The sequence below is a fragment of the Lissotriton vulgaris genome, chromosome 8 (assembly GCF_964263255.1).
Source record: "Lissotriton vulgaris chromosome 8, aLisVul1.2, whole genome shotgun sequence".
In the NCBI taxonomy this organism is placed as follows: Eukaryota; Metazoa; Chordata; class Amphibia; order Caudata; family Salamandridae; genus Lissotriton; species Lissotriton vulgaris.
This window is the reverse complement of record NC_141696.1, coordinates 1,219,611,012-1,219,755,190: the sequence shown is the minus strand read 5'-3', so window position 1 is coordinate 1,219,755,190 and position 144,179 is coordinate 1,219,611,012.

Here is a 144,179-nt window from a genome sequence, read left to right as displayed (position 1 = left end):
TTCGATACGGTCCCTCACTCCCTCTTACTTACCAGACTAGCGGCCATAGGCATAACTGGCTCCGCTCTTGGCTGGCTGACATCTTTTTTAGACAACAGGTCCCAGCAAGTGTGGATGCCGCCTTTTTCCTCCTCTCCCAAAAAACTTTCAACTGGTGTCCCACAGGGCTCTACCCTCAGCCCCCTGCTTTTTAATATATATATGACCCCCCTCATTTATCTTGCGGAACAGCTAGGAGCCAAAATTATGTCCTATGCCGATGATACACAGCTTTTGTTCACTTGGCCCAAAAACAACTCGGACACGTCGAGAGCTCAATTCTGTTTATCATCGGTTTTTCGCTGGCTGGCTTGTGCCCAACTTAAATGTAATGAGAGTAAATCTGAAATCCTGCTGTATGGTTCCTTTCCAGATAACTTTAGTGACTCTCTCTGGCCCACCGATCTCCCGTGCCCCAAATCCATCGGTGGACCTGCAAAAAATCTAGGAGTCTGGTTTAGTAACAACCTCAGATTTGAGGACCATCTGAAAAAACTTACTGGAATTTGCTTCTCCACACTCAAAACCCTGCGCAGATTTCTCCCTTTGCTTCCGAGAGAGGCCAAGGAGACGGTCATTCGCGCTCTCATATTATCCAGACTGGATTATGCGAATGCCCTCTTCTGCGGACTCCCGGCCTATCTGATTCATCGCCTCCAAGTCATTCAAAATGCTGCGGTCCGGCTGCTGTTTAACATACCCAGAAGTTCTAGTGTCCGTCAACCTCTCAGAACTCTCCACTGGCTCCCAGTTGCTCAAAGGATTTTATTTAAGATCCTCGTGCTGGCATACCGAGCAGTCCATCAAACGGGTCCAGTTTACTTGAGGAAAAGATTTTCCCTTTATGTCCCCAACCGCCCTCTCAGGTCAATCAATCTCCACCAAATGAATGTGCCAAAGTTTAAATACAGCAGGCTCGGCGGCCAATCCATCTCTGTCAGAGCGGCGAGAGCTTGGAATACCCTTCCTCTCCATTTGAGAACATCCTCATCCATTATGGCTTTTAGGAAGGGCCTAAAAACCCATTTCTTTAACATCACTGCTTAACGGATGTCTCTCTAATCTGGATATAATGCGATCTGTTCTCCCTCTCTCTCGCGCCAGGATACTATTTTTTAGTAACAGAGCGCGCTACAAAAGCCTCTATAATAATAATAATAACTATAGAGTTAAATAGATGATTTTACAAAAAACTTAAAATACCAGCTCTTGGTTCTTCAATAATCTGATAACATGGTCATCTAAAATTATTTTTTCAGTGGGTTAATTGAGGTATATTTATTTTGACTGCTGACTTAGTATTAAAAAGTAGTGAACTAATATTTTCTCAAACATGTCATGTGGTTCTGTGGTTCTGAGGGTCTGAGGTTCAGAGATTCTGAACCCGTTTCATGAAGGTCGTCGTATCATGACGATTTTGGTATCACCGGACTGCAAATGTTGAGTGCGGTATGTACGAGTGTTTCCGTCATAACCGATCAATGGGAACACTATGTATTCATGGATTACGTTCTGAATCCTCGGGTTCCATTTTGTGTACGGCAGTCATTTTGTGTGGTTGCCCTCACATAGGGCGATGTCTATGGCCGAACGAGTTTCTGGGACACGTACATCCTTAGCTGACTTCTTTTGACCTGGACGAACTGACTCCTTGCCCGAGGCTAACCTCGTTGAGCCAGTTCCTTGTTAAGCAGCTGGTCAGATAGAGATCAAAGAGCAGGACATTGCTGAGTTTATGGTACATGCACACACCCTTCTATCTTGTTTCTCATCTGCTTCTGTTTCTTCCTTTATGGCTTAATCATTGATATGGGTTGAGGTCTTTATGATGTGTTTGTCCGGCCCGTTCGAACAGCAATGTTGGATTTTGCTTGGTCATGTCTGGTGGGCTGGACAACAGAAGGTGGGATTGTCGTTATGCGATATGTTTGAAATGTCACCCTATGATTTGTCAGTTTTTATGTAACTGATGCTAACCAGGAATGTGATTTTTAGCATAAAAGACGATGCTCCGCTCTATGAATTTGTGCAGTCTCTAGCGAACCGCCCGTGTTGTGCTTCGTAGATCTCTGTTCCTGGTTGCAGCCAATAAATTTGGTCTTTGACGTCATCGAGAAGTGTCCCGTGTCTCTGTTTGCCAAGAAAGGGGAATCCAAATACATTGGGCGTTATCCCTGGCGCCGCTGGGTTCTAAAACCCGGTTCTTCAGTCCCCTTATAATTAGGTGGAGCAAAATGTATTTGTTCCAGATTGGGAAAGGAGTAAAGATAGTGCAAATCATTGTTCTTTTTTTGGACTAGTGCAAATGTTTATATAATAAATCTGATGCTAGGTCTGGAGCCAAATCAGTAAGTCCCCCCCTCCCCTTTTACGCAAGAAAAATTTGTGTAGACTATTTTTGCTCCATTTTTTGCAACAGCGTTAGAGAGAATTTCGCTCATCGTAAATTGTATAGAACCTACAAAAATCTAATTAATAAAACCTTCGGGTGTCTGTGCTCTTATAAGTTTTGTATGGTAATAAATGCACACTTTACGTAAATTACTATGGGAAGGGCATTGAAGCTGTACCCCATAAATATCAGCACCATGATATGGTTATAAATACATCATCACATAGAAGCGAAAAGACTGTGCGCTCAGGTTAGCACTCATCTGAAACTATAATGAACTAAGTCAGACACCAGGATGATGAGCTTTTGCACGTATTAAAAGGTGATTACAGGACAAACAAACAGCAACAACTGGCTGTTTGATGTTTGCTGAATTCACCACAGGCTCACTTTCCTGTGAAGTAGCTTTCTTTGTAGATTCAATGAATACTGCAGACCTGCAGAGCCCTTATCTCAGTATCCAAGGCAGAGTCCGGAATTTGCATCTAACAAATTAGTTTGTTTGGGAGGCAAATTGTAATTGCTCATACCTAAATGCTACCAGCTAATTTACAAACTGCCATAATTTAGGTGATATGTGCTATAACGAAATGTAAGAAAAAAATAAATAACATCTAACACAAATTGTTTTTAAATAACGCGCCACTGCCGAAATGTATACCGTTTGGCATGATTGTGTTTACATATTCTTGAGCACTGCTTTGAATGTTTTCTACCATAAGGTAATAGGCAAAGATCCTGTTATAATATGAGCACCGAATCAGAAAAAGTATGAATTTTGACTTTTAAGGCAGCATCACCAGACAAACAGTCCCCTTCACTATGAAGCACAGGCTATGCAGCTCACAAGAGCTGTATCGGTGTTCACTGAGCATCTCTCGCATTGATGGGAAGGCCCAGCTTTGCAAAATAGTTTGTGTTCCTATTTTACCACATAAAGTGGTACATGCATGTCACAGGGCTCTCATAAACATTTTTTAAAGCCACGTAAAAAAAATCTGCATGGCTTTGAGTAGCCTCATAAATCATGATTATGGTGACGCAGCGCTGCGTTGCCTTAGTCTGCACCCGGGAGGCATTTCATAGGAGTTGCGGTGGGGTTTTGCCATGTAACACCCATGGAATTTGATGCTGCCCCAGGTTTACAAAATCATTTCGATCTAAGGAACCGTCAAATCCATAAGCCTCCCATGGTGAGATACAACAAGGAGATATAGGTTTATTTCTTCTAGCTTGTTCCTCTTTCCATGTGTGCTTTATTCCGCAGCACACAGAAAAAGAGGAAAACACCTAGTAGGATTGTGTTTGTGCAGGAAGTTGTCCCCATCTGCACCATAGCGCAAGGGTGCCTATATTGGCACTAGCCTGCCAAAATGGCACCTGCGCAGGCAGAAAGGAAAGGAATTCATCATATTGCTTAAATAAGGTGTATTTCTGCCCTTTCACGTTGGCATATGGTTGTTCAGCAAGGTGCTTTGCTGAGCTGCCCTGTGCCATAAATGAGCTAAAGTCCTCTGCTGAGATTTATACACCAACATCAGAGCGGTATTTACCTGTTACACTGTGACAGTGTTACGGATGGGGAACTTGTAGAGATGTCTGAATGTGACTCTGAGTGTCTGGGTGAGTGCCAATGCATGGGTGTGCCCTCAAGTGTCTCAGTGGGTTCCACATCCTGACACACATCCAGCAAGTGATTATCCATACAGTAAAGTGGTTTGCCTTCATTAACTGTCAGGGAGATAGTGATGGGGTAATTGTTCAAACCTTTTAGTGTAATCCTGAATATCTAGGTAAATGTAGGTCTTAAAATACTTCTCTGTGCCTGTAACTTACACTGGTTTCCCCATTACACTGCCACAGAATTCGTGACAATGCATTTGAACAGATGTTTGAGACTGTGTATGAGTATCAGGGTGACTGTAGGTGTGTCTCCATGTGTCTGGGTGAGTTACAGTGTTCTAAGGCATGTCTTTGTGTATATCTCTAAGTACATCAAACTGCTTTATCCTTCAATATTCTGTTTCAGAATCAATGATTATGCGCATATACAGATGTATCAGTGAGTGTATGGGTAAGTGCCACTGTGATGGCATGTATCCTAGAATGTGAATGTAAGTGAGTCTATCAGTCTATGCTTTATTCTTCTTGCAGTTTTAGACGTCTTTGGATATAACTTTAGGTTCATCATTTTACTTGTTCCTACATTACTGTGTCACTGAATCAGATAGTGAATGTTCCAGCAATAATAGTATTATCTCAAATTGAACACTACTTACCTAGGCAGAGACTGATACATTGTGGGAAATGCAGTATTGAACAAGTCACGTGGTTACAAACATTTAAATACGCCCACAGCAAGGCAACCTGTGACCACTCCTGTCTGTGATCAAGGCAATGTCGCCGAAACATGTTGGACCTGTAGGAGTGTGTATGCAGTGCTACTTGGATTAAAGCTACTCTTCCTGAAATGGGCCTCTGTAAGCTTTCTTGGCTTTGTTTTGGACATTAAAGTGGTGAGCGTCTCCGTGCTCGTCTATGAGGACGCCCTGAAGGGTCGGGGGCCGCCTGCTCGGAGGTTTCTGTTGGTGATTAAATAAGACGGCATGACCCACTCGCCGCAGCTAAACCCACTTGGGAGATGCCACTAGAGCGAAAACAACTGCGGCGTTGGAAGGGATTCGTAGGGGTTGCACTTCTCCATCGATCGTTCAGGAAGAGAAGTCTGCAGTGCAAGTAAAGCCAAACAATTTTAACATGTAACGAGACTGTTCCACTCTAAAACCTCTATGCATCAAACAGCTGTGAGTACATAGTGAATGTTCCAGCAATACGAGTATTATCTCAAATTGAACACTACTTACCTAGGCAGAGACTGATGCATTGTGGGAAATGCAGTATTGAACAAGTCAAGTGGTTACAAACATTTAAATACGCCCACAGCAAGGCAACCTGTGACCACTCCTGTCCGTGATCAAGGCAATGTCGCCGAAACATGTTGGACCTGTAGGAGTATGGATGCAGTGGTACTTGGATTAAAGCTACTCTTCCTGAAATGGGCCTCTGTAAGCTTTCTTGGCTTTGGTTTGGATATATATATATATATATATATATATATATATATATATATATATATATATATATATATATATATATATATATATATATATATATATATATATATATATATATATATATATATATATATATATATATATATATATATATATATATATATATATATATATATTTTATTATTATTATTTTTACCTTTTTCACCCTAAAAACTAATCCCACCCTGGTCCCTTAAAATATCCCAGCACCCCAAAATCCTAACCCACCCTTACTCCTTAAAATACCCCAGCACCCTTAAAAACTAACCCATCCTGACCCTAAAAATACACCCTGCACCCAAAAACCCAAACCTAGAGACTAGTTTCTGTCGCTGATACTATTTATAGTGCAGTGCTTTTTCCTCCATTACACTGTCACTGAATCAATGATGGTAGAGTGGCGGAAATGTCTGAACCTGTACTTCAATTTCTGGGTGAGTGCCTTGTTAATAACATGCCTCCCTAAATGTGATTTCCATGATAATGAATTTGTTTTCATTAGTCTTTGACACACTTGGTGGTAGTTGTTTTTTAAGTCTCTGAATGAGCTTCTGAGTTATTGAGTGAGTGGATGTGTTCGGACACATCTGTTTGGGTATAGATTTAGGTACATCATACTCATGCTATACTAATACTTGTCACCAGACAGTGACTGTGAATTTCCAAATGTGTCTGAGCTGGTATTTGAGTGTCTGGGTGAATATTAGAGTGCTACCTATATTTCTGGATCTCTGGATCTGAGTTTTAGAAAATCACTGTAAAATTAGCACAAAGTTATTGAAGGTTTGTTATGTTAAGTTTCAAAGGGTGCCCCTGACAATTGTAGTTAGTTGGACTGCTTTTATATGTGCCTCTCAATGTAAATGTAAGAATATTACAGTAATTTATTGTTTACTAGAGTGTCATGCAGTCAGTTTCAGTGTGCTTGTTCACAAGCTTCAGTGTGCTTGTAGAATGTGTATTGTGCTAACACATCTCTGTAGCTGCGACTCTAACTATATCCTATTGTGTATTTCTTTATACGACAGTCTCAAGTTCAGTGTATATACTGATAAAAGTGTTTGATTGTGTCCTTCAGTGTCCGAGTGAGTGCCAATGCGGTGACACATCTGTACATATCAGTCTTAAACCATTCTACAGCCTCTGCTTTCATGAAACTGTTTCTTAGTTACTCACAGTGTTATTCTTTAAGTCTGTAAGTGTCCTCCGGAAAGTAGTATTGTTATGAAACTTCTCTCTGCTTTTAAGTCTAAGTACATCATAATGCGTTTTACCCCATTAAAGTGTCACAAATTCAGTGATGGTCTTCTAGAGATGTGTGACTATAGCCTTGACTGAGTGGGTGATTGCCAGTTTAGCGATATATGTATCTGAATGTAACTATAAGTATAATGTACTGTCTTTCCTTTCATCAACACTGTTGAAACCTAGAGGGACTGTTTTTGTTTATGTGTAAGGGTGTTCTTTTCTGTGTCAGGATGAATGGCAGTGTTCTATGTCAGCTGCTATTGGGCCTACATCGTTATGCTTTTCTCTTAATTACCTTACCGCAAAGTCAGAGATGGTTCACTGGTAGAGGTGTGTGAATCTGTGTCTGATAATCTGGGTGAATACCAGTGTTTGGCATATACATCTATTTCGATCTGTTTCTAAACACCTCATTGTGACTTAATTTTTAATACAATGAAACAGAGTCATTGATGGCAACTGTATGTTGTTTTGTATCTGAGTGTGCCCCTGAGTGTCCTGGTGAGTGATAGTGTTCTAAGACATCTTTATGAGTATAACTCTAAGTACATTATACTGCTTTTAACACAGTTTTGTAGCCAGTAACAGTGGACTTGTACAGGTGTCTGATTTTGTTCCTGAGTGTCTTGGTGTATGGCAATGTGTGATGTACATATCAGGATCTGAGTCCAAGTACAAAATCAAGCCTTTGCTTATATTACACCATTAGAAAGGTCCTGATGGAGCGTTTCATCAAGTCTCTGAGTGCCACTGACTGTTTCAGAGAGCTGCTGTGTTCTGGCACACTCTTCCCGGTATAAGTCTATGCATAGTCTTTTGTCATCCATCACACTGTCACACAGTCAGTTTTGGTGTTTTCGCTCAGATGCCGAAGTCTGACCCTCATACCTGGTGAACCGCAGTGCGCTAAATCGTCTTCCAGGTTGTGATTCACACTATATCATACTGTTTGTCCCTTGAAAAGACTGTCACAGATTTACTAATGGTGGATGGGGATAAATATGCAAGTGTGTCCTTTAATGTCTCAGAGTATGCCAGTATAGTAACTCACATGCAGACAGAAGATTCTTAGAAGAATATGGTGACTCTGCGTGCATTGAACTGTAACAGAGATAATGACAGTGTGATCTTCTAGTCTATGAGTGCAGTCCTGAATATCTAAGTAAGTGACAGTGTTGGGAGACTAGTTTCTGTCGCTGACACTATTTATATTGCAGTGCTTTTTCCTCCATTACACTGTCACTGAATCAATGATGGTAGAGTAGCGGAAACGTCTGAGCCTGTACCTCAATTTCTGGGTGAGTGCCTTGTTGGTAACATGCATCTCTAAATGTGATTTCCATGATAATGAATTTGTTTTCATTAGACTTTGACACACTTGGTGGTGGTTGTCTTTTAAGTCTCTGAATGAGCTTCTGAGTTTTTGAGTGAGAGGATGTGTCCTGACACATCTGTTTGGATATAGCTTTAAGTACATCATACTCATGCTATACTATTCCTTGTCACTGGATAGTGACTGTGAATTTCCAAATGTGTCTGAGCTGGTATTTGAGTGTCTGGGTGAATATTAGAGTGTTACCTACATTTCTGGATCTGAGTTTTAGAAAATCACTGTAAAATTATCACAATGTCATTGACGGTTTGTTATGTTAAGTTTCAAAGCATGCCCCAGACAATTATAGTGAGTTGGACTGCTTTTACATGTGCCTCTTGGTGTAAATGTAAGAATATTACAGTAATTTATTGTATGCTAGAGTGTCATGCAGTCAGTTTCAGTGTGCTTGTTCACAAGCTTGAGTGTGCACGTAGAATGTATATTGTGCATTGTGCTAACACATCTCTGTAGCTCCGACTCTAACTATATCCTATTGTGTATTTCTTCATACGACAGTCTCAAGTTCAGTGTATATACTGATAAAAGTGTATAATTGTGTCCTTCAGTGTCTGAGTGAGTGCCAATGCGGTGACACATATCCTTACATATCAGTCATAAACATTCTATAGCCTCTGCTTTCATGAAACTGTTTCTTAGTTTCTCACAGTGTTATTCTTTAAGTCTGTAAGTGTCCTCCTGAAAGTAGTAGTGTTATGAAACTTCTCTCTGGTTTTAAGTCCAAGTACATCATAATGCATTTTTACCCCGTTAGAGTGTCACAAATTCAGTGATGGTGGACTTCTAGAGATGTGTGACTATAGCCGTGACTGAGTGGGTGATTGCCAGTCTAGCGGTATGTGTATCTGAATGTAACTATAAGTATAATGTACTGTCTTTCCTTTCATCAACACTGTTGTAAACTAGAGGCACTGTTTTTGTTTATGTGTCAGGGTGTTCTCTTCTGTGTCAGGATGAGTGGCAGTGTTCTATGTCAGCTGCTTTTTGGCCTACATCGTTATGCTTTTCTCTTAATTACCTTACCACAAAGTCAGAGATGGTTCACTGGTTGAGGTGTGTGAATCTGTGTCTGATAATCTGGGTGAATATCAGTGTTTGGCATATACATCTATTTCGATCTGTTTCTAAGCACCCCATTGTGACTTAATTTTCAATATAATGTAACAGAGTCATTGATGACATGGTTCATCAAGTGTCTGAGTGTACCCCTGACTGTGTCAGTGAGTAGCACTGTTCTGACACATGCTTCTGGGCGTGATTCTAAGAGTAATATAGTACCTTTGGTCCTTTAGAGTGTCACACAGTCCATTTTGGTGTGATTATTGAGCTTTCTGAGTGTGCCCTGCTATATGGTGAGTGGCACTGTGGTAACAGATGTTACTATTTGTGAGTCTAACAGCATTGTACTGCTTTTTCCTCCATTAGACTGTCCCACAATCAGTGAAAGTGGACATTTTATTAGTATTTGACTTTTGTTTTGAGTATCTGGGTGAGTGTTGTGTGGACCTGCATGACACTATAACTACAACAAAGTGACTTTGCTTTCTTTAAACTTAAATTTAAAGGAGTTTGTGATTGAGTCATCTGAGAATGTGTGCGTGAGTCACAGGGTGAGTGCCATTGTTGACAGCTATCCCCCTAATTATGATTTTAAGTACATCATAGGGGTGTTTCCTCTAGTATTCTATCACAGATCCAGTGTTTGAGGACTGATAAAGAAATATACATCAATCCCTTAGTATCTATTTAAATGCTAGCGTGCTATTTCAATGCTATCGTGCTAGTGTGCAACAATTGTTCGAGTATTAACTCTAAGTACATCATAGTGTCTTAACTTTTATTAGAGTGACATGGAGTTAGTGATGGTTTGTTTCTTTAAGTCCCAGAGAATGCCTGAGTGTCTGAGTAAGTTCCAGTGTTCTAACACATGCACCTAGGTTTGAGTGTAAGTACAACTTAGCTGTTTTTCCAACACTATACTGTCATAGACGTAGTAATGGAACAGTTTTATCGGTATCTCAATCTGCTTCTCATTCTTTGGGTGAGTGCCAGTATGTTGATACATGTTTCTAATTATGTCATAGTGTGTTTACTCTCATTAAACTGGCACAAACGTGTTGGTGGTGTCTTTTGTCATGTCACTAAGTGACCCCCTGAATGTCTGAGTGAGTGACACATGCTTCTGGGCGCTTTGTCCAAAACAATGTAGTGGTATAACCTTTATTAGTCTCGCAAACAGAGAGATTCGGTGTGCTGACAGATCTCTTTGGCTTTCACTTTAACTACAATGTACTTCTTTAGAGTGTCATCAGTTTGGTGACTGAAAACATATAGTGGTACCTGAGATTTGTAATGCATGTCTATGTGAGTGTGGTGTGGGATTCCAGCTACACCATGGTGAGTTTATTTTCATTACTCTGTTGCAGATTTAGGGAAAGAAACACTATTCAAGTCTGAGTGTGTTTCTGTGTACCTCGTAGTGTTGTGAAATATCTTTATATCCGTGTCTCTGAGTATATCATAGTTTGTTTTTCCACTACTATGCTGTGACTCAATAGTGGAGTTATACAGCTTTCCGAGTCACCTTGTAAGTGTCTATGTGCATGCCACTTGAGGTGTCACATCTAGCTGGATGTACATTTAGCAAGCCCATTGTCCATTAACTTTCAATAAACTATCACAAACAGATTGATGGTATTTTAATCAAGTCTTTGAGTGACCCTCGAGTGTCTGAGTGAGCGTCAATAGTCAGATGCATGCCTCTGTGTGTAAGTCTAAGCACAGTCTGTTTCTATTTCAGATATTTGACAGTCCCATGTCTTTTTTTGTGTGCCCGTTCTGATGCTTTAGGGTGCCTGTGATGTATGAGTGAGTGGCAATATGCTGAGTGATTTCCCCAGCTGTGATACTTAGCTACATGATACTGTTTTTGTTCTCAATTAGATGGTCACACATTCAGTAATAGTGGATGAGTAATGGACTCAAGATTTACAGTGAGTGTGCAGGTGAATACAGTATGACTCTGCATAGATTCTAAATACATCACAGAGAGTTTACTTTAATTGAAGTCACACACTTAGGGACAAACTGTCTTGTACTTGTGATTGTAATTATATCATAGCACTCTTTGTTGCATTATTCTATTAAAGAACTAGTGTTATTGTTGGAGGACTTGAATGGTCCCCCTGAATGTATGTGTGAGTACCACTGTAGTGACATCTGTCCAAGGTTATAACTAAGGATATCATACTGACTTTGCTTTTGCTAGACAGATACAGAGTTAGTGATTGTTTGTTTCTTTAGTCTCTGCATGTGTGCCTGAGTGTCTGGGTGAGAGGCAGGGTTGTGATACATGCCCATGTACACAATTGAAAAACATAATAATGTCTTTGCTTTTATTGAGCTGTCACAGAGTTGGGAGTGATGTTTTCTTTTAAAACTGAGAGTAGTCTTGAGTGTTTGAGCAAGTGGTACTGTAGTGAGAGTTTTCTCCAGCTGTGAGTCAAAGTAAATTATACTACTTTTAACTATTTTAGAATTCTGGGATAGTGCCAGTATTGTTATATATGCCTATTTATGTCATTGAGACAACATAATAGTGACTTTGCTTTTATTGAACTGTCACAGAGTTAGGAGTGGTATTTTGATATAATCTGTGGGAGTACTATTAAGTGTTTGAGTAAATTTCCCTAGCTATGAGTCTAAGTAAATCATACTACATTTACCTCCATTAGAGTGTCAGAGAGTGAATGACAGTGGACTTGTACAGATAGAGGTTAGAAAATAGTGGGAAAGTGGATGTCTAAAGCAGACATAACTTTCTACGTATCACCATTAAGTGAAATATAAGCTTATGGCTACTCTCACACGTTGACGTTGAATCACCAAAACGTCAGGAATAGCGGTAGTGACATCACACAACCTTGATCTTAATAGCAACACAGAAAGAACAGCATCATGACCTTTGACGTTGGCTCTTTATAGGAAGTGCAGCCTCATCCTTTAGGGTGCTTATATTGCAACCCTACTCCTTTCTCTTATTAATATATAAAAAAGGAAGTGTTTGTCTGAAGAGATTTACTACAGACCAATGAACAGTACTGGGAGCCTGAATTATTTACTCTATTCTATCCTCGGGATTTATATAGCGCGTGGCTACCCAACGGCCCTCCCAGTGCTGGAAAACCATGGCTCTTGGTGTTAGTTGCCTGCTGAATGTAATTGTAATTTGTACTTGTAAAGTGCACTAATACCCCAACTGGGGTGTCCTGGCGCTGTAACGCATACTGCTGTGGAACCCTTCCTGGCTTTTCCCTGTGAAATGTCCACTCCTGGGCACCCCCAAGGTGAAGGCAGGCATCCCATCACTGTTGGGGCCGTTGTGGAGATTAAGCAAGCTATTGCCCAGAGTTGCAGAGTGGGACCCATGATTAGAATAGGCACCGAGGCGAAAATGATCAGGTCTGAGGAAATTGAGCCCAAGACCTGCCGAGGCAGGAATTGAACCCTGGTCCCAGGCCAGCCCTCTGCATCAGGGTCTGCCGCTCTAACCATTGAGCCACACTTCTTCAAGAACATATTGGTTTTGAGTTGCTTCCTGAAGCTGACTTCCAAACTATGAAACCTAATGTGAACAAGAAGATGGAAATGCCAGAAAGGCAAAGGAACTCCTCCTGCCCCCTCTTGCTTTCTTGATCTTAGGGACAATGAGCAGTTTTTGACCTTCCAAATGCAGACTCCTATTCGGCACATAGGGGGTTAAAAGATGATGGACAAGCTGGAGGACTTTGATGTATCAAAAAGAGAGTTTTGATTAGTATCCTCTTTTGGATTGGCAGCAATGAAGTGCTCTCAGAGCAGGGACCACAGATGTTTGTGTGGTAACATTAAAAAGTATATGTGCTGCGGCATTCTGGACTACTTGTACATGGTTGGCTATGTATTTGGGTCTCCTTAAGTACAGGGAAATCTCATAGTTCAACTGTGAATGTATTAAACCCTGCATTACAACTCTACATGCAGGAGCCAACTTAGTATTTATCTTAAGGTACGAAGAAGTTCAAAGCAGCAACTCACTAACTACTTGGTCTGGATTTCCATGGATAGCGTATCATCTATCAAAAACACCGGACCCAGGGGACAGGGGTGGGGATAAGGTGGGCAGGGGCCTTAAGTTGGCCAGCTAGGTGAGCTCATTCCAAAGGGAGGGCTTGTTTCCGCAACCAGGGCCTTGGTTTTCACTCCGTTCAATTTTAAACAGCTGTCCAACATCCAATTGGTGACGTGATTAAGGGATGCATTTATTCGGTGAGAGGTGTACTTGATGTCGGCAGACAATGAGATGACAAGTTGTGTGTCATTTGCATAGAAGACTAGTGCAAACCCATGGCTCCGTACTATATCTGCCAGTGCACATACATAAACATTAAAAAGGGTTGGACTCAATGATGATCAGTGGGGCGCGCCACATAATAAAGATGGAAATTCTCGGCGGCATACCACCAGGTTGCCCTTCATCCGGAGTCCAAAAGCCTTACTTCTTTCATTACGCCATTCGGAGCATACCAGTATAATCGTATGCCCTTCGGGTTGGCGTCCGCGGCGGCGGTTTTTCAACGCATTATGCAACATATACTGGAAGACCTCAGTAAGGTTCTGTGCTTTCAGGACGATATATTAATTTATGGAGACTCAGAGTGCGAACACAACTCGATTCTAAGAGTAGTCTTATGCAAATTGAGTAAGGCTGGTTTTACCACACAAAAGGACAAATGCAAGATTGGAGTCAAATCTGTGACCTACCTTGGGCATACCATATCTGGCGAGGGGATAAAACCTAAAACCAGTCTGGTAGATGCTGTATCGTTGGCACCCCCTCCGTCAACGAAAGAGGAGGTTAGATCCTTCTTGGGATTAGTTGAGTACATGAGTAAGTTTGTTGAGAATTTTTCTAGCCACACAAGCAACATGAGGGAGCTTTTGAAAAAAGGTAGCACTTTTGGTTGGAGTGAGGAGTGCGATAAGGAATTCAAGTATATTAAGTCAGCCATCGCAAGAGCACCCACATTGGGGATGTTTGATCCCAATGAAAAAACCACTCTGACTACGGATGCTAGCAACAAGGGCCTAGGGGCATCCCTCACCCAAACTATTGGTGGATGTGAAAGGGTCATTGCTTTCGCTTCCAGGACACTGAAGGACCCAGAGTCCAATTACTCTACCATTGAACGGGAAGCCTTAGCGTGCTATTGGGCTATAAACCACTTTAAATTCTTTCTGTGGGGTATCCCTTTCACTCTAAGGTCTGACCATAAACCGTTAATTCCTTTATTTTCCACCAAGAACTTGGAGAGGGCCACTCCACGTATCGCCAAATGGGTACTGGCATTACAAGGGTACAATTTCTCGATGTGTTATGTGGCTGGAGAGAAAAATACCATTGCAGACTGTATGTCTAGGTTGCCCATAAAAGGAGAAGACAGTGTGAGTGAACCACCAGATGAGGCTATTCTTGCGGTGGAACTTCCAGCCATCAGTAAAGAGGAATGGGAGAGTGGTTCCAAAAGTGACCCAGAGTTAAAGGAACTTATGAATTTGGTTGAGAATGGGTGGCCTGAGCACAATAGAGAGTTAGCTGAAAACCTCAAACCTTATTGGTCAGTGAGGAATGAAATATCCAGCATGAATGGTCAGCTTTGGAGAGGGAACAAGGTCATTCCCCCGGCTGGCATGAGAAACAGGATCATTGTGTTAGCACATGAGGGTCACCCAGGAAGGAGCATGACGAAGAGCAAAGTGAGACAACACTATTGGTTCCCAGGCATGGATGGGTTGGTGGAGAGCATGGTTAAAGACTGTGAAGCGTGTGGTAGAAGTGACAAATCCAAGGTTGTACATAAAGCCCCCCTCAATCCTATAGATGTTCCAAGTAAACCATGGGACAAGCTGGGGATTGACATCATAGGGCCCATGAATTTTCTCAGTGTCAACCAGAGATTTATGTTTGTAATTATAGATTACCATTCTCATTGGATCAGCACTAAGTTTGTACATTCTATAACTACACATGATATGGTAGAATTCCTAAAAGAAGTGTTTGCTACTGAAGGTATTCCCAGCACCTTGGTGACGGACAATGGTGTCCAATTTACGTCAGAGGTTATGAAAAAGTTCTTGTCAGAATTAGCCATCTCACACATAAGAACTCCCCTTTACTGTCCCAAAGCTAATGGTATGGTGGAAAGGGCGAACAGGATGGTGAAGAACTCTATTCAAATGGCAGTCACAATGTGTGAACCAGTAGAAGAAGCAGTTAGGAAAACACTATGGTCATATCATTCTGCCCCCAATGCCGTCACTGGTGTATCCCCAAGGAAGAGACCCAGGGTCTAAGCTTAACCCTAATTGGTTGAATGGGGGCAGTCCAGTGTGGGTGGATAGGATGTCTGTGAAGGACAAAGTGGAGCAACATCAAAGGGAGTACAAAACCAAATATGACCAGAAATGGGGAACCACTTCCAGGAAGTTCTCTGTTGGACAATGGGTTGTGGTCAAAAGACCTGCTACGGGACGAGCAAAGGTGTCCTCCTTCTCAAAACCTGTAAGGATACAGAGAGTGAACAGTAACTCGCTGTTGCTGGAAGATGGAAGCACATGGAGCATGGATAATATAAGTGCATGCCCTGATGTGTGTGTGCCAATGACCACTGGTGAGGAGAACCAAGATGGAAATTCATTGGACAGTCAGGAAACCAGAGTGACCAGGATGCGCCAGCCACCTAGTTGGCAGAAAGACTATGTTACTTAAGTTGCTTAAATTTTTCCTCTCTGGATATCCTATTACATAAGTTGTTTTTCCCATACAAAGGGAGATGTGTTGTAATCTTATCTAGTTTACTAATGTAGATGGTATGTTCCTAACCCCCTTCTCCTTCACCTCGTATTGGGTGTTCCATGGAATGTTGACAGGGCGTCTGTGATAGAACGTTCACTGAGGTGAGCGGAGTGCATGAGACCGGACGTGAAATAAACCAGCTCTTCTTCATCTACGTGTGGCTGTGTATTATTCTAACATAAAGCATAGATTGTTTGTGGTCCAAGTTTTGCGCTTATTGTACTACTTGTGACAAAAGTTAAATAAAACAGATTTTGAAATAAAGCATAGATTGTGAAGCTTGAGGAATCTTCCTGGGCTTGGAAACTTTTCTAGCTCTAAAAGAGTTAGATAGCCGTTTAAGGGAGAATCCGCCTATTCCCACCTCCTTTGATCTTTGGATAAGGACCAGAAGTTGGTCATGGTTGTCCTCCCCACAGTATAACACAGTTGTCCTTTAATAAGCCAGGAATTACCATCAGTCAGTGCTAGCATTTTAGAATGTGTACCTTTATGCCCAGAATTTCCTTCAGTACTGTAGTAGTAGCATTTTTCCATGGCTGTACCCTTATGTTAGGTATAACCCTATCATGTTAGTTCCAGTATCATCCTAAGGATTGTCTCTAGTATACTAAAACAAGCATTTTGTCAGAGGGGCCTCAATAAACTAAGAATTACCTTCAGAACGCCAGGCCCAAGTTCAGATCAGCAAGCATAACACCATATTCTCTCTCATACTCACTCACATTCAATAACGCATTCACTCTCACTCAGATACACACATAAATTATCACACTCACTTAGCCTCACTCATCCTTTCTCACTCAGTCCCACATATTATCACACTGACTCTCTCGTTCTCATGCATTCATTCTCACTCATATGTAATCTTACTCATACTTTCTCATTCCCTCAAACTCACTTGCACGCAGTTTTACTCTCATTCATTTATTCACACTTATACTCTGTATGAAGTATTCATTCCCACTTAATTACATTCACTCGCTGTCACTCACTCACATATTCATTTCCATTAATACTGCCTCACACTCTCTAACAGTCTACACAATCCTTCTTATGAATTCACTCACTCTAATTCACTTAATGACTCTGTCTCACTCGTTGTCACTCACCCCCAGTCACTCACTCTGTCTTACTTCAACACAAACACATGCTCACACATACTCTATCTCACACAAAAGCAATCTCACACAGACACAACATACATTTGAAAGCATTTGCCTTACCTCTGCTATCCACGAATGTCGTGACCAGCTCTTTGTGCTACAGTGTCTTATTACAGCAACAGTGAATAAAATACAGTTAACTATTAGTATACTAAAAATGTACAGGAAACAAGGAGGTACGGCCCTGATACCCATTAGGTGATTACTGATTAGCCCACTGTTCTTGGTACTGATCTTGCCACTTTCGAGGCAAGGGCAATCGCAAAAACAGTGCCAGGGATTGCAATCAGAAAGCCTGGGTCATACCTGCAACACCTGAAAACATATACTCATTGTTCATTCCCCCGTTTGCCAGATGCCATTTCGGATTTCCATCCTATTTTCCTCATTGCACTTTCTTTCTCTCATGTTTCCCACTCGCTGCCTCGGTCTCTTTCTGAATTGTCTCACACCAGTCCCTCTTTATTACTACTCTTACTGCTGTCTCCTCTAATTATTTCTCTCTTAGCTGCATCTTTCTAATGTTTCCTCGTGTCACATGTTTACTCATGTTTCTCTCTCTACCTCTGTAGTCTCTTTTTTGCTTTTTGCTCTTATTTCTCACCTGTCTGGGTGGTGTGTCCTCTTCCTGTCATCGAGGCCCTCTCAATTAGCAACAATAAATAAATTATGTTGCAAATGTAATTTTCTGTTTGAGAACACCTCTTCACAACACCCTGTTAGAGGCAGCTCATAACAGGGCCCTCAGAAAGGTGGTAACATTTGTATTCATTGCAGTGTCAGTTTTACTACTATTGAGTTTATTCCTGTCAGTCAAACGTCCCCGTCTGCTGCAGGATATAAAAGTTTAAAAATGGGTTCTGTTGCTGGCTCTGCTTTCACAACATCTTATGGCAGGGGTCCCAGTGTCTGTGACAGGGGTCTCAAGGAGGAATCCAGGGGTTGCAAATGCAATTACATGCATGCCCTTACATACACACTGAGAAGTGTGGCTCACTGGTTAGAGCAGGCAGACCCTGAAGCAGAGGTCAGACCCGGGACCAGGGTTCAATTCCCAACGCGGCAGGGTCTTGAGCTCAAATGTCCATGGACTCGATAATTCTCGCTTCGGTGCCTGACCTAATCATGGGTTCACACTCTGCAACACTCTGCAACTCTGGGCATTAAGCTTGCTTAATCTCCACAACGGCCCCCCGCGGCGGGATGCCTGGCTTTCACCTTGGGGATGCCCTGTAGGGGCTATCTCACAGGGAAAAGCCAGTACGGGTTCCCAAGGCAAGCGCGGAGATACCCCTTCGGGGGTCAATTCTGGCGCTATATAAGAAACATAATAATAATAATAATAAAGCTAAGCATACAGAGAAGTACTTTATTTCAAAACGTGTATACACAGTGACGGTATCTTCTATAGAGATCAACACTAGAAGCACAGTAACACATCATGATCTAGAGAAAGTAATTTGCCAACCTGATGGCAAATGATAGACTTCGAACCATCTTGAAAATGGCTTGGCAGAATTATAGCAGGGAACCACATATCTGTGAAGAGAACCGTTCCAATCAGCAGTAGTAGGGTAAGCACTTCAAAGCAAGTGGAAGCATCAAATTGTTACTGACGATATGAAAACGAGCCGCACATCAGCAGTGAAGGTAATGCCCCATGTCATTGCAGATCAGACTGCTTCATCCTAACCTCTTCCCTTTGCTGTTAGAATCTGTGAGAATACACCTATCATGTATAGGTGGAGAAATGTACCCAGTTGCAGAAGTTATCATTTAAATCTTGCTCACTGGTCTGCAAGAGACATTCGGCCTGAATTAAGGGTATAGCGGAAAGATAACTCTGTCACTAAGGTGAGGGATATCCCGTCAACCTATTACAAGTGCATTATATCCAACGACACTTGTAATATGACGGACAGGATATCTGTCACGTTGATGACAGAGCAATCCATCTGCCGAACTGTAAATCAGCCCCATAATCTCTAGCGTTAACCTTTATATAGTGCAACACTAGCAAACAGTAGCGCCACTATGGGTGTTTCTTTATTACAAACAATGGTCTAAGATCAGTGTGTCATGTTTTTGGTGACAACTATTTTTTTATGTTATCTCAAGGTATAAAGGTATATTGCCATCTGTCAACTTTCTAGATGTAGCCTAGTGTAAGTTATTTTCTTTTATAAAACAGTCACTTTGCATTCATTGTATTAATGGGTAGTATACCTGTGTACACTATATTCTGAAAGTGTAACTCACCTCACCCATGTTTGTAAGTTTTTAAAGTGTTGTGTGTCATTATCCTGAGAGAATTAAGTGTGAGGGGGGGGGGAATTATTATGCTATATAATTCAGTATCTAATACTAATAGGACAACAATGTGGAGACTGACTCACATTTATCATCTGTAGCTGGAGAAGAATGCTATCTTATAGAATTTACAGATTGAACTCTTACTCTGTGGCTCATGACTTGCATAGTCTTCAGCTTTGTCCTTAATGTAACTGTACTATTCTCACAAAGCAACGTCCCCATGTAGGACTTCCTATTAGAAACTATAAGCTGTGTTGACTGGGTCTAGGTTCTAGTCCCCATTCGTTTGCGTGTCAGCTAAGTGAATTATGGTCTAGTCGCATCTTGATGCCATTGTTGAGGTCACAGGTCTGGTCCACTGGATAGCACAAACTTCCCCTTTTCACTGTGTACCTTAGTGTTATGTATAGTATATTGCTGTTGTGAATATAAAAATATTTTTTTTCTAAGATAAAGCTGCAAATAGACATTGATTATATTTACTGGTAGCCTTGAGTATATCCTGGACTGCTTTGTCTCATTACCCTTGAAGTGTCAAGTGTTGTAGAGTAGTGTTTGGCTGTCCACTTTGGGGTCCAATACTACTGTGGCTCAGAACAACATCATACAAGGACTCAAATTGATGGGGTAGAGCTTCCTTCCTGTCAGTGAACGTGAGACTACTTTGTCTCCATATTTTGCCTGTGCTGTGAGAATCTGTGAGTGATCATCGTAAACATCTGTATCTGGGGAAGTTGCTCCCTTCCACAGATCTTGCATGGCGTTGACATTTTCCCATGCATTTCCAAACATTAGTGAGGTACACACTCATTGCTATAGTCAGAGACACTTTGATGGAGAGAAAAATACAATGTTGGTGTAAGTTTCCAAAACAGATCCACCGACACCCAGTGCAAAACACACTTAAGACTAGATTCAGAGATTTGAGCACTACAATGAAGGCAAAGGTGTAATCAGTGTCTGGGCATATGATACTGGCAGAACTTTAAGTATGTCACCACACATTTCAGCTTACACTCATGCCAACAGTCCCTGTTCCCCATTATAAATGCTTCTGAAGTCTGCCTAGTCAATTATACCGATGACACACAACTGGCCTTTTCTTTAGAAGGTGACCATGCACTATCTCCGGACAAGTTCCAGCAATGCATGCAGCGGACGACTGACTGGCTCAGAAGAAATTCTTCGCAACAGTGGAAAGTCTGAGGTGGTATACTGCTCCTCTGGTAGGATGCCTAGACAATTTCCAACTGAGTTTAGACTTACTCCAGAGGAGGAAACACTAACCCCGGCCAGTAAGGTATGTAATCTGGGGGTGATGATTGATGACTATCTCCAGATGGAATCACAGGCAAATAAGACCGCCAGTGTTTGCTTTGCCTTAATACGTGTTAAGTCAAATACCTCTACTACCCAAAGAGTTACGCTCACTGGTGGTAAGAAGTACAATGGGAAGCAGGCTGGACTATTACAACTCATTGTATTTGGGGGCCCTACTATACATCTTTCAGGGGTTGCAAAGAATCCATTCTGCAGCAGCTAAACTGGCCCTTGGCAAGCAACGGAGTTCATCTACAACTTTGGCTCTGAGAGAGCTACACTGGTTGCCTATAAGGGAAAGGGTTCATTTTAAGTCCCTCTGTCTGGTTTTTAGAGCGGTACATGAGCTAGGTCCTGTTTCTCTGCAGGAAAGGTGTACATGGTATCAACCCATAAGGCAGCTTCGCTCCTCTAGTGCCGGCCTATTGACGGTCCCTAGATTCAAACGGTCTAGGTTAGGAGGAAGGGCATTCAGCGTGGTTGGCGCCCGTCTGTGGAATGAACTCCCCCAGAGCCTTAGACAATTAAACTCCCTTCTAGAGTTTCGCAGGAACCGAAAAACCTGGCTCTATCCCAAGGCCTACGTCCCTGTTCTTTTTTCTCTCTGCTGTGACCTGCCTCCAATATGGTCATCTCCTATCAGTCCGAAGCGCCAGGATACCCGTAGGGTGACATCATGCGCTATACAAGCTCCAAATCAATCAAATCAAGCAATCAACAGTCAGGGATGTGAATCCTCCAATTGACTCTGAGGTACGAGGCACAACATAAAATCAATATAAACGCATTTACAGAAGTCACAACAGCAAATGTAAACAACTTTTAAGACTGTACTTGCTATACAATCAGTCAACAACTTCCTGCAATTGTTTTATCTTTGGTGTGGTTGAAATCAATACTTAGATTTAGCCATCACTCATGCGTACAGTATGCATGTAGCATTTTCTCTTAAATCTTTGACTATAAGCAGGGTGGTATTGCCTTATAATACTTTGCCAGTGAATTTGGACGTAACACTAGAATGCTTAGTACACCTGCAGTTCAGCTTGCCACTAATCAAAATGTTGAAAAACATTTCACAATATCTTTAACACTCACTGCACCATTATTTAAAATTGATGTTGCCGATTAATACCAGCCTGGTGAACATTACTGATTTTGCTCTGGAAGCACATTGCCAACTGCTTTTTTAATTACATTTTCTTCATATATTACTTTTCAATGTGTTCATTTCCATCTCATTAATACAAATATAGTATATAAACTAGATAGTATTGTAATGGAATAAATAACTGGTAAGAAAATAACTACCATGGAAAATACAGATTCTCGTACCCTTTGCAGCTGAAAGTAATCATAAACTAATGCAAAGAAAGCCTTGATAAGAAGATTTAATCACAGATATCTTCAGCACCAGCACTATGAGAATCAACCAACATCCACCACTATCCTGAGAGGTGAACTCAGGTTACAAACGCAGTGTGTTGCTTATCTGAATCTCCTGAGTTATAGTTTAACATCCAATTACAGATAAGTGTTTTTTTTTAATTTGTACCGGGATACAAACCCATTTGATTACCTTAGCAGAACCTTACTGTCTAGAACCAATAATGCCTGTCTGCAGCAGTTTCCATGGATACCATATCATAGCCTAGTCCCAGTGCCTAACGAGTAAAAACTGTTCTTCATGACACAGAACATGAAAATCACTGCTAGTCCATGGAATGATGTTATCTATTTAAACCAAGGACTGGACAAACCATTTTTTACAGTGTATGGTACCTTACTGATAATTGAGAAAATAAACCTAGTTTTCTTTTTTTACAAAACTCACCTACAGCCTATTATTTGACTTTAAGTGTACCAGTTCTTTTTTTTGTTTTTTTGCAGATCCAGGGATCCACTGTAAATACAGGGACAAATAAGGTCTCTCCCTTGACAGTTCCAGGGTATCAACAGATCCAAAATATCTAAGAAAAAAATTATAATATCAAAAATCCAATAACTCTTAACCACAGAAATAGTTCTACAAACACATCATTCACACCACTCTTCACAGGACTCTTTCTCTATGCATTGCCTGTATGTAATGAGGAATGGGAAAAATGACTGGCCTCCAAAAAGTCACCCTGCCCCACAGTCAGTAGGTGTGCAATCTTAGCTTTGGTCATGCAAAATGTGAGTAGACCACAGGCGTCAATGCCAGTGTATTTCTTGTGGTCTTAGGGTATGGCCTTACAGTGTTAGGCATAGTACTGGTGTTATACCTAATCCATGAGTGTTACTCTAACTACATAATTACTAGTTATGCCTCCATTACACAACTTCACTGTCAGGGACGAAACCTTGTTCACATTGCTGAGTGTGGTTATGAATGCATGTGTGAGTGGCAGTATCTTGACAAATATTCATTGGTGTGATTCTAGGTGTAAGGTGTATCTTAGTAGTTGTTCCTCCAGTACACTGTCACATATTCAGTCATAGTCAACTTGTGGCTGTCTCTGACTCAGCCCCATAATCTCTTGGTGAGGACTACTGTCATGATTCATATTTCTGTGTGCAAGTCTGAATGCACTGCATGAGAGAGTGCAGGTAAATCAACTTACCATAATAAGTAGCTAGAGGAAATTCTCTCTTGAAGGACTTACTAATTAAAGCATTGTATCCTAACCCCAGGCCATACATGGTCTCCCGCTTTGCACTAGTTTGTCTAGCACCAGTAGTAAGCAGTATGATCAGTATTGGCTCCATACTAATAGAAAGATCGTGGAGAATCTCTTTACTGTCGTTGAATGTGAGTCGTGGTCCCTAACATCATCTGTATGCTGTGGGAGCCTATGGGTGATTTCAGTACCTAGTTATAGGGGAAAGTTGCCTTATTGAAGAACCTACCATCTGTATCTCTTCTTCCCATCCCAGACATGCATAGCATCCAAATTTGACCTTACTTGTCTTGCATAAATAGCAGGCAGCACCATCCCCATGTGTGCCCTTGTATTTTATACGATCGACTGAGATCAGTGGTCTGTGAGGTTCAGCTCCCACCGCATTTTAAATCATCGTAAGATATTAGGATGTACTGGGAGCTTGGCCGCCCACTATCTTGCTACAATTTGCCCACTGAGTACTGAACTAGTAAGACCCTCGTAGGTGTAAGTTGAAACCAGGCTTTAGTTTCTTGTGTTCTCTTGCCGAAGGGTCCACACCCGGCAGCTCAGCAGGGACTGGTCCCTTAAGGTTGAGTGTTGGTACAGATTTGCATAAAATGGGTCTCTGTCTAGAGTGGCATGGTTGGTGAAAAACAATGGAAAGCAATATGATGTGAGTGATCACCAGTTAAGTATTTAATTAAACCCCTTGTTGCTGCCTCAGTAGACACCGCCACCCAATGGCATCTCTAGAGCGGTATGATAAAAGATTTCCAACTCAGGAGATTTGATTCCGAACAACCATCAGGAAAACGGAAACTGTATGAGTTATAGAATGATTGTGATGCATTGCACTGTAATGGCATATTATGGAATTTGAGTTTGGTTAAAATCGAAAAATGAGGATGGTAAAGACTGGTTTATTTAGAAGAATGTGGTTTATATTCATTGTTGTTAGTCAGTAAATGTCTAATTACTATCCTGAGGTTATAAAGCGGTGAAGCATTAAACTCTTAAGGACTCGTATACATTGCATTCAGGGAAACATAGTACAATTGGAGAGCTGTGATAAAATACGAGGACCAGTGTGTTGTTGATTACATTTTGCACTCCAATACTGGTTTTATGGTTCACTAGTGGACATGTGATTAAGAGTAGGGTGGAGTGAGATGGGCCATAAAGGAAGGGACAGGTCTAAATCAGCTGTAACTACTTTTGCACGAAAAGAGAAGCTTGGATATTTTGATGAAATACAAGCTCACCAGCAAATGGGAACTGAGCAAATGGAAAGGGGAGACCACTCGGTCCCCCCGAACGTATGGATGGGTGCCCCGATCCCCCGGGAAACCATTGTGGGCGGGGGGCGTGAACAGAGAATCCTGGACATTTTGATGAAATACGAGCTCACCAGCAAATGGGAACTAAGCAAATGTAGCATAACTTTTTATGTTTGTGCATTGCAACTAATGATGTATGTTTAAGCTGAAGGATATATTAATTTTTCTAGATACCCCTGACGAAGTTTTCATACTGAAATGCATTGGGTGAAGTTTAAATAAGGTCGTGTTTTACGGAAACATCTCCTCTCTATGAACATTTATGAACGATAAATGGAAAATGGATAGAATACATCGATAAAAAAATGGATAAAGATAAAGATGAAAAAATGAAGAGTGGAATATAATATTGGTTTATTGGATTCATTTGGCAGCAGATAAGGCTGTGCAGCTGGAGTGGGATCATAATAGGTCCCCTGTGTGTTCGTCTGATATTGCTAGCGCAAGAGGGCAGAGCCCGTTTCCAGCAAGCACACCTGTATACATCTGAAACAGTTAGGCATGACACAAAAGCATGGTCTAAAAAGGAAGAATCCGGAGTGCATCCCACCACCAATGTACATTTCATGAATTTTCCGTCATCAACATTGAGATGCAACCATTGGTTTGAAATGTGTCAGAACTTCGAATTAAATATGAAAATTTCATTATATGATAAAAGATTTCCAACTCAGGAGACTTGATTCCGAACAACCATCAGGAACACTGAAACTATATGAATTATAAAAGGATTGTGATGCATTGCACTGTAATGACATATTATGGAATTTGAGTTTTGGTTAAAAACGAAAAATGAGGATGGTAAAGACTGGTTTGTTTAGAAGAATGTGGTTTATATTCATTGTTGTTAGTCAGTAAATGTCTAAATACTATCCTGATGTTATGAAGCGGTGAAGCATTAAACTCTTAAGGACTCGTATACATTGCATTCTGGCAAATGTAGTACTATTGGAGAACTGTAATAAAATCCAAAGACCAGTGTGTTATTGATTACATTTGCACTCCAGTACTGGTTTTATGGTTCACTCGTGAACATGTGATTAAAAGTAGGGTGGCGTGAGAGGGGCCATAAAGGAGGGAACAGGTCTAAATCTGCTGTAACTACTTTTGCACGAAAAGAGAAGCTTGGATATTTTGATGAAATACAAGCTCACCAGCAAATGGGAACTGAGCAAATGGAAAGGGGAGACCACTCGGTCCCCCCGAACGTATGGATGGGTGCCCCGATCCCCCGGGAAACCATTGTGGGCGGGGGGCGTGTCCCCGCTGGTATGCCGGAGCACGCCCCTCCCGCCCAGAAGAGGTTGGCCTAGACACCCGCCCGGAAGTCCGTGCACGGATGGGCGTACCTGAGGCGGGCCCCCGCCCTCCCGCAGATGGATAAATAGCGCGGGAATACCATAAAGCTTCCTCTTGTTCCTCTGCTCTGAAGGCTGCACCACTCGTCGCTCGTGAGCCCTCTAGGGAACAAGCTGCACTTTTTTGGAACTTGTAATCTCTGTTTTTCTCTTTCAGTATAAGGCGTGGGGAAGATCAAGTCACCCTTGTGAGTCAAGTCGGACGGAGTGATCGAAGTCATGCCTGGCAAGAAATCTGGAAAGAGCTCCGAGATGGAAAGGATGCTGCGCACATTGGTGAACCAAGTGGCGGTGATGGACCGAAAGTTGGGTAAAGTTGATCAGATCGGTCGTGGCTTAGCGGCTGTCAGGAAACAGGTGGCGGCCCAGAATGCCTCCTTGGGGCGGCCCAAAAGAGTCATAGGACCGGCCTTACCGAACGTCGCCCTGGGGGATAAGGGTAAGAAAAAGAAGGGGAGGGCAGGTCCTAGTGAGGTCCCAGTCCCAGGAGTAACTCCATCGAGTCCCGGCGCGGACATTCCCGTCGTGCCGGCGGCCAGCCCAGTACCAGGACCGGATGGGGGTTCGCCAATTCCCGTGGTGATCACGCCAATGGGGGATGACCAAATGCCCCAGAATTAGCACTTCAGTTAGCAGCGGGATTACCGTGGCTAAAAAAGGGAGCAGGCGGATCAGCGGCTGCGGGAGACCCGGCTGAAGAAGCCAGATTAATTATTGAGCAGTTGCGGCAGTCAAGGGATGCCGGGACAGCGAATGTACCTTCTATTTCCCCGCAGATGGCGACGGGAGTCACGACTGATGGTCGGGTGAAGACAACGGACACAGCCGGGAAGTCGGCTGAAGCCGGTAAGAGAGCGTTGCCTTTGGTGGGGGAGGGTCCAGTACCCTCAAGGCGGGAAAGTTTATCGCAACATATTCCCATGGTGACAAAAGAAATGGTGTGGGGAGACAAGTATATTAACATGTTTTCGCTTTTGACTGACCATCGCGAGTTAGAATATGCAAAGACCCAGAAAGATCTATGGCACCCCAGCGTATGGCGGGCCAAGATGGCGGAATTCAGGGTCGATGAGACCATGGTGAACTGGGTCAGGGCCTTTTCTATTTTCACAGCAATTATTGGGGAGCTTAAACCAGAAGTGTTAACTGACTTAGCATGTTATCAGAACAGGATCATGAATTTCCATGCAATGTATGGGGGAAATGAATGGAAGGGTTACGATGTAGCCTTTAGAAAAGCAAAGGAGTTTAACGAGGCCTTGACATGGGATTGTTTGGATACAGTGTTATGGCATGCTCAGCTCTTGCCGGGACCAGCGGGTACTTCGGTACCAAGCACGAGTGGCTCTGGGGCATTCCATCAGAAGCCGTCGCAGCCCTTTCGGGCGAGCGCCGGGGGGGATTCCCAGCCCAGGTCTGGCGGGAATGGAGGCAAGCGGGGGGTTTGTTGGGGATTCAACAAAGGAACCTGTACCAGGCCTCAAGGAACGTGTCGGTTCCGGCACGCATGTTCGAGCTGTGGGAATTCCTCACACCCGGAAACCAGCTGCCGATCTAAAACCAATGGCGCGGGAGGAAAGGTGGGATCCAAGCAGGATTTATGTGGTGCCTCGGAAGCAAACATCTTCGCCCGTTGATATCTTGGCTTTGACCCCCTGGCTGAACCGATACCCTGATCATGCGTCCGCCGGGACTCTGAGGGATGGCTTTTTATATGGCTTCAGGATCCCGGCGGGCAATTTTCGGGGGGACCCCTCCTGTAAGAACCAACTGTCTATTCAGCACAACCCGGCGGTGGCCGCCAGAAAGATAGCAAAAGAAGTTGGGGCGAGTGGCAGGTCCATTTGGCGGCCCGCCAGTTGCGGAATTCGTGTGTTCTCCTTTAGGAGTGGTTCCGAAGAAAGACCCAGGGGAGTATAGACTCATCCACAATCTATCGGCCCCTAGGGGGGCTTCGGTAAATGAGGCTATTGACCCCGAGGTATGTTCAGTGAGGTATGCATCGTTCGATGACGCAGTCGTTCTGTTGAATCGCCTGGGCTCCGGTGCATTGTTAGCGAAATCAGACATCGAATCTGCATTCAGGTTACTCCCGGTACACCCACAAGACCAGCGCCTGCTGGGATTCACGTTTCAGGAGAAATTCTACATGGATAAATGCATGCCCATGGGTTGTTCGATTTCATGTGCCTATTTTGAAATGTTTAGCTCCTTTTTGGAATGGGTGTTCACCGAGGCCACAGGGTATAGACAGGTGATGCACTATTTGGATGATTTCCTTTTCCTGGGCCCAGCAGGCACTCAGGACTGCGCGCAGGCGCTGCAGGACTTCTGCACACTCATGTGGGATTTTGGGGTCCCATTGGCGCCAGGTAAGACGGTGGGGCCATATACCTCACTAGAGTTTCTGGGTATTGAACTAGACTCGGAGGAGGGGTGTTTTCATCTGCCGGTTGAGAAGGTGGCCAAGTTCAGGGCTTCCTTGGTACAATGTCTCCGGAAAGAAAAGGTGACCCTACACCAGTTGCAACAGACAGTGGGTAAGCTTAATTTTGCCTTAAGAGTGATGCCGATGGCTCGCCCTTTCTCGCGCTCCATAGCACAGGCTATGGTGGGCCTTAAAGAAGGACACCACCGCACTAGACTGTCGGCAGAGGTTCGCCAGGACATGCTCATTTGGTTGGCATTTCTGGCAGATTTCAACGGTCGAGTGGTGTGGAACAAACCCCCAGCCTCGTCGGACGAACTAGGATTGTGGACCGACTCGGCGGGGAGCGTAGGGTTTGGCGCAATCTTTGGAAACCAGTGGTCGGCACAAACATGGCCGGCGTGGTGGCACACAAGCGGCCTAACAGGTAACATTGGTTTCTTGGAGCTATTCCCCATTTGGGTGGCTCTGATGACATGGCCAGAAGACTTTAAGGACCGCTCAGTAGTGTTTTGGTCAGATAACATGACAGTGGTCGAGTGCATTAATCACCAGGCTGCACGCTGCAAATGGATCTTGAGGTTATTGAAAGAAATTGTATTGCGATGCATGAGATTGAATGTACAATTCAGGGCAAGGCATGTGCCGGGTGTACTGAACAATGCAGCTGATGCACTCTCTCGTTCACACATGCAGGCTTTCAGGGGCTATCTACCCACAGCGGAACTAGTGGCGGCACCTTTTCCCCGGAGCACTATGGCAGATCGGTGCCCCGGACTACAGGACCTCGTGGCAGCCAGTTTAGCGCCCAGGACGAGGAAAGCTTATGAAGGAGCATTCATACTGCGCCTTTTTAGGGCCGGTAGGGGGGCAGGGCTGGGGGTGGGAAGAGTCTTTGCTTCGATTTCTGGTGGCACTTCATAAGGAAGGCCGGTCGGCGGCAACCGCCAACAGGTATAGGGCTGCCATATCATTCATGGCACAGCTTCGCGGGATACGGGACCCGACAAACTCCTTCTTAGTCAGGAAGGCCCTCCACGGCTGGCAGCGCCTGGAGGGTCGCAGACAGGATAAAAGGCACCCGATTGGGTTGGACAGATTGTCCTTACTACTAGCGAAACTTGATGAGACATGCTCCTCGCCCAGTGAAGTAATACTGTTCCGAGCGGCTTTCGCATTGGCATTCTATGGGGCAATGCGGGTAAGTGAATTAGTGGCAAAGAATAAGAAGGATGTGGGGGGAGGTCTATGCAGGGATCTCGTCCAAGTAAGGGGCGATTCTCTACTGATCTCGATAGCCAGGTCAAAAACAGACCAGGAGGCTTTGGGGAGTAGTGTGGTGCTGCAGCGCGCCCGGGGGAACCCCGGTTGTCCGGTACGGTATTTGGAGGCCTACATGGAACAGAGGTTGACAACATGGGGGGGGACCCTGCTTAGACACGAGGATGGCACCCCGTTGACAAGATTTCAATTTCGGAGGGTGCTGGCAATTACGATTGCAGCAGCGGGCTTGAACCCATGTGATTTTGGGACCCACTCATTCAGAATAGGGGCCGCTACGGAGGCTACGGCTCGGGGTCTGCATACAGAGGAGGTGAAACAGTTAGGCCGTTGGTCCTCGAATTGTTTCAAGAGGCATGTGCGGCTGCACATGTTGTAAAAGACTGATGAAATGCACTCACGCTTGTTGTCTTTTGTTTGGATTACAGTTTCGCAATCCTGTAACGCGGGGCGGAAATTGGGATCGGCCCAGCACCAGCTGACCAGCGGGAAAGGATCACCGACTGGAGATCAAGTGGTATGGGTCATGGGCCACTCATACGTGAGGCGTGCCGGGGACATATTCAAGGCAGGTGACGCGATTCACACATCTGAGGAATATGGGTTCAGAGTGACCTCCCACGGGAAGGGAGGCCTCTGTTTTGACCAATTGCAAAACTTTGTGGAGGAACTCTTAGGGCGGCACAGGTCACCGCCATCTGTAATCATAGTGCATGTGGGAGGCAATGACTTGGTGAGACTGGGAAGACGGGTGTTAGTTGAGCACATATTGTCAGCAGTCAGTTGGTTGGCCAAGAGGCTCCCTGAGTGTACGATAGCCTGGTCCCACATGATTCCCAGAAGAATTTGGTGGGGGGGTTTGTCTGTGTCAGCATTGAACCACTTGGTAAAGAGGGTCAACAACAAGATTGAGAAACTATTTCGCTCCGCTCATCTCCAAAGCATTCCCCATGGGTGTATTTGGGGGATCACTATTATCTGAATGATGGGGTGCATCTGTCCAGGGCTAGGAATGACTTACTCATAGGAGACTTCGTAGCGTGGCTAGCGGGATTGAGGAGACATGACCGTTAGGAGGTGTGGGGGGGCCGGATAGTCGATCAACTATCCGGCCTGTGGCGGTAAGGTCATGATCGGTGAGCAGTGATTTCAAGGTCCCTAGGGGGGGCGCCACCCATTATGGATGGGAGCGCCCGGGGGGAGGCGGCCATTGGCCCCTCCCACGGGGGGCGGCACCCACTACGGATGGCTCGCCCAGTGTGAGACGGCCATAGGCCCCTCCCAGGGGGAGACGGCTATATGCCCCTCCCACGAATTTCCCGGGGGCCGGATATCCGCTCCGGCGGAAGAGAGTGTGGGGAAGGGGGGGAGTCCATGCTGTCCTTCTTACGGATACCTCGCACGGGAACTCGGACGACCTTAAGATGGCGTCGAGTGAAAGGGGGCCCCCACGACAAGGGAAGTTACAGTTGGCTGCGAGGGTAAAGTCCTCTGCGCATGCGCCACTCACACCGCGAGGGCGGGAATTTGGTATTAGGGATCTGACACAGGTTAAGACCTTGCCGTTGGCCCTTAATGCTAGGATGTACAAATTCAGAATGTTATGCATTGTCAGGATGCTAGACTCGGCTAGGAAACCTTTGTATTAGAGATTTGTTAAGGTTAGCCTAAAAACTTGTCTTCATCAAAATGTAATTGAAGTTGAATTTGTACATGATTCATGAAACGTTTAATTTAAAGTTTTAAATTTTGTTTCATATTTTAATAAATACGGCCGGGGGGGTCGTGAGGCCCCCCCCGCCTTCCAAAAGTTCAAACCTGTGTCTGTCTCCTGCCATGGGGAATTGGTATTGGGAGGGGTGGCGGGCATCCCGGCCCATATGGAAAGGGGAGACCACTCGGTCCCCCCGAACGTATGGATGGGTGCCCCGATCCCCCGGGAAACCATTGTGGGCGGGGGGCGTGTCCCGGCTGGTATGCCTGAAGCGGCGTGGCCGGAGCACGCCCCTCCCGCCCAGAAGAGGTTGGCCTAGACACCAGCCCAGAAGTCCGTGCACGGATGGGCGTACCTGAGGCGGGCCCCCGCCCTCCCGCAGATGGATAAATAGCGCGGGAATACCACAAAGCTTCCTCTTGTTCCTCTGCTCTGAAGGCTGCACCACTCGTCGCTCGTGAGCCCTCTAGGGAACAAGCTGCACTTTTTTTTGCCCCACCCACCAGCCCCTGGTTGCAAATTTTGGTGGAATAAAGTAATTTTCTCGTTGTTTATTTGAATGTAATAAAAAGATACAGTCAATTTTGCATCGTGAATGTATGCCTTTGATTGAATATCTGCTTGTAGGCCTTTTTTCCTTTGTAGAAACGTAAAGGATGGATTCAATAAAATTGTGTTTTATGCTTTAGGACTTTTTTCCCTTTGTAGCAATGTCAAAGTCGGTGAATTGTCAAGCTGTTACAGATTTAGGCATAATTTTCTTTCCTTAGTAGGTAAAACAACTGTCGTATTTATTTTTGGTCGGGCGGTAAGGTCATGATCGGTGAGCAGTGATTTCAAGGTCCCTAGGGGGGGCGCCACCCATTATGGATGGGAGCGCCCGGGGGGAGGCGGCCATTGGCCCCTCCCACGGGGGGGGCGGCACCCACTACGGATGGGTCGCCCAGGGGGAGACGGCCATAGGCCCCTCCCAGGGGGTGACGGCTATATGCCCCTCCCACGAATTTCCCGGGGGCCGGATATCCGCTCCGGCAGAAGAGAGTGTGGGGAAGGGGGGGAGTCCACGCTGTCCTTCTTACGGATACCTCGCACGGGAACTCGGACGACCTTAAGATGGCGTCGAGTGAAAGGGGGCCCCCACGATAAGGGAAGTTACAGTTGGCTGCGAGGGTAAAGTCCTCTGCACATGCGCCACTCACACCGTGAGGGCGGGAATTTGGTATTAGGGATCTGACATCGGTTAAGACCTTGCCGTTGGCCCTTAATGCTAGGTTGTACAAATTCAGAATGTTATGCATTGTCAGGATGCTAGACTCGGCTAGGAAACCTTTGTATTAGAGATTTGTTAAGGTTAGCCTAAAAACTTGTCTTCATCAAAATGTAATTGAAGTTGAATTTGTACATGATTCATGAAACGTTTAGTTTAAAGTTTTACATTTTGTTTCATATTTTAATAAATACGGCCGGGGGGGTCGTGAGGCCCCCAGCCTTCCAAAAGTTCAAACCTGTGTCTGTCTCCTCCCATGGGGAATTGGTGTTGGGAGGGGTGGCGGGCATCCCGGCCCATATTGATTTTTAGAAATACCATGACACGGAAAGCGCACTGGATATGCATTGTGGGATTGAAAAGCAGAAGTTAGTTTTTGACACATTGTGAGGGCATTATTTATTGCACAAATGGTAACTTGGTAGCAGCGAGAACTTTATTGCAGAGACATGTGGCGCTTCTTAGTAAGTGGGTGGTTTGACAAAGATTAGAGCTGGTTGGCAAGAGCTTACTAAATGAATTATGGTAATAAATGTAGACAAGCAGTTTATAGAAACATAACATCCTCAAAAAAGAATCTTTTAAAAAAAACGTTATAAATGTATTACAAGTTTTTATGTTTGTGCATTGCAACTAATGATGTATGTTTAAACTGAAGGATGTATTAATTTTTCTAGATACCCCTGACAAAGGTTTCCTACTGAAATGCATTGGGTGAAGTTTAAATAAAGTCGTGTTTTACAGGAACATCTCCTGTCTATGAACATTTCTGAACGATGAACGGAAATGGATACAATAAATCGATAAAAAATATATAAAGTTAAAACAGAATGGTTTCTGTTGTCAACAGAAAATAGATAAGTTTAAAACATGAAAAAATTAAGAGTGGCATATAATATTAGTTTATTGGATTTATTTGGCAGCAGATAAGGCTGTGCAGCTGGAGTGGGATCACAATAGGTCCCCCGTGTGTTCGTAAATCTTTGAGGAACCGTGGGCACTTCTGTTCCTTAGGTTTGTGTTTCAGTCAACGTACCAGGAACATCTTATTGCATATCAACTACCTAATCCAAATCAGTACAATACAAGTATTGGTACCCTTAGTTTTAACAGTAATCCTATTTAAAATCATCAGTATATTGCAAGGGTTTTACTGTTTAGTACTTCAGTGCTATAATAGTTTTTAGTTTCATATTTATGACTCAGGGGATCAATGAAACATCTAGTTTTCACTGTATTCTTTAGTTTTATTAAAAATACATTAGTCATCTGTGTATGTGTACATTAAAACACTTTTCATTTATAAAGTAAAGCACTGACTGCATTTTCATCTTAATAATATGTATAAATATATTCTGACTGTCCAACCCACCTACCTCCTTCACTAAGCCTAAGACTGCTCTATGTTGTTACCATAAAATAATTAAGTGTTAGACAATAGTGTTTGATTATGTTGTTTTGGGCCCAATAGTAATGTGACCCACCTTGGTGGTGACCATTCCAGTTGATACGGGAAACTCCTTTTATTGTTATTGAAGGTGAAACTGCTTCATGCCTAACTAGTCCCTATGCTGAGACAGGCTACACGCGATTTCACTTACCACCTATGGCAGAAGAAGGTTGCCTTAGCTTAGCTTTGGGATCCTTGCTCCTTAAACCCAGCACTTTAATTGTCTTCATTTTTGTCCATAGTGATCCTACACCAAATGTAAGCACTACTGTCCACATGAGTGCCTTCCTATTAAAAACGATAGACTATAATGTCTTCAATCAACACCTGTAGAGCCATCACTTAGACTCTTATTGCAAGCAACCTAGACTACGGCAATGCACCCTATGTCGGCATCACCTTTCAGCTCAGCAGGAGGCATCAGATTACGCAAAATGGAGCAGCAAGACTCACACTCAAACTACCACCACACACAAACATCTCCACACATCAGAAAGATCTCCACTGGCTCCCTATCCACAAATGCGCACTCTTAATGCCCCTCAAACACAAAGTGTTCCACAATCTTGTCCCCACATACCTTAACAGCTGCAATAGCTTTCACATATACTACAAACCTACGCTTGGCTGGCCACCTGCTCGGCGAATCCCCTACCTCCGAAGAGTCAGAGCCAGCGAGCAAGCTTTCTTGTACTTGACTCCAAAAACCTGAAATGATCTCCCATGCACATCAGAACCGCCAGCTCGGTCCTCAAATTTCACAAGAAAGTGAAAACCTGAATTTTCAGAGAGGCCCCGGTGAGAGCTGGCACAGCCTCTTCTTTCTAGTGCCTAGGTACCCTCCCGGGTGAGATGTGAGCTTTACAAATGATCATGACATAACAAAACATAAACAGTAGACTCTGAGTTTCAGGCCCTCACCCTGTTTTTCCACATCTAAGTGTATCAAGGGATACTCACACCTTCACAAGCTACTACCCTGTAACTGCTAGCCTAGTGGCTACTTGACAAGTGGGGCTTAGTAAGTGTACATCGACACCGAGCATCCCATACACACACCCTTGATGCACCAGCACACTGTCACCTTTAATGAGGCATCCTTCTGTTCCTTTCGGTGGTGGCACAGTGAGCAGACCAGGAACATTTGGCTGTGTAACAATTCCTAAAGCCAAATCAATTCAATACAATTATTAGTACCATTGATATAGCTTTAAAAAGTAACCTTGTAAAATATGATATGTGTATTCCAGGGTTAACTGTCTTATAGTGCTTACTGTCTAGGCACTATACTACTGTTTGAAGTCCCAGCTCTGGTCCAGAGGACTCTAGAAAGTTCTAGTATTCACTGTATAACGTAGTTGTATAAATAGTATATAGTTTATATGCGGATATATATTTTTCGTTTGCAAAGTAAATCACTTACCGCACATTGATATTTTTAACTAGTATTTCTATGTAAAATGTGCTGTGAGTGTCTAATCCATCTTACAGCCTTCTGTAAGCCTTGGACTGTTTTGTACCACTATATGTATAGACTCCCATATTTTGTCCGTTTTCTGATTAACCCTCTGAAAAAAACCCTAATATAGACCGAACTGCACATATCTGTTTATCTACTTTAGGAAATGATCTCACAGCTCACAGGCACAGACTCGACCGTTGGAGGGATGGAGCAGAAAGGGAAGACCTATGCACAAAAGAGCCAGGTTTTTAGTTTCTTTTGAAAAAGTGATTCTGGTGGTTCAGCACAGAGGAGGAAAGGAAGGACATTCCAGTTCTTAGAAGCTAGATAGCTGAAAGAACAAGCTCCCATTCCGTTTTTTTTTAACTTTAGGTCCCCGTTGCTGAGAAGGCGAGATGGTTTGTAGGGAATAAGTAAATTGTGCAGGTAACTGGGACCTTTTCCCTGCAGGATCCAGTGGCTATTGCACAGGGTCTTGAAGAGAATTCTCTCCTTGATTGGGAGCCAATGTAGGTCAGCAAGAACCTTCCTGGGCAGCATCATAAGAAGGTGAGCAGCTGCATTTTGAATGGCTTGAAGCCTATAAAGGCATTTATTTTTTTCTCGCAGGTAGAGGGCATTTCCATAGTCCAGTTGGGAGGTTACCAACGCATGGACTAGGGTTTTCCTGGCTCAGGTGGGGAGTACATCCAGAGTTTTCCGTTAATACTCTCAGGGTTCCAAAGCACTTCGATCACCTTTCAGGTGTGAGCCTCAAAAGAGAGATTGGAGTCTAGCCACACACCCAGGTTTTTAACCTCTTTCTTTGGGGAGGGGGTAGGACCCAATATTTGTGGCCACCAAGCCGATGTCCAGAAGAAGGAAGATTTTCCCACCACCATTACCTCTGTTTTACTGCTGTTAAGTTTTAGGCAGGTATTTGTCATCCAGGATGACAGATCCTGCAGGCAGGCAGAGAAATTAGTGGCTGCTTCAACTGAGGCCTGTGACAGCAGGACAACCAATTGTGTGTCGTCTGCTAATGACACGATGGTCAATCTCTGCCAGAGGTGCAATATAAAGATTAAAAAGAGTGGGGCTCAGTATGGAGCCTTGAGGGACCTCTTGGGACAGTGCAATGCTATTGGAGAAGTGAGGTTGTTGAGCTACCTGAAAACCATGATCTTGCAGAAAGGCCACCATCCATTTAGTGCTGCTTTGTACAACCCACCTGCCCTGAGACTTTGTAAGAGCAGTTGGTGTGATACTGTGTCAAAGGCACGAAGGACCAGGGCCACTGTCTGGCCTTCATCCACAAGTCTGCGTATTGTCTGTACTATTTCAATAGTATTTACCTTATCAACCTAAAGGAATGTATTGAGTTCTCTCTATAAGTGTGGTCAACACACCATGAACACAGGTGTGTTGTCAACAATTCTTCTTAGAGCTATCCGTTCTTGATTAAATATGGTTATTTCTGTAATTAAAACATTTTATTTTTATTTTATAAAACCTTTATTTAAATCTTATCTGTACATACAGTAAGGACTTTGGAGTATTGTTACCGACATAAAAAACACATCAGCCTTTCTTCTAGAGATATTGAGTCCCAGCATGGCAAGACTTAACAGAGCATGCATATCTATATACAATCATGGCAACTTTTCTGGTGGGACATGTTTACCGCAGGTGCCTCAAAGGTGCTAAGCACACTCACCTCTTAATCCTGGTTTAATTACCTTCCCCTGGAGTTGTGCGACCGTCAGGGGCAGGCCCGGGGCCCAGCGCGACACCAACGAACAGGGGCAACGCAGGGGCATTGTTCTGTCTCAAATATGTCACCAGGGGTTCCCATATGTCTACCGGGCAGCATCTAGAAGGCATAAGGTCCTGAAGGAAGTTAGTTGTGCTTACATTGTGCCGCCTCTTGCAGCCAGGCTTGTGTTGGGGGCACCGGTTCCCACCCCCAATGTATTGCTACCCTGCGCTTAGCCAGCACCAGCAGCAGTGCAATCAGTCTTCGGTGTGCGTCCAGAGCGTCTTTTACAAAACCGAGCAGGCATCGTTTGGGTGCAAATGAGAAGGGGGCCCCAGTCACATCAGCAATTATTGCGTCCCGCCAGTATCGCACATGACCAGGCCAGATGGCCAACGGCAGCAGATCAATGGAGCAGCCCACGCAAGCTGCATCATCCTTCAATCCAATTCTATGGAGGTATGCAGGTGTGAGGTATAATCCATGCATAAACTTAATATGGATCAGTCGGAGGCGATAGTTAAGGGATAAGCGTTCTGTCTGTGCACAACAATAGAGCCAGTCCACCTCAGATATCTCCTGTCCTAATCCCTCCTTCCAGGCCCTTCGTGCGGGTAAGGTATCAAGCTGGGAGGCAGCTTTGGTCATGGAGTAAAGGCGTGTTATGAGCCTATGCAGCGCCACAGTTGTGTGTATGTGTTCCAGTGGTGTATTGGTCAGAGGCAGGGCAGGGAATGTCTTGTGCAGGACTCTACAGTTCGCCCTAAGCTGATAATATAGTAGTGTATCGGAGAAGGTTAATGGTCTTTCCTCTGTGCCGGTAAATGGGGGAAGAAATGTAGTTCCAGGGTATAGGTCAGCGAATGTGCACACACCCAAGGTCTCTGCATGTTGTGCAGCCCCTTTGTCCTGCAGCGGGTGGAAGGCTGGATGTATCGCCACCGGCACTGACGGCACACATAAGCCCTCTGTTCCAAAACACTGGCTGATGCCGTCCCATGCCTATTGCACACATTCTACTGTGTTGATTTCCCCCCTGGGTGTTGTGTAGGATTGAAGAGTGCTGTGCCCAGAGGCCATAGCGCCGCACGATCACCCTCTACTGCCATGTGTGACTGAAACGGTGTCTGGTGTAGCCAAAAGTGTAAATAGCTCGCTTTGGCGCAATATGCATAAAACTGAAGATTCGGGGCTTCCCACCCTCACAGCGACTGTGGTAATGTGAGAATCTCCAATGCTAGCCTAGGTTAGCAGCCTGCCCATATCAGAGTAATCAAGTTCGGAAGTAAGAGTTAAAAAAATTACATAGTCAAGGGAAGCAGGACATTGATAAATAAATAAAGAAGTTTCTGTAGGATGACCTGTAATAGATCATTGTAATTTGTCCCATATCAGTATCCGCGTTGTGAGCCAGTCCATTGCTTTCCCGTAGTTTGCCCTCCGTCAATTCTTCCAGGTCTCTGCTCAGCCACATTCCCAAATATCAGGTAGGTTCAGAAGCCTATTTATATGGATACTCCATCTAAAACGAGAGCGTCTCATCTGAAAGCAGAAATCAATCAATCAATCAATCAATCGTATAGCGCACTACTCACCCGGAGGGTCTCAAGGCGCTAGGGGAGGGGGTCCGCTACTGCTCGAACAGCCAGGTCTTGAGCTGTTTCCTGAAGGCGAGGTGGTCCTGGGTCAGGCGGAGGTGGGTCGGGAGAGAGTTCCAGGTCTTGGCAGCGAGGTAGGAGAAGGACCTTCCCCCTGTGGTGGCTCTTCGGATGCGGGGAACGGCGGCGATGGCATGGCCGGTCGATCGAAGCTGGCGTTTTGGAGCGTAGAAGTTGAGGCGGCTGTTGAGGTATCCTGGGCCTTGGTTGTGCAGGGCTTTGTGTGCGTGGATGAGGAGACGGAAGGTGATTCTCTTGTTGACCGGGAGCCAGTGCAGGTCTCTCAGGTGTCCGGAGATGTGGTTGCGACGGGGGATGTCCAGGATGAGTCGTGCTGAGGCGTTCTGGATCCGCTGGAGTCTCTTCTGGAGTTTGGCGGTGGTTCCGGCGTAGAGGGAGTTGCCGTAGTCTAGTCGGCTGGTGACGAGGGCCTGGGTGACCGTCTTCCTGGTCTCTGTGGGGATGTACCGGAAGATCTTGCGTAGCATGCGTAGGATGTTGAAGCATGACGAGGAGACGCCTTGACTTGTCTGGTCATGGAGATGGAGGGGTCCAGGATGAAGCCCAGGTTGCGTGCGTGGTCTGTTGGTTTGGGTGCGCTGCCTACGGCAGGGGCCACCAGGAGTCGTCCCAGGTGGAGGGTGAGGATCCCCGGATGAGGACTTCCGTCTTGTCCGAGTTTAGTTTCAGGCGGCTGTTCTTCATCCAATCGGCTACCTCTTTCATCCCTTCGTGTAGGTTGGCTCTGGCGGTGGTGGGGTCGTTGGTGAGGGAGAGGATCAGCTGGGTGTCGTCGGCGTAGGAGATGATGTTGAGGTTGTGCTGGTGTGCGATGGCTGCGAGGAGACTCATGTAGACTTTGAAGAGGGTTGGGCTGAGCGAGGAGCCTTGAGGGACGCCGCAGATGACTTCGGTGGCTTCTGATCTGAACGGGGGGAGGCGGACTCTCTGTGTCCTTCCGGCGAGGAAGGAGATGATCCACTCCAGTGCCTTCTCCTGGATTCCGACGTTGCTGAGGCGCTGTACTAGGGTACGGTGGCAGACAGTGTCGAAGGCCGCGGAGAAATCTAGGAGGATGAGGGCCACTGTTTCTCCGTTGTCGAGCAGGGCTCGGATGTCATCGGTTGCTGCGATCAGGGCGGTCTCGGTGCTGTGTTCGGCCCGGAAGCCAGACTGCGAGAGGTCGAGGGATCCGTTTGTCTCGAGGAAGGCGGCCAGCTGCTTGTTGACGGTCTTCTCGATGACTTTTGCAGGAAACGGGAGCAGCGAGATGGGCCGGTAGTTCTTGAGGTCGATGGGGTCGGCTGATGGCTTCTTTAGTAGAGCGCTGAGTTCGGCGTGCTTCCGGCTCTCCGGGAAGGTAGCGGTGTTGAAGGAGGTGTTGATGATGTCTCGCAGGTGGGGTGCGATGACAGCGTCGGCCTTGTTGAAGATGTGGTGAGGGCAAGGGTCAGTCGGAGATCCGGAGTGGATGGAGTTCATCGTGCGGACGGTGTCTTCGGTGCTGATCGGGGTCCAGGTGCGAAGGGTGGTGGTGGGGGGCGGTGGTTCGGTCGTGGCGTGCGTCGGTTGAGTGCTGAAGCTGTTGTGTATGTCTGCGATCTTTTTGTGGAAGTAGGAGGCGAGGGAGTTGCAGAGGTCTTGCGAAGGGGTGATGTCGTTGTTTCCGGCGTTGGGGTTGGTGAGCTCTTTAACGATGTTGAAGAGTTCCTTGCTGTTGTGTGCGTTGTTGTCCAGTCGTTCCTTGAATGCAGTTTTCTTGGTGGTGTGGATCAGTTGGTGGTGTTTTCGGGTGGCGAGCTTGAGGGCGGTCATGTTGTCCGGTGTTGAGTCTCTGTGCCAGGCTTTCTCAAGGGCTCTGCAGTTCTTCTTGGAGCTCTTAAGTTCGTCGGTGAACCATGGGGCTTTCTTGCTGCCGAGTCTGCTAGGCGGGGTGCTCAGAGGGGCGAGGTCGTCTGCGCAGTTGCTGATCCACTTCGTGAGGTTGGTGGCCGCTTGGCTGGGGTTCGTTGCGCTGGTGGGTGGGTTCATGCTCAGGGAAGTCGCGAGCTGGTCGGCTGTGATCTTGTTCCAGTTTCTGCGTGCGACCTGTTGCTGTTGGTGGTGGATCGTGGTCCTTCTGAAGCTGAAGTGGATGCAGCTGTGGTCCGTCCAGTGGAGTCCGGTGGCGTGGCTGAAGGCGATGTCCTTGCTGGATGAGAAGACGGGGTCGTGTGTCCGGCGTAGTGGGTGGGGTTGGTCACCAGTTGCTTGAGTCCGAGGTTAGCGAGGTTGTCCAGCAGGGTGGTGGTGTTGCGGTCATTGTTGTTCTCCAGGTGGAAGTTGAGGTCCCCGAGGAGGATGTAGTCAGCGGAGAGGAGGGCATGCGGGCTGACGAAGTCGGCGATGTCCTCGCTGAATTGTGTGCGTGGTCCCGGGGGTCTGTAGATGAGGGTGCCTCTGAGGGTGGTCTTGGGGTTGATGTGGATCTGGAAGTGCAGGTGCTCGGCGGGTGCGAGGGTGTCGTTGGTGTTGGTCGTGATGCAGATGGAGTTCCTGTGGATGATGGCGATGCCTCCTCCTGTCTGGTTGACGCGGTCCCTCCGGATGATCTTGTAGCCGTCCGGGATGGCGATGGCGATGTCCGGCGCTGAGGAGGCGTTCATCCAGGTTTCCATGAGGAAGGCGACGTCTGGGGCTGTGGTGTCGAGCAGGTTCCAGAGCTCGACGTTCTGTGGACGGAGCGGGTGTTGAGCAGTATGCACTTCAGGTGGCTGCTGCTGTTGTTCGTCGTTGTCTTGGGCACTGCTGGATTGGTGCAGGTCCGGATGCAGGTGAACTTGCAGGAGTTGCAGCAGAAGGGTCCGTGGGTGCGTCTCGGGGTGGCTCGGTAGCAACCCGGGAAAAGCCGGCGTTGAGTGCGTAGAGTTCGGCGGCATCGTAGGTCCGGCGGGTGGGCTGGTGTCGGCGGGAGCCAGGGGTCCTGGCATTGGGCACGGTCCAGGCACGGACGGGTGCAGACGGGCTTACCTTTGGCGCGCCTTCGGTGCACAATCGACGCGCCCACTTTGCGTCAACGCTGCGCATTTGCCACTCTGCCATAAGTGGAGAGTGAGGGGGGCGGAGCGAGGGAGGAGCAGGTGGGAGGCGGGAGCAGGGCGGCGAATGGGAAGGGCGTCCGAGGGAAGGGGGCGGGGCCGCAGGGGGGCAGCGGCGGGGAGCGTGGAGGGGCGGGAAAACGCGGCTGGGGCTAAGCACAACAGGGGCAGCAGGGGACAAGGCGACGAACAAGTAAGACTATATGCCACAGGGAGGGGATACAATCACAGAGAGACAAAAAAATAAAATACAGGCACAATCAGCGCACAAGTCGAAAAACGGAGGATTGCAGAGCAAGGTAGCGCAGGCAGCAAGGTAGCACAAGCAGCAGTGGTCAGGAGCACAGCTGCAGGCAGCGGCGGCCCTCGGCGGGAACCAGGGGCACAGCTGCGGGCAGCGGCGGCACTCGGGGGCAGCCTGGGCTCACACAGGAGGAGCAAGCGCGGTGCGTGGGGTGACCGGCCCAGAGGGTCATACTGATTTGCTCCAGTTCAATTGGATGTCAGCGGCGAGAGGTATTCCCACGGATGTAATTAAAACGTTTACATTTTTGGGGGGGAATCAAAGGAACCTCTGTGGAACCGTGTCAAAATTATGTTTTACCACATGGTTTTTGTTGTAGCTCGTTTGGTGGTTACACGGATGATCCATCGATAATGCAAAATTAAAATTATATATTAATCTAATGCTGCTAATCTATTAATACTATAAGCATTAAGACTAAAGTACTTGGCCAGTTCTGCCAGAGGCCATAAGCACAGCCGTCCAGAGGTGACCACACGTGCATAAGGCCAATGGTGGTGTTGATCCTTGCAGCCAACGACCACTATACATGGAATTTGGCTGTGCTCACCATGGGTTAGCTTCAGTGTCTGGCCACTGACCAAGCCCTGTCTCAAATCTTCTGCAGGTGACCAACCCTGGCTGCACGTGACATTTTTCCAAGCGCAGGTGGATTGGCTGCAGCGCCTGGTCAAATGACTTTTGGCCAGGCCCTGTGTTCAACCGTTGCTAGATGGCTACCATCTCCTACACACTGCCTATGGCCATGCACAAAAGGGAAGAGGCACTGGGCCTGGCCACTGGCAGGTTTTAAATTACAAGAGCAGAGTTCGGGGGCAAGAAAGTGCACCCATTCAAGCTAAATCAGATCATAAAATATGATAAATTCTAAACATCTGATTGACTGTGTCCAGAAAAGCTGTACAAATAAATATCCGCTCTAAATTAAACATTTTTAGTACTGGAGCACACCAACCTACAAAACAGTGGCTGAAGGACAGGATGCAAATATACATTACTTACAGGGAGGAAGTTATTCCAAATGTAGAATCTGTGTTTTCCAATCTAGTGTTGAAGCTGCAGTAGCATGTGGTAACATTAATTATTCCTTTACTGCCAGTAAGCATCCATACCTTATCAAAAGAATTAAACTGTTCTGAATTTCAGAGTGGCGCTCATTATTTCCAGATTATCAGATAGATTCATGAAGCTACCATTTTGCGATTAGCAAATAGCGAAAAATAGCGATTCGCTTTTTGAGAGTCGCAGAATGGCATTCATGATAAAATGCGAGGAAAAATAGCGAATCGCAATCGATCGCAATTGGCGATTGCGATCTAGCCGCAATCGCTAACTAATCGCAGTTTCGGCATTTTCCCATGCCGAAATTGCGATATCGCTAATAGCGATATCGCAAATTGCGATCTCGCTAACTGCGAGATCGCAAAAACGGGAAGTCGCATTTCGAGCCCACTGAAGACATCACAACCAGGAAGTAGGCTCACCACACCCACAAACAGAACACAGAGCCAGGGAGTGGCAGCAGGAAAGTGAGGAGCTCCAAAAGCAAGACCCTGCAGCACCCCAGCCTGAAGGAAAGTTTAAAAAGATGTCCCAGGAAGCAGCAGGGAGCAGTGGGCAGGAGAGGAAGAGGAAAATGAAATTTTCTGAAGCTGAATTGGAGCACGTAATTGAGGGGGTGTGCAAGGACTATGGCAAGCTGTTTGGGAAAGACTCTCGGAGGGTGCCAGAGCCCGAGAAGCGCAGGATCTGGCAGCGCATCCGCGCCAAGGTCAATTCTGTCGGTGTCACCCAGCGCTCCATTGGCGACATCAAAAAGCGCTGGTACGACCTGAGAGGACGCTCCAAGGAGCAGATCGCTGTGAGGCTTGGGGATCAACTGGGCACCGGTGGAGGGGAACCTTTAGCCACACCTAACACCCCATTGGAGGACCTGATCGAGGACACCATAGCGCCAGCAGCCTGCGTGGGGGTCCTTCAGCTGGACTCCTCTCGACCCAGCCAACCACAAACAGAAGGTAAGTGCCATGCGACTGCGACCCAGTCCCCTAACAATGCCCTTAAGTCCTGAACTAGCAACATGACATCCCCAAAAATGCAGACCAAGGTCACCAAAAAAGCCCAATTGCATTGTGGTAGTTGTAGTGTAATCATGAGCCCGCAGTCAGCCAAACAGTGCCAGAGCACTCATTGCTAAGTCAAACCAAAACCCAGTCAGGGAAAGCAAGGCTGCGTGCATGTATCAACATTGTCTGCGCAAGACACATCACATTAATCATGCACCCTTTCACATTACAGGTGCAGGTGATCAAGGCAGCACGGACAGCGATGCGCTACACATCGCTGAGAGCCAGGAGGACACTGAGGGTGAGGGACAGTCCTCCCAACAACCCGGCACATCACAGCAACCAGCAGTGCAGCCAGCACCACTACCCTGTGCGGACAGGGCCACCCCTGCAGCCACTGCAGTGCAGCCACCACCACCAACACCACCACCACCCCGTGCGGACAGGGCCACGCCTGCAGCCACTGCAGTGCAGCCACCACCACCAACACAACCACCACCTCGTGCCGCCACAGCAGTGGTACAGGCTCCACCACCAGCGCCTCAGAGGCAGACGAGGCACACACCTGGTGCCAGGTCACAAACCAGCGCACTGAGGCGCCAGCAGCGCCAGGGCCCAGCAGGCACCAGGGCCCAGCAGGCACCGGCAGGACACTAGAAACACCCGACCCAGGCCTGGTCATCGAACGCCGCATGCTGGCGGTGCATCGCACACAGGCGCGCCACATGGCAGCAATGCTTGCACAGATGCAGGCAAACGGACAACATATTGCCCAGATGACAGCAGCTGTGAGACAAAACAACCAGCTGCTTGTATCCCAGCAGGACATGACCCGTCGACGCCACCGCCAACTACTGGCCCGTCTATCGGCCTACACTAGGTCAAATCATGTTGTGGGCCACGCCACATCTCAGCTTGCACGACGGTCACTTGCCATGCAGGCCCAAATGGTGCAGTGTTGCCAGGATGTGGCCAGGTCACTCGACCTACTCACTGCAGCTGTGCTTGGCAGACAGGCCACTGGCCAGGAAGAAGCAGAGGGGGGTGACGACGCAAGTGAGGCTGCGTCGACCAACAGCAGTGCCTCCTTACCACCGTTGCCTGCACCTCGCCGCAGCAGCAGGCCAACATCAGGAAGTAGGGCCAACACCGTCCCGCAGGATGCGGAGAGATGACTTGGGGCGTCTCATCGTCAACATCGGTGAGGACTGTAAAACTATGAGGGAGGCCATGCAGTCGACCCCTGCAAACCCCCTACCCCAGCATGGGGAGGTATGGAGCAATACTCTCCCCATCACACAATTTAATACTTGAAGGCCAATTTAATGTGATGTAACATTAAAGAAAAATGGTCAAACTTCATACACACTCATGTCATTATTACATTCGTCATGCATGGGTGCAGTGTTGTGATAGTGGAATGTGTGCACTAGAAACAGTTCGTAGTGATGTGGTTGCGGCGCCTGTGTCCTTCCGCAGGATCTTGTCCGCGGGCATGACGTACATGTGGAGGTGGCCGGTTGTCACCTTCAGACTCACTGCCTGATATCTCCACTGGTATCCTGCGCTTGGTGGCAATGTTGTGGAGTATTGCACACACGGCCACGATGCGGCAGCAGACCTCAGGTGTGTATTTGATGGCCCCACCAGTCTTGTGCAGTATGCGGAAACGGCTCTTCAATAGGCCAAATGTCCTCTCTATGCAATTTCGTGTCCGTATGTGTGCAGCATTGTAACGCCGTTGCTGCGGTGTGGCTGGGTTGAGGTATGGGGTGAGGAGGTACTCACGTAGACCGTAGGTGCTGTCACCTGCGGGAAATGAGCACAGGGTGAGTGCCTATTCTGCGCAGATACATGATGAAAGTATAGTATATGGGGACATGTGTACTTACCCAGTAGGTGTCCTTCGCCAAAGTCTCCCCTTGCCAGTCGTGTGTGAATGCCGCTGTGCCGGAAGATGAAGGAGTCATGTGTGCTGCCCGGATATTGTGCCACTATGTCCGTGATGATATTCTTGGCGTTGCACACCATCTGGATATTGAGGGAGTGGTAGGATTTGCGGTTCCGGTACATGTACTCCGTTTGTGCTGGTGGGAAGATGTGGATATGGGTACAGTCAATGCATCCTATTACATGCGGAAATTGTGCAATGTTGTAGAATTTCAGCTTGGTGTCATTTAAGTCCTGCTGGGTGGTTGGGAATGTGATGTAGTGGTGTAGCCTGGTCAGCATTGCATCCAGAAAACTACTGAGGCAGCGGGACATGGTGGGCTGGGATATGCCCCCAGCGACAGCAACTATCCCCTGGAAGCTTCCGGAAGCCAGTAGGTGCAGGCAGCACAATACCTGTACATGGGTGGGGACGGCATTGGTTCTCCTTGTTGGATGCTGCAGCAGGGGGTCTAGGTCCTGGATCAGCTTGATAATCATTGGGCCACTTAGCCGGTACTTGGCATAGATTTGCTCCCTGGTTTGGCCCAGAAGGGTGACCCGCTGCCGGAATATCCGCTCCTGGATCCTACGCCTGTTCTGTGCTGCTCGCTGCAGCCTACACCGCCTCACCACCATGTAGAGTCCTGGCATTGTGAAAGTCCACAGTCTGCAGCTGCATGCCCTTAAGTGTGTTTGGTCAGGCCAGCACCTGTATGCAATTAACTTTGAAAAACAATTTTTTTTTTCTTTGCTGGTTACCACCTGGTTTGATTTCTCCTTAATTTGCGCGTCTCTATTTGCGATTTTCGTGTATTTCGCTAACTGCGATTTTTCTTGAATGCCAATAGCGAATATTTAGCGACTTCGCAACTGTTTTCGCAGAATCATTGGTTTCTCGCTATTTCAGAATCGCAATTTGGCAGGGTTCAGGATTCTGCGATTTTATTAGCGATTTCGCAATTATTATTTTGCGATTGCGCTATTTTGCGATTTTCTCTTTCATGAATGGCTTTCACTGAATTTGCGCTCGATTTTGCGAATTCGCAACAATTGCGATCGCAAAATTGCTTCATGAATCTATCTGATTGTGGCGATTACCTCATATGGCCTCTGGTGATGGGAAAGTCTGAAAGTCTCAGGACTGTTTTCACTGCTCATTAATATGTTTGGAAAGGCATTGAAGGTTACAATTATTAATAGCAACAAATATTGTGGTGCAATAATACCTTGTAGAGAGCCCTGGTGAACTTTACCAACCGTATTGTCCATGTTGTTTAAGTAGTGGTCTAAACAGAGAAAAGACGGCTTCCCATTCTCTTCTTGAACCTTGGTGCAATGGAGAAGTGTGTCTTGGTGTTATCCAATAAGTCCTTTTTGAACATCACTGATCAGCAGGTAATAAAATGGTACATTCATCAAGTGCACATTCCCCCACAAAAATGATGCCAGAGCACGAAGGGAGCACAAAGAAACCCACGAGAAGAACAAAGCCATCAAACAAGCGACAGTCGAACAGAGGAGGCGCTGAGTGCATACATTGCTGAAACAGGCACTGGAAGGTGTAATGGTTTGAAGCATGGTCCCTGCTGCCACCACACCTAAGAGCTAGCACGCGCTTTGGGCTTTGAAATGGCTGCAGCGCTTGCAGCATCAGCTTTAAAACCAATGGGCATATTATCAAGGGGGTTTATCTCCGCTTTTTTGGCTTTAAAAGCCAAGAAAGCGGAGATAAAATTATCTCCCTATTACCTAGCTGTCGCTAACACCAGTTAGCGACAGCTAGTAGGAGATAGCGACCATCTTGGGCCCCACTTTGCATGTCAGTGATATTTATCACTAATGACATGCAAAGTGGGCGTGCCAAGATGTTAGCGACTGGAAACAGTCGCTAACATCGCTATCTCCTATTACCAACTTTTGGAGATATTCGCGCTAAGCGCGAATATCTCCAAAAGCTAACACCTGCCCTGAGCAGTTCTTAGCCATGTTATCCAATGGGAGGTGGATAACATGGCTAAGAGCATTAGCTCGGTAATGCATGAATATCGCGGACTTTTCAGCAATATTCATGCATTGCGGCCGATTTTTATCGCATTTGCGATAAACCTTGGTAATACCAAGGTTTATCTGCGATAAAAATCGCAGATAATTCAGTGGTAAATTTTTGTCTCTAACCAAGCAATAGCGATAATTATCGCTATTGCTTGGTAATATGCCCCCTAGATTTGTGGTAAGACTTTGCCTTTGTGTTGTTACATTGAGTCAAGTAAGAGGGGCTGCTTCCAGTCAGAGGAGTAAGCTGCATCAGGCATGGCAAGCTAGGAAGACACAGCTTTTAATATATGCCGCACCCTACCAAGTGACTGAACATCTACACACAGTGGTAACACAAAGAGGGCAGAGGGCACAGAGGGAGAGCCTGGGTGGAAACCTGAGCATAGCTCAGAAATAATACAGAAAGGCTACCATCTTCCTTTTGGTCAAGTCAAGTTCCAGTGTCTCCAGAATTCCTTGATGGCATTAATTATGCAAAAACAGTTTTAGCTCATTACCGGACCTATTTATTATATTAGTACGTCAACAGCGTTTGCCATTTGTTCGGAAACTTTACCATGAATAACACTTAAAGTAATTTCATTTTAACGTTAGTATTCGGGTAATTTTCATGATAGCTTTCAGTAGAATTCCCAGCTGCCCACAATTAAATTATTGAGTTTCCCGATAAATATTACAGGGATTAAGTGTAAAAACAGAGGGGCAGATTTATGTCTGACTTGCGCCACGTTTAAGTCGCTGTTGCGTCACGCAACGGCGGCGTAAACGTGGCGCATCCCTGCGACCCATCTACAACGTGACACATCTAGGCAGATGCATCACGTTGTAAAACCCTACGCCACATGTGGGCGTTCCGGCACAGGGTGGGCGTTCCGGGGCAGGTGCGCCTCGCAAAAATGCCTGCGTGAAATCTACAAGATTTCACGCGGGCACTTTTAGGCCAATGCTGCGTCAAAACCCTGCGCCTGCTTGAAGCAGGCGTAAGGCTTGACGCAGCATTGGACCGATAGGGCCCCCCAGAGCATTGCTGGGGCTGCGTCACGCTTGCGACGCAACTCCAGCAATGCGCCGCCTTTACGGCACAGATGCGTCACGCATCTGTGCCGTTTTGCCCCATGGTGCACCGCATTATAAATGCGGCCCACCATGGGTGGCGGAGCTGTAGTGCACAATAACTGGCGCATCCCTGGGGATGCGCCATTTATTGTAAAACTGCCCCAAGGTTTGTTTTGACGGAAAGAGTTACGTTTGACAATGGTGTGCGTTGAATGAGTCGTAAATAATGCATAAGAGAAGTTGTAAAACAAAAACCTGTAGCACGCTGGCAATGGCAAACTAATGAAATATGACAATATGACCAAGAAATATATTACTTATATTGTGTCATGGTCGAATTTAATTTAAAATTAAACTATGCAATTTTAGAGAACTATTTTGCATGGCTTTGGTTTCAATTAGAAGGTTTGCAGAGTGAATTTTAATGGAGAACAAATTGATTGTGGCTAGCAGAGCAGATCCCACTGTTACTGTGGCTAATGATTGATACTTCTATTGTTCGGTTGCCAGGTAACTCTGACTAATAATAAGCTAATGTGTATTTAAATCGCCAGCTCCGTTGCCGTGTTTAATGAGATTTCCTGGGTGCCTTGGTTCTTAACCACATCTAAATTTAAAATGCTGGGTCCCACAAAATTGTGTCACTTAAGAGTCTGGGATGTCCATGTTAGATGGGCAGCCATTAAAACTTTATGCTTTAAAAGGGATTTCTTCAGTACAATTCAAGAAAAAGTAATTAACTAACTGCAATTAGAATTTTCATTTTCGAAGACTTTATCATATAATGTACATCATTTAATGTAAATGGACTATTCCCTGTAAAAGAATCTATTTTAGAAAAGGCTGGCTCTGGGAGGCAACATTGTTTACGTTTCTGTTTGATGTAAGGGGCAAACCTTTTATTTTTTCATTTGCATCATGTTTTGACAATATTGGTTAGTTGGGCCCCCTTTTTGTGTGGCACAGTTAGAGATATCAGGATTTTTTTCAAATTTTACCCCGATTTCAATGTGGTAAAAATTGTCAAGAACTTTTAGCGTACCAATTCTCTGTATGAGTTACGCATATTTTAGGGACGTTTAATAGTGTGGCAGATATTTATCTAATTCTTAGCAGAAGAATATATTCCATTGGCTGAACAATATTTAAGAATTTGTTTTATGCTATTGACTCAGCACATATTTGCCTATCACACGGAAGACACAACATCCATATCTATTGTGCATTCTATTCTTTTTAAGAAAGGACACACTCTATGGTTTAGACGAGGTATATTACTACTATGATACTAAAGATGACATTCTTCTCTGATGTCAGGATTCTACGTTAGTGGACAGTACATAGAAATATAGATGGTTAGCTGTCAATAAGGGACTTATTTTCCACCAAGGTATTCCAAGTCATGTCACATAGACACAGAAATAAACTCGAGTTGTCTACGACATCATTTGGAGCCCTGCGTTTGAAAACGCCCCATTATTGATAACTACCAATCTATAATTATGTCATATATGGACCCCAAGTCCCTTTCCTCCATTCAGCTGATCCGACTGATCAGCTGCACAATGGTCGAGGGGTCATGGGGAAGTCATATACCCAACATGGCCCTCTTCCTCAGTTGCCTTGACTTGGTAAATTGCCAAATACCCCATCGCCCTTATGATTACCCGCCCTGTTCCTAGGCATGCAAGCCATCAATCCAGATTGAGGGGCGAAAACTCTACATTTTTAAAGTAAAATTATTACTTAATTTTGCCTTTCTCCCACTCATTTTATGAGTAGGAGAGTGAGAAAAGTGTTGTAGAAACAGTATTGGTAAGTGGTAAAGTTTGTTAAGCCCTTACCTGCAGAACTCCAAAGTGTTTATTATTGAGCCTGTCTGTCTCCTAGGAGATTCTGAATTGAGGAGAAGCTTACAGCTCTCTAGGCAGCAGATTAAGCCTGCCGATTGGCTCCCTAGCTCCCAAGCAACCCTGAGCTACCCAGGCCCCTTAGGGTTTTTTGGGTGAACCCCAAAATATTCACATCCATTTTGTAAGCCGCAGTTTCCCTGTGCCCATTATTGCAGCAAACCAAGGATCAAGAGGCGGTAGGAAGGCAGACTTGTGCTCTCTTTCCTGGAATTTAAAAAGAGATTTTCCCCTACCTGTGATTGCATCATTTTTCACCCGTTTTGTTTGGAAATGTGAGGGTTTTACTTGTCCATGACTGTTACATTTTACCTGTTGAATTGTGGGCTACGCAGTCCAAAATCTGTTGTATTTTTTCACACTGCCCGTGAATACCTGATTTTCTCTCCTAATTTCACCCTTGCTCTCTGCTCAGACTTGTGTGTTAAGCATTCCATTCTCAGCTCCCTTTTTGTGTTAACAAGTGAGTGAAATCAGATCACCCCCTTCCTCTTAGCAACAGAGATATTATACATCAGAGACTGAACAGAGGGTGCTCTGAGACAGCAGTAATCTGCTGTTAGCTGTTTAAACTGTGTTATTTTAGGGATTGCTCACTTGTTTTTTGGCTAGAAGAATGGGTAAAGTTTTGTACAAACAGTATTGCTAGATGGAAAAGGTTGTTAGGCCCTTACCTGCAGAAGTTCAAGTATGGATTGAGCTTATCTGTCTCCTAGGAGATTCTGATTTGAGGAGTAGCTTTCAGTCCTCTGGGTAGCAGCCTAGGAATGCAGATGAACTACTGAGCTCCCAAGCAACCCCAAGCCCTCCTCTCCCACGTACCCAGGCCCATTAAGGCTTTGTTAGGGGAATTCGAAAACATTCACCTCAATTTTTTCAGCAGTAGTTTTCCTGTGCCCGAGATTGCAGCGAACCAAGGACCAGGAGGTGGTAAGAAGGCAGACTTGTGCTGTCTCTTTCCTGAAATTTAAAAAGCGATTTTCGTCTACCCGTGTTTGCATAAACATGCCTGTTTTGTTTACAAATTTGAGGATTTTTGCCTGTTTGTGACAGTTTTATTTTACCTGTTGATTTGTGGGCTTTGCAGTCAAAATCTGTTGCATTTTTTCACACTGCCCGTGAATACCTGATTTTCTCTCCTAATTTCCCCTTGCTTTGTGTTCGGACCTGTGTGTTAAGCAATCCATCCACAGCTCCCATTTTGTGATAGCAGCAAGTGAGTAAAACCAGATTACCCCCTCCCCTTCCTCCTTAACAATAGAGATATTACACATCAGAGACTGAACAGAAGGTGCTCTGAGACAGCAGTAATCTGCTGTTAGCTGTTTAAGCTGTGTTTTGTTTAGGGATTGTACACTTGTTTTTTGGCTAGGAAAGTGAGTAAAGTTGTGTACAAACAGTATTGCTGGAGGTCAAAATGTGTTAGGGCCTTACCTGCAGAACTCCAAAGTGTGGACTGAGCCTGTCTGTCTCCTAGTAAATTCTAAATTGAGGAGCAGCTTCCTACTCTGGCCAGCAAACATTGCCAGTGGTCGCAGAGACATTGTATAGGCTGCTACTGGATGCTACATGTGTGCACTGATTGGTGGTTGCATCTGGTGTTTCCATGGGATTAGGGTTAGTGTTCTCATTCATTGGCTATTTGAGGGTACTGATTGGTTTCTCTGTTAGTGATTCTTTTGATGTATAGGTTTAGGGTTTCGGATTGGTTTCAGATTGGTTCCTGGAGCTGGGCTTTCTATTGGATGTAGGGTTTAGGGTTTTGTACCTGATTGGATGGTGGGATATGGCTGTGATTGGCTATACAAGGCTTGTTTCCTATGGGTCCTAGGGCTTAGAGCTAGTGTTGTGATTGGTTAGGACCAGGATTCCCATTGGCAAAAGGGTCACCTGAATACTAGGGCTATTAAAGGCCAAGGTTCAGGGCGTCTTATCCCGGGCGTCAAGGTTAAGGGTGGAGAGGACAAGCCCAATTGCCTGTTTGAGCCTGGTCAGGAATAGTGCCAGAAATGCTGGTCAGTTTCATATCAACCAGCACCCACCGTACACCATCCACATCCACAACCACAACCACAGCACATGTACTCTACTCATTCACTACAAACTAACCCAAGATAAAGTTCAATGTTTCAGCTCCCACTACAAAACTCCAGAAACCCCACCTATACACCCTTCTATCCCAGCTACTACATATTTCCACCATCACCTACAAACATCACATAACTTTATCCTATACAACGAACCAATCCACTCATCACTAACACAACCCAAATCCACACCATACTTAACTATATCTCATCCAGACACACACTCCTCGCTCTAATTACTCCAAACAGACCCATTTTTGTCACTAACAAACCTATACTCAGCCTTCCCTCATTTTCTCCAACCAACACCCTCCTCTTCTCTTTACCATAATAACACAACCGCACAACACTCACACTCCACTGCACCACAGATATTACCTCTTGAAGCAATCACGTCTAAGACAAACACTCTTAACTCTACTTCATCCCCTCTTATACACAACATACATTCTACTTACAAACACACCACCCCCTTTATCCTTACAACTTCCACTCACAAACAATGCTCTACAAACAAATTCCTCTCATAAAGCAAATACATCATCACCTCCTTTCACTACTCCTCAAAAAGAAAAGAGGGGGCAAGATGGCGGTTTGTCACTAGACCGCAATGCAAGCACCGCACTTGAGCTCCGCGCTATGACCAGAAGGATGCCGGCCTCTATGACACCCAAACGCTTTGATTGAACAATAATCTCAACCCCAAACTAACCATATGCTGACTGAAGATGTTAAATGATCGCCAGAAGTTAACTCGCAAAAATATATCATCCCTTTACTGACTAATCGGCTGGGCTCTCATAAAACTGCCCCTGAACTCACCGGACCCCCGCGGAGAGAACCTGATTACATTCTGCATCGAGCCGGCTCCATCGAACTAACCACTGCTGCCGCAATTCCCCCTAAAGCCGCTACGGCTCTGATGTCAGCTGTAGCACGAGCCAGAGCCACCAGAGCGCTCCGGGAGAGTACCGCGTGCCTGGCACAGAGCGGAGGCAGAGGCGGAGGTGGAAAGATACAGACACCTGCCTCAAAGGGAAAGAAAGAGATGACTCCATCCGAGGTCGGAGATGGTAACTCACCGCCGCAAGATGTGCTATCAATCGTTGTGTGATGGAACCACGCATGCATTTACCACGCATGCTGGTTCCACATGGTCTTAACCATGAACGTTTTAACCACGCTCTTAGAAATGGGGGTCTCCAGTTGGCAATGGTATAAACCTTTGTCCAAGTAAGGACCCTTGCTTCTAGTCAGCGCAAAGGAGTTACGCCCTTACACAAGCCCTGCTCACCCCCCTGGTAACTTGGATCGATCAGGCAGGCTTATCTCAGAGGCAGTGTGTAAAGCATTTGTACACACATACAGTAATATAGTGAAAAAACTACAAATTGACACATCACCAGTTTAGAAAAATTGGTAATCTTCATCTAAACAAAATACCTAAACAACAAAAATCCACCATACATATATCGAGATATCACCAAAAATATGTTATTCACAAACATAAAGCATGTAGCAACAAATAGCTCCACCTGGGGCTATTGCGACGTTGTGACAGAAAAAAATCCCAAAGTGCGCTGCCAACTGCGAGTTGCGCAGCGTCGGGCCCGGAGTCACACAGACGCCAAAGAACAGTACCTTGGCAAACGATAAAAACAAAGACAGTGCACGGCTTCGGGGAGGTGATGTTTCTTTTGTGCCGGGCGTCGTCGGTCCCTTACGGCCACAGAAGAGGTGAGGTGTTGGTTCCTTACTGCGATGCTGAGGAGGTGAGGTGTCAGTTCCTTACTGTTACCAGGAAGGTGACATCGCGGTGGCGTTGAGGCATTGATTTCTTATAATGATGCGGGCGATTGATTTGAGATGTCACCCACTTCAGGTATCGGCTCCCCGATGATGAAGCACCGGCATCAGTGAGGTCGGGGCTGCAGTGTGAGCCGGGCGGTGAGTCATGAGCATCACGAGCGGTGCCCTTGCCTCCGGTGCAGGCAGCAGCCTCGTTGACAGTGTCAGAGTCAATACAGTGTGGCGTCAACAGTCATCAGGGTTGCAGTGCAAGTCGGGGCGATACTTTGTGCACTTCACGAGCAGTGCCCACAGCTTCCTTGAAGGTCGCGGCGTCATTGTAGCTTTTTCCCCATTGTGGCAGCTGAAACAGCAGTTCCAGATGCAGGTGAACAGAGGGAGTGAAATCTTTGTGTCCATGAGTCTTAAGAACAGGAGGCCAGCTCTGCACCAGCCCCTTTGAGATCTTCTTCAAGCAGGATACTCTGCACAGTTCAGTCTTTGTCCTCTCCTTGGCAGAAACACCCACTGCAAGCAAGCCCCACACAGCTCACAGCACAGGAGCAGAACTTTTCCTTCCCAGCTTTTCTCCTTGGCAGAGGTTCCTCTTGAGTCCAGAAGTAGTCTAACGTTCTGGGGTCCGGGCCGCAATACCACATTTTCCTTTGTTCTCTTGTGGCATAGAGTCTCTTAGCTCAGTCAAAACCAGTTCTGTCCTCTCTAGTCCAGCTTCCAGGCAGGTGGTGGGGACGAATATATGATTTTTCAACTAATACAAGTTCCACGCATGGCTTTACCACGCAAATTTTACATCGCAAGTGGCTTTACCACGCTGGAATTGACAACGAAGGATTGTACCACGGTAGAAACGTCTTACCTGCACGTCTTTCTCCTGCAGCCCCTTACTTCCATCTACCATGGAAACAAGCGTCAAAACACGTCTTCTAAAATAAAAAAAGGACTGTTTTTTTTACGTACACTGCACGTCTTTGGGGGAGGGTCATTCCTTTTTCTTCATCAATTCCACAGAGCGTTTTTTTTTTATCTAACTCGCTCGCTCGCTTGTTATTTTTTGGGGGGGAGACCCCCCCAGCCCCCCTCCCAACCCTCCCCCAGCCCCCCCAGCACGACTGGACGGAATACCACATCTCCCCCCAACCCACGCTGAACGTTTTTTCGTGGTCAAGACGGTCGTTGAAGGCTCCCTCGTTGAAGAGACGTTTGCGGGGTAAGTGGATCGTTTAAAACGTCAAGCGTGGAAAAGACATCGTTGTAAATGATGTTTCCCGGTGGGGACAGCATTGTGTAAGGCAGGTGAATGGAAATCTCTTTCCACTACTCTGAATGCAGCCCAAGTCTATTCAGCCGAGCCCTGATGCATCCAAGAAAAACAGGGCCCACCTCAACCCCACCAGTGGCTGTCTACAGTGAATGCACATCCCCACCACCTGTCGCTCCAAAGCCATACAGTCAATCCACAACCCAGCAGAGGCACACTGGATGGTTAAGCAAGAAAATGCCCACTTTCGAAATGTGGCATTTTCAAACCCACAATTTAAAAAACATCTTTACTAAAAGATCGGTTATTAAATTCTGAGTTTAGAGCCTAAAATCCATTTTCTATCTTGTTTTCATGAGAAGTTATACTTGTACGATATTACAAAGTGTCTCCCATGCTATCCTATGAGACAGATACCCTCTCAATAGCGAAAAATTAAATATACACATTATTTCACTATCAGCACGTGTCACACACTCAGTACATGTCCTACCTTTCACATACACTGTACCCTGCACCTTCGGACCACCTTGGGGGTGACTAACATGTAAGAAATGGGACGATTAGGGCCTGGAAGTGGGTGCCCTTACCAGGTCGACATGCCAGTGAAAACTCTGGGATACCTTTGAAAGGCTACTTCGGTGGGCGGCACAATTAGTGCTGCAGGCCCGAACTTTGAGATCTTAAAGGATGCGTAATAAGGAACACAGGATAAAAGCCCATCAGTAAAAAACCCACTACAAGATGGCTGCCATAGACCGCGCATGCAAAGGCTATGTGCGTAGATGTTAAATACGTAACACAAGATGGCTCGGGCATCTATAGATTGATGCAGCAGTCACCGGATCGCCGTAGAAGCAGGTATGGTGTGGGAAGTGTGGGCAGTAAAAAAGATTACCACGCCTAATTTTTGGATAAACAAAATATTTTTAACTATAAACGACCTTCCATGCATAGAAAAACACCGAGATGGCCTGAAGTTAATACAGCCGCTCGAGGAGAGGAACGCACAGTTAATTGCAGTACACGAAGGGAAAACAGAATTGAACAGGTATGCCTTCCCAATGGTGAACGTAATGAATAGGGCTAGGGATAAATACACTTGAGAGTTACAGGAGTGTTTTATCAATTTTAGGTTGTGAGTACAAACAATGTGCAAGGACTAGTGCCCCCTCAGAAACAGGAAAAAGGGAAGAGTGTTGAGATAAAGAAAAAGACACACCCAGGTATGTGCAGGGGTAGCTCGCGCCTAAATGCTGTCGGGCCGGTACTAGTCACAGAGAGTGATAATATATCCTACTTTGGTTTCAGGATCAAGACCAGAAAAATAGTGAGTGAAAAATAAACCTGCAGCCCGGCGACAGTTGGAAAACAGGTAAACATAGCGACAGTATGATCTAATGGAGGAGAGCGAAGGAAGCGCAGTTAACTAAAACGAAAAATCTTTTTGCTTTATATACATTTTAGAGAGAAACACAAAAGACAGAGCCCTGAAGAGAACCCGAGAATTTATGTTATCGGGTTTGAAACGTGTCGGCACACAAAAGGAAAATAGACATTAATTGTTGAATAGACCAAGCAATTGATTTTTTCATACATGAAATACTGAAAAAGATAGAAATAATAGAATAAAAGGGTACGAATGAAGTATACCCAACAAACTAAGGAGTAATACTGGTTTGTTTTCCTTAAAACTTGAGGATCTAGAGAAAAGTGCAGTTGGTAATTTTCACTTTGTAGCAGGCCCACTAGTAGCATTTGAATTATGCCACTCATGGATATACCAATTAGTAAACACAATATACCTGGAGAACATGTGCACTTTAGCACTGAATAGCAGTGGTAAAGTGCCCAGAGTCCTGAAACCAACAAAAACAGGGTCAAAAATAGGAGACCAAGAAGCAAAAAGTCTGGGCATAAACCCGCTGAAAAAAATCAGCTCTAACACACGCATATGCCTTTACCAAGCGTGCCTTAACAATGAAATATGCGTTCTTAAGGCATGTATGGCAAAAGACATATGCGTGGTTAAGACTTATCAGATAAGTCTTACCCCCGATCCCTAAAAAAGTCCCTGCCGCAAGCCCTAAACACTACCCTTACCCACCCCATTGCATGAAAACTACCCCACCCCCTCCTGAGCCCTAAACACTATCCAGTCCCCAAGTCCTAAAAAGTATCCTGATCCCTGCTCCCCGCCCTGAGCCCTAAAATGGCCTCCCTACACCCACTCTGAGATCTCAAACTGCCCCCCTCTCTCCTGAAAACCAACTCCCTCCCACAAGCCCTAGCAACTTCCCTGCCCTCAGCCCTAAAAACTACCCTGCCTTCCCCAAGCCCTAAAAACAACCTGAGGCCCCTGAGCCCTAAAGACGTCCCCACCCCCAGTCCTGAAAACAATCCCAATGCCCCAGGAAACTACCCTAAACCCTTAAAATAACCCCGACCCCCCCCCAAAACCCGGCCCTGGCCCCACATACCCTGCTGCGTAATCTCTCGATCCCCACGCTTCTGCCCAGCAGCAGCTAGACCACTCACTGCCTTAACCATTCATATGCTTGGTTAAGTCATATGCGTGGTTAAGGCAAGTGTGGTAGCGCTTGCATTGTTGGAACATGCAAGGCTCTGCCCTCGTTGTTCGGACAGTTTCCCTACCCTGCTTAACTCAAGCAAAGCACAGTGGATTAGGAGTGTCCAGGAACTTCACTAACGGAAAAGAGACCTGAGAGAGACCTGTACTTTTACAGTTTGGTGCCAAGGAGTGCCTGGGAGAAAGGGGCCTGTTGATCCCTAAGCATAATTTAGCCACCTGGCTTTGGTTTCAGTGGACAATGGAGCTGGTCCCAGAATCCGTTTAGAGAGGCTGAGCAGGAGGGGCTGCTCATTACCTTTACAGAGCCCTCGGTCAGCCACAGGCTCCCTCTACAGACAAAAAGATTTTGTCATGTTGGATTGTACTGAAAAATATTGCACTGTTGGATATTTTGCCTTGAGGCAAACAGGAGGTGCTGCAAAATTAAGAATATTTTCCCTTGGAAACTTCTTGTCCATGAGACAGGGAGTGTAAAGTGGTCACTTTCACCTAATGGCTAATGAATTGATTTGAAGTAACACCTCACCTCCATCTCCTCAGAAATGTTTCTGGACCTGTGACAGCATAGAAGAGGGCTGAATCTACTGTCCATCACTTGTAAGAAGCCCTAAAGAGCTGAATCTAAGTGGATTCCAAGGTTCAGTTGGCTGACCGTCTGAATGGCGACAGGAACATGTCAAGGTTCAAGTGGCATTTTTCCTCGAGTGACCAGTGGACTGGTCACAGCTGCATCTGGACTTGACCCTACTGGTGGTCTCTACTGGAGTATGTCCTGACCCCTGATTTCCTGTGAGTCTTAGAGTGGCTGCACTGCTCTAAAATGTCAAAAAATTGGTACTCAGAAAAATGTTACAGACCTCAGTAGTATCAGTGGGACCTATCAGGAAAGGTGTTAGAATTCAATGCATCTTTGTCAGTTACAGCTTCAGTCTTCCCTTAGTGAAGGATTTTGCACTCTATAAAAGACTAATGGCCTTATTACTGCTGCAACAGTGGTCCGACTCAACTGCCCTATAACAAGTACCACCATGCGATCACTGCTGCCACCAAGGATCAGTGATCCCTGGCAGTGTTGCAGAGGTCTTTAGGTTGCAATATTCCTGGCAGGGCTGCTACGGTCCCAAGCATATTACGAGTTTCCTCTCCACCACATTTTTCATGGCAATAATGCAGCCATGAAACTGTGGCAGAGAGGAAACAAAGGGGGCCCTAAAGGGCCCCCTGTTGCCTCTGACCCAGGGATGCATGCAGGGTAACACATAGTGTGCCCCCTTGTCTACAGGAACCCCCAGATCCTGCAGGAGCCCTGCAGGAACTTGCTTTGGTGTTCCGATTGAGCTGCCTTTTTTATACTCACCGCCGTGAGACCACCAAAGAACCACTCACCAGCAAGGAAAAAGTCTTGATCTGGCAAGCGTGCACACATGAGTTTGTCAGTGTGGGAGTGGGGCAGTCCAGCACCATCAAACTGATAAGTCCAAAGGTAGAAATATTCCTTGTGAAGGCACGAAATGTTTCCGCTTGACCGGTGGCAAGAAAATGTGAAATTCTCCCTCTTAGAGCTTTTCTCGCTTAAACCAGTGTCTTCAGCAGAATTTTTTCTAGTGGCTGCATGACTTTGAGATGACTTTGGTGGCTACAGCTGGAGGAGGGTGATCAGCCGTACACTGAGTGCAGCATCTCACAATAGGCAGCTTACTAACATGATCAGTTCTTCTTTTTTTTTTCAGCTCACACTGGACATTGGGGAAGCTAACAATCAGATTCTTGGCACACATCTAACTGTACATTACTGTAATGCCATGTTGTATCCATAGCACCAGTTTACATACTGGTCCAATACGTCAGTATTCCATGATACTATTTTAGTTTTGGAAACGTAAACGGCTATCCGCATTGCCCTATCCAAATATTACACTGGGAACATTGAAATATACAGTCCTTTTGGATACATTTAGTACTTGATAAGAAAATGTCAATGTCACATTTCGCAAGAGACGTCCCTCTTCCCATCTTCTAATTATTTTTACAACCTGGTTTGGTGTTAAGTACCACACAATGAAAATGATCCTGTGATATTTGAATATTTGATAAATTTTCATCTGCCTCTGCAGGTGATGTAGTGGTCCAAATGAACCACCCAATTCTTTTGAGACTATCCTAGCGGCCATGCTCTTGTATTTGCCCTCACAGTAAGAGGCAAGGAGTCAGCCTCGCTCTCTGCGGACACTTTGCATTCACGTCGTCATCAAACGTAGCTATAAATCAGAGACGATTTAAGGCATGGGCAAAGTGGGCTCTGGCCCAGGGCCCCAGCCTTTCAGGGGGGGGCTCTGATAGACTGAGATTTGTTCTGCAGAATCTTGCCCTTATCACCTTGAATATATATATTTTTTTCTTTTTAAATATTTTTTATTCGCGTCATGAGGGATAAGCATATAATAAAACATAAGATTCACAAATACATACAGGGATAGCTTATTCATTAATGTAACATAAGCAAGGCAGTATGCAAATCATAGAGCATTAAAGACACTAAATAACAAAAGAAAAAGAGAGAAAATACTAATCTCATTACATTATTGGTCCCCAAATTCTTTCCACTTTCAATTTGGTTTGCAATCCCCTGGTTGATGCTAAAGCAAATTCCATATTATATATTTCCTTTACAAGGCTCCACCATTCCATAACCATGGGCGGGTTGTGTTGAATCCAAACCCTAGCTATTATCAGTCTGGCACACGAAATTGAAATGTTCATCAGATAGCACTGGAAACCGCTTCCCCCAGACGTGCCCACAAGTACATCTAAGGATGTAAATGTAATTGGACGTGCCAATTTCAAAGATAAAACTTTAGTTACTCCATTCCAAAATTCAGTTAATTGTGGGCACGTAAAAACATATGAGTAATATCGCCTGCTCTTTGATCGCATTTTGGGCATTTCGTGCGATCACTACTGCTGTTATCAGTTGCCCATTTAAGAATCCTATCTGGCGAGTAATAAAGTTGACATATAGTTTTAAATAGCTGCAGCTTAAGGTTAGAGGAGTGAACAGAACGATTTAAGCTATTTAAAGAAGAGGTTATCAAGCTTGGCGCCACGTCAGTTTCCAGTTTCCTACTCCATTTCTCTGCTAGCTTTACACAGTCATCAGTTCTAAAACCAGTGAAGATTCTATAACCAATACTAATCAGTGCTTTATCAGTTTCCCTATAAATACAGTTCCATAAATCAGAATCAAAAATAGTAATGAGTCCTAATTTCCGAACAAAATAATCCCTGATATGATAATATTTAAACCGGGCCCCCTCTATAAGATTATAACACACCTTCAATCTTTCAAATGTTGTAAAACCCCTGTGGTCATACAAATCTCCCAACGTTGTTATGCCAGAATCAGATAGCACTAAACCGGCTGGGTCGTGAAAAATTCCTGGAAAAGCCGGATTAAACCACAAGGGGGTTCTGTAATGAAATAGAGAATCCTTACACTTGACAAGAATGGAGCGCCAGATACTAATAGTGTCCCGTGCCGTCTTGAACCTCACCCGTTTGAAATAGTTAGGTTCATTTAACCTGTAAAGGAACATATTTACATCCTCACCTAGCATAAATTTATGAAAGAACAAGCACTTATTGGGATCATCAAACTTCGGAAGCGAGTCAAGAAAGCAGACCAAAAATAATATCTAATGTCTGGTAGATCCAACCCACCCTGGTTGAATGGGAGTTTGAGTAAAGTAATAGCCCGACACGCTTTCTTATACCCCCAAATAAAGCTGCTAATAATACCATCTAATCTATTAAAATAAGAGTTATTTACCCGTAAGGGGATAGGGCGGAAGAGATATAAGTATTTAGGCAAAATCTTCATTTTGACCAAATTTATTCGGCCAATAATACTTAAAGGTAGCTTATGCCATTTCTTAAATGATATAATAGTTTCTCTTAATAACGACTAATCGTTTAAGGCACACATTGAATTAATGTTCGATGAGATTTTTACCCCTAAGTAGGTAGCTGCCCCACAAACACCGTCAATGGAATAAGTGACTTATAATTCATGACAATTTGGGTTTTACCAGTATTGAGCCTGTATCCTGAAACCAAACCAAATTTTCCTGCCTCTATCACAATGCCCATTATTGCTTCTAACACATTGGTGGAATAAATCGCAATGTCATCAGCATAGACAGTTATTTTAAGAGAATTCGAGCCGAATAAAAAAGGAAAAATCTGGTCTTGGCTCTGCAGTGCAATTAAGAATGGTTCCATTATAAGGGCGAATTACAGAGGTGACAGAGGACACCCCTGTCTCGTCCCACGTTTGATCGAGAAAGTAGGGGAGCATTTTTCCATGTAGCAGATTTTACCAATAGGCTTATCGTATAGAGATTGGATCCACTTCAGAAATTGACCTTTTATGCCAAAAGCCTTTAGTGTGGCCCATAGGAAGCCCCACCCCACTCGGTCAAATGCTTTCTCTGCATCAAGTAAAATCATACCGAGTGGGGTTGACTCAACTCGCGCCACATCGAACACCGTTTCCTAAACAGATTTATTTAAAGACTCCTTCCTTTAATTTGGTTTTAATGTGGGTAATGTGTGAGAGTCTATTACAGACATTTTGCAGAGAAATGTTGTGGTAATGTTTCAAGTAGCATCCATAAAAAAGTTTCTTTTAGAACAAAACAGGCCCGTACAGACCATAAATGAGAGTGTGTGACAGAGATTATATGCAGTAATGTTAGTGAACTTCTGTCTTGTTACAATTTTGAAATCACTCACCACTATCCTTGAATATTAGAAGTAAACACATTTAAAATGTGGACCAGTGCTCCTGTGCACTCTCAGTGAGCTGGCCAAGGAGGGCATGAAAGAGCTCAAATTGGATCATGAATTCAAATCTGGTCTGGACAGGGGCCCCCATAATGCATTTGGCCCAGGTCCCCACAAATCCTTTAGATGTCCCTGAGTTATATCACCATTTGCTGCTCTTTTAAATATTCCAAATCTTTTGCCCACTTTGATATCAACAGTTACCCCATTGTCACGATTTTACTCCAGCCCGTTTTACCGCCCTATTCCGATTTTCGAAAGTTAGTATGAAGAATAATGTGCAGTTTCGCACTGACCAAAAAATAAAACATGATTCTCATTTGTTCTCCCAACCCAAATTCATACTGGTAATAAATTGTGGGATGTATGCAGAAAAAAACTATTGTCTATGCACAATTTGCACCCACCGCGGTAACAAAAAAACCCAGCGTCAGTGCCAAATTCTGGATTTACCATGGGACTCAAAATGAGAAAGTTAGCCCCTAGTTATTCCAGACACAACAGGTGATGGACCGAATGTGGATCAATGTCACACACTCACCCCAGTCCAAAGATCTGGGCCCAAATCCATCGTATTTTTGCACTCCACACCACCCTGGGTTAGACAATGGCCATATGCAAATCAGCTCTGACCCTGTGCACCATGGGAACAGTCCAGTCCGAACTACAGAGTGCAAAAAAACGATGGATTTGGGCCCAGATCTTTGGACTGGGGTGAGTGTGTGACATTGATCCACATTCTGTCCATCACCTGTTGTGTTTGCATATTCCGCCCTAGTTATTCCAGAGCAAAGATGCAAACGCTACCCTCAAATTAAGTGTACTGCATTCGGAGTGTGGTCGCTTTAACATGTATTTGTGTTGTCACTTTAAACTACTGTTTTAATGATTGAAGTACATTAAACATAATCTTTGCTACTAAGTAACGTTAATTGTATTGTTAACTAATAATAGAATAAGGTGTAAAGAAATACCATCGCAGTGGATATCCAGTAAACTATGTGAAGATACAAATCGCATTGGGCCCGATTCACAGAATGAAGTTAAGACTCAATCCTAAATTTACTACTGTTTTGGTATTCACAGATAGTACTTACTACTTTTGGTATTCACAGAATGAACTTACTACTTTTGGCATTCACAGAATGCACTTACTACTTTTGGTATTCACAGAATGAACTTACTCATTTTGGTATTCACAGAAGTTAGGACTCCTAACTTTAGGACTCCTAAATGCCTTCTGTGAATACCAAAAGTCTTAAAATTAGGATTTTTCTCAATTTAGTAGTAGTAAAGTTAGGACTCCTAACTTTAGGACTCCTAAATGCCTTCTGTGAATACCGAAAGTCCTAAAATTTCGATTTTTCTCAATTTAGTAGTAGTAAAGTTAGGACTCCTAACTTTAGAACGCCTAAATGCCTTCTGTGAATACCAAAAGTCTTAAAATTAGGATTTTTCTCAATTTAGTAGTAGTAAAGTTAGGTCTCCTAACTTTACTACTACTAAATTGAGAAAAATTCCTAATTTTAAGACTTTTGGTATTCACAGAAGGCATTTAGGCGTTCTAAAGTTAGGAGTCCTAACTTTACTACTACTAAATTGAGAAAAATCGTAATTTTAGGACTTTCGGTATTCACAGAAGGCATTTAAGCTTCCTAAAGTTAGTAGTCCTAACTTTACTACTACTAAATCGAGAAACATCGAAATTTTAGGACTTTCGGTATTCACAGAAGGCATTTAGGAGTCCTAAAGTTAGGAGTCCTAACTTTACTACTAATAAATTGAGAAAAATCCTAATTTTAAGACTTTCGGTATTCACAGAAGGCATTTAGGAGTCCTAAAGTTAGGAGTCCTAACTTCTGTGAATACCGAAATGAGTAAGTTCATTCTGTGAATACCAAAAGTAGTAAGTGCATTCTGTGAAGGCCAAAAGTAGTAGGTTCATTCTGTGAATACCAGAAGTAGTATGTGCAATCTGTGAATACCAATACAGTATTAAGTTTAGGATTGAGTCTTAACTTCATTCTGTGAATCGGGCCCTCAATCTTTACCAAAATGTACTCAATAACCTATGTTCAACCACATGAATCATAGCTTTTTCTTAGAAGTCTGAAACAATTCCAGTTAAGTTAAACAGTGCAAAGGTATGTGTTTAAAGACATGAAGGTACCCATGACTAAAAACATGTATCCAAAGACTGATTGTTAAATTATATCTACAGCATAACTAAAATGATATATTTGTTTAATGTATTTTGTCCTTTCCATTGCTGATGTATGGAGGGGTGACAGGGAAAATTAATAATTGATAACACTTTCAAATTAAGCATTCTTTTTTCCTGGAATCCTGGTCAATGCTTCACAGCAACGTGATTTCTAGTCTTAAACGTTGCAATGTGTTTTAAGGATGTGTGCAACATTTGATTGAGAGTTTCTTTCTTCTTAATGCCACTAATGATTTTTTGCTAGTGGCCCTTTGGTTGTTATATGCTAAGGCAGAGCACATTTAATTATGCAGAGGTGTGCATTATGTTTGTGCCTGCAGAGATCTCTGACTATCCTAATTTCAGAAAACATCTAAAGAACTGGCTTCAATTCGGAGTATCATGGTAGATACAACTCTTTGGTCTTTTCTGCTAGCTGACAACACTGTGGGGCAGATTTATCATTTTGTTGCACAGCCCTTGTACCACGCAAGGCGGTGCAAGGGCAAGGCAACCACAAAGACAGGTTTAATAAGCCATGCAATACCACCTTGCGTGGCATGTTAAATCTAGAGCAATGCAAATACTTTTTGTGAATACCAAAAGTCATGAAGTTAGGATTTTCTCACATCTTAGTAAAGTCACATCTGATTCTGTAAATGCAGTTTGTATTCTGGAGAACCATACATGAAAAGGATTCAGAAAACATTACTTCACATCTGTACACGTGATTCTTCTTTGACTTGATCAATCAGGCAAAATACATCTTTTTGCTGTGCTAATTTCATGCCCCACCCAACCCCATTTTAGTCTCTGGTACATATGAGGCAGTACACCTTTGCAGAACTAAAAAGCAGCAAATTTAATGGTTGATACTCCTCCTCATTTGTGGGTAGAAATTTGACAGTTAAATTAAACGTCTTCCCTTCTTTTATACTGATGGAGTAAGGATTTGTGGAAAAAGAGACTTGCAATCTTCCCATGTAACCTCTTACCCTATACTAAACTTGTATTGTGGAAATACCATGCAGTACAAGACATTTATAAATAAGAACGAAGCTTGCCTATGTGTTTTATTAACCAGTAACTTGAGAGTGATTCTAAGATGGCCGCTAACTGAAATTCTTTAGTGTGCATGTGTCGACTGCATCTACGTAGTATGATGTATCTTTCGCTTGGAGGGAACTGTCTGCACTTGCGCAGTAGTTAACAAAATGGCCACTTGAAATTCACGTGCTTTCCACCTGCTTGCTGGAAAACTAAACTCAGCTATTTTACTAATGCTAATGTGTGGAGAGTAATAAATAAGTAAATGGGATCAGAGTAGAGATAGGTGGTATACAGTGAAACCATTTATTTTTTATTTTAACATTTGTATTTTTGACTCTTTCAATAGTGCTTATTATGAGCCTAGAATTGTGAGCCAGTCTATTCCCTCTCATTCTGCCGCACACGCGTAGTGCAACCTAGTTGGAAGACGCCATGTCAACTTGAACTTCGTCCAAGGCTTCCATTGGATACTTTCATGAGACCCGGAATGACAGTCGACCGAAATCCATGGGAACCTGCAGAATGTTTCAGAATCTGTGACAATTACATTTGGCAAGGGGCGACCAATCGGTCCCCCCGAACGTATGGCAGAGTACCACGATCCCCCCGGGAAGCCATCTTGGGCGGGAGGCGAGTCTCGGCTGGTATGCCCGAAGCGGCGTAGCCGGGGCGCGCCTTTTCCCGCCCTAGAGTGGGTTGGCCTAGACACTGACGCGGCTGGCCACGCCCTTGGGGCAGGCAGGGGCGGGTTTACGCCCGCCCTGAAGACGGATAAAAGGAGGAGCAAGACCAGAAAGCATCCTCTTGTTCCTGTGCTCTGAAGCTGCACCTCCTCGCTGCACGTGTGTCAGCCCCATGTGGTCTTTCCGTAAACGAGGCGATAGACCCGGAAATGTGTTCGGTGCGGTACGCATCTTTCGATGACGCCGTGGCCATTTTGAATCGCCTGGGGCTCGGGGCGCTGATGGCAAAATCTGATATCGAGTCAGCGTTCCGGTTGCTCCCGGTACATCCAGACGATCAGCGTCTACTGGGTTTCATGTTTCAGGGTCAGTATTATATGGATAGATGTATGCCGATGGGATGCTCAATTTCTTGTGCCTATTTCGAGAAATTCAGTAGTTTTCTACAATGGGTCTTCACAAAGAAGACGGGTTTTCAACATGTGATGCATTATCTCGATGATTTTTTGTTCCTGGGGGCAGCCGGGGATCCGGAATGTGGACAAGCTTTGGCTGCATTTTGTGTTTTAATGAATCAGTTTGGCGTGCCATTGGCACCAGGTAAGACGGTGGGTCCTTCGACTTGCCTCGAGTTTCTGGGGATCGAGTTAGACTCCGGAGAAGGTTGTTTTCGTTTACCAAGTGATAAAGTGTTAAAGTTCAGGGCATCCCTGCAAATGTGTTTGAGTGAAGCTAAGGTTAAGCTGCATCAGTTACAGCAGTTAGTGGGCCAGTTGAATTTTGCCCTGAGAGTTATACCTATGGCCCGCCCCTTTTCCCGTTCGATCGCTCAAGCCATGGTCGGATTGAAGGAGGGCCATCATCGCACGAGGCTCTCGGCCGAGGTCCGCAAGGACATGCGCATTTGGTTGGCATTTCTGGCGGATTTCAATGGTCGAGTCGTCTGGAATAAACCAGCCGTGTCCTCTGAGGAGCTGGGGCTGTGGACAGATTCGGCAGGGAGTGTAGGTTTTGGTGCCATTTTCGGTGCTCGATGGTCTGCACAAAAATGGCCGACATGGTGGCATAACAGTGGACTGACAAGTAACATTGCCTTCCTGGAACTTTTCCCCATTTTCGTGGCCCTGAGAACGTGGCCCGAAGGTTTCAGAGATCACTCTGTGGTATTTTGGTCTGACAATATGGCCGTGGTTGAGTGTATCAATAGTCAGGCAGCACGGTGCAAATGGGTTTTGAGGCTGCTTAAGGAAATCGTATTACTGTGTATGCAACTGAATGTGTTGTTCAAAGCAAGACATGTCCCTGGGGTAATGAACCAGGCGGCTGATGCCCTTTCTCGTTTTCGTATGCAGGCCTTCTGGGGTTTTCTGCCCACAGCGGACCCGGAGCCGGCACCCTTCCCCGAAGCTCTTTGGTCTCTCGGTGCCCCGAACTTCGTAACCTCGTGGGAGAGAGTTTAGCACCCAGGACGAGGAAGGCATATGAAGGGGCGTTCCGGTCCTATTTAGCCTTTTTGGGGACTGCTAGTGAGGAGCTTTGGGGCCAGGAGGAAGGGGTTGTGGACTTTCTGATGTCATTACATCTGGCAGGGAAAACGGTGGCCACGGCCCAGAGGCATCGGGCTGCCATTTCCTTTGTTGCTAGGGCTCATGGGATCCAGGACCCGACAGCGTCTTTCGTTGTGCAAAAAGCGCTACGTGGGTGGCAACGCCTTGAGGGTCGCAGAGTAGATGAGAGGCGCCCGATAGGTTTGGATAGGTTGGCCCAGTTATTATCCAGACTCCCTACAACTTGTTCGTCTCAGTTTGAGGCAGTGTTATTCCGAGCCGCTTTTACGCTGGCATTTCATGGGGCTATGCGGGTAAGCGAATTAGTGGCAAGGAACAAGCAGGATGTGACGGGAGGACTGTGCGCAGAGCACGTTCAGATCAGAGGGGAGACGATGACTGTCTCGTTTGTGAGGTCCAAAACCGACCAGAGTGGGATGGGTGAATGCATAATTGTACGCAGGATTCCAGGGTCGTCCATGTGCCCAGTGAAGTGTTTAGAGGATTATTTAACACAAAGGGTGGCATCATGGGGGGGGACCTTGTTGAGACACGCGGACGCCACCCCACTGACAAGGTTTCAGTTTCAGCGGGTGCTTGCGATGTCGATTACAGCTGCGGGCTTGAACCCGGGTGAATTTGGGACCCATTCCTTTCGGATAGGGGCTGCTACAGAGGCTACAGCCAGGGGTCTGAATGTGGAACAAGTTAAACGTGTGGGACGTTGGTCCTCCAATTGTTATAAAAGGTATGTGCGTTTGCACATGTTGTGAAGCCGTAATGATGTACTCACGCTTCTTGTTTTTGTTTGGTTTTCAGTTACGCAAGCCTACGAGGCGGGGCGGACTATGCAGTGAGGTTCCGTGACGATTTGAACCCGTGTTTTCAATATTGTCGGAAATACATAATATTAGTATCAGCGAACCGCAAATGATCCATTTAGCATATCCTGGTGTTTTCGCTACGATACGAGCAAGAGCACTCCTGTTATGAACACATTTCTGATCTACCCACGGCATCCATCTTAGATTATGTCCGCCATTTTGTGTTTCTTGCCCTCACATACGCAATAACCTCTGATCACTTCATTTCGATTAAGGACACGTAGCCTTAGCCGGAGATTCACCTCTTTCATGACACGTGTACCTTAAACCAGATCACGCTGTAGCTGCATGACTCAACAAAGGCTGCCTCCTCTGCCCGAGGCTAGCCCACCTGAACTGGTTCTCGTGTCCATTGTCCCGATCATGATTAGGCGGCCGAAGCCGGTAGCCTTGCCCATTTACAACCCACAAACATCTCTTATCCCGCTTTCCTATCTTCTGCACCTGGCTCTGCTCCTTTCCTTCTGGGCCTTTATTAGGGGGAGGTAACGAAATTTACGATGAGGCGGTCCGGCTCTTGAATGCAATATTGACAAGGGATTGTGATGGACTAGTGGGAACCCCTCTTCGTGATGTTTGGCATCAGATATTATCGACAGTTCCTGTGTAACGCCAAATATTTATTGTTTAAGACACAAAGGTTTAGGAATGTACTAACATGTGAAATATTTGCCTGAAGCACAATTTTTAGTATATAAGGAGCAACCCTCAATGTACAAATCGAACAGGCTCCTGGTTACTGCCTATGCGTAGTTTCTGTGACTTCTGTGTCCCTGCAGTAATAAACCTTTGGTCTTTGACGCCACCATCGAGAAGCCCGTGTTTCTGTTCATTTGCGCACCAAGGCAGGTGGAACTCCGGGGTCTTTGGGTGTTGTTCCCTGACACCTCTGGACGGAACCAAAAAGTCCAGAACTCCAATTGGCGCCCAACGTGGGGCGACGTCATTCGGTACCGGTCCAAAAGCCTGAAGAGTTCGAGAAGCTTCGTGTGAAGATTTCCGAGGGAGGCGCCCCACTTCATCGATCCCGGCATATCGCAAAAGTGGCCCGAAGTTCTCTTCCACGAGGGTTCCCGTTCAGGACGGCTGCAGTGGGCCGTTGCCTTGACCGTCGCCCTGTCTTGGACCCGAGGTGCAGCCCTTAGTACAGCGAAACGTGACGGGTTTCTCCTTGGTGACGTCTTCAGTGCCTCAGTTAAGTATTTAGTGATAGCTAGCTGGTTACTTTGTGAGGATTGTTAAAATCCTTGATCGGTTCTTAGTTTGGTTTGGTTTCGTAAGATTATCACTAGTTGTTCTGGTTACGATAATCTATTTGGTTCAGTTTGGGTATCGATACATTAGTTTGGTTTTGGTAGGCCTAAGTTCTTGGTTCGAGTGCACATATTTGTTCCGTGTTTTGTTTGTCTTGTGTTCCGGATTGAAAATGGTAAGTCGGAAAATGTTGTCTTGTTTCGGTTGCAACCATGACTCACGATTGGAGGATACCTGTCTGGTTCCTCCGATTGGGACTCCCCTTTATGACTTATATTGTAAACATGGTGTGGGTCCTATATCCTATAACGAGGTGTGGGTCCGATACACCAAGAAGGATGGTGTCCTTAGTTGGCCACTACATGGTAGTTTTGAGCCCGAGATTCTTGATAATTTAGAAACGAAATTGTTTAGTAAGAAAGCCCGGCCGGCAATGTTTGATTCTTTCCGTTATTGGCGAAAGGAATCCAAACAGAGAGAAATGAAGAAATTTAAGAGAGAACAGAAAGAGAAAGAAGAGCTAACTCTAGAGCAAGCAACTAAACAGTTGCAGGATAATGAGTGCGAAAAGGCTATAGATGTAGCGATTAGAGAACATAATTTAGCGATTGACAAGTGCTACCCTGCCTTGCCATCGAAAACAGCTAAGACACTAGAAGATCCCGAAAATGATCCTCTGTTGTCTTATTTGTTACGGTCGCCTCCACCGTATGCACAAGGGGCTACGGCTCCACTTGTACCGAATGTCCAATTGCCGGTTGCTGGACAACCTGGTGTCCCTGTTCCTCAGAATCAAGTTCCTGTACCTCCTGTGGTTAATGTGAATATTCCTACGGCTCCTCCTCTTCCTGGGTTGCCGACTTCTATACCTGTATCTGTCTCGCTTACACCTACTACTTCACAAACTATTTTTCTCGATACTCCTACTGCCTCGCTATCTGTTCCTACCTCTACTGTGTTCTCTACGTCTGCAAGTGTGTTAACTCCACTTTCTGTACGTCGAAAAATCACTGATTCTGTTGCTAATATACTGTCTCCTTTATATAAATCTTTAATTAAGACTCCTACTCCTGATTCAGTCCAGAGACGTAGTCAGCATCCAAGCACTGAGGAACGGGGAATTTTAGATTCCACGGCTCTCAGATGGATTACGAAAAGTAGAAGATACAGTACGAGAGATGTGCTAGATACGTTTATGCAGTGGAAGGAACCAACGCAACGGTACGTCTTTGATGAGATGTGCTCGTTGTTACGTGAGGAAATAGAGGAAGATGATGTTGAATCAGACTTGGAAGATTTAATTAAAATTCAAAAAGAGTTTGCTGCAGGAATGATAGTGGGCGATAATATAAAAGAAGCGATGGAACTTATTTTAAGTTTTAGGAATGATCCATCTCTTCGTTCGCCGAGAGATTTAGAGAAAGGTAAAATGAAGCTAAGTCGCCAATATCCTATGAGGGAGGTTCCTCCAATCTGGCGCGAAGCAATACAACGTGATGATAATGCGGGTATTGCAGCTGCTCCAGCACAGTTCCAACGAGTGTGGATACACATTCCATGGAAGCGAGCTGAAGTGTTAGCGGTGAAACAGGCCTTGCCAGATCCGCGTAAAAATCCTGCTGGATATTACAAGGAATTAACACAGACAGTTGAGGCTTGTATAATGAACTTAGCGGACATCGACATGTTATTTGGAAATGTAGTTCCACAACCAGTGTGGGCTAAAATTCGTAGGGAGGATCATCAAGCAGCCTTAGGTGGTGATTGGGCAGCTATCACTGCAGCGGATGGTCAGCAAACGGGTGGTGCAAAACCCGAACCCCTAATTGCTAATCTTCCAGGTAGAATAATTGACTTAATGAAGACTCTGATGCCTGCGTTGCATGTTAATTGGGACAAATTATCCGCATGCAAGCAAAAGAAAGATGAAAGTGTCTCCGACTTCTTCACGAGGTTCGAAGAGACTTTTGTAGATCATAGTGGTCAGGATATGAGCACAGAAGGAGGACAGAGACTGTTTGTCGATAAATTTGTGCATAATTTGTTACCTGAATTATGTAATAAATTAAAGGATTCAGAGAGTGCGTGGGCTGTTTCTACGACTGCGCAAATACTTGCGACTGCACAGTACTACGAAAATAGGGATAAAGAGGAAAAAGAGAAATCAGAAAAGAAAACGAAAGATTTAAAGACTAAAGTTCTTTTACAGCAGGCGTATCCGCCTCGCACGAATCAAACTAATATGCAGCAGAATTCATATCAGAGGACAGATTATAGTTCAACCAGGCCTCAATATCAGTGGAACCAGTGTGCGTACTGTAAGAAAGAGGGTCACTACAAAAATGAATGTCCGATCTTAGCGCAAAATAATGCTGCAGCAGCTCAGAGAGGTCGTGGTGGTTTTGTGCAGAATTCTAGAGGTCGAGGGCGAGGTGCTATGCCTCCGCAGACGAATGATCGCCCTTCCAATCACTTTGATCAAAGAAATGGACAGCCTGCACAGCAAAATAGATCTCAGCAATATCTTGTTGAAGACTATTGTGAAGTGGATGAGGGATTTCAGCAAAATGGGTACTAGGACAGCCATGGACAGAGAGAGGGAGTAGTATCAGTTCCAGTGGATCAGAGTGGGCCTTATGTCGCAGTAGCAACATCAGGTGTAGTCGAACCGTTTCTGTTGGATACTGGTGCCGCAAAAAGTTCTATCATTCATGCGAAACTCCCTGGCGCACCTTTGTCTGGCTCAACAAATGTTTCTATAGGTTTTTCAGGCGCCCCTGTTTACAACCCGATATCTGGTCCTTTGTCTATTTCTGTTGGACCGTGTCAATTGAAAGCACCCCTGATTTTGACGACGGGTTGTAATGAAAACCTGCTTGGTTTAGACTTGTTAAAACGACTATATGCGACATTGTACTGTTCTCCGGAAGGGGTACAGCTTACGTTGGGTAAAAGAATCACTTCTCCGATGTACTTGTCAATGAACGCACTCCCGCCAGAGCTGCGCTCACTCCCTGATTCTCTTTGGGCGACTGGTCCTAATGATGTAGGTCTTTTAGAAATACCACCGTATGTAGTAACTTTGAAAGCAAATGTGAAATTTCCAAGAATTCCCCAATATAAAATATCTAGTGAAGGAGAACGTGCACTTTTATTGATTGTGCAAGATTTGATTAAGAAAGGTGTGGTTGAAGAGACTCGAGGAAATGTTTGTAATAGTCCTGTATTGCCGATTCTGAAACGAACTGATCCTACGAAACCTCCAGTGTACAGATTTGTCATAGACCTTAGAGAAGTTAATAAGATTGTGGTTCCGCAGTTTCCTGTGGTTCCAGACATTACTGCCTTGTTAACATTGATTCCTGCTACAGCCACCTGGTTCTCAGTCATCGACTTAAAGAATGCCTTTTTCAGCATTCCGATAGCCGAAGAAAGCAGGGATATTTTTGGCTTCTGTCTAGGAGGTCGAAGTTTCAGATTTAAACGCGCTCCACAGGGCTACTGTGAGAGCCCATCTATTTACAGTCAAGCATTAAAAAGCCAGTTAGATTCTTTTGTCCTTCCTCCAGGTTCTGCTCTAGTACAATACGTAGACGATCTTTTAGTGGCTGCTGATGACAAGGAAACCTGCAAAGCAGCTACAGTATCGTTATTGCATCATTTGTCTGATCTGAATCACAAGGTGTCACCTTCCAAGATGCAATACTGCTGCCAAGAAGTGACCTACCTAGGTCATCTCTTGTCAAAGGAGGGAAGGAAGTTGACCCCATAAAGAATAAAGGCAATTACGCAAATGAGTGTTCCACGCACACAGAGAGAAGTACGTGCCTTTTTAGGTATTACCTCTTACTGTAGGCAGTGGATCCCAAATTTTTCTCTTTTAGCGAAACCATTGGTAGCCTTGACTGGGAAAAATGTTCCGAGTCCGGTGCCATGGTCTGATGAATGTCAAGAGAGTTTTACTGAATTACGAAAAGCCTTGTGTTCAGCTCCTGTATTGGGTACACCTGATTACAGTAAGCCATTCACGCTCTACGTTCACGAGAGAGAAGGTTGCGCGTTGAGTGTCCTGACACAGAAATTTGGTGATAAACAACGCCCTTGTGCGTATTTCTCATCAACATTAGATCCGGTAGCTAGAGCGTTACCGAGTTGTTTGAGGGCTACAGCGGCAGCTGCGGCTTCCATTCGACAATCTGCTGGTCTGGTAATGAACAACATGCTAGTGGTCATGGTTCCTCATGCAGTGGACACACTCATGAACCGAACTAAGACACAACACCTTACTAGTGCGAGATTATCTGGTTACGAGCTGACATTACTAGCGAGTCATATTCAGATCAAAAGATGTAATGTATTGAATCCAGCAACGTTGTTGCCGGCTAATCAAGAGTCGAGTGATTCCGAGCCACATGATTGCTGTTTTAAAACGGAGGAGGAGACAAAAGGACGCATTGATTTGAGGGATACTCCATTATCAGATCCAGATGGCACGCTGTATGTGGACGGGTCATGTTTTAAATTGGAGAATGGTGATGTGACTGCTGCTTACGCAGTAACAACTTTGAAAACGATTGTGGAGACTGCAAGAGTGAGTCAGAATTCTGCCCAAGCTGCAGAATTAATAGCCCTAACAAGAGCGTGTGTTTTAGCTAAGGGAAAGAGAGTAAATGTCTTTACAGATAGTCAGTACGCATTTGGCGTGGCCCATAGTTTTGGCCGTTTGTGGAGAGAAAGAGGTTTCATTACGTCCCATGGGACTAAGATTCAACATGGTCAGCTAGTTAACGACTTGTTGGAATCTCTAACCTTGCCGACTGAAGTTGCGATTGTAAAGTGCAGTGCTCATAAAGCAATCACGGATGATGTTGGTCGTGGGAATGCTTTTGCTGACGAAATTGCTAAACAGACAGCTAGAGACACGATGAGCAGAATGTATGTTGCAACGTCTGCAAGATGGATCGCTGAGTCTGGAATGTGTGAGGATACAATGGAAAGTGTGAAAGAGATTCAGAAAGAAGCAACTGAGGAAGAGAAACGTGTATGGAGAGAGAGTACGGGCAAGTTGGACTCGAATGGATGTTGGATTGATTTGACAGAGCAGCAGCGTTGGATGTTGCCGGATGCGTATGTGCTTGCAGTGGTGACAATGGCGCATGGAGTAGCACATATAAGTGCTAAGGGTATCTGTAAGATGTTGGCTCCAGTCTGGAAAAATGAGGGAATCAGTAAGTGTGCAGAAAGAGTAGTGAAAAACTGTATGGTATGCTTGATGCATAATCCTGGCAAGGGAACTCCAACTCCTGCTGGTCATTTCGCTCCTCCTTCCTGCCCTTCCGAAGTGATACAGTTAGACTTCATTCACATGGACCGCTGTAATAATTTGAAATATGTCCTGGTGGTGGTTTGTGCTTTTTCCAGGTGGATAGAAGCATACCCACTGAAAGACAATACTGCCTTATCAACTGCCAAAATTCTTCTCAAAGAATACTTCCCTAGATTTGGAATGCCACGGATTGTATGGTCAGATAACGGAAGTGAGTTTATAGGGAAAGTTATGCAGAGTGTATGTGCAGGCCTAGGTTTGAAACAGAAATTCCACAGTGCGAACCATCCCCAGTCAGCTGGTTTAGTGGAGGGTTACAATGGTACCCTCAAGCTGAAGATAGCTAAAATACAGGCATCCATGGGTTTAGCCTGGCCAGACGCACTTCCTTTGGCTTTGTTATCAACGAGGGCAACTGTACATTCTAGAGTGGGGCTTAGCCCATACGAAATAGTCTTTGGCCGCCCAGCAAATATCTGGGGTGTGCCAAGGCCTAAGGAATTTAACTCTCTAGAATATCCTATGTTGATAGACTACCTTTACGACTTGACTGCTAAATTGAGTCTTATTCATCAACAGGTTTTCGATGCTTTGCCAAAACCTCCGGAGAGTCCAGGGCATCAGCTGAAACCAGGAGAATTTGTTGTCATCAAGAACTTCGCGAGGACGAAGAACCTTCAACCGAGATTTGTGGGGCCCTTCCAGATCTTACTGGCAACGAGAACAGCAGTTCGTGTAGCTGGCCGCAAACACTGGGTACACGCATCACATGTAAAGCGTGTACCCCTGCCGCTCCCTTATGACGACTGGGTAAAGAAGGGAATTGGTGCCTCCGAATCTGAAAGCACACCGAAGTTCATCTCTTTCAGCGATGCCGAATTGATTACTGACACTTCAAAACCTGACTCTCCTCCTGAAAAGACTACTTTGAACACTGAACATTTGTCTCCAGCATCAGAAGAAACTTTACTATCTGCGAACTTAAACACTGCAACAGCTGCTAGTGATACACTATTTTCCGATCAGACAGTACCTGCGAAGCAGAGATACAACTTGAGAAAACGTAAAATGGACAAATAAAGCAGGCAACTGCATATTGTGATTTTGATATATTGAACATTTGCCTTCAGCCAGGAAGTTTGCTATTGTTTATTGTTTTTAAATTGCCTTGCCGTCTGGGTAGCCGTAGGGTCGTGGCTGTGTGCCTAGTTTGAATCTGCAGGGGTCTGACACAAGGTCGATCTTTCTGTTGGTTCTGGGAACTCCCAGGGCTGATAGAGGCATTTTCATCTACGTACACATCATCAGTGGTCGCGAGCGGATTGTAGAAGATGGAGCTTCCTGCGCTGCAACGAGAAAATGTGATTTATGTTCGCAGAAACAAACTTTACAGAATTCTTCGTAGCAAATGCTTTTTGATGCAATGTGCCGTTACATTTTTGATTATTTTAGCAACATTGGTGGGTGGAATCGTCTTTAGTATAAATCTGATTTTTGTGCCAGTTACTACAGTACCTCCCCTTGATCTTGCCACTTCTACTGTTTCTTCTATACACTCTTTTCATTCGTTTCCTGAACATGAGCAAGCCCGACGCTCAGAGTTCATTAACAACACTTTTGTACAGCTCTTGCACCAACACCAACTAGTGGTTAACACTACAGACTGCTGGGTGTGTGGCTTGATACCCCACACTATGGATAAAGGTATTCCCTATCTGGTTTTGCCTTTCAGCTATAATGGATCATTTCAGGCCCTTCAAACGATCTTTGCTTATGCCCTTGAAACCTATCCTCCACGTCCACCACGTTCCACTAGATATAACTCTGCCAATAAAGCCTTAGTCCAGGGAATTGTTGACATGATCAAGGATGTCAATAATACTCCATCATACCCTAGAGACGAACTGCGAGTGTATTTAAGTTGGAATACTTCAGAGTATCGCCTTAGTTTAGGAGAAAGCAAGCGTAAAAGCTCAACTCCAATCTGGGTCGTACCTCACCGAGGTCAGGTCTGTTTGCAAGGTAACGGGAGAAATCCGAGAGCTCAGCTAGGGAGGAGTGAGTGCGTTGAGACTTATGTGTTTCCGGCTAACTTTTCCCCTGCCTTCCTTACTGCTAGGAGTACCTACTTCATTTGTCGAGACCGGGCATATACATGGTTACCTGCTGACTTTTCAGGTTCATGCTATATTGCTCGATTGTTGCCTCCAACATACACTGCTTCATCTGATTACCACAGAACCAGAATAGCGAGAGGTGTCTTCAGCAAGGAAGATACTGCTGGTCAGGAAGCTGGAGACTTCTTCAAAGGCTTCCTTCTGTTCTGAGGGCCTATGGCCAATAGTAGAAACATACGTCAGCTAACACGGGTAGTTGAATCTACTATTACCGAAACTGCTGGTGCCCTTAGTAATTTGACAGCTGAGCTTCAGGCGGATAGACTCATGACGTTGCAGAACCGTATGGTTCTAGATGTTATACTTGCAGATCGAGGTGGGGTATGCAGAATGATCCAATCGAGCTGCTGTGTCTTTATTCCTAATAATGCTCCAACAGTCTATGAGGCGATCTCTAAGCTACACAAGATTTCCGACTCTATACATGTAGACAAGGGAAACTGGTCCTTTATGGAGTGGTTTTGGACTCTGACCTCAGCATGGGGGTGGAAGGTTCTAATGATCATCAGTGTCATCTTAGTATTCCTATTCTCATGCTGCCTGATTATCCAGTGTGGTCCCGCTCTGTGTAGTCTTTGTGCTGCAACTTGTTTTAGGAAACCACCTGCGATTGGAGAAAAGGCACGAGAAAGGATGATGATACAACAACATGTCACTGACCTGATGAGTATAGAACTAGACTCTGATATAGACTGAGTAATTGCCTATGTAAGGGCAAAAGGAGGGTCTGAGGTTCCGTGACGATTTGAACCCGTGTTTTCAATATTGTCGGAAATACATAATATTAGTATCAGCGAACCGCAAATGATCCATTTAGCATATCCTGGTGTTTTCGCTACGATACGAGCAAGAGCACTCCTGTTATGAACACATTTCTGATCTACCCACGGCATCCATCTTAGATTATGTCCGCCATTTTGTGTTTCTTGCCCTCACATACGCAATAACCTCTGATCACTTCATTTCGATTAAGGACACGTAGCCTTAGCCGGAGATTCACCTCTTTCATGACACGTGTACCTTAAACCAGATCACGCTGTAGCTGCATGACTCAACAAAGGCTGCCTCCTCTGCCCGAGGCTAGCCCACCTGAACTGGTTCTCGTGTCCATTGTCCCGATCATGATTAGGCGGCCGAAGCCGGAAGCCTTGCCCATTTACAACCCACAAACATCTCTTATCCCGCTTTCCTATCTTCTGCACCTGGCTCTGCTCCTTTCCTTCTGGGCCTTTATTAGGGGGAGGTAACGAAATTTACGATGAGACGGTCCGGCTCTTGAATGCAATATTGACAAGGGATTGTGATGGACTAGTGGGAACCCCTCTTCGTGATGTTTGGCATCAGATATTATCAACAGTTCCTGTGTAACGCCAAATATTTATTGTTTAAGACACAAAGGTTTAGGAATGTACTAACATGTGAAATATTTGCCTGAAGCACAATTTTTAGTATATAAGGAGCAACCCTCAATGTACAAATCGAACAGGCTCCTGGTTACTGCCTATGCGTAGTTTCTGTGACTTCTGTGTCCCTGCAGTAATAAACCTTTGGTCTTTGACGCCACCATCGAGAAGCCCGTGTTTCTGTTCATTTGCGCACCAAGGCAGGTGGAACTCCGGGGTCTTTGGGTGTTGTTCCCTGACACCTCTGGACGGAACCAAAAAGTCCAGAACTCCAGCAGTCGACCCAACACCGGGCCAGCGGTCAGACATCACCGGCTGTTAAAAAGGAGGTGTGGGTCGTGGGCCACTCATACGTGAGGCGTGCCGCGGACGTATTCAAGGCAGGTGACATGGTGCACGTGGCTGGGGAATACGGGTACAGGGTGTCTTTCTACGGAAAGGGCGGTCTCTGTATTGACCAGTTCCAATCATTTTTCGAGGGTTTGCTAGGGCGGACGAGGTCACCGCCGTCTGTAGTCATAGTACATCTTGGGGGCAATGATTTGGTCACCACTGGTTGACGACTTCTCCTGGAAGCGATGCTTTCCACTGTAAGTTGGTTAGCGAGGAGAGTTCCAGGGTGCACGATTGCATGGTCCCATATGATCCCACGGAAGGTGTGGCGGGGGGCTTTTTCGGTTTGTGCTTTAAATCACTCTGTGAGAAAAATTAAAAACAAAGTAAGTAGGTTGTTCCGCTCCAATGCACTGCATTCTATCGCGCATGGATGTATTAAGGATGACAGTATGTACTTGGGGGATGGTGTTCATTTGTCTCGGATGGGGAATGAGTTACTCATAGGAGACTTCATAGCTTGGCTGAAGACGTTAAACATGACCTTTAGGTAGGAGTGTGGTGGGGGGTCCGGATAGCCGGTCAACTATCCGGACCTGTGGCGGTAAGGTCATGATCGGTGAGCACTAATTGGAAGATCCCTATGAGTGGGCGTCACCCATTACGGATGGGGGCGCTCGGGGGAGGTGGCCATTGGCCCCTCAACGGGGAGGCGGTCCCTTCTAAGGATGGGTCGCCGAAAGGAAAGGGAAGGCGGTCAAGGCCCCTTCATGGGTAGGAGGGGTTACAGCCCCCTCCTGGGGAATTTCCCGGGGCCAGTACGTCTGCGACGGCAGATGTGGTAAGTTGTGTGGGGTTTGGGGGGGGGTCTACGCTACCTTCTAGATACCTCACACGAGTCTTCGTACGACCTTTAAGTGGCGTCGAGTTTTATTGGGGCCCCCGTCAAGTCAAGGGAAATTGGTAGTTGCACTTGAGGTAAGCCTCCGTGCCGCCCCTCACAAGTGAGGGGGATATGTCTGGGTTAGGGATCTTGACACCGGTTACGACCTTGCCGTTGGCCCTTAAACGTTAGGATGTACAATTTCAAAAGTTAAGTAAATGTTGGTAGGATGTTAGTTCGGCTAGGAGAACCTTTGTACTAGAGGATATGTTAAGGTTAGCCAAACATCGCAATGTGGTAATGAAATTGTACATAATATGAAACTGTTTATTTTAATGTTTTAATTTTGTTTCATATTTTAATAAATACGGCCCGGGAGGGTCACTCCCTCCCGTCTCCAAAAACTTCAGAACTGTTTCCGGTTTCCCATCCTTGGGGATTGTGTTGAGAGGGGGTGGCGGGTATCTCAGCCATATGGCAAGGGGCGACCAATCGGTCCCCCCGAACGTATGGCAGAGTACCACGATCCCCCCGGGAAGCCATCTTGGGCGGGAGGCGAGTCTCGGCTGGTATGCCCGAAGCGGCGTAGCCGGGGCGCGCCTTTTCCCGCCCTAGAGTGGGTTGGCCTAGACACTGACGCGGCTGGCCACGCCCTTGGGGCAGGCAGGGGCGGGTTTACGCCCGCCCTGAAGACGGATAAAAGGAGGAGCAAGACCAGAAAGCATCCTCTTGTTCCTGTGCTCTGAAGCTGCACCTCCTCGCTGCACGTGAGCTCGAGACGGAACGAAGAGCCATTTTTGACCCACCCACCAGCCCCTGAAGACAGCGAGTGGTTTTAAATAAAGTTTGATTGATGATTCTGATTTTCGTTTACAGGTTGCGGTATTATCGTGAAGATTTTGAGTATGCAATAAAGAATGATCGTTGTGTGTTATGTTTTGCAAATAAAGTAATTCTGCTTTAGTGTGCATCAGTAGGCATGCTTTGAATAAAGTTGTTGTTGCTACTGTCTGTTATATTTAGTCTTTAGTTCTTTAGTTATCACTGTCGTATTTATTTTGGTCGGGCGGTAAGGTCATGATCGGTGAGCACTAATTGGAAGATCCCTATGAGTGGGCGTCACCCATTACGGATGGGGGCGCTCGGGGGAGGTGGCCATTGGCCCCTCAACGGGGAGGCGGTCCCTTCTAAGGATGGGTCGCCGAAAGGAAAGGGAAGGCGGTCAAGGCCCCTTCATGGGTAGGAGGGGTTACAGCCCCCTCCTGGGGAATTTCCCGGGGCCAGTACGTCTGCGACGGCAGATGTGGTAAGTTGTGTGGGGTTTGGGGGGGGGGTCTACGCTACCTTCTAGATACCTCACACGAGTCCTCGTACGACCTTTAAGTGGCGTCGAGTTTTATTGGGGCCCCCGTCAAGTCAAGGGAAATTGGTAGTTGCACTTGAGGTAAGCCTCCGTGCCGCCCCTCACAAGTGAGGGGGATATGTCTGGGTTAGGGATCTTGACACCGGTTACGACCTTGCCGTTGGCCCTTAAACGTTAGGATGTACAATTTCAAAAGTTAAGTAAATGTTGGTAGGATGTTAGTTCGGCCAGGAGAACCTTTGTACTAGAGGATATGTTAAGGTTAGCCAAACATCGCAATGTGGTAATGAAATCGTACATAATATGAAACTGTTTATTTTAATGTTTTAATTTTGTTTCATATTTTAATAAATACGGCCCGGGAGGGTCACTCCCTCCCGTCTCCAAAAACTTCAGAACTGTTTCCGGTTTCCCATCCTTGGGGATTGTGTTGAGAGGGGGTGGCGGGTATCTCAGCCATAGTGAATGCGAGTGGGAAATAAAGTTAGAATATAGAATTAAGGGGATGTGTTTATTAACAAAGGGCTAACTGAAAAGAGTAATATGTAAGCATGATGTGATGATCACCTCCCCTAGCCTGTCCAATCAGAGTTAGTTTTTTCATAAGTTTGATACATTAATGGGTGGTACCAGCTTACAGAGAGGTATAATTGAGGTAACATTAGTTAGTTAGTGAATCTGGAGATGTAGATGCTGAAGCATGGGACTGGGATGTTGTCAGGGTGACGAGTGATGCTGAAGAAGAATCGAACTGCTGAGCCAATTATCTTAAGCAAATTAATTTATAAGAAGATTTAGGAAGAATCTCGAGGAGGAAGAGAGTGTCATAGATCAGTGCAACGCAAGCGTCGATGATAAAGAGATTTCTGTCCTCTCCTGAATCCTGTCCTAATTCCTGTTCTGAAGCCTTTGTTCGAAAGATCTTTCCTGGGGGACCCTTACCAATTCCTAGGCCTGGGAGTTGGTTTTCACACCATTTTCGGTAAATATAAAATATCTGTGTATGCGCTTATGTGCTTTTCTCTCTATCCCCTCCTTTTAATGCAGTGTCATTGCAAAGTATAAATGAATGCATTTTGATTGATTATTTGAAATCTTCCTTCTTGTGAGAGACGGAGTTTGTTCTGTACTGTGTAAGTGGTTCATGTGAATTAATTTGAGATAGAATTTTAAAGTCATCCCGACTCTGTGATCATTTCCAATGTGTAAGTATATTGAAATCATATGTCATTTCACCATCAACTAGTTCAGCTAATGGTCCATTGACCAGAGGAAAGAACTTTTTGATCAGTGAAAGATTAGGTAGGGACTAGAGATAACTAATCTAAAGACTTATAAAACAATTACTCCAGCGGTTATTGCCGGTGTGTTGTGAGTTGAATTTATGGGCCCAGGTAAGTATGTAGTGTTAGATTACCGGTTGCTGCTAACCCGCTGGATCAGTTTTCTGGTAGCAGAGCTATGGTTATTATTGACTAGTTTGGTGATAAGTATTGATTATTGTGTGTTACGTTTTATTTTATGTTGTCCAGAATTTCCGGGGGAAAAAGTGAGTAGCGGATAGTGATAAAAACTACACTGCAGTGAGGTTACTTGTCTGTTGGAATAACACTGAGAAGCTAGGTACGTCTGGCAGTGTTGAACTAGGGACTATTTCGTGTAAAAGTGAGAGTGATTGATAGCAAAGAGTTCACTGGTGTAACACTGAAGGAGTAGCAGGTTCTTCCAAGCTTGATTGAAGGGTAAACAGAAAGTTTTACTCTTGTAAATGAAAAGTAAATGAAAGGTCTTACTCAAAAAAGAGGGAACAGAAGGTTTTACTTGCAGTAGAAAGAAATGTACTATCCTTTGATTTAGTGGAACAGACAGAGTAGCTTATGTCCATATGTTGTTGTTAATGGATTTTATTTGAAAGAAAAGTAAGGAAAAGAAGTTTATGCATTACCTTGTAAAGGGAGGGTCAGTTGCCGAATTGCACTGACGTCACAGTGAGCCGCGCTGGGATTGGCGGAAACAGCGGGTGTGTGACAAACACAGATTGTAAAGGAGGGGTCAGTCGTAAGGAGCAGAACTGACGTCATTCGAAAGGCGGCGCTAGCGTTGGTCAGATTAACAGCGTGACCTGAAGCCTGATTAGATGCCTGAATAAGAACTAAAATTTGATTAGCTAGTGAAATTTTGTATGCTTAATTCTCAGTTGTCCTTTAGTGCGAGGCGCCTTGACAGGAAAATTAAGTTTAGCAGATTATTGTTTTATTCATCGAGTATCTAAAATGTATGGAGAAAGGAGAAAAGTGTGATTTAGAAAGAAAATTAAAAATCTCTTCAAGAAAGATGAACCCATTTTGACTAGAGAGGGAATTCCTATTCTGCCACCTAAAAAGCCTAATTTATTCATAATGATTGAGAGAGGTTATCATTCATGTGTATGGATGGAGAATTGGATGGAATATACAAAGGATGATGGTGTTTTGGCTTTCCCAGAGCATTTTACCTTTAATCGAAAAACTGTACAGAATTTGAGGATGCGAATGTATGAATTAGAGCCAAGACCTAGATTAACTCAGTATGAGGCATTAGAAGAATGGGAGATTAGTAATTTGAGAGAGGAAAGGGTCGAAGAGGAACATTTTCAGGATTTTATACCAGAGGTATGAATGGGACGCATGAAGAACAAATGAAACGGTGGCGAAGAGCAATGGTATCAGAAGGATTGTATCCCATATTAATGGCTGATGAACAAACAGGGAGTAAGTGTAAAGAAAAATCGAAGCACTTGAATGCAGCAGGGTATGGAGAATCAGGTGATGAATTATTGGAAGACATTTTGAGTAAAAACCCATCGCTGTATCAAGAAGGCCCAAGTAAAGTTACCCCAAGTGCAAATGTTAGGACCACCATTAATTCCACAGGTTATACATGAGCAGGCAGTTAATAGAGTACTATAATATAAATAAAAGAAGCATTAAAAAAAACTAGAGAAGAACTAATACAGAAAATAACTCAGCTAAATTTAAATCCTGAAGCATTGACAATACCCGTAACTATAGGTCCTGTTGTTCCCTTGTATGGAGACAATGTAAACCGTCCTAAACCACAAACTGCAGCAATCCCTTTGAATAATCTCCGAAAAGAAATTATAATAGCAGATGACCAAGTCAGTGAGTGTGAATCAGTAATTTTATTAATAGATCTACCGATAAGAGACAATGTGAGCGACACCCCAAAGAAAGTTATACCTAGTAGTTCAAAGGAAGGAAGGGCAGTAACATCTTTGGGGTCAGGCATGCCACATCAGTATCACCAGAAGATTTAGAGAAATGGGCACAAGGGTTTGTAAACCAGAGTTCACCTCCTAAAATATTAGATATTTACAAATTAAAAGTAGAATTGGAAGAATTGATTGCTGGAAATGTGGGAATACGTAGATTGAACACTTATGATGAAGAATTGTTGTTTGTATGCAGGAGTATAACCAGAAATGCGAGATTGTTTCATGAGAAATTGACAGAACTATCCTCTGTGATGGGAATAGACATAAGGAAATCAAAGGTATTACAGAAACCTTACTGAGTGGATTTTACTGACAAGGATTTGGAAAATATGAATGTGACAGGAAGAAAAATGCAAGTGAAAGAGTTATTGAGTATTTTGCAGAAATGGGGAGACCTTGATAAGTGGAGAGTAAGGTGGCAAACGAAAAAGGAGGAAACACAGGGTAAGGAAACTTCTAATGCATATCTGATGAAAGAAACAGGAAAAGTAGAAGTATTGTGTCCCATGACGAAGGTACCTGGTTGTGGATACAAGCATGTTCCATGGAATCAACAGGATATTTTATCTTTAAGAAACGAGTTCTCAAAATTGAGAGAGAAGTCAGTTGAATGGTATAGTCAGGATATCTTTATTCGACTTATTCCAAGTCATACAAAGAAAATTAAACAATAAAACATAGCATAAGATACATATATGACATTACATGATTAAAAAAAAAAAAAAAACAATCTACGTACACTATAAAAATGCTATATACAATATTAATATTAAGAAGGCAAGATTTGACCAACAGCTTTCGCCCTGGCTGCGGCCACTAAAAAATTAGCGATACAGAAGGTTGTGCGTGGATTTGACGCAAGCTGTAAGTAGAGCAGTGCCGGGCGTACCTGAGTGAAACCTGCTTCTTTCAGAATGGGGAGCAGATATTTTTTCCTCTGCTCGTGATATAAGCTACAGAACATAACACAATGCATTGTGTCCTGTACCGAAAAGTCATCACACCTGCAGGGTGGGGCTAGCTCTGGCTTCTGCCAACGCTTAAAAGAGCCTAAATAAAAATGTATCAGGTTAAACCTGAATTTTGTCAATAAAAACCTGTGATAGGGGTATGTAACAAAGCTGAGATAAGGGGCAAGGGAGGGAGCGCTGACCAAAAGGTTATGTGACCTAACTGAGGGCTTCAATAATTCAGCATCCTCACGGCGCGCTGCCTTTTTCCCCAAGAACGCTTTTTTTGTATAGGCTATGTCTGAGGCCTTGATTTTTCTGGACTTAGAAAGAGTTCTGGTCGGCCTAAATCAATAAATGATTTGTTTAAATAGGCCAACCATGGAATGCTCCTATGTTTGTCTAGGGAAAGAACGTCTTTTAATATTATGTGGTTCAGTGGTAGGTCTTCGTTCAGCCATATTTTAAGCCAAAGAATCAGAGGTGCTAAGCTTAGTAAATCCGTCAGGTAGGGCAAGCCCACCTCCTGGTGAATCGAATAAGTTGGGGCTGACTGAGGTAGAGAGAGGAGAGATCTAATAAATTTATTTTCTGCTCTCTGGATAGGATCAAGATTTACATAACCCCATACTGAAGATCCATAGAGTGCAATGGCCACAGGCTTACATTTATAGATCTTAAGAAGTGTTTCCATAGGCCTTGCCCCCAACTTGCCCGCAAAGCCTAGGATCGCTGAGGAGGACCTAGTTACTGCCAACCTTTTTGCTGTTATCTGTGGCCCCCAAGTTCCCTTCTGGTCAAACAAAATGCCCAAATAGGGGAATGTAGATACATTCGAGACAGGGACCCCACTACAGAAGAATGATATATGACTTTTTTTGATGCACTCGCGCCCCGTAACCATCGTATGTGATTTTGATACGTTCACCTTTAGGTCCAAATTTTCCATAAAAGAGCCGAAGGCGTCCAATAGGAGCTGCAATCCAACTCCTGTGCGGGCTATCAGCACCGCGTCGTCCGCGTACAGGAGGGCCGGGATGTGCTCATCCCGGCCCTCCTGTACGCGGACGACGCGGTGTTGAATGGTATAGACAATTTGAAAAGTTTGAGAAGGCTTCAAAAGTTTTTTTGAAAGATTTAGATGGTCTGTTTGATATAGTTATGCCTGCAGACTTATGGATAGAATGTAAAATCACAGTAGATTGGCCTACTGAAGTATATCTGAGAGATACAAAAACAGAAGCACCCTCAGATGACGTAATGAAGAAATACCACCAACACATAACATTCCTAAGAGGAAAGATACCTCCTAAAGAAACACAGTGGATACAAATAGATTGAACTACCCAAAATCCAAACGAATCTGTTCATGCCTATTATGAAAGGTTACTGCAGTTATTCAAGCAGTATGGTGGATTTAAAAGCATTGGAGATAAAGATATGGGACATTTCATATATCGATTTGTTACTGGATTAAAACCTGAGATTAGTCAAATGATTCAACAACATAAGATTTGTTGGCAAAGCAAGACCATAGGTGAAATATTAAAATATGCTGAATATCGTGGGACGATATTGAAGATAGGCATAAAAAAATAAAAGAAAAGATGATGTGGGCACAAGTGAAATTGGTAGAACAACAAGGAATACAATTAGATGGTCAAAGAGATGGAGAGACAAAAGAGCAGGGTCAGAGTGATAATGTGGACAAAATTGGTAAATTGGAAAAACTAGTGTAAAAATATTCAGAATAATAATGGCCCAAATCAAAAATTAAATCCACAGATGCAGAATGAGGGATTTACGAATCAACCACAGAAGGTAGTTAATCATAAGTATGAGTTACTACCTGCCCCAATGGCAAATTTTGTAAATCAGGCAAAGTACAGTGCGGACACCAGATTTCCAGGAAGCGATAAGAACAATTCTGTAGTTTCACAATATTTTTTGCAGAACAAAAATGAAAAAGATATGTTGGTGCAATGACTGTGCCTGAGAGGGGAGGAAGAGGAATGCGTACTTAGCGCATCCTTACCGCTAGATCAGTCAGGTCCATTTGTTGTCTATGATGCCTAAAACTGTGTGTTTTGGATCGTGTGGGATTTCCCACCCCAGTACTTCAGTGTGTTCCTCCTCAATGTCCCCCCAGAACTGCTCTAAGCGTGGACAGGCCCATACCATAAGGAAAAAGTCAGCTGGTTCGTGCCCGCACCAAGCACAGACAGGGGTCGGGCGTAGTCCTGCATGATGAATACGCGCAGGGGTCAGGTAGACAGCATGTAAATAATATAGCTGTACCATGCTCAGTTTGGCAGAGGCGGTGACTGTCCTGGGGCCCATAGGGTGTGACGCCAGTCTTCTTCCTCCAGGGTGCCCACAAAATCCTCCCATTGAACCCATAGCTGATCTAAAGATGTTGGGGTGTTGTTGAGCAGTGTCCGGTAGATGCGAGAGATGCCCCACTTCCCCAGGTCGCCCAGCATAATCTGTGCTTCAGGAGGGCTATGGTCAGGAAGCTGTGTACCTGTTGTGGCGTGTGCTTGTAAAACTATGACTGGTGCAGGGAGGGTCTAGTTTGAAGGTCTTGGAATGAGCGCATGTGATTGCCCACCCAGACATTTCCCAGTTGAGAAATACCTATAAGGTCCCAGAACTGGAAACCCTGCAGCCCATTGACCTCCCTGAGCCAAGTGCCCTGCCACAAGGGCGTGCACAGGGTCAATGCGTGCGTCCACTTAGTGTATCGCAACGCGGCTCACCAGGCCAGCAGCAAGGAACGCGTCACTTCTGGCAATCAGGACGAAATAGGCTCCCCATACAGCATCAACTGAACTCTGGTCAACTCCAGCTCACTTAGCTCAAGCCTGTGTGCAGGATCAGACCAGCCCCCATTAAACCAGTTGTGCAGAGATAGCAGACGCGTGGCCAAATAGTATAGATATAAATGGGGCATTCCTAGGTCCCAATCGAAGTAAGGGATCCTGCAGATGCTCAAAGTCAGGTGAGCCCTCCCTTTCCCCCAGAGCAACTTAGAGGCCATGCTGTCGAGGTCCCAAAACCAGGCCCTCTGGAAGTTGAGGGGGGTGTTTTGAAGCATGTAAAGGAACCTGGGGAAAATCATCATTTTAAAGAGTGCGACTCTGCCAATGGGGTTCAGGGGCAAAGCTTGCCACTTCTGGAGGTCTGCCTTAGCCCTCTTCACTAGTGGAAGTAACATTAAGAGCCCAGCTGAGTTCAGGGAGTAAAGTCACCCATATCCCCAGAAATTTGAACGATTGGCGGCGGAGCAGTATATTGAACTGTCAATCAAAACATTCTGTAGACATGTGGAGAGGGAACAGGACCGAATTGTCGGGATTCAGCCGGAGGCCAGCGGCCTGTTCAAAGGAATGGAGAATCTGGAGGCAGTGAGGGCCTGACCACCCGGGGTCTGCTAAATAGATAAGGACATCGCCCACGTGAACGGCGATTTTGTCTGGTTCCGTATTGGGCCATTTCCAACCTTGCACCTGTCTGCTCGAGCGTATCAGAGCCGCCAAGGGCTCCATCTCCAGAGTGAAGAGCAGGGATGAAAGGGGTCATTCCTGCCCCGTTCCCCTGCAGACCAAGAATGGTTCCAATAAGGCCCCGTTCACCAGGACACACGCCCTTGGACTAAACCCAGAAAGCAGAGCCCAAAGCCCATCTCGGCAAGGACATCTTCCAGGAACCGCCAGTCCACCGAATCGAAGGCTTTCTCAAAGTCTACTAGGAGGAGCGCTAGGTGGGGGGTGATCAAGTGACGTTGGGCCAGGGCCGAATGCAGCAGCCGGGGACAGTGTTTGGTACCACGCAAAGGCATGAACCCACATTGGTCTGAGTGGACCAGCATGGACAAGTGGGGTTTGAGTCGCTGTGTAAGGACCGTGGCAAACAACTTCAGTTCCGTGTTGATAAGGGATATGGGATGGTTGTCCATGCACCGTGTTAGGGTGGCTGGGATTTGGGAAGGACAACAATGGAGGCCATATCTGTCTCAGGAGGGAAGGAACACTTTTCAGCCACCTCCCGGAATAGTTTAGTAAGGTGTGAAACAAGGGTTTAACAATTCAGAGCATAATATTCCTGGGGAAGGCCATCCGAGCCCGGCGTCTTGCTGGAGGAGGTAAGGTTGATCGCTTCCCCATGTATAGATGGTGGTAGTATGAGGCAAAGGCACGGGCCATCTCCGCCGGGGAGCGGCACACCGATCCTTCCTGAGATATGATTTTGGGGATTATGCGGTTCACCCTAGGGCAGGTGGACAATCTGTGGAGGAGTAAGCCGTTTTTGTCACCCCAGCTGTACACCCTGGCAACGGATAAGCGCAAGAGGAGTTTGGCTGCATATAGTGACAGCTGTCGAATCTTCTCACGGATATGAGCAAGGAGCCTCACTTCTGAGGTGTCTTTATTCTGAGCTGTGGATTGTTAAAGGCATAGAGCCTACGCCTCTAGTGAGGTAATTTGTTCCAATTGCGCATGCTGCTGGAGCTTGAGTTGGCCCATGGCAACTCCCTAATCGTGGCCTTGCTAGCCTCCCACAGGGTGCCTGGTGAAGATACCTACCCCTCATTGGTCTGGAAATAATGTTTGAGTTCCCCTCGCCACCATCTTCCGGAATTCCCTGTGCTGAAGGAACCACACATTTAGGGGGTCATTAGGATTGCGGATTTTCCGCATCCTCTGGGCCAGCGGAAGCCACCGCCGGCCCGGAGGATGCGGACAATCCGCAGCGGACCCACCAAAGACCCACCGCCACATTAGGATGGCTGGTGGGTCCTGGTTTCCGTCCGCAGCTTTTCCGCCGCGGCTGGCTTACAACCACGGTGGAAAAGCTCTAATATGGTGACGGTGCTTTTCCGCGGCGGGTTTCCAGCCGTGGAAAAGCATGTGTAACTTCACTGCGGGGGCCTGTTGCGGGCCCCCTAGGTGAAGGGGGAGGGGGGTGCACATGGGGGGTACCTATGGTACCCCCCTGAATTTGTATGCGGAAAGTGGCAGGCACCGCGCAGTGCCTGCCTCTTTCTGCATACAAAAGCAACACCTGCATTTTTAACATTGCCGCGGGTGCAGCTTGAAGCCGCACCCGCCGCAATGATAAAAATAGAGGATGTGACGGCCAGGGTGGCGGTCACATCCTAATTGCACAGGAGGGAACTCCGCATGCAATGCGGAGGTTCCCTCCTGCTCTGGGGTCGCGGACGGACGCAAGTCCGTCCGCGATCCTAATGAGGCCCTAAGCCTCCACGTCTGACGTATTGAGGCGGGAGGGGAACCCGTAGTGAGTATTACCAGGGAGTGATCAGATATACCTCGAGGGAGGATGGAAACATCTTGGATTGTAAGACAATCAGTCGAGGGAACGCAAATCATGTTGATACGCACATCTGTGTGGTGGGCTGCTGAGGTGTGTGTAAATTGCCAGGAACGTGGATGCCAGGTGCTCCATGCGTCACAAAGACCTAGGGATTCAGACCAGTTTGTGTTCAAATCAGGGGAGGAGACCGCATTAAAGTTGCCCCCCAGGAAAGTGGAGCCCAGGGGCAAGGAGGCCAGGAGTGCGGCGGAGGTGGCTAGGGTTGCCGTTAACAGTGATGGAGGAGAGTAGAGTGATACCAGGTTGAAGGGGGCACCATTCAGAGTGCCGGATAGGGCCAAAAAGGTGCCCTGGATGTCATGAATGACTCGCACTGCCACAAAAGGAAGGGAACATTTCACCAGGATCGTCACCCCATGGGAACCCCGGGTGAAGCCCAAATGCAAAACCCTGTTGTACCTGTATCTTGCTAAAAATGGGCATTGGTTGCCCATTAAGTGTGTCTCTTGTAACAATAAGACCTCCACCCCAAGGCGTTGTGCGTATTGCAATACAGCCATGCACTTGAAGCGGTCCAGAAAGCCATTGACATTTCAGGACATAACGAGCAGGGAGGTGCCTATGCGCAGTGCATCAGATATAGTGGCGAACGGTCACAGTGGCGGGCTAAAGTCTTGCAGGGAAGCCCAGCCAGAAGCAGAGTCGCCGGAAGGAGTGACTGGGTGCCCAGATAGCAGTCATTATATCCCACAGGGAGTGGAACCAGTCGTTATGTGAGTGCTGGTGCGCCAAAACAAAAAAGCAACAAAAAACAAAAAATATAGCCCGGGCCAATGGTCCCCCAACCCTAACCCAACCCCACCCTATACTTCAGGAACAGAAGCTTCAGTCACCCTAAACTAACACAAGACCAAACTAGAACACTTGGGAATGGGGAAGCATGGAGGACCCCTCCTCATATGCTCATAGTCTAGTCCATCAAGAGTGAAAGCAATGATGAGCCGATATGCCGCCTCCGGCCATGGAAGCAGGTCCGGCAGGCAGAGACGAGTTCAAGCTGGGTCCCTAAGAATCGTCGGGCTCTGTGATATATCAGTGTCTGGGAGGTCAAGCAATGAAGGGTGAGGTGCCCTCATGGCACAGGCGGCCAGAGGAGCCAGACCACCATGGGGCTGCACGGACAGCTGAGAGGGGCCCAACGGGGAGTCGGAGCGGGCTCGCCTCTAGCCATGGTGCCTACGTGAGGGGTTGCACTGGGCCCGGGGAGCAAGAGTCTCAGGGTGGGCGGGACCACCCTCTGCAACACTCTGCAGTGAGTTCTGATCGTTGGTCTGAAGGGAACGGTCTTCCATAGCCAAGTCCAAGCCTTCTCAGGAGAGTCAAAGAATAGGGTCTTGGAGAACACCACCCGCAAGTGTGCCGGGAAGAGGAGCCTATATTGGATGTTGAGGGCATGTAGCTTTTGCTTGACCTCGCCAAACGAACGCCGTTGACCCTGGACCTCACGAGTTTAGTCCGGAAAAATCATGATTGTGTGATTTTCATATCGAAGATGTTGCTGTTTGTGGACTTCAGCCAGAATAGAGTCTCGGTCCTTGTAGTTGAAAATCTGCATTATGACCAATCTGGTTGCCGCTCCTGTTGGTGGTCCTTGAGCACGGGAGCGGTGGGCCCGTTCAATTGCAAACCACAGGGAGAGGGAGCCTTCAGGGATACATGATCTCGACCACTTCTCTATAAAGTCCAGGGTGCAGCCCAGTTCCGCCCCTTCCGGAAACCCTACCAGGCAAAGGTTGTTGCGGCAGGATCTGTTTTCTGCGTTTTCGGCCAGCCTGTGCAGTTACTGGGTGTGCGATTGGAAATGCGTAACCTGACCCTTAAGTTGGTGGACGTCATCTTCCACAGTGGAAATGCAGGATTCGGTCTATTTGATACTGTAATTGATTTGTGTCAAGCCTTTTCCTCGATTCCATTACACCCTGATAGCCAGCATCTATTTTCTTTTAAATTTGAGGATCATATTTTAACATGGAATCGAGTTCCTCAAGGGTATACAGAGAGTCCATCTATTTTTAATCGAACTTTGAAAAAGTGCCTAGAAAAGTTAATTATGCCCCAAAAATCAGTCCTAGTGCAATATATTGATGACCTGCTTGTGGCATCAAAATGCAGAGATGATTGTGACACTGATTCAATTGCAATATTAAATCATTTGGCGGATGGAGGACACAAGGTGTCTCCAGAAAAATTACAATCTGGTAAAACAGGAGTAAAATATTTGGGTCACCAAATAGAAAGAGGAGTGAGGAAAGTGACCACAGAGAGAATCAGAATATTAAGACAAATGCAATTTGCCCCAAATGCAGAGAAAAATCAGAATGTTTCTTGGAGTTGTGGGCTACTGCAGACAGTGGATTGTTGGATTCTACCTACAGGCAAAGCCTCTAATCCAGATGACACAAAAGAGAGCAAAAGATCCAGTAGTTTGGTGAGATAAAAGTGTAGAAGCATTTGTGAACTTAGGAAGCTGTTTATGTTCGGCCACAGAGACATGGATTAAGCCAACGTCCAATGGCCTATTTTTCAGCTACTTTGGATCCTGTGGCTTCAGCATAACCTGGCTGCTTAAAAGCAGTTGCTGCTACTGGTATGAGCATAGAACAAAGTGAATCAATTGTGATGGGACATACTGTGAAAGTATATCTTCTACATTCAGTCGAAATTTAGTTAACAAGAAATTGAACACAGCATCTTACCCCTAATCGGATGACTAAGTATGAAAAAGTAATTCTAGGAGCATAAAATGTGACAGTAATCAGATGTACTATGATGAATCCAGCCACACTATTACCGGATCCAAAATGTGAAGAAGTGAAAGGTGAGACAGAACATGACTGTTTAGATGTCACAGAGATGTGCACTAAGCCACACCCTGACATACAAGAGGAACCACTGAAAGAGCCAAAACATGAGTAATTCATTGATGGCTCTTGTCTCAGACTTGAAGAAGGTGAACTGAGTGCAGCTTATGCTGTGTGCAAATTTACTGGGATTGTTGAAGCTTCCTGTTTACCTGGAGTTAAATCTGCGCAATTAGCCAAATTGATCGCTTTAATTAAAGCATGCAAAATTGGGAACAATTGGAGAGTGACCATATTTACTGATAGCCAATATAATTATGGGGTTGTGCATGATTATGGCCAGTTATGGTCGCGAAGGGGATACATGACTTCTTCAGGATCCCCTATTAGAAATGGAAAGTTTGTGAAAGAATTATTGGAAGCGATACAATTGCCAAAAGAAATAGCAGTGGTCAAGTGTGCTGCTCACCAGTCAGGAAACGACAAAGTGACAGCTGGTAACTGTTACGCTGATGAAGTTGCTCAGTATTGTGCTAGAAATATAATGTTAATAAACAGAAAAATTGAAACAAATGGATTCGGCTGCCAACTTATGTCATTTTCAGTTTTTGAGACATGGGAAGAGGTGAGACAGTTGCAGGAGGAAGTGGAAGAAAGTGAAAAGGAAAATTGGATAAAGCAGGGTTGTGAACGAAGGGAAGCAGGTGATGTGTGGGTATACCATGATGGCAGACCAGCTATGCCAGATTGCTTGCTCTCACAAATGGCAAGAATGTACAATGGAGACACACATGTAGGCAGGGATGCTATGATACGACAACTCAGACAGGATTGGTACAATCTAAGATTTAGGGCAGTCGCAGAAAGTCTTTGCCAGAGATGTTCAACTTGTTAACAAATAAATCCAGGAAGAAAAATAGTAGTCAGTTGGGGAAAGATTGGGAAAGCAGAGGGACCATTTGTGAGGCTACAGCTAGATTTCATAGCACTACCACCATGTAGGGGATTGAAGTACATCCTTGTGATTGTTTGTTTGTTTTCACAGTGGGTGGAGGCATACCCCACAACAAGAAATGACAGCATAACTGTTGCTAAACTATTGTTGAGGAAACTCATTCCAAGATTTGGGTTTCCAGTAACTTTGGAATCAGATAGAGGAACTCACTTTATCAATGAAATAATCTGAATAATCTGTGAAGCATTCAAAATCGAAAAGAAACTGCACTGTGCATACCGTCCAGAGGCTTCTGGAGTGGTTGAACAAATGAACGGCACAATAAAGTCAAGACTTGCAAAGGTGTGTGCATCAACTTCAATGAGTTGGCCAGATGCATTGCGTCTTGTTCTTATGGGACTCAGACGTATTCTTGATGTATTCCTGAGAGGTACACAGGACTGAGTCAGATTTGTAAACAATGGGATTCTATCAATGTGAGTGGTGACTAATTTTATATGATTTTGTATATTTCTCTAAACTCGTGAATACACTGCAATGTGAAAATTAGGCCTCTCTGCGGGTGGCAGAAAGAGGGCACTGTGTGTTTTTAAAATACCCCTTACACACTATGAATCCCATAGTGTCATTCTCCCATCATTGGGGTCTTTCCGTCCCTCTACGGGGCGGGGTGTGCTTCGACCTACGAGTGACGCGGGAGCACTTATATTTTTGACAATAGGCTATGTGATGTGATGAGGATAGTGATATGTGTTAGGGAGTGTAGGGACCTATTTACGTGAATGGTAGTGTAAGAAAAGGGTTAAAAATTCCCTGGCTCGTTGAAAAAATTAACTTTAATGGTTTTGCAAGCTGGGAACATTAAAAGGGGGTTAGTAAGTAGAATTACAAGTGTGGTCTACTTTGTCGACATGACATGTTTTATAGGCAGACCCCTCCTGCCTACTCATCAGGACCTCTGTTGATCCCTACAAAAATACTCAATTCTAAACTAAATGTTAAATGCCTATGGTCCTAAAACTTAACAGCAAAAATCGGCTGCTAGGTTTAGCCTCGGGGCTTGAGTTGGCCCTTAGTGAGACATTATCATGAAAAATGACCTAATATGGTCTCCGTGGAAAGAAAAAAGGAGATAAAGGGTACATGGTTGTAGAATTAAAATATGTAAAGCAAAATTCATACATGGCTCATTTTTGCGTGAGTCACAATGTGGCTTAGTATCCCAAAGTATTCTCAACATTAATTATGTATATGACCAGATTAACTGCCATTCGCCATCGTGGCCAAAGGGTATGACCCTTGGAAAAGTTCAACACAAAGCGTGATATACACTTCAAACACAAACACTTCTTCACAATCCAAAACGACCCATTTGGTGGTGGGTTTTTAAACAAGCAAGGGTGTGGACCTCCTTGCAGTTCCAGGACAAGTGTCTAGTTAAGAAAAAATGTCTCACTAGCGGCGTGACATCAAAACAACCACTCATCATAATGATAAATGGGTCATTATCACACATGCCGGTTGATATATTGTTCGTGAATAAAACGGCAGATGATGGCTTAATGCCTCCCAGACATCAACCTATCAAGCTCCCAAATGCGTCATAGTCAAACATGCTGGTTGAAATAATGATCGTGAAAACGAGCAACAGCAAATGGTGGCAAATGCCTCCAAATGTGCAAGCATGCTACAATTGATACATACATTTGAAGCGTGGTGATAGGGCCTCATGAGCCTGCGTCTTAGGGTGATTAGTTGACTGGTTACTATGGAGGAAAGTTTAAACATAGTCACTCACGCTGTTTGATGGCGGCAGAATCTCACTGTCAGAGACGCACCCCTCCGCCATCACAAGACCAAGTTTTTAAAGACCCATGGTCAGGGTCTCACTTACGTGACCGCATGCCTAATTTGGCTTTATTCCATACCCTTCAGCAGCTCCGTAGATGTGGCCGGAGTCCTGCCTCGGCTTGTGTTCTTATACCAGAAGAAAAGCCTAGTCATGATTGCCTCTGAAAAAAGACTAGAGAGCTGACCCAAAATGGCGGCGCCCATCGGGACACTGCTGGTCTATAGTCTGTCGTCTATTTTTTCTTCTTTTGATCGCATTTTTGGGAAAAGTTGCGCAGTACTTTCTAAATAAATCTCATTCGTGCCGCAACATAATAAATTAATTTGAAAGCGATTTTTATTTTATTTTTATTTTAATTAGCCTGCCAGGATGCTCCCTGAATGTGATAGGCGGGCTCGAACTTTCTTGAAAGTGAAAAGTGTCATATTGAATGCATGATCCATATTCCCAGCGTGGTCAGAGTCTATGCACTGTCTTTATGAGAAATGGGGAGCTATTCATGGGTCCTTCCACAAGACATGTTGCATTATGTTCGTCAATATTATGCTGAGTCTCACATTAGCCCATGTTCTTATTGTTTGTTTCTATCTGCAGAAACTATAATACGGATAGCCTAATAGTTTAAGATCTCAAAGTCTCATTGTTCTCGTGTCATCATGATTACTGTTGCTATGGCATGCCATGGGTTGGGTGTATGGCGCAATCATTAATGTGATGGATGGCCGTTCCAAACGTCAGAGTTGGCCCATGGAATATCATCATTAAGGCCGCAGTTGTTAGTGTCCAAGCGGAACACCCACCTTTGTTCTTTCTCCAAGAGCATATGTTCCCTGGATACCTGCTCTATCACTGTCCATGAGATATCATCAGGCTTGTGTCCTTTCTCCAAAAAGTGAGCGGTCTTGTGTCCATCAGGCTTGATGGACACATGAGATTATCGTGGGAAGAGCAATGAGACAGGCATTTATACCAGGACATAGATTGCTGAATATAACTGATGATCTGGTATTGGATTATTGCAAAGGATTGGCTAAACTAGTGTGCTCTAGCTCTCACCAGGTTGGAGAAGACGCAGTGACCAGGCAGCAGGATCAAGCTCATGATTTGAGTCCTGGAGATTCGGTGGTAGTAAAGAACCACACCAGAGAGTTGTGTCTAGCACCAAGGTGGGATGAGCCACAACAGGTCATATTGGTTACTATCACAGCAGTAAAGTGTGCAGGCCTGCCGAACTGTGGGCATATCAGCCATACAGAAAGGGTGCCAGCCCCTGATGAAGAAGGACCACAATTGACACAAACAGTTGAAGTTGCTGAAGTTTGTACAGTCAAAGATCCTGGATCAAGGGACTCTAGAGAGTTTGACAAAGAACAACCTAGCACAAGTTAGGAGGATTGGATACCAATAGCTGACATACCTGAAGTCTTCATCAAGTAGGGCAAAATTAGAAGAACGGGTGAATAGTGAGGATCAGACAGGTATAGAAGAACATGCTCAGGAAGAATTGTACATAGAAGCTGGAGATTCTAAGCTGGGGCTGATAGGGACCGAAGAACATACTCAGTCAAAAAGATCAATTGAAAGACCTGAGCAGGGACAGATAGGTATAGAAGAACATGTTCATGAGGCAGAAGAGAAAATTGTAGTAAGACCTGAACTGGATCAGTTAGGAAAAGAAGAACTAGTTCTGGAAGAAAAAAGAAAAGAGCTATCTGAAAGGGTAACCAAACAGGGACAGGTAGAGACAGAAGAACGAGTTCAGGCAAAAAAGCCACACATACAAGTCCTGAACAAGGAAAGGTAGAAAGGAACTCAGAAGATGGTGAGAATCAAGTTGTGCCACAACGTAACGAAAAAAAAGGGCTCTTGAAAGAGACCAAGAAGGTGAAATGCAGTGCCAGTTAAAAGAGTCAGAAAAGGTGACAATTGGCCAACAGGGGTCAAAAGGTTGAGATATTGTTTACAAACGAGGAATTAAGATCCAGAACAAGTAAATGAAGTTACAAGTCAAACTCAGGCAGAAGAATCAATTACTAAAAGCCTTTGAAGAAGTTCAAGATTGAAGGTATTGAACAACAAATTCAAAGGACCTGAATGGACCTATGTGATTCTTGAAGAGTTTGAGAATCTAGATATTAATGAAGAATCTGATGAAGAAGTAAACGTAGAACAGATTGAGAAAGTCTGATTCAAAATCAAAAGAAAGAAGAGAAATCTTCTTAAAGCAAAATGGCTGAGACCGGAGTTACAGAAAGATCAAAAGGAAATTGTATAAAAAGATGTTGTAGGGTTTGTATATGTAGTTTGTTGTTAGTGATACTAGTTTGGCTATTCTTAATGATAGCAGTTCCTTATTTCATGATAACAGATACAAAGAATGACACTAACATTAATGAAAAGACAGCTAACATGAAAGGAGATAGAGTAGAATTAAAAGTATCATATGAGCTAGGTGTATATCACACAGTAACTGACAACAATACCTCTTTAAATGTATTTACAAAGTTATTACTTCAGTATGTAGACACCATGGAGATTAGTGATTGTTATGTTTGTATGAAATTACCTACTTCGGTAGCTGAGGAAGTGACATATCACCATTTACCTTTTGTGTTTCAGTGGTTCCGAATTTGGTTCGAAAGTTCCGAAACCCGCTTTATAAAGATCGTCGGAAATGGACGATTTTGGTCTCTACAGACCGCAAATGGCGAGTGTAGCGTGTCTGAGTGTTTTCGTATGAATCGATATAGGAGAACACTCCGCATTTGAGGATTTAGTCTGAACCTCCGGGTTCCATTTTGTATGTGATTATCGAGGAAGTGAGCGACCCGGAATACCCTTGAGGGCTTGGGTAGTAAAGGTAGAAGGGTAAGGTACCTTCAAGGGACTTGATTTAGTGTATATTTATTTATTTGAATTATTTTAGAAAGGACTAATCAATCGTCCCTGAAGTGAACTAATCAACAATCTATTATATTTATCAAAAACCAACATATAACATATAAACAAAGACACAAGGTGTATACGAAAAGATTTTTTTTATATCAAGTAGTTCATTAAAAGAAACCAACTTCATATACAGATGAATAAACAAATAGGATTTAGGACTGTAGGTACACATATAAATAAATTACTAAGTGACTCAACAGAACCTAAAAAACACCTATCCCAAAATACATTGAATCAAACAAAGAAAGGGATGAGATGTGCTGTTGACGTTTCGGTTTCTTAATAGTTAATTGCTGAAACCATCCTCAGGACTGTTATCATTTTTGATCTGTATAGAGATATTGTAATCTGTTTGCAAAGATGCTGCCACTTCAACACAAGGAAGAGTTGTTTATGAATCACAATGTCTTTATATCATCACTATTCGTTATTGAGCAAATAACTTCGGATATTTATGAAGTTTGGACATGCGGTCGAGTCTTCACTTGTAGAGCACAGGTATTTAGCAAGGCAGAGGTCGTCCGGTATGGAAGCAATCTTCTCAAGAGCGTCTCCGTACTGGTGAGACGCTCTTTTGACTTCACTTCGTCAAAATACTAGGCGGTGCAGGATTGATAACTGCGTACCTATTTGCCTATTTCAATTAAATCCCGGTGCTTGACAAGATTGCATCCATACCGGACGACCTCTGCCTTGCTAAATACCTGTGCTCTACAAGTGAAGACTCGACCGCATGTCCGAACTTCATAAATATCCGAAGTTATTTTCTCAATAACGAATAGTCATGATATAAAGACATTGTGATTCATAAACGACTCTTCCTTGTGTTGAAGTGGCAGCATCTTTGCAAACAGATTACAATATCTCTATACAGATCAAAAATGATAACAGTCCTGAGGATGGTTTCAGCAATTAACTATTAAGAAACCGAAACGTCGACAGCACATCTCATTCCTTTCTTTGTTTGATTTAATGTATTTTGGGATAGGTGTTTTTTAGGTTCTGTTGAGTCACTTAGTAATTTATTTATATGTGTACCTACAGTCCTAAATCCTATTTGTTTATTCATCTGTATATGAAGTTGGTTTCTTTTAATGAACTACTTGATATAAAAAAATTATTTTCGTATACACCTTGTGTCTTTCTTTATATGTTATATGTTGGTTTTTGATAAATATAATAGATTGTTGATTAGTTCACTTCAGGGACGATTGATTAGTCCTTTCTAAAATAATTCAAATAAATAAATATAAACTAAATCAAGTCCCTTGAAGGCACCTTACCCTTCTACCATTTTGTATGTGGCAGCCATTTTGTGTGGTTGCCCTAACATAGGCCTGATGACTGCGGCCGAGAGAGTCCTTGACACGTATGCCTTAGCTGACTTCTGGTTGACCTGGCCGAACTGACTCCTCGCCTGGGGCGAATCCCGCTGAGCCAGTTCTTTGTGTAGCAGCTGGCCTGATAAAGATCAAAGGACAGGACGTGTCCGAGTTTATGGTACACCGTTCCCACCTCCTCTATCTCCTTTCCATCTGTTTCTGCCTTTCCTTTACGACATGTTCATTGATCTGGGTTGAAGGGTTTATGATGGGTTTGTCCGGCCTGATCAAACAGGAAACCAAGCATGTGTGCGATCGTTTTTGCTGGGCTGGACAACGGAAAAGGGGATTGTTTTTGCCTGTCGTCATTTGCTACTTTTGAAATGCTACCTGGTCATTGGTCAGTTTGTATGCACCAAATGTAAATTGTAATGTTGCCAGAGGCGTAATTTCCGGCATAAAAGACCGTGTTTCGTTCATAGAAGTGTGCAGTCTCTGACGAACTACCCGTGTGTACTTCGTAGATCTCTGTCCCTGGTTGCAACCAATAAACTTTGGTCTTTGACGTCATCAAGAAGTATCCCGTGTCTCTGTTTGCCAAGACAGGGGAATCCGGGGTCTTTGGGTGTTGCCCTGACAACGCTGGGTTACCAGATTAGTACCGGTTCTGAAAAACCCAGTACCTCAATTGGCGCCCAACGTGGGGCGACTTTAGCGGTACTGGTCCAAGCCAGAGGTTCGTGAGAAAATTCTGGAGGAAGGCCAGCCACTACATCGACCCCTGTATGTCGCCGTGGTCCGAAAGTCTTTACTGCGAGGTTTCCCGCTTGCCGACGGCTACGAAAGACTGCTGCCCTGACTGTCGCCCTGTTTTGGAGCCTTAGACGTTTGCAGAGCGAGACGATTGACGGGTCTTCTGGTGACGCCATCGACAACTCAGTTAAGTATAAACGGAGCGGCTCCTAGTTCTTAGTTTGGTTTGTATCCTTTAGTGGATAGCTTTGATTTGGTACCTGCAGGCCCCAAAGCCAAGGGATTCGTGTATTCACGAGATTATCATTTTAGATTCCCCTTGTTGTTTGAAGCTAAACTAGTGAGCAAGATGCCTGGTTTTAGCAGTCTTAGAAAATTGTTCAGTTGTGGTACTTTGAGGGATTCCCGGTTAGAGGATTTGTGTCCGGTTCCTCCGATCGGAACTATAGGTCCTATTAGCTACAATGAGATTTGGGTAAAATACACAAAGAGTGATGGTGTTCTACAGTGGCCCCATTATGGTAGTTTCGAGACAGAAGTCCTAGATAACCTTGAAGTGAAGTTGTTCAAGAAGAAAGCCCAGCCGACGATGTTTGACTCTTTTCGCATATGGCGCAAAGAAGCCAAACAGAAAGAAATTAAGTTAGCGAAGAAAAGTAGAAAGGGCATGTCAATGGTGCAAGCTGCCGTTGCATACAGAGATACTGAAGAAGAGCAAGAAAGTGAGCAGATGCTTGGAGTGAGGAAATTAGCGGTAGACCGATGCTACCCGGTATTGCCGTCTAAAGAGCAGAAAGATGAGAAGGATCTTGTGAAAGATCCTTTAATGTCACATCTGTTAACTTCACCACCACCTTATGTGCAGAATGCTACGGCACCACTGCCACCGGTTGTGGCTGTGCAAGTGCCTGTTGCTTTGCCTCCTGTTATTCCTCCACAGCCAGCTCCTTAGTTGGCTGTTGTTCCCTATGCGCAGCCTCCTCAGGGGTTGCCAACTTTGCCTTTTCCTGCTACTACTGTCTCTATGCCTGTTCCGACTGTGGATTCTTCTACTACTGCTTCGTCTCCTCTTGTCCTTCCGACTACTCCTTCTCCTAGACAGCGGATGACTGCTGCCTTTTCTAGTCTTCTAACTCCTTGGTTGGGACAAATGGGTATGTCTCCTGCTAGTGAGCGTAGACAGTTGCGTAGTCAACTAACTGATACAGATGAGCGAGTGGTTTTGGATCATATGGCGCGAAGTTGGGTGACGTTTAAGTCCCAGTACGATCTCGAGGGTATCATGGATGTTTTCCGACAATGGGAAGCACCAAAGCAACGTTATGTCTTTGAGCTGATGTGTGTGTTCCTCCATGAACAATGGACGGACGAAGTGGGTAGAGTTCCTGCGGAATTGTTTCGATTGCGTTCCGAGTTTGCTAAAGGGACAATTGTGAGTTTACACGACATCGAGAAAGCGATGTCGACGTTATTGTCGCTTCTCAGTGATGATCCTACTGAACGGCTGTTTGAGCCAGACTCGTTAGTTAGGAGACACGCGCGTCAGTATCCGATGCGAGAGGTTCCTCCGGTATGGAGACCTGCTGATCCTAATGCTCATCCACCTGTTCTTGCGCATTTTTAGCGAGTGTGGGTTCATGTCCCATGGAAACGTGCAGAAGTTTTAGCGCTTAAACAGACTTTACCTGATCCGCGGAAGAATCCGGCAGGATATTATAAAGAACTTACGCAGACTGTGAAGTCGTGCGTCATGAATTTGGCGGACATAGACATGTTGTTTGGGAATGTAGTTCCACAGCCCATCTAGAATGTCATTCGACATACGGATCATGATAATGAATTGGGTGATTCGTGGGTGAATCTTGTTGCTGCAAATGATAGACAAGTTGGAGGTGCTAAGCCTGAAAATGTTATTACTGAACTTCCTGGTAGAATTATCACTTTTATGAAGACCTTGATGCCCGAGGTCCGTGTTAATTGGGATAAATTGTCTGTGTGTAAGCAGAAGAAAGATGAGACTGTGTCAGATTTTTTCTCGAGTTTCGAAGAAACCTTTGTCGACCACAGTGGTCAGGATATGGCTACCGAGGGTGGCCAGAGATTGTTCGTTGATAAATTCGTGCACAATCTTCTTCCTGAGTTGTGTACTAAGTTGAAGGATTCCGAGAGTGCTTGGCCTGTTTTTACATCGGCGCAGATTCTAGCTACGGCTCAATACTATGAGAATAGGCGTAAGGACGAGTTAGAGAAAGCGGATAAGAAGACTAAGGAATTGAAGACTAAAGTTCTTCTACAACAAGCTTATCGACCCCGTGTTAATAATCAGCGCGATTATCAGCAGCCTCAACAGTATTCGAGAAACTCGCGAAGAGACGAGACTCCTCAACAGCATATTCTGTATGGGCCTAATCAGTGTGCGTATTGTAGAGAAGAGGGTCATTACAAGAATAGTTGTCCCGTTCTGTTGCAACGTGCAAATAGTGCTCCTGGTGAGAGTGGTAGAGGTGCTCAACAAGCGCCAAGAGGTAGAGGTCGCGGACAGAACGCGCGCCCTTTTCCTCCGCAGAATTCAATGAATAGCTTTGACCAACAGCAGAATTCATCTGGTAGGACAGCACAGTACTACGTGGATGAATATTATGTTGAAGGCGATGAAGCGCAAGGCAATGATTGCTAGGACAGCCATGGACAAAGAGAGGGAGTTGTTTCGATTCCAGTAGATCAGAGTGGACCCTACGTGGAAGTGATTGCATCAGGTGTGTCAGAGCCTTTTCTGCTAGACACTGGTGCTACGACGAGTTCTATTATGCATTCTAAGCTCCCTGGCGCACCTTTGTCTGGCTTTAATAATGTTTCTATAGGTTTTTCTGGCGCCCCCGTTACGAATCTGTTTTCTGTTCCCTTGCCTCTTTCTGTTGGTCCTCGTAGGTTTGAAGCACCCCTTCTTTTGACTACAGGTTGTAATGAGAATTTGCTAGGTCTTGACTTGTTGAAGAGATTGTATGCAACTTTGTACTGTTCCCCGTTAGGAGTACATCTTACCCTGGGTGAGAATGTGATCTCTCCAATATATGTATCGAAGGATTGTCTCCCACCTGAATTGTCTTCGTTACCAGATTCATTGTGGGCTACGGGTCCGAATGATGTGGGCCTGTTAGATATTCCCCCATATGTTGTGACATTGAAGGCGAATGCTAAGTTACAGCGCATTCCACAATATTGTATTTCAAGTGATGGTGAGCGTGCACTTTTGGCGATCATCTATGATCTGATTGACAAAGGTGTTGTTGAAGAGACTCGAGGTAATGTGTGTAATAATCCGGTTTTACCTGTCTTGAAAAGAACTGATTCTTCACAGCCTCCTGTGTATAGGTTTGTTATCGATCTCCGTGGAGTGAACAAGATTGTTGTTCCACAATTTCCTGTTGTGCCTGACATTACTGCATTATTGACATTGATTCCTGCTTCTGCCACTTGGTTTTCGGTGATCGATTTGAAGAATGCTTTCTTCAGCATTCCGATTGCCATGGAGAGTAGAGATATTTTTGGATTCTCTTTAGGAGGACGAAGCTTCCACTTTAAACGCGCTCCTCAAGGCTATTGCGAGAGTCCATCTATCTACAGTCAAGCTCTGAAGACTCAACTTGACTCGTTAGTTTTTCCTGACGGTGCAGCCCTTATCCAGTATGTTGACGATTTGTTGGTTGCTGCTGATACCGAAGACATCTGTAAGGATGCCACTTTGTCCTTGTTGTCTCATTTATCTCATTGCCATCATAAAGTTTCTCTCTCGAAGTTACAATTCTGTCGCCAAGAAGTTACCTATTTAGGTCACCTCTTATCGAAGGAGGGAAGGAAACTGACCCCAGAAAGAATTCAGACTATTGCGAGAATGAGTGTCCCTACGACACAGAGAGAAGTATGTGCGTTTTTGGGTATTACGTCATACTGTAGACAGTGGATCCCTAATTTTTCTCTTCTAGTGAAGCCTTTGATAGCTCTTACAGTTAAGGATACTCCAAATCCTATTCCTTGGACTGAGGAATGTCAGAAGAGTTTTTCTGAATTACGCAGTGCGTTGTGTTCGGCTCCTGTGTTGGGTACTCCCGACTACAGCAAGGCTTTCACATTGTATGTCCATGAGAGAGAGGGATGTGCATTATCGGTTTTGACTCAGCAGTTTGGCGGGAAGCAAAGCCCATGAGCGTACTTTTCGTCGACTTTAGATCCTGTAGCCAGAGCGTTGCCGAGTTGCTTGAGAGCCACAGCGGCAGCGGCAGTTTCGATTCGACAATCTGCGGGTTTGGTTATGGATAATACGTTAGTGGTTATGGTTCCACATGCAGTGGATACCTTGCTGAATCGTATGAAGACACAGCACTTAACTAGTGCTCGGTTGTCAGGGTATGAGCTTACGTTGTTTAGCAAGTCATGTGCACATCAAGGGGTGCAATACTCTAAACCCGGCTTCATTGTTGCCACTTTCGCTTGAGACAGACGATGATAGCGAGGAGCAACACAATTGTTTCTTGAGAACCGAAGAAGAGACGAAAGGGAGAATAGATCTGAAGGATACTCCTCTCCCTGACTGTGATGATGCTTTGTGGGTTGATGGTTCGTGTTTTAAATTACCGAACGGCGATACAACTGCAGCATATGCTGTGAAGACTTTGCATACAGTTGTCGAAGCTGCACGTATCCCACATAATTCCGCACAAGCGGCTGAACTGATTGCACTTACGAGAGCATGCGTGTTGGCGAAAGGAAAACAAGTGAATGTGTATACAGATAGTCAGTATGCGTTTTGTGTGGCCCATAGTTTTGGATGTTTGTGGCGTGAACGTGGATTTTTGACATCACATGGGACGAAATTCCAGCATCGACAACTGGTGAATGAACTTCTTGAATCTCTTACGTTACCTTTGCAAGTAGCGATTGTGAAATGTAGTGCCCATAAAAAGGTTACGGATGATGTTGGTCGTGGTAATGCGTTTGCAGATGAAGTTGCGAAAGAAACTGCTAGAAACGTGATGAGTCAAATGTATGTTGCGGGTCCGGCGAGATGGGTTCCAGAGAAGGGTATGTGTGAATACACCATTGAAAGTGTGAAAGTTATTCAGAGTGAGGCCACAGAGAAAGAGTTGGATGAATGGAGAGAAAGTAAGGGTAGGTTAGACTCGAATTGGTGTTGGACTGATTTGTCTGTACATCAGAGATGGTTGTTGCCTAACGCTTATGTGCTTCCAGTCGTTACAATGGCACATGGAGTGGCACACATTAGTGTGAAAGGGATTTGCAAGTTGTTGGCTCCGGTTTGGCAGAATATAGGAATTCTCAGATGTGCGGAGAATTTAGTTAAGAACTGTATGGTATGTTTGATTCATAATCCTGGTAAGGGAACCCCGACACCAGCTTGTCATTTTGCTCCTCCTACGTATCAGTTCGAGGCTTTGCAGCTAGATTTTATTCATATGGAGAGATGCAACAACTTGAAGTATGTGTTAGTGCTTGTTTGCTCTTTTTCTAGATGGGTAGAAGCTTACCCCCTTAAGGACAATACTGCCTTGTCCACAGCAAAAGTTTTGATAAAATAATTTTTTCCGAGATTTGGAATGCCGAGAATCATTTGGAGTGATAACGGAAGTGAGTTTGTGGGTCAAGTCATGAAGAGAGTGTGTGATGGTCTGGGGATTAGGCAGAAATTCCACGCTGCAAATCATCCCCAATCAGCTGGTTTAGTCGAGTGCTACAATGGCACCCTTAAGTTGAAGTTAGCCAAGATTCAGGAAAGCACTGGTTTACAATGGCCAGATGCTTTACCATTAGCACTTTTGTCCACCCGAGTGACTGTGCATTCGAGAATGGGTTTGAGTCCATATGAAGTTGTGTTTGGTCGCCCGGCGAATGTTTGGGGCGTACCAAGACCGACGAGGTTCAGTGACCTTGAACACCCTGTTTTGCTTGACTATTTGCATGAATTGACAACTAAAATGAGTGTTTTACGCCAACAGGTATACGACAGTCTACCTCAAGCTGCAGAGGATCCAGGCCACGCTATTGAACCCGGTGCCTGGGTCTTCGTCAGAAATTTTCAGCGAACAAAGAACGAGCAGCCCCGTTGGACTGGGCCCTATCAAGTCCTGTTGTCTACAAGGTCTGCGGTGCGAGTGCCTGGAAAGCGCAACTGGATCCACGGCTCGCATACCAAGAAGGCACCTTTTCCTTTGCCCTATGACAAGTGGGTCCAAGAGGGTCTTGCAGACTCTGAGACCGAGACAATCCCGAAGTTCATACCGTTCAGCGATGCTCGTCTGATTGGAACTAGTTCGGAAAAGGAGAGCGATCGACTTTTGCAAGCGTCAGTACCTCCTGCAGTGCGATTGGACACTACCGAGCCTCATCTTTTGTTCACCGATCAATAATTACCTGGAAGAAAGCGATACAATTTGAGACCGAGAATTAAGGACAAATAAAGCATTAATAAAGTTGATTTTTTTATTGTTTGCAGGTTAACTCTCCGCCAAGGATCTACTCATTTTTGTTTTTCTTGAACTGCCATCCGGTTCTCGCTGCTAGGGTCGCGGTTGCTACCAGTCTTGGGAGTGTAAGCCTGAGACACTAGGTCAAGGGTTTTGTTGGCCCGAGGCAGCCTTCCTGGGTGCAGCAGAGGCCTGTGCAGACATTGACTTTTAGAAAACATATATGCAAAATAATGTCGAAAAAATGCTTTTTGATGCCATGTATATTTTTGCTATTAAGCGTCATGATCTTTATAGCTGGCTATGTAGCATTTGTTTTTAAAATGACGTCTGATCCCACTGTGCAACCTACACCTTCACCTACTATTTCTTCTCATTCTTTCCACCCTATGCCTGAACATGAGGTAGTGAGACGTTTGGAATTCTCTAATAATTCTTTCATTCAACTTTTGCACCAGCATCAGTTAGTGATTAATACAACGAACTGCTGGATTTGTGGTTTGATGCCTCATACAACCGATAAGGGTATTCCTTATCTGGTTTGGCCCTTCAGCTTAAATGGTTTGATTCGAGCTTACAGAACCATGTTCATCTATGCCCACAGTGTCCACCCCTTACGTTCACCAAAAGATAATCCGAAGAATAGCCCATTAGCTAGAGGTATAGTCGACATGATTAGAGGGACTAATGCAGTAGAGACTATTCCGAAAGATGAGAGGCTACCATATAGTGGTTGGAACGTAACTGGATATGGAGTTAGTTTGAGTATTAACCAGCGAGCGAAAAGTTCTCCACCGATCTGGATAGTGCCCCATAAGGGCTACTATTGTTTGCAGGGCAATGGTAAGAATGCGAAGGCTCAGTTAGGGAAGAGTGTTTGTGCTGAGACCTATGTGTTTCCATCTCAGTGTTCCCCAGCGTTCTTAGCTGCTAAGGGTACCTACTTTGTTTGCTACGACAAAGCCTACACATGGTTGCCCCCTGACTTTTCGGGCACATGTTTTATTTCCTTTCTGTTGCCCCCCACTTTTACAGCTGCAGCGGATTACCTCAAGACGAGAGTTGCTAGAGGTGTCTTTAGCCAAGAAGACACTGTAAGTCAAGAATTGGGAGATTTCGTTAAGGGTTTTCTGCCGTTCTGGGGACCTATGGCTAACAGTAGGAATATTCGTCAGCTAACCAGGGTGGTTGAGTCCACCATAGTTGAAACTGCCGGTGCCCTTGGTAACCTGACTGCTGAGCTCCAGTCGGATAGACTTATGACATTTCAGAATAGAGTTGCCCTTGATGTTATCCTGGCTGATCGAGGTGGAGTTTGTAGATTGATTCAATCAAGCTGCTGTGTTTTTATTCCAGACAACGCTCCATCAGTCTTCCAGGCCATTTCCAAATTGCATAAAATATCCGATTCTGTCCATCTGGACAAAGGAGATTGGTCTTTGATGGGATGGTAATGGGGATTGATATCCACTTGGGGTTTGAAAATTCTGATGGTCATTGGGATGGTCTTAGCAATCCTGTTCATGTTCTGTCTCTGTGTACAGTGTGCTCCTGCTATTTGTGGCCTTTGTGCTACTTTGTGCGTACGGAAACCTGTCCAGAGAAAGGTGCTTAGTAATAGGATGATGCTACAGCAGCATATCAATTATCTGATGAATATAGATCCGGATTCAGATTAAAATGGGTCTGAGTTTATTGCCTATGATAGGGAAAAAGGAGGGTCTGTGGTTCCGTGGTTCCGAATTGGGTTCGAAAGTTCCGAAACCCGATTTATAAAGATCGTCGGAAATGGACGATTTTGGTCTCTACAGACCACAAATGGCGAGTGTAGCGTGTCTGAGTGTTTTCGTATGAATCGATATAGGAGAACACTCTGCATTTGAGGATTTAGTCTGAACCTCCGGGTTCCATTTTGTATGTGGCAGCCATTTTGTGTGGTTGCCCTAACATAGGCCCGATGACTGCGGCCGAGAGAGTCCTTGACACGTATGCCTAGGCTGATTATGGTTGACCTGGCCGAACTGACTCCTCGCCTGGGGCGAATCCCGCTGAGCCAGTTCCTTGTGTAGCAGCTGGCCTGATAAAGATCAAAGGACAGGACGTGTCCGAGTTTATGGTACACCGTTCCCACCTCCTCTATCTCCTTTCCATCTGTTTCTGCCTTTCCTTTACGACATGTTCATCGATCTGGGTTGAAGGGTTTATGATGGGTTTGTCCGGCCTGATCGAACAGGAAACCAAGCATGTGTGCGATCGTTTTTGGTGGGCTGGACAACGGAAAAGGGGATTGTTTTTGCCTGTCGTCATTTGCTACTTTTGAAATGCTACCTGGTCATTGGTCAGTTTGTATGCACCAAATGTAAATTGTAATGTTGCCAGAGGCGTGATTTTCGGCATAAAAGACCGTGTTTCATTCATAGAAGTGTGCAGTCTCTGACGAACTACCCGTGTGTACTTCGTAGATCTCTGTCCCTGGTTGCAACCAATAAACTTTGGTCTTTGACGTCATCAAGAAGTATCCCGTGTCTCTGTTTGCCAAGACAGGGGAATCCGGGGTCTTTGGGTGTTGCCCTGACACCGCTGGGTTACCGGATTAGTACCGGTTCTGAAAAACTCAGTACCTCACTCTAACATATGGTATTTCTTGTAGTGTACTTTCAAGTTTATTTTATAGAACCGGGAAATTACAATATTATTATTCTAATATACATGTAGTGTTTACAGAAATTCCTATTCAAAAGAATATGAATCCAGTAAAAAGTAGTTCAGACGCACAGTTTCTGGGCGAATTTTTCATAACTATGAAATCACTAGATATAGAAAAGGCACATAAAGATAATCTAACATGTTCATTACATGAAGAAGAAAAAGTATTTTTGAATTTAGTTGAGCAAAGGAGGCAAGATTTTCAAGGAAAAGCTGCCGAACAGAAACATCACATTCCATCATGGGCAGAGAAAGAAGGAATTTACACAGCTGGCAAGGAAAATGCTGCGATGGCCCTAGGTTTTGTAAAGACAGGGAAAATATCCTTTTTTTGATTAAAGACAGATTATAATAATGCATTTATTGGTCCCAGTGAATGTGAACATAACTTCCTAATTTTGGAAGGTTGGGCACTAAAAGGGGGAATTGATCCAGTATTTTCTGGAATTTACTACGTGTGTGTGAATAAAGCTTATTATAACCTGCCTGCTAGGTGGTATGGGAGTTGCTATTTTGGAATATTTTTTCCAAAAATATGCCATGTCAAAAGAATCACTAGAAGCAATGAAATTACTAATGAACTAACATGTAGAAAGAGAGCTAGTTTTTCAGAAATAATTGGTGACATATTCAGTGCATTGATACCTTCAGTGGGAGTCATACTAAATTCACATAGAACGAATTGTCAACAGTGGTTGATCATTTTTCGACTGAGGGCGGCTTCTTGATGATTAATACAGAAATGGTTGCAATTAGGTCTATGGTTTTGCAAACTCGACTTGCACTTGAAATATTATTAACTAAAAAGGGCAGAGTCTGTAAAATGCTGAAAGTGCAACATCGTTGTACTTATATACCAGACAAAAGCACAGAAATTAAATGATATATAAAGAATATAAAAAAAATGCAAGAAGAATTGAAACCACTGGAAGTTGATAATGTATGGGAAAGATTAAAAAAAAGCATTTCTTCAGTAGGGAATTGGTTTTCCAACATAGGAAAAAGTTTCCTAGGACAAGTAATTTTCCTATAATAGGTATAGCAATAATAGTTTAGCAATAATAATATGGTGTAAGTGTTGCAATAATAAATTCAGTAGAAGGAGATATGTGATAAATGAAAAGAGAAATAAAAGAAAGTATGAAGAGATTCAATTGGAAGAAATGAAAGGCAAGTTATATGAGCAAATGAAGAGATTAAAGAACAAAGATGAGAACAACAACAGAAACGGGAAAGAAATTGAAATTGCTAACGTTGGCATCTGATGAGGGATGGGTAATTTTGGGATGGCTTTAAAATGCCATCAGAGAGGGGATTTATGGAGCAAGTACTCGTGGAAAAAGAGAATTGATTGGATGCAATCTTCTCATGTAACATCTAACCCCGTACAGAGCTTGTATCGTGGGAATAACATGCATTACACAACATTTATAAATAAGAACGAAGCTTGCCTATATGTTTTATTAACCAGTAACTCAAGAGTGATTCTAAGATGGCCGCAAACTGGAATTGTTTAGTGCACATGCATCTACTGCATCTACATAGTATGACGTGTCTTTCGCTTGGAGGGAACTTTCAGCACTTGCGCAGTAGTTGACAAAATGACCGCTTGAAACTCACATGCTTGCCATCTGCTTGCTGGAAAACTAAACTCAGCAATTTTAATACTGCTAATGTGGGGAGAGTAATAATAAGTAAATGGGATTAGAGTAGAGATAGGCGGTGTACAGTGAAAGCATTTATTTTTGATTTTAACATTTGTCTTTTTGACTCTTTCAATATTGCTTATTATTAAGCTTGGGCAAAGCACTACAATACGCTCGCGTAGTTTGCGTAGTTTGCGCTACTTCGCACTACGTGAATTGCACGTAGCACCATGCAAACACTTGTAGCGTAGTGCAGCGGTCATTTTTTGCTTGCTCGCGGTCCTCAACGCAAGCAAGCAAAATGACATCCCGCTGCAAGACTTTTTCCTCTTTTGCGATCAGCAACATCAAGTTGCCGATCGTAAGTGTGGAAAATAAACCTCAGGGCGAGCTTCTCAACGCGGGGAGGTCAGGTTTCTCATTGCGAGTGGTCGCGTATGCTTGCGACCGCTCGCGATGAGAAACTACCAGTCCGAGTTGAGAAAGCTGCAGCTCGAGTAAATATCTACTCGACAACAGTAAAAGACAGCTCGCACTGTGCAAGATGCCGTTTTCAATGATTGTACAGTGCTGACAAGGATCCGGCACTGTCTAATCATTGCGAACAGCGCACTACGTAGTTCGCGTAGTGCTACGCGCAGCTCGTGTAGTGCAAAGTACACTTCGCGTAGCTACGCATAGCGCTACTTCGCAAACTATGACGTGGGTTACTTATTATGGGCCTAGAATCGTGAGCCACAGTCTATTCCCTCTCGTTCTGCGGCACATGCGTAGTGTAACCTAGCTGAAAGACGCCTTGGCAATTTGAAATTCGTCCAAGGATTCCAGTGGATACTTTCATGAGAACTGGAATGACAGTCCACCGAAATGCATGGGAACCTGCAGAATGTGTCATCATTTGTGACAATTACAATGTGAATGAGGGTGGGAAATAAAGTTTGAAAAAAGAATGAAGGGGATGAGTTTATTAATAAAGGACCAACTGAAAAGAGTGATATGTAAGCATGGTGTGATGATCACCTCCCCTGGCCTGCCCAATCAGAGTTAGTATTTTCGTAAGTTTGAAACATTAATGGTTGGTACCAGCATACAGAAAGGTATAATTGAAGTGGCATTAGTTAGTTAGGGAGTCTGGAGACAAAGATGCTGAAGCATGAGACTGGGATGCTGTCGGAGTGACGTGTGATGCTGGAGAAGAATCAAATTGTTGAATCAATTTTGTTCAGTAAATTAATTTAGAAGAAGATAGCGGAAGAATCTCAAAGAGGAAGAGAGTGTCAGAGAGGGGTGCTACGCAAGCGTCAGTGATAGAGAGGTTTTTGTCCTGTCCTGATTCCTGTCCTAATTCCTGTCCTGAAGCCTTTGTTCACCAGATCTTTCCTGGGTGACCCTTGCCAATTCCTAGGCCTGGGAGTTGGCTTTCACACCATTTTTGGTAAATATAAAATATCTGTATATGCGCCTATATGCTTTTCTCTATATATCCTCTCCTTTTCATGCAGTGTCATTGCAAAGGATAAATGAATGCATTTTGATTGATTATTTGAAATCTTCCTCCCTGTGAGAGACAGAGTTTGTTCTGTACTGTGTAAGTGGTTCATGTGAATTAATTTGAGATAAAATGTTAAAGTCATCCCGACTCTGTGATCATTTCCAATGTGTAAGTATATTGAAATCATATATTATTTCACCATCAACTAGTTCAACTAATGGTCCATTGACCAGAGGAAATAACTTTTGGATCAGTGAAAAATGAGTTAGGGACTAGAGATAACTAATCTAAAGAATTATAAAACAATGACTCCAGCAGTTATTGCTGGTGTTTTGTGAGTTGAATGTATGGGTACGGGTGAATATGTGGTGTTATATTACCCCATTGCTGGTAAACCGCTGGATAAATACTAAGATGGAAGCTTGTCAAATTAGTTGAGAATTGTATGTAAAGATGCACATCAACAATCTTAAACAATGTTAAACAGTCAAGCATCTTTATTATTCCTATGGATTTTTTATAATATTACAACTTGAGTGTGAACTGACCCATTAGCCTAGCTCTTTGCTGTGGTTAATGGTTTTTCTCTGTGATGCTAAGGTAGCCAGGTTACCAGCAGTGGTGGCTGCTGTCAATGAAAAGTGGTGAGGCAGCAGATTTTTCATGAAGTGGAACTGAGATTCAATCTGTTTAGCCTGCAGGCTATTTTTCTCCATTGTGACGACTGTCTAGACTGAGACACCTCCAGACTTATGTAATGAATACAAAATAATATACATTGTACATGGGGAGGAGCTTTGGGTCATCCCCCTACAGGCACTATTTGCTTGAAGTGTAATTCATAGTCTGGAAAAACACACAGAACACCCAATCCCTATGAGGTAATATGAAAATTTATGGTCAATTATGTCCCCTATCGTAGACCCCAACGGCTCCATGTATGTGCTTCCAGTACATGTATGTTCCCTCCACTTCCAGCTATGAAGACGCAAATACATTTGCGTCCAACGTTAACATGTCCTCTTTCAGATCCACCATGAATGGGTCGTATATTCCATTCCTAAGTATGCCTTGCCACCGTCTTTATATGGTGCACCTCTCATGTTTTACTAGCTCTGGCGAGTTAGGCCCTGATTTCTGCCATCGAGCCTTTTCCTGCCTTCTGTCTCTGGATGCTACAGCCTGGACCTGCATCCGTGTCCCTGACCTTTGTCTTACTCCCTGCGCGGCTAGCGGTGCCTGGCTCGGCCTGCTTGCCTGCCAAGACTGTATTCAGCCTTCAAGTTATCTGCTCCGCTCCTCGAAAATACATTCCTGTCTAGTAGTTTAGGTAAACATCCTTCCCAGCTGCAGAGCAAAGGGCCCGGCCTTTCTGTCTCCATGCAAGTAATTCATTGCTCCTGTTACCATGGTAGGCCCATGCCCCCCTTGCTTTACACGTAGACACGTAGTCACATATGCACGCACTAGCAGTCAGTATAGAATAGCCTCTGCCCGAAAGACCTTTTCCTCTAGATAGTACAGTTCCTCAAACACCAGATATTAGATATGATTTGGGATTAGGTTGTTCTGACACTCCAGACTTCTGTCTCCTCATGTAAGGCTAAATGTCAAGTCCCCTTCACCCTCCAGTTACACGTCAATCACACGTCATGCTGCTGCGCGCTCATCTCTGCCACACATTTCTGCTGACACTGCAGGATTCTCCTATGGATCCACCCACTTGTGACACCTCTCTATGACGTTTCTAGTACACACCCCTGTGTACACCCTCATGCACGCCTTCTGTTACGCCTTTTCATTACGTACTTATGTTCTTATCTCTTCTCTCAGCTGTTACGCCTTCTGCATCCATCACCACTGTAATGAATTGACTATATATATGATGTTCTGTCAATAAAGTATTGTGATTCCCTTCCTGAACCTTCGTGGTGATGGAATATAATCCCTGGTTCGAACCAATTCCTTTTTAAGGAATAAAACCCCTTTTAAAACCTCAAATGCCACGGACTCTGCCTCTTAATTTTTCTGAGTTATTCTTATTGAACTTTACCGCATAAATTAAGTATTGGTAATTAAAATTTACCACATAATTGGCGCCCGAACAGGGCCTTCTCCCCCACCTTACGCGCCGGCGGTGCGTTGCAGGCCCGGTCCCCTGCCACAGCCGTGACGGACAACAACGCGTACCCGCAGGATTTCCTGTACCTCCCTCAGGCCAACGGAGGTGACTGAGGCTGCGATCGACACCCAGGTGAGGCGGTGAGGAGTGCGGAGGATCCCGACCAGAGCCTAGCTGAGAGAGCAAGGTCCGAGGTATACAGAGGCCCACCAGGTTCCGAAGTTCCGAAGTATCTACGTCACGAATCGAGTCGAGTCCAGTCCGGTCCAGTCCAGTGTCAAGTTTCCGAGGCCTTCCGTTCCGTGCTTCCCGGTGAGTACCGTTGCTGGGGACGCATCTAGACGAGCGCATTAATTTGTGCCGGTCAAGACGGGTTTGGGTACACAGACCCGGTCTGCACTGTTTTAGCGGTGTATCTGTACTGTTTAGCAGTATATCCAGTATGCAGTTAGCTAGTTTTATCCTAATCATTGTTGTTCGTTTTAAATGTTTTAATGTGTTTTTAAATTTTGTGGTATGAGTGATTGTTCGATCTTCATTATTGTGTTCATTGTATTAACTGTGTTCAAATTCGAGTAAGTATCAAGTAGCAAGGTTCAAAAATGCCGTTATTCTCCAAACTAAGACAGATAAAAACTAGAAAAGTGATACTCGAGGAAGCTGTTCCCCCGCCCGGACTCGCTCCTGACCGGTTGCTCCTTCCTTGCTCCTCTCCCTGTGCTGCTATCTTGCTGGGGATCGCACTGCTACTTGCACGGTATCGCCTGCATTATTTATTTATCTCAGTGGTATCGCCTGCATTAGAGTAAATAGCGCCGTGTTTAAAATCGGCTCGCCTGCTTTTATCATATTTGCGCAGTGTTTTGTGTAATCTCATTGCTATCAGCGCTTGTGACTTTAGCGCCGCCCGCCCTGCACTGCATTTCACCTGGCAGCAACGTGCATTATTAGAGTAATTTTATTCGCTGGCGACCTACTGCCCCTGCCTCGCCTCCCCTCTGACCTCCATCTTGTCTGCTGTTGTTGTTTTCCCTGCCCCTCCTCCCCGCTACCGCCTCCCAGCTGCTGACCCTCCCACGCTCCGCCCCCTCCACCCTCCATTTATGGCCAATGCCTCCACGCGCAGCGTCCACGCGCTTCGGACACGCCGAAGGTGCGCCAAAGGTAAGCCCGTCTACGCCCGTCCACGCCTGGACCGCGCCCAGCGCCAGACCCCCTGTCCCTCGCGCTCCACAGCCCTCCCGCATTACCTATGATGCCGCCACCCTCCTAGCCCTTGACCCCGGTCGCGCCCCCAACTGCGTCCAAGCCGCTCCTGGACGCACCCATGGCCCTTTCTCCTGTTATTCCTGCAAATTCAGCGGCACCGACAACATCCCCGCTACGACCACACCACAGATTCCCGACCCCAACCACCTAGAATGCATCCTTCTCAACACCCGCTCGGCCCACAGGCACGCCATTGACCTTTGGAACCTACTAGACACCATCTCTCCTGACGTCGCCTTCCTAACGGAAACATGGATGAACGCTTCCTCCGCCCCTGACATCGCCATCGCTATCCCTGATGACTATAAGATCACACGCAAGGACCGCACCGAGCATACAGGAGGTGGAATCGCTATCGTCCATAAGAAATCAATCCGCATCTCAACCAGCTCTGACGCCAACCTCCCTAACTCCGAACACCTTCACTTCCAGATCCACATCGACCCCAAGACCACACTCAGAGGCACCCTCCTCTACAGACCACCCGGACCACGCGCAAAATTCAGTGAAGACATCACAGACTTCATCACCCCACACGCGCTCCCCTCCAAAGATTACATCCTTCTGGGAGACCTCAACTTCCACCTTGAAAAGATCAACGACCGCAACACCGCCACCCTCTTGGACAACCTCGCCAACCTCGGACTTAAACAACTGGTCACTTCCCCCACCCACATCGCAGGTCACACTCTCGACCCCATCTTCACCTCCAGCAACCATGTCTCCTTCAGCCACACTACGGATCTCCTCTGGACTGACCACAGCTGCGTTCACTTCATCTACAACAAGCCGAAACCCATCAACCACCCCCAACCAACTCTGCAAAGAAACTGGAACAAAATCACCACAGAGCAGATCTCCACATCACTCCTTCAATCCTCCCCAGCCCTCTCTTCTAACGCCAACGAAGCCGCCTCCAACCTCACCGTTTGGTTATCCAACACCGCCGACACCTTAGCACCACTGAAAAAACGTCAACACAAACTTGGCTTCAAGAAGGCCCCATGGTTCAACGACGACCTCAAGAAATCCAAGAAACTGTGCCGCTCCCTTGAAAAGGCCTGGAAAAAAGACCCAACCACCAGCACCAAGGACGCCTTCAAAAGCGCCACCCGCACTCACCACCAACTGATCCGAAAAGCCAAGAAAACAGCATTCAAGGATCGACTCGACAACAACGCCCACAACAGCAAGGAACTTTTCAACATCGTCAAGGAATTTTCCAACCCCTCGGCCAACTCCAACGACATCACCCCCTCTCAAACCCTCTGCGATTCCCTAGCCTCTTTTTTCCACAACAAGATTGCTGACATCCACAACAGCTTTGACAACCATCCCGGAAGGCAACCCACCCTACCATCAGCTGACCATCCTCCCCCCGTCAACACCCTTAACGCCTGGAACCCAATCTCCACTGAGGACACCATCCGCCTGATGAATTCCATCCACTCTGGATCCCCCACAGACCCATGCCCCCACCACATCTTCAACAAAGCAGACTCCGTCATAGCTCCGCACCTCCGAGACGTCATCAACTGCTCCTTCAACTCCGCTACCTTCCCAGAAGACTGGAAACACGCTGAACTCACCGCCCTTCTGAAAAAACCAACAGCAGACCCCACCGAACTCAAAAACTACCGCCCCATCTCACTTCTTCCATTCCCGGCCAAAGTCATCGAGAAAGCTGTCAACAACCAGCTCTCCGCCTTCCTCGAAGCCAACAAATCACTCGACCCCTCACAATCTGGCTTCCGAGCCAAACACAGCACTGAGACCGCACTCATCGCAGCAACAGACGACATTCGAACTCTACTGGACAATGGAGACACAGTCGCCCTCATTCTCCTCGACCTCTCTGCAGCCTTCGACACAGTCTGCCACAGCACCCTTTTACAACGCCTCAGAAACATCGGAACCCAAGGAACGGCACTGGAATGGATCACCTCGTTCCTCACCGGAAGAACCCAGAGAGTCCGCCTCCCACCATTCAAGTCCGAGGCCTCTGAAATCATCTGCGGCGTACCACAATGATCCTCACTCAGTCCCACCCTCTTCAACGTATACATGAGCCCCCTCGCGGCCATCGCCCGCCAACACAACCTCAACATCATCTCTTACGCGGATGACACTCAACTGATCCTATCTCTCACCAAGGACCCCAGCACCGCCAAAACTAACCTACACGAGGGAATGAAAGAAGTCGCCGAATGGATGAAACAAAGCCGTCTGAAACTGAACTCAGACAAAACAGAAGTCCTCATCTTAGGTAAATCCCCCTCTGCATGGGACGACTCCTGGTGGCCGGAAGCCCTCGGAAATGCACCCATCCCGACAGACCACGCACGGAACCTTGGCGTCATCCTGGATTCTTCACTCTCAATGAACAGACAAGTCAGCGCCGTATCCTCTTCCTGCTTTAACATTCTTCGCATGCTCAGAAAAACATTTCGCTGGATCCCCTCCGAAACAAGGAAAACAGTCATCCACGCTCTAGTCACGAGCCGACTGGACTACGGAAACACCCTTTACGCAGGTACCACCGCTAAACTCCAGAAGAAACTACAACGAATCCAAAACGCCTCAGCCAGACTCATATTAGACATCCCACGCAACAAACACATCTCTGGTCACCTTAAAGACCTCCACTGGCTACCCGTCAATAAGAGGATTACTTTCCGACTGCTTACCCACGCACACAAATCACTCTACGACATCGGACCAGATTGCCTCAACTCGCGAATGTCCTTCTACACCCCCTCCCGCCAACTGCGCTCTTCCAGCCAAGCCTTCGCCACTGTACCTCGCATCAACAAGACCACCATGGGAGGCAGATCCTTCTCATACCTGGCTGCCAAAACATGGAACTCACTCCCCGCTTACCTTCGCCTCACCCAGAATCACCTAGCGTTCAGAAAGCAGCTTAAAACGTGGATATTTGACAAATAATCCACCTCCCCTTCCTAAGCGCCTTGAAACCCTCTGGGTATGTAGTGCGCTATATAAGTGTTATGACTTGACTTGACTTGAATTCCACCTAGGGACACTCCCGGATATTTTATGTACCATAAGCACGGCCTAGATGCCGTATTATACCTTGACTTGTGGGTGGATTACACCAAGGAATTAGAAGATAATCAGAAATGGCCCGCTACGGGGACATGGGATGCAGATTGCATCATGAGAGTAGAAGAAGCATTATGGAAAAAGAAAGCCAGACAGTCACAGAAAGATGCCATTGAATTATGGCGTAAAGAATCACATAGACGCACAGAGAAAGCACTCAGAAAAGCAGAGAAAAGTAGAGAGGATTCAGACAAGGCCCGAGAAAATGTATTAGTTGAGGAAGGTATACGAGTAAAAGCAGAACAAGTAGACCGACAGCGAAATACTCTTGCGAATGGTATGTATCCTCTCTTGGCCGCGGGTTTACCTAAGGCCACCCCGGAAGTACCGAAAGATCTGCCACCTCCATTGCTCCCGACTAAAGTACGCCACAAAACCACAGAAGACATTTTTCTTTCTTCCTATTTAGACGACGTAGCTCCAGCATATACAAATCCACGTGCCCGCACACCACCCGTGGACGGCACTCCACCCCGAGATAATCAACAACCACTTCTGCAACATCAAACTCCTCCTCCCGCTCCACATCCTCCGCCTATTCCCCCAGCCCTTCCTGCACCTATTCTTCCCGGCTATAACCCACTAAACCCTTTCTTACCTGGCACCTCAGGAGGTGCGACAGGAGGTTTTCAAACGCCACCACCAGCACATCGATTGACTTATAGGGATTTAGCACAACAACGTACACCTCAATCAGCGAGTTACGACATACTTAAAGAGCCTCTTACAGACTGTAGATATGATTCAGCACCCGGTAAAGACGACAGAATGATGCTAGCATCAGTACGTCTACGACGAGTTGCAAACTATTTAATGTTACTACCAGGAATGACTGAACATCTAGACAGAATATATTGCTTTGTTCAAACAGGGGAAGGTCCTGAAAGTATCGGCGAGGCCATGGCATACCAGAAAGTTGACACTCAAAGGATGATATTACGCTTTTTCAAAAACTGCTTGATAAGAGACCGAGATAGGCCTGGTGTAGACCAGGAAGAAATGAAAGCACTTAACAAATGGGGTCAGAATATAGCAGACGGAAAACATGATAAACAGAATAGTATAGACAACATGTACCGAAGGATCCGAAAAGCAGTAGAACAAATACATGAAAATAGACAGCCCGAAAGAGAAGTAGATTCAGACAAGATTGAATCCTCAGAGGAGGAGGAACAACCAGAAACGACAACTGGAGCATTGCAATTACCAGCTAGAGAAATGATAGCATATGTAGGTAAGGGAAGACACTTTAATAATTCGATACGTCCGGTACGTCCAGAAAGTAAGAGACTTTTTCAAGCTGCCATGTCCAACCCGAAGACCCCTGAACATTTGTTTCAGGCTACCGATAACATACTTCAAGAACGAATGGGGTACCATGTACTCGATTCTATGGATGAACAAGAATTAGCCAGGTCAGCAGTAGAATGGGCTGACAGTTCTGATAAATATAGTGATGACGCATTAGCGCAAACGTTTTTAAATCTTTCCCCAGATGAACAGCGTTTAGCTGGTATGTACATGATACAACACCTCCTTATATTATATAAAGGCCAACACTCCGACCCTGGTCCCCTACCTGATATATTAATAGAACTACTCATGAATAAATGGAGAGGCCTAGGTACCGATTTAATTAAAATAATTCTAGAACATCGGCATAGATATAGTGCCTTCCTGTGTCCACAGTTTGCTCCAGCTCCATCCATAGAAAGAAAATCGTATTACATAGACAGACAGAATCCTTTACGAGAAGTGCACCCAGTTAGGAATGATGATAATACTTTTAGACGCGTGTTTGTGTACACGCCCATAACTAAAATAGAACTATTGGAAATGAAGAAATTAGTGCCCAGCCATGATAAAGATCCAGCAGGTTTTCACCGTGAAATAAAGGACATGTTACTCATGGGTGATTACACATATCCTGACATTATGAAAATATTAAAAGTTTTGTTACCTGCTGGTATTTACGAGAAACTCAAAGAAAAAGAATGGGAGGTGGGAGAGCAAAAGATTGATTGGGCTGCATTAGAAAACGAAGAAAACACTCGAACTCCAGGCCTAGGGCTTGGGGACAAAACTAAAGCATTACCAGGATTGTTAGTACAAGTATTGCCACGTTTATTAGCAACGAAAAAGGAAAATTGGGGTGCAATCTCAGCCTGCAAACAGAAACCCGATGAAGACACTAGTGATTTTTATTCCCGATTTGAGAAATGTTTTGGTATTAATAGTGGCCTGAAAGCAAGTAGCGACTCATATCCACATCTTTTTGTAACAAAATTAGTCGAGAATTCCCTGCCCCAGGTTAAGAACAGAGTACTGAAAGTCGAGAGCACATGGCAAGCTAATACCCCTTCACAAATGTTACAAATGTTACAGTACCACCAGAATAGAATTAGAGCAGAACAAGAACACGAACAAAGACGTATGAAAGACACGAAAATGAAAATGCTGGTTGCTCAGTCAGTTCCAGCTGACAGTCAGAAAAAGGGTATGACACAGTCCAATAATTCGGCAGCTCCTGTTAAAGGGACATGCAACTATTGTAAACAGCCAGGTCACTATATAAACGATTGTGCAGTTCTGAAACACAATATCTCGACAGGTAAAACTAAAGAGAGACCACGTCCACCTAGACAGGACCAGGTCCAACAACAAGTACCACAGAATATACAGCCTATGCAGGCTTCACAACAGACAGTACAGACCGTAGCAGTACCACAGTCACAGCCCATTGCCGCAACACAACATACGACACAACAGATGTACCAGTATGCACAAAATGATTATCCCGATTATCAACGATACACAAGAAACAGCCTAGAGAGGGAGGTTGGCTTGCCTCTTATTGAGGTTCCTGTAGATCAAGAGGGTCCTTATGTACATAGTCAAGTATTAGGGAAAGACAGAAAGTTTTTAATTGATACAGGGGCAAGCAGGACAACTATAAGTCACGACGAGGTTCCAGGGGCACCCCTCTCAGGCTCACAGAATGTTTCCCTTGGATTTTCAGGAAAGCCTATTGTTAACGAAGTATCGCAACCACTTCCTCTTGCAGTTGGTCCATTGACACGTACTACAGATTTGTTACTTACCAAATCATGTCCTGAAAACTTGTTAGGTATAAAGACACTGAAAGCTTTAGGAGCTGTTATTTGCTGTTCTCCGGAAGGAGTAAGGCTGTTTTTACGTGACTTTAAGGGTCACTATGTTTTGAGAGATATTGATCCCAGGTTACAGATCGTCCCTGCACATTTATGGGCACAAGGCCCCACTGATGTAGGTTGTATGCACATTACACCATATCGAGTTACACTCAGACCAGGAGTAGTATTACCACGAATTCGACAATACAAGCTACCTCCAGATGCTGTAGTGGCTTTACTGAAAATCATTGACGAGCTCATTGCACAAGGAGTGGTTGTTGAAACCGACTCCAATCTATGTAATTCTCCTATCATTCCGATTCTTAAACGTACTGATCCAAATGCGCCCCCAGTTTATCGATTAGTTATCGATTTACGAGAATTGAATAAATGCATTGTACCACAATATCCCGTGGTCCCAGATATCTCATCTCTATTGACAGCCATTGATTCCGAAGCGACGTTCTTTACTGTAATAGACCTCAAGAACGCCTTCTTTAGTGTCCCAATTGATCCGGAAAGCCAATACCTTTTCGGATTCTGTTTAAATGGACGAAGCTTCAAATTTGCACGCGCACCTCAAGGATTCACAGAAAGCCCCAGCATCTATAGCCAAGCACTGAAAAGACAACTTGACAGTATTCACATGCCTGAAAACACCGCCCTGCTTCAGTATGTCGATGATCTACTGATTACCGCCCGAAGCGAACCCGAATGTGAACAAGCATCACTGACGGTTTAGCATTTTCTGGCCGACAAGGGGCACAAGGTGTCCCCTTCGAAGCTGCAATTCTGTGTTCAGCAAGTTGTGTACCTTGGGCACTTGCTGTCCAAAGGGGGGAGACAGCTCACACCTGACCGCATTCAGTTAATTGTAAACATGACACCACCCAAGACACAAAAGGAGGTGCGGGCCTTCATAGGCCTCACTTCTTACTGCAGACAATGGATTCCTCAGTATGCATTTCTAGCAAAGCCACTCATACAGTTGACAACCCAGGAGGCAGCGACATCGACTGTCCTCCCTTGGACTCAGGAACATACACAAGCTTTTGAAGACTTAAAGAAAGCCTTATGTCAAGCACCAGTTTTAGCGACACCATGTTACAGCAAGCCTTTTACACTTTTTGTCACAGAACATGAAGGTACTGCATTGTCAGTACTGACCCAAGAACAAGCAGGTTCACACAAACCGTGTGCTTACTTTTCTAGTACATTAGATCCAGTAGCCCAGGCTCTGCCTGCATGCTTAAAATCTGTAGCAGCAACAGCTCTAGCAATCAGACAAAGTGATTCTATAGTGTTAGGACACCCCCTGACAGTACAAGTTCCACACTCCGTGGAAGTTCTTTTAAACAGAACACAGACCCAGCACTTGACTATAGCACGACTGACAGGTTATGAATTGACATTGTTCCAGCCACACATAGAAATCAGGCGCTGTAATACATTGAATCCTGCTACACTTTTGCCATTAAGTGAAACAGACCCATTGGCACATGATTGTATTGAAATCATTACTATTACGACGAAACCCAGACAAGACTTGACAGACACTCCATTACCAGACCCAGACCTGACACTTTATGTGGATGGTTCATGCATGAGAACAAGTACAGGAGAATTAGTGGCCGCCTACGCAGTCACGACAGACACTGAAGTTATAGAAACAAATCGTATTGATACCTTGTCAGCTCAAGCAGCAGAGCTCATCGCTCTGACACAAGCCTGTATTCAAGCCAGAAATAAGAGAGTTAACATATACACAGATTCACGTTATGCATTCGGAGTCGTACACGACTTCGGTGTCCTCTGGCGAGAGAGAGGTTATTTGACCTCTCACGGAGCCAAAATTCAGCACGGTCCCCTCATTCAAGCTCTGTTAGACGCAATACATCTGCCTACAGCGATATCCATCATGAAGTGCAAAGCACATACAAAAATCACCGATCTCATTTCCTAGGGTAACGACCTGGCAGACCGAACAGCCAAGCAGACAGCTCAGACTCATACTCACACAACTGACATGACAAAGACAATAGTCCCGACACCGACACACTGCATGACAGTTAAGGATCCCGCCCTAGATGTAATTGACATACAGACACATGCTACACCAGATGAAATCAAGAAATGGACTGAACTAGGAGGGATCCAAACAGATCAAGGATGGATGACGAAGGGAAAATCCACATGGTTTCTCCCTGACTCTATGGTTCAAGTCATCATTAATACAGTACACAGTCCTGCGCATTTAGGAGAAAAAGCCATGTTAGACAGCATTCAAAACATCTGGTTCAATAAACATTTACGAGCAGCAGCCAAACAGAAAGTTCGTACTTGCATGATTTGTTGTCAGTTCAACCCAGGTAAAGGCATTCCCGTAGAGCAAGGTGGATTTCATCCTCCCGATCACCCTTTTGAAGTCCTCCAGATGGATTATATCCAGATGGAACGTTGTCGAGGATTCAAGTATGTCCTCGTAGTTGTATGTGCACTTTCCCGCTGGACAGAAGCATATCCAGTCCCAGATTGCACTGCTCCGACCACTGCCAAGCAGCTGGTACGTGAATTTTTCCCCAGATATGGTTTGCCCCGTGTCGTATACTCAGATAACGGTCAGCCATTCTCGTCCGAGCTTATGAAACAGGTTACAATCCTGCTAGGCTACCAATGGAAGTTCCATTGTGTCCGACATCCCGAGGCAGCAGGTCTCGTGGAGCGCCATAATCAGACTTTAAAAATTCGTCTTGCCAAAATCTGTAGAGAGAAAGGCGTCGACTGGATAGTAGCTTTGCCAGTTGCGCTCTTTTACATGAGAATGATTGCGCATTCTAGAACAGGGCTATCCCCGTATGAGGTGGTCTTTGGTAGGCCACCAAATATGTCGGGGACGCCTCTGCCTCGCAAAATCACTGATGTTGACTGTAATATGCTGACAGATTACCTTGCCTCCTTGATGTCTGCACTACAATCTTGTCGTTCACAGGTAGCTGCAGCCTTTCCCGACAACACCGAGGTGAAGCCCCATGAAGTTGTTCCAGGAGACCTCGTATTCGTAAGGAACTTTGACAGGAGGAGTCCGCTGGAGCCCCGTTGGCAATCGCCGAAGCTAGTACTTCTAACAACAAGGACTGCTGTGAAAGTCGAGGGCCGCAAGGGCTGCAAGGGCTGGCTTCACTCGAGTCATATCAAAAAGTTTCATGGACTGCCGCCAGACTTGAACTCTCAGCCCTGCCCTCCTCCACAGACTGACTCAAAACTCCCCCTGGTAGAGAAAACTTCTTCTCAAGACTATAAATTGAAATTGAGGTCTAGCAAGTCAGACAGTTTAATTGTTTAAGTCCTCCCCTAGGTGAATCGGTTAGACGAGTCTCTGACATGTATCCCCTAGACCCCAACAGAGAGAGAGATAGACAGAAACAGCTCAAGAAACGTGAATATTGTAAATCACTTCGTAGTCACTGTGTTGTGACACTATTGATTATGTTCTTTCTAAGTCTTTTGGTTATTACCGCAAGTATACTGTTACATATATACTACCCTATTTTCAAACATGCACATTCTCCCTTCAATGTCACTGCAGAGCACTCCTTCAGTGAACTGCCCCCGTACGAGTTGTCTTACCGACTTGCGCTGCGCAACAACACATTCATTAGTATGTTACATCATTCTCATCAGACCAGCAACGCTACAAATTGTTGGATATGTGGCCGACTCCCTCCCTATCAGAAATACAAGGGAGTTCTGCCTCTTTTTCCGTACCCGTTCACACACAATGGTGCATTGTTTAGTTTGATTAATTCCTTAGATTCCACTTCCGTAGTATACCAGGGCAACTGGGTATGGGGAAACCTGAACACAGTTCTGCATAAAGTATGTTTCCCTGACAAGGAGGGTCTTCCAAAACGGACAGGGACTCATCTAGAAAATGAAGTATATGGATTAGGTAACTTTACACTTAACCTTATGATTCTGAATGTTGAATCCGAAACCGTACCAGTCTTGCCTGCTATGTCAGTATTACCAGTCAAAGGTGAATTATGTGTCAGAAAGAATGGTTCAGTACACCTGGGTCATAGTAAATGTACTACTGTGATCGAATTCAGTGATAAAGGCAAGTCTACATTCAAGGCTTCCCGTCATTCCTATTTCATTTGTGGTCATACCGCATATATACGCTTACCTCTAGACTGGGATGGCACCTGTTACATTGCATTCCTTCTGCCACCTGTTTTTCTAGCCCCTCCTGATTATCATAGGGACTCCCATCTAGTACACGTCAGACCCCAGAGAGATCTCCCGATTGTCGATTACACTGAAACGGCATGGGAGCAATACACAGACTTCAATAAAGGTTTCTTTCCCTACTTAGGTGCTGTCTTTAATAGTAAACTGATACGTAAATTAACCAGAACCCTCGAAGCAGTAGTGAATGAAACTACTTCCGCCCTAGGCAACTTAACAGAGGAGCAGTCTGCTATGCGGATTGTTGTTCTTCAAAATCGTCTTGTCCTTGACGTCATCCTGGCCGATAGGGGCGGAGCCTGTAGAGTCATCGGATCGAGTTGCTGTGTTTTCATTCCAGAAAACGCGCCATCAGTGTATAGAGCCATTACACGTCTCCATAAGATTGCAAGTCAGATACACCAAAATCCAGGCACCTGGACTTGGTCCGGTTTGTTCTGGAGCGTGTTGTCAGCCTGGGGATGGAAGGTCCTATCCTTCCTAGGTATTGCCCTTCTCATAGTATTCAGTTGCTGCCTATGTCTACAATGTGGGCCAGCGATTTGCGGCCTGTGCGCCACATCATGTATTCCTCATTCAAGTCCACGTTCAAAACACCGTAAGAAGAAAGAAGATCAAATGATGTTACATGAACAGATTGATAGATTAATGAGAATTGATATATCATGAAGGGTCCGTAGGGGACAAGGAGGGAATGAGGTAATATGAAAATTTATGGTCAATTATGTCCCTTATCGTAGACCCCAACGGCTCCATGTAAGACTTCCAGTACATGTATGTTCCCTCCACTTCCAGCTATGAAGACGCAAATACATTTGCGTCCAACGTTAACATGTCCTCTTTTAGATCCACCATGAATGGGTCGTATATTCCGTTCCTAAGTATGCCTTGCCACCGTCTTTATATGGTGCACCTCTCATGTTTTACTAGCTCTGGCGAGTTAGGCCCTGATTTCTGCCATCGAGCCTTTTCCTGCCTTCTGTCTCTGGATGCTACAGCCTGGACCTGCATCCATATCCCTGACCTTTGTCTTACTCCCTGCGCGGCTAGCGGTGCCTGGCACGGCCTGCTTGCCTGCCAAGACTGTATTCAGCCTTCAAGTTATCTGCTCCGCTCCTCGAAAATACATTCCTGTCTAGTAGTTTAGGTAAACATCCTTCCCAGCTGCAGAGCAAAGGGCCCGGCCTTTCTGTCTCCATGCAAGTAATTCATTGCTCCTGTTACCATGGTAGGCCCATGCCCCCCTTGCTTTACACGTAGACACGTAGTCACATATGCACGCACTAGCAGTCAGTATAGAATAGCCTCTGCCCGAAAGACCTTTTCCTCTAGATAGTACAGTTCCTCAAACACCAGATATTAGATATGATTTGGGATTAGGTTGTTCTGACACTCCAGACTTCTGTCTCCTCATGTAAGGCTAAATGTCAAGTCCCCTTCACCCTCCAGTTACACGTCAATCACACGTCATGCTGCTGCGCGCGCATCTCTGCCGCACATTTCTGCTGACACTGCAGGATTCTCCTATGGATCCACCCACTTGTGACACCTCTCTATGACGTTTCTAGTACACACCCCTGTGTACACCCTCATGCACGCCTTCTGTTACGCCTTTTCATTACGTACTTATGTTCTTATCTCTTCTCTCAGCTGTTACGCCTTCTGCATCCATCACCACTGTAATGAATTGACTATATATATGATGTTCTGTCAATAAAGTATTGTGATTCCCTTCCTGAACCTTCGTGGTGATGGAATATAATCCCTGGTTCGAACCAATTCCTTTTTAAGGAATAAAACCCCTTTTAAAACCTCAAATGCCACGGACTCTGCCTCTTAATTTTTCTGAGTTATTCTTATTGAACTTTACCGCATAAATTAAGTATAGGTAATTAAAATTTACCACACCTATTATGATTCATAATGAATGAAGGAATTTTACACATTTTTGTCTGAGTCCACATAGAGAAGTGAGCTCTGACAGGAATAACACTGCCTCGTTAACATTGTTAATAAAGGTACACAACAGGGAGAAAAAAAAGAGATTGTGATTAGTAACACTGCCAATTAAAGTATTTAAAGGCTGTAGCCATTTTGAAAAGAAGGGTTGCCTGCAACATAAGCTGTATGGAAAACAAAAGATATCTCAATGTAAATTCATGTGTATAGTTATCTGGTTTTAGCTCTCAAAAGCATTGTGTTTGTGAAAAACCTCTAGGTAAAAACTACAAAAACCATAATTTTACGTATATAAAATAATCTCTGACAGCTATAAAGGTGAATTTAGATAACATGTACCTCATATTTCAAGAAACTATTGGTTTCTCACAAGGCTTGTGTGGATTTTCATGGTCAAAACGTTCTTAACAATATATCTGCAGTGTGTAAACACCTCTATAAACAATGGCACATATTTATTACACACTGTCTCAGCTCAGCCTACTCTCCTTTCACTGGTCCCACCAGATTAAAGCTAACTGGAGTGTTACTCTTCCTGCAACATCACCCCCTCCTGTCTGTGTAAAGGTATCTCTCACGGGGACCAAGGCCAGGTGTAAAGCTGAATCAAGAGAAAGGGCTACAAACAGCCTTATTTAGTGTTTTAGTTAGGCATTCAGTCTGTTGGTTGGCCAGGGCAGGAATGGCATGTACTCCATTGCTCTCGTAGTAGAGTGACTGCCACCGAGATCTCAACCAGGCAGGCTGAGATCTCTATGTTTCTGGCAGAGAAGCTGTTGCAGAGGCTCTGTGAAAGGCAGAGAATGTTGCTGAGTGGCTGTCTTGCTTATTATGATCTCTTAAAAAAGTTTCGGTATTTACAAAAGGCATTTAGTAGTAGGATTCTTAACTTTACTACTACTAAATGAATTTTGTGAATACCTAAAGTTGTAAAGTTAGGATTTTGTCTCAGTTTAGTAGTAGTAAAGTTAGGAATCCTAACTTTACACTACTAAATGCCTTTTGTGAATACCGAAAGTCGTAAAGTTAGGATTTCGTCTCTGATTACTTTTGTGAATCGGGCCTAATGTTCTTTTAAGGAATATTCCAGAGCGGGAGTTTTTAGTTTTGAAAAACTAAAGCTGAATGCTGCTGACAAGGGTGTTAAACTCCCTCGTGCATTTCCAGAGTTGGTGTTTGTTACTCACAGAAGTGGTGCATGAAATGCCCCTTCTTGTGCTTTTTTTCCTTCCTTCAGGCTCAACCAGTTTATTACACAACTCATATCTCCTGCTGTTAGTCTTAGGGCTCATACAGCCTTTAGCTCTGGTTAAAGTAATTCTTTACTGCTATGGAAGGTGCTGAAATGTATTTTCTGCAATTAATAGGAAATGAATATGTGGCAAATGAATATTGATGCATTATTGAGGTTCATTTTACAATTGAGTAGGAATGCATAATGGCTTAAGAAAACTATCTTCTCTTACCCTTATTGCAGTGCACCATAGACTACGAAAGGTTGTGCAAAACTAACGTGCAACAAGTTAGAAAGCTGAAGCTTTTCATACATAACCTTCATAATAATAGAGTATAAGAGTTCCTCAAATGGACACTTTATATAAAAGTATGTGCACAAGTTACATGCATACACTTATCGAATGTAGCAGTAGGCTATATTTACCATTGAATAATTTCATGAAACGATCTATGACACTTGACTACCATGACAAATGTATTAATTGAATCACACCTGCTTATATCTAAAAATGCACATATATGTATTAATTATGATGGACTGTTCTTTAATATCTTAACTTGACTTTTTTCTTTGGGCCTGCACTGATGTCTGTGAGATAGAATCTTACTCTAGCTCTCACTCATGTACGTTTCTTGTGCTTTCCCATGGCATTTCAGAAGAAGTCGATACATATTGCAATATTGTATATTGATAATACAGTGTGACATGAACTTTGGCTACTAGCACACAGGAAGCTTCAGCAATGAATAGTTTGTTGTGAACTAACGTATGTGCCCAGGACGGACAATGGATTCCCATGATTGGTTTGGAAAAATATACCAATGTTGCATCTGCATCTTGTGAGCGGATGAATACTTCATGGATGCCAAAATCTGATGATGGGAGAGTCAATGTCATCTCCGGAACTGTGGAACTCTATTATCGAATGCTTCTCTGGTGGGAGCAGCTGTCTCTATTAGCTTGCTGTCCTTTGACCTCATGCTGGTGGACTTGTTGGCTTTGCTGGTTGGCCAGCTTCTCCGTTCTCTCCTTTCCTTGCTGTTGACCAGAATTTATGCCTTGATTGCTATAAATAATTATTACAAAACTTATTGAAATCTCAAATGTCTGAGGGCCACATGTATCAAGCAATTTTGCGTTCGTAAACTGGCCGATTCACAGAATTGGCCTGTTTGTGAACGCAAAAAAGGCTTTTTCTATGTATCAAACCATATTTTGCAATTCAATAACGCATCCCAAAATGGGTTTGCAATTCAGTATTTGGAAGGGGTCTGTTTAGGGCGTCCCTTCCAAATACTGAATCGCTGCGGTATGTATGAATGTCTTGTGACCGTGAATGTGGTCGCAAAACATTTGCATTTTACCACCAACTTCAAGTTGTTGGTAACCCATTTGCACATGGGAAGGCGTTCCCTTTGGGACCCCTTCCTCTTTGGGAATGGTGATGAAAATGTTTTTTAAAAGTTGTCTGGTCTTAAAAAATGAAAAGAAAACTTTTCATTTTTTCTTTTAAATTTAACCCGTTTTCCTTTGAGAAACAGGGACTGCATTTAAAAAAAAATAGATTGCCTTGAAAAGCAATCAAAGACATGGTGGCCTGCTGACCCCAGCAGGCCACCAACCCCCTGATTTTAGTTATTCCTAATGGGTCATAAATAACAACCTAACTCATTATTATTAATGAGGTAGGGCAATTTGCCACCCCCTAGGAATCACTAAATGAAACTCTTGGAGTTTTATACATTAGGAGCAGTGATTACCTAATTGCGATTAGCAGAAAAACAGTTAGGTAATGGCTATTCCTAATGTTCATATACATGGCCCTGACTCCTTTAAAGTTCATTAATGTTCTTTCCACAGAGACTGGGCATGAGATACATGGATCTCTAATGTATAGCAGAGATAGTCATAGATTAGTTATGTTCCTTGCGGTAGCAGAAATATTAGTCTGTGTGATTTTGGCCCAACTAAACTTCTTCGTAGACGTGGACTTCCTGTAGCATATCTTTATAGCATGGTCCCGAGGGTGATGTATATGAACCTAATTACAAAGTTGGTTATCAATTCCTGGTCCTCTTTGGATAGACAACGGATGACACCCTAGTTTCCTCACGCTCAATGAGATGAGCAAGACCCATCGGACGACCAAATAGGAAAAAATGAAAGTAGTTGATTATGGTAGCAGATGGTAGAGACAAAGAAACAAGATTTTTTGGGCCTGGTAAACGCTGGATCAGTGCAAAAAGAACAAATGATGAACAGAATGCAGAGCAATGTCATACATTCACCCCAGTACAGAGATCTGGGCCTAAATCCATTGTTTTTTTGCTCACCATGCCATTCAAGTTTGGACCCAGCCATGTGCAAATCAGTCTTGACTCTGCGCCCAATGGGAACAATCCTACCTGAACTGCCGGCCAGGTCCTCCCTGGCCTGGAAACAATCATCCTAGGACCGGTTTTGGGCTTTCAGCCCTCATCAGCCAGGATAACTTGACTCCAGTGGCATGGAGAGCACGGGACTCACGTCTGAGCATGATTAGTGTCATTGCTATTTTAACTACTTTCTCTAATCAGCTTTCTTTGAAGACAGGACCAAGCAGGGAGTTGAGGTATTTAATGGACTCGTATCCATTAACATCCTTTATGGCCATTCACGTACCATTGTCAATATTAACAGACTCAATTGTCTCATACCCAAGGTATGTGAAGAAATCCACAAGTTTCCTAAAACCATTTAATTCTGAGTGGTGTTCTCTATCTGTGGATATTCCTATTCAATACTTACGAAGTCCTCTTGGGTGACACAGACAATGGCATCTGCACAATGAACCACAGATGAAGAGTTGCCACCATGACCCAGAGCTGCTGCCTCAGCTGTCTACCTGGATGCAATTTTTTATGGCAACTACCTAGCCTTCATTCCTTGCCTTCCTCCACCTTGCTCCTTTTCTGCTCGCACCTTATTCTTATTGTGTCTTTCTTCTTGTCTTCATCTGCGTCCCTGGCCTTATTCTGCTGCCACATCTTCATCCTTCTTGCTTCTCTTACAGTTATTATTCATTTCTTTGTAAATTTTGCATGGTGTTGCCTTTCAGTAACTTAATAACACTTGCAGTTTCAGGTAATTTGATTGTTGGAAAGGGGAAGTTTGTGTTTAATCTGGCAGAGTGAGGAACCATGTCAATTATTCGTGCACATATACTCTATTCCTCATCAGTTTCAGCAATGACCTGAACCATATGTGGTTGGGTTTAGATCTTAGTTTGAGGTTGAGTTTAATTCCAGGGCTTGGAGGGGTGGGGAAATGGCTCATGTGCCTCACCACCAGCTTTTTCATGGTGATGACAGTTGAATAAAAACAACATTACACCATGTGCCCTGTCAGGATGCTGAAGGCAATCTCCTATGTCACTCCGACAATTGGAGTTCTGTATGTCAAACTTAAAATCAGGTCTACAATCTCCTGTGCCTTGCCACTAGCTTTTTCTTGGTAGTGACAGACAGAATAAAAACAACATTACACCATCCACCCTGTCAGGATGCTGAAGGCGATGTCCTATGCCACTCGGACCGATGGAGTTATGTCTGTCAAACTTAAAATCAGGCCCGTAGTTATTGTGGGTGGTGCAGCATTACTTTTTGGGTGACCTGAACACTTTACCCCACCTTGAATGCATGCAATCAAGAAGCACCCAGCAACATAAACCTTTCCAAATGCTTCACTGCTTTATTTCATTTAAGGTCCAGTTCAGGACACTGACAGGGGGTCTGATTTACATTTTGATGGACTGGTTACTCCATCACAGCGGTGACGGATATCCCGTCTGACAAAATACACACCCCATAATTTCCTATGGGATTTATATTTTGGTGGATAGGATATCTGTCACTGATGTCACGGAGTAACCCATCTGCCAAAATCGAATTCAGGCCCAGAGTTATCGAGAGAAGATAAGGCAGTCTTGTCTTGGGAGGATGTCTGCTTGCAAACAGATGCAAAGTGTCAATTACTGAACATGAATCAATCTGCCAAAAACAGTCTTCAATAAGAGTGCAGGACCCCTGTTCATAACCAGATACATAGGCTCAGTGTACTTTTTTTAAAATGAGCCTAGCGGCAGTGCGTATTAGCTGCTCGCTCTGCGAGACTTCTGTGGTAGAGTATGGGAAAGACACCACTCCTCCCATATTTTTAATTGGCTTGTGTCATTGTCTTTCGTAAATGCTGCCTCGGGATTTGTCAATAGGCTTGTTAGTCTCTTCATAGTACGACCTTGTCTTCATTTGTACCTTCCCATGGCTACTGGCCCCTTTACTTCGGTTGTTACACGGGACCTGTTATTTAGTCTGTAAGCACTATTTACTTTATTGAGGTTCACTTACTGCAGGACGGATATGCACTGCTTCAGCTGAAACCGTTTGTGTTTTTTTTTAGTACAGCAAAATATGGTCACAGTGGGGATACATTTTGCATGAAAAGAAATTAAAGCATCAAAGCATCACCATGACAAATCAAATAGATGAAATGTATTCTCTAATCATCGCATGATTATAGAGGACAGCATGATTTCTGTACATTTCTAAAAACGGTGCTCGAAAAAGGGGGGGCTAGAGTGCTCAGGAAGGAATGTGTGCTTGTGAGGGTTGTAGAAAAGGAAAGACAATGTGCAATATATACATCAAAGGCAAATAAATATAAAACAAACCTAGCATTATGCAAATACAGATAGTTAATTTCTGTTGTCTGTGCTTGAAGGGTTGTGAAGGACCATCAACGTTTCTACCCCTATGTGAGATAAAGGTTATTTGTTCCTTAGCCCAGGGTCTTCATCAGGATGAAAATGGGGAGAGGGGAAGACACCTGGAGAATTTTTAATGATTCATATTAGTCTGGTGATGAAGAGTGCTATTCCAAACAAAGATGTGTAAAGACAATAGATGTTTACCGATTAACAGCATCGAGATGAATCAGGCTGGTAAATTAGAGAAGATGGGCCCCTAGGCTCCTATGTCAGAGAAAAATAGAGTTCACATGAAGCTACAAATGGGAGCAGAAGTCCTAGAGGGGAAGGGCGGATAGGTAAAAACCTGAAGGTTATAAATGCACTTACTTCATGGTGTAAGATTTGATCTTGAATGGTTTTAAAAAATGAGAGGGCGTCGGAGCTTGAACTCCAAGAAGGTTGGTGGATCTCAATTCCCCAAGCAAGAACGAGGTGAGTCACTAGCCTCCTAAATACAGAAGCAAAGGTCTAAGCTTTCTAGTACCCAAGAAACTGGAACTGAATTGAATGCTCGTACAAAAAAAAACAGGTGAGTTAAAAGAGACTGCGCACGTCGAAACTAGGCTCTATTAATGATGCAACATGTGCACCAGGCCAGAACTCCTTACCCAAGGCTGCAAGGGTGGATGGCATCAGGTTGACACCATCACTGAGTATCAGGGTAGGTGGTTTTAACAATGGAATTCTGGCTGTTTAAGAAGACCTCACCACAAATAGTGCTCGCATTCTCAAGAGCTCTTATATTGTAAAGGGTGTGAGGATACCCACACCAAGATTAATGAATACGTAATCAGGTGTTTAGCCGTGCTCACTGTGAAAAGACTGTCTAAAATACATGCAGCAATAGCTATTTGAGAATTTTTACACCACAGTACATGCTCAAGTTTTAAAAGAGATCATATTTTAAGGGGGTGTAGGGGGCCAGAAAGGTGTGGGTAGATTGGGAATTATCCCAACTGAATGCCATCCTATTAGGTTAGTAAATGCGTAATCAACGCGCTCAATGAAAAAAGTGAAAGGACTAAAGACTGCCAACCCTTCATACAACTGAAACAATATGCAAAAGTATTCCTCCTAATGGATTAGTAATTTTGTGATCTGGTGTTTCAACTAACCCTGGGCAAAGCGCTACGCTCGCGTAGTTTGCGGAGCTTGCGCTACTTCGCAGTACGCGAATTGCACGTAGCACGATGAAAACACGCTTGCGGTCCTCAACGTCAAGTTGAAGACCGCGAGCAAGCGAAATCAGGTCAGGTTTCTCATTGCGAGTTGTCGTGTATGCTCGCGACAGCTCGCGATGAGAAACTACCAGTCCGCGTTGAGAAAGCTGCAACTCGAGTAAAAATCTACTCGAGTGGCTGCCCATATATCCCTACTGAATGATTTGGTATATTTAAGAATGAATTGCTCATATTGATCACTTTATTATATTAGAGAAATATGTATGCTTAACTATGTGCTATATATTCTGTTGTGCCTTATTTAATGATGTCCTGTCACTCTAGTCACTTTTCCTCATGTTTAGCTCTTATTTATTACTGCTCAAATGCTTGCTAGTACATTTTACATTTTAGACCGACATCCCGGACTGTGATACTCTTGCTCAAACATAATGTATTATTATTGGCTTTTAAAGAATTTGGACTCGCCGGACCTTCTCAATCTCAGAGAGGGGGGGGGGGCATTGCTATACTTTGTATTATTGCCTTCCTTGTTAGGATTTCTTTGTTTATTACATATTGAAAAGAAAAGCATATGCACATGGCTAGGGCGGTTGTCCTCGAATCTGGGGAACTGGGTTTGAGTCTTGGCAAAGACACTGAACATCCTTTGACTTTGGACAAATCACCTGATCCCCCAGTGCCTAACAAAAAAATGAACATGTCCTCATGTAATGCAACAGGTGCTATGTATTCGGGTCAAGTTTGCGCTATATAAAACTCAGTAAAAAAAAAACATATTTTATTGTAATTAGCTCTTGACTGCACATCTGCCATTGCAATTGCATCACATCTTGCACTTTTTCTCTGAAACAACCTTGCACAATTTGGTGCCATCTCTTAAAGAGTGTTAGTCTTCCATGTCTTCCAAATAATGACCAATAAATGTTCTATCTGATAATAGTCAACTTCCCAGAAGCAACTTGAATGGAGTCTTCCCAGTAGAGCTGTTAGGGGTCATGTGGTGGGGGCATGATCTAGTGCTGCCTCAACCTGTGAGACTTAAGCATTATTGGTCTCATTGATCAGCCGATTGGCCATTCCAATTTACCTCTTACTCTGAAGATGACCCAGAAAAGTCTTTACATGCTCAATTTTATTAATCTAAAAAAACTCCAATACACTCTATAGCTACTGCTATCCAAGGCACTTTGGGCACTTCAACAGCCATCATGGAACATTTACCTATTGTAAGGAGTTTGTCCATATTGCTGCATGTAGCACATCTGCGAGTAAGCCATTCATGGTTTTTACTTTGTTCCAGTCTTACCCACATGCCACTGATAAGAAAAGGTGATCAAACACAATTCTCATTTTCGATTGTGAGTTCTTCATTTACCTCCCAGAAAGGTTGTAAACTAACTTTCACTGTTCTTTCACAAGTCACTCCTCTGACAGCTCCTTCACTCTATCCAGCACTTCATCAGTATCCGAGGATCCCTACTATTCCTTCCTGTTGACTGCTAAAATTGCATTACTACTGCCTGACAACCATGCATCAGCCAAACCTGCCTCATCATGGCTGGGGGACACCAGCTGCCAACACAGGCATCTCAATCAACCAAGGAAGGGGATTATAAGTCCCAGCCATTCCAGGGCCAAGGAGGAGGCCCTTGCTAACTGCCAACCTCTGGGGCTGAAAAACATAGTGGGCATGCAGCTCCCACAGCACAGGCACACCGGCTGCCAACACAGTCATTGCAATCAGCCAAGAAGGGGGACAACTAGTCCCAACCATCCCAGGAAGGAGGCCCTTGGTAACTGCCATCACCTGGGTCTGACAAGCATTACATAGCATACACGCTGCTCCCACAGTGCTGGGAAACCAGCTGCAAATACAGGCATCGCAATCAGTCGAGGAGATGGTCTACCAGTCCCAGCCATCCCATGGACAAGGTGGAGGCTGGGCCATCCCTCTTGGTTTAGTGTCTGGGGATTCTGTGGCTCAATCCTTTAGGTGTAATATTATTAAAAGTATGGGCAAACTGAAACTGCACGCAGACAAGGATAAGGTTAGTGCTAATAAACCTAATGGTACTACATTAGGTTCTTACTTAGCCCTTGTGATGGGAGCTATCACAAAAGAAATTGACCTGCCCAAGGTCGGTTGTCCCTGGAGGGGTGAGGGAGGCCCTTACCTTTCTGTAAACACTCAGCTAAGTATGCCACCTCTGCTGATGTGGCTCTGATTGAGATAAGTGGATCAAACACTTTGAATGGTAACGACAACACAGCTCAGCAAAAATAAAGTGTAAAAACAAGTGACGTGCTACTGGGAGACTTCTTAACCGTAGCTTAAAAAAACAGGAATTATCTGGGGCCAAGGAAGGTGCTGGGGATGTGCCACCACTAAACTGGGACATTATATTGGACAAATTTAAACTCATCGTAATCTAGTATGCCACCCCTCTACTGGACAGACTGCAAAGCTTGGAGACAGTGATCTTAAATCTATCAAAGAAACTGAATTCAGTCAGTAGTCATTTTCCCGCTAATAAAGTCAGCTATCTGCTACAGGAAACATCAATACAAATGTATCATAGATCCTGTCCATTTACCTTTCTGCCCCCCTTTAATCAATGTCAATATCATACTAAGACCCCCTTTACCCAATAGTAATGCAGTAGCAACAACATCAGGAGCGGATCGGGAATACAGGATGAACAGGAGAAACAATAGGGGGTAAAGGGAAACAATCCAGGAAGCTAATACTATGCCCACCCTGAATTTTCCACCTGCATGTTGTCCATATGTTGCCATAATGCCAGGGGATCCCAAATTAATCCCTAACACCAAGGAGCAAACTTCCCAGATATAAAACAAAGTTCGCCATTGGTTGTGTAACTTCAACACTAGGGAGTCTAAAGACATACTGTTTGTTAGGAGAGTTGGGTGGGTGGACCCTGCCACTAAACATCTGAGGGGGAATTGCCTCATGATGAACTGTAAATATACAGCATTAGCAAGGTGACTGCCTCAAAGCTTTAACATGCATTATTCATTGGAGGAGGGTATAAACTATTTTAAAGGCACCTGCAACAAAGTTCCAGGGTAAGGCCCACTTTGTCTGTCAGAGTAGTAGACCACCCTCTATCCCTACCTACAACAGATTTCTTCCTTTGACTAGTTTGGACAATAATGATTGGCTTCCTGATTTTGCCCATACCTGTAGAAGCAAGAAACTGTTCTTGCTGGCACACTAACCCATATATGAGGGGATTTTAAATCAGTACCCCATGTTAAGACTTGTTACACGGGTATCAGATCCAAGATTTTGGACTTGAACTTGCTTAAGTTTTTTTAACTCAGTATGATGTGATAATGCTACAAGAAACTTGGGCACAGGATTCCATTTTCCTGGATGGGTTTGAATGTTTTTTTGTACTAGTTAAAGTTATTCCAGGGCAGAGAGCACATGGTGGGATAGTTATCATGTTTTATGTGCTTAAAAAAAACACTGAGGCCCAGAAGGAGATGAAGTCTATCATTTCTAATATTTTGGCTCTGGAACGAAATTTGGCAAACGATTTAATGGAGGGGAAGCTGAATAGTGATAGGATAAGAATGGATTTAGTGAAACTACAATCCGATACTAAGAGGACCCTGAGGGAGAAAAGCAGCGCCAGGCTTCATAAATACCACCTAACACAGTATGAAAGCGGGGATAGGATTGGAAAAGTGCTCGCTTACAAAGTGGCAGATAAAAAAACAAAGACTAACATTAAAGCAATTAAAGGTAGCAATATGGTCACATATAATCAACCAGATCAGATACTAGAACAATTCGCTGATTATTACCGTAAATTGTATACTTCAGAACAAGTACCTAGTAAGGAAGATATATTATTATACCTTAGTTCTTTATGAATATACAACAAAATAAAGAAGCAGTTGACTCTCTAAACTCAGAGATTACACTAGATGAAATCAAGACAGCATTTTTATCTCTTCCATCGGGTAAGGCAGCAGGACAAGATCTACTCCCTATGGAACTTTATAAAACCTGCTTGACGGAATTACTTCCTTTATTTAAATTAGTTGTAGATTATATTGGAGAAACCCGGAGAGCTCCCTCTTCCTGGAGAACAGCCAAGATAGTATTTTTTCTAAAGCAACAAAAGGTAGCGGAGGAATGTGGGTCATACAGACCCATATCTCTGATTAACTCGCATGCTAAGGCCTTTGCTAAAATATTAGCAAACCGACTTGCACCCTTAATGCCTGAATTGGTGAATATGCAACAACATGGTTTTGTTACAGGACGAGACACTACTGCCCACATAAATACGGCTATTACGGCTTTTGATGTAGCGTCAATTAACTCCACCCCACTCGGTATGGTCATGCTAGATGCTGAAAAGGCATTTGACCGAGTGGGGTGGGAGTATTTATGGGCCGTACTGGAAGCATTTGGTATGGGGGGTAAATATCTAGGGTGGATTCAGGCTTTATATCATCAACCAATGGCACAGCTTAGCTATGCAGGAAAGAATTCTCTCAGTTTTCCAATAGGAAGAGGAACACGGCAGGGGTACCCCCTTTCTCCCCTGTTATTTGCGCTATCATTAGAGCCATTTTTGAACGCACTTTCAATACAGCATGATATTATTCCATTTCAACATAGGGGGAACAATCTAAAAATTACTGCATATGCGGATGACATAGCTATATTCACCACTGATGTAGCTAAGGCTATACCTGCAATAACAAAAGAAGCAAAAAAAATTGGCAATGTATCCGGGTACAAATTAAATATAAACAAAACGCAGGTCATCGCTAATTATAATCCTTCAACGACTGTATTGGGCCTATGTGCTAATGCTGTATATTTGTGGGTTAAAATATCAGCAGAGATTACTGAAATAATAGACCTCAACTATGATCCATTACTAAAAGAAGTTGCTAAATCTCTTAAAAAATGGCACAAGATACCGCTCAGCTTGATTGGGCGTATAAATTTAATAAAAATGAAAGTTGCACCTAAATTTCTTTATTTATTCAGATCAATCCCGCTACGTCTCAATAATTCTTTTTTTTAAAAACTTGACGGAATCTGCTCTAGTTATATATGGGGTTACAAAAAAGCTAGGAGAGCAATAAATCTCCTAAAACCTCCGACTGAAAAAGGCGGTTTAATGTTTCCAGATTTCAAATTATATTTTTTTGCTTCCTTTTT